Genomic DNA, 119,832 nt, shown 5'->3' with positions numbered 1-119,832 from the left:
GGGGCGGGGGCGGCGGCTTGGAGGAGGGGGCAAGGCGCGGCGAAGGCGGAGTCCAACTCAGACTCCGGTCCGAGTGGCGGCGGCAGCGGCGGCGCGCGCGCAGGAGGCGGCGGCGGCGGCTGGGCCGGCCTGGCTTGGCTGGGCCTTAGGCTCGGTCGGGCGCGGGAACCTTTTTTTTAATAATTTCGCCGACCGAAATAAAATCCTATAAAAATAAATTAAAAAATCTAAAAATGCCAAAATAAATTTTCACCTTCTAAATAAAATATTTAGAACGAGATGAACATTTTCTTGGCCCTAAAATACAATTTTGAAAAACATGCAATTTTTCTAATGCGAACAAAATTGCAATAAAATCCAAATCAAACAAACATTTGATTTTAATATTTTTCCTCCAATATTTCAATTATCTTGGAGAAGTCATATTATCTCCTCTCATATATTTTAGTATGAAATATTTTTTTTGGAGAGAAAATAATTAAAACTAAAAATCCTCGTTTCAAAATTTGATAAAATCAAATTTGAAAACCGGGAAAACCCCAACTCTCTCCGAGGGTCCTTGAGTTGCTTAGGATTTTGAGGATCGCGAGACGAAATGCGAATAAAATATGATATGCATGGATGACTATGTATAACATTCCAAATTGAAAATTTGGGATGTTACACTTTCGATGAGATGATGATTATCGTTTCGGAGGAGTAGAGTTTGATGATCCGACTACAAACATGCGAAGACATCGCGCCTTAACAATCCCTAAACAAACTCCGGGAGGTTATTGACCACGCCGGAGCATGATCAACCTGACCATGACAGTCTATTTCCTACAAGCAAACAAAGAACACATAAGAAACTAAGATTGCAATTTGGATATTGCGAATATAAGATGAAAGCTTTATTGATGAAGGTGGGGTTCAGTGACATCTTTCTCTGGTCATTGAACACAAACGAAGTATGCAAAGTTGCACCTATGGCGAACTTTTAATCTAAACAAAACCCAAAATCTAAACGACGCTCTAAGGGTTGTATATATGGAGGAAGAGGGGGAATTCCGTGGCCCTCGGAGGAGGGGTCCGAAACCAACCCTAACTCTTATTACCCCACACATACGGACTCTAAAAACATCATATACTTAAGTATTTCGAAATTACATGGGCTTGACCCAATAATAAGGTGAGGCAGCACCTATAATAGCCTCTAGACGAAATTTATGAAGTGGCATCTTGTATATTTTGTCCAAGGCTTTATGCACTCCTTATGGTGGCTTCAAATTCCTGAAATCATCACTTGTAACTCCGTTCTTGTTCCCCTTGCGCATGCCATCATCTCCATGTTTGGTCTTGCTCTAGTGTTCATCCCTCTTATCCATGACAGTCCCTTCATTTGTAAGCAAAACAAATGTACCCAACTGATGTAGGGTAGGAACCCTAGGGGCCAATCTTTCACGAAAGGAGCGGATCCCGCGATGAACACGAAGAACACGAGGGAAAACACAAGAGAATCACTAAACCAACAAGAAAGAGTTACACATATGCTAGATCCTCGTGTACATAAGAGATCACACGATACACGATCAACTAAGGATGATACAAAGGTAACGGGTCTTCTCCGTGAGGAGGTCTTGATGGTCTTCTCCATAAGGAGGTCTTGTATCCAAAGGGATCTTCTTCGAAGAGGGGCCGCGGTCAGTAGATCCGATGTGGATGAGCAAAGCTCTATCTCAAGTATGAGCTAAACCAATGCTAACCCTAAAACTTAGGTAGGAGAAGAGTATATATAGTCTAGGTGGGCGAAGGGGTACATGGGCTGCGGCCCAACACACAAACAACACACAGGCGTCGGACGTCTGGGAGTTACCGGTCGTACAAAGACTCGTGAGGGTCCGGACGTCCAGTGCTTGTCGGACGACCGTAGATCCGGCTCAGGTGGTCTTCGGTCGGATGTCCGGTCGGGGTCGGGCGTCCGGGGCGTCGGTCGTCCAAAGGGCTTCGGAAATCCATAGTTTCGGCTCGGGTGTGGGTGTGTCGGTCGTTCGGAGAAGGTCGGACGTCCGGTGCCTGGAGATCGTCAGACGTCCGGGGTTCGCCGGTCGTCCCGAGCCTGGGAGCTTCAAGCTGTCCTTCTTCTTGTCCATTGAGCTCGGCGTCCTCACCATCTTGTCCGTGGCTTTCCTCCAAGTGCTTGATCACACATAGGGTTTCTGCTTGAGGTAGTAGCCAGGTCTCATGCATAGAAAATGGTAGTTCGGAGAGGAGTGAGTTCACCTCGGTTTCGAGAGCTCTTACACATGCTCGTGTCATTGGTCCGCTAGGCACTTAGTGAGACGATGGTAGGTCCATGAGGATGACCTTGGGATGCTCCGCATCATCTCCCCTCCCTTGGGGAAGATCTGACCTCGGATCAAAATCTTCATCACCATGGTAGGGCGAGAGGTCCTTGACATTGAAGATGTCGCTCATGTTGTACTTATCGCGCGGGAGGTCGATCTTGTAAGCGTTGTTGTTGTAGCGTGCGAGCACCTTGAAAGGTCCATCCGCTCGAGGTAGATGCTTGGACTTGCGTTCGTTGGGGAAGCGGTCTTTCCGAAGGTGTAGCCACACAAGATCACCAATGTTGAATACCATGGGTTGCTTGTTGATGTTGAGCTTGGTCGCAAGTCGTTGTACTTGGCGCTCGATTGTGTGCCTTGTATCTTCATGCACCTTCTTGAGATGGTTCACACGTGCACTTGCGTCCATATTGATGCGCTCTTGTAGTGGTAGAGGAAGAATGTCCAATGGGGACAATGGGTTGAATCCGTAGGCGACCTCGAAGGGGGACTTGCCGGTTATTGAGTGTCTTGCGTGGTTGTAGGCGAACTCGGCGATAGGTAGACACTCCTCCCACTCCTTGATGTTTTTCTTGATGAGCACGCGAAGTAGAGCGGAGAGTGTGCGGTTGGTCACCTTCGTTTGGCCGTTGGTTTGTGGATGATACGCCGTGGAGAAGAGTAGCTTGATTTCGAGCTTGGTGCATAGGGTCTTCCAAAAGTAGCTTAGGAACTTGACGTCGCGGTCCGAGACGATCGTCTTAGGCACTCCATGTAGACGCAATATTTCCCTACAAAAGAGATTGGCAACATGTGAAGCATCGTCTATCTTGTTGCAAGGAATGAAATGTGCCGTCTTAGAGAATCGGTCCACAACGACAAATATTGATTCCTTTCCATTTCTAGTCCTAGGCAATCCAAGTACAAAATCCATGCTAATGTCTTCCCATGGTTGATATGGAATTGGGAGAGGCATTTAAAGGCCATGGGATTGAGCTTTAGACTTAGCTTTGCAACATGAAGAGCATCGGTTGGTGAAATGGTTGACGTCGCGAAACATCTTGGGCCAATAGTAGTTCTTGGAGAGCGTAGCGAAAGTCTTGTCGCGTCCAAAATGTACCATTAGTCCTCCTCCACTAGATTCCTCAGAAGCAACAAATGAAGAGAAGACTCGGGGATGCAAAGCTTGTTAGCTCTCATAAGATATCCATCTTTGATGTAATAGCGTTCCCAAGAGGTATGCATCAAACATTTGGCATAAGGAGTAGCAAAAGTAGGATCATGCTCATGAGGGAGAAGATAGTGTTCCCATTCATGCAAAACTCGTACTAAAGCATATAGCTCTTTGTCATAGATGGGGTAATTGAGTTGCGCGCCGGAAATTTTCTCACTAAAGTAAGCTACGGGGCGCTTCTCTTGCGTTAACACACCTCCTATGCCATTACCACTAGCATCACAATGAATTTCAAAGGGTTTGTCAAAGTTGGGTAATGCAAGCACGGGAGCATGAGTAAGCAAATTCTTAAGCTCATTGAATGCGGTATCTTGGGATGGTCCCCAAACAAGAGGTGCATTTTTCTTGCTCAAAGCATGCAAAGGTGAAGCAATGGTGCTAAAGTCCTTCACGAATCTACGGTAGAAACCGGCTAGACCAAGGAAGCTATGCACTTTATGCAAGTTGGTTGGTTGTGGCCAAGTTTTGATAGCATTGATTTTAGAGTCATCAACATGAACACCCTTAGAGGAAACAACAAAACCCAAGAAAACGAGCTTATCAATGCCAAAAAGGCACTTTTCCATGTTGGCATAGAGACACTCTTTTCGAAGAGTTTGCAAAACAGTTCAAACATGGGTGACATGATCTTTAAGAGATTTGCTATAAACAAGGATATCATCGAAGTAGAGCACATCAAACTCACCAATGTAAGGGAGAAAGACATGATTCATAAGACGCATGAAAGTACCTGGTGCTTCCGATAAACCCATAGGCATGACTAACCACTCATACAAACCAAACTTTGTTTTGAAAGCGGTTTTCCATTCATCACCCTCTTGTATGAGGATTTGAGAGTAACCACTTTTAAGATTAATTTTAGAAAATACAGTGGCACCACTAAGTTCATCAAGCATATCATCAAGGCATGGAATGGGATACCTATAGCGAACGGTGATAGCATTGATAGGTCTACAATCAGAGCACATGTGAAAGCTACCGTCTTGTTTTGGCACAAGAATGACCGGAATGGCACAAGGACTCAAACTTTCGCGCACATGTCCATGGTCTATGAGATGCTTTACTTGCCTTTGTATTTCTTTGGTTTCTTCGGGGTTGACACGGTATGGAGCTTTGTTCGGAAGAGCTGCTCCGGGGATGAGGTCGATGCGGTGCTCGATGCCTCGTAGTGGAGGTAGTCCCGGAGGTAGCTCGTCGGGGAAAACATCTTGGAATTCCTGCAAAAGAGAAGACAACACTAAAGGTAGAGCGTGAGAGGTGTTAGCGTTTGGTGCGTCGTCCTTGCACAAAAGGACATAGTGTAGGACACTAGATGGGTTCTAACACACTCCTCTTATCTCACTTTTGGTGGCAAATAAAACTAAGTTCTTCTTATCACTGATCGTGGAGGCACTCGATTCGGGCTTGTGGCGCTCACTCTCTTTTTGGTGGCTCGCTCTCTCACTATTCTCTCCATGATGGTTGGCTTGCTTGTCGGAGATCACTTGGCTTGGAGACATAGGGCGAAGTACGTACTCCTTTCCCTTCATCTCAAAGATGTAGTGGTTTGTTCAGCCATTGTGGATGACACCTCTATCAAATTGCCATGGGCGTCCAAGAAGAAGGTGGCAAACGGTCATTGGAACGACATCACATTCCAAAGTGTCTTCGTAGGCGCCAATTTTGAAGGAGACTTGTACTCGATGCTCAACTTGGATAGTGCCGGAGTCACTAAGCCATTGAACTTTGTAGGGATGTGGGTGCTTCGTCTTGGGCAATTGGAGCTTGGAGCAAAGTTCTTCACTTGCTAAGTTATGACAACTCCCTCCATCGAAGATTACCTAGACGGATCTTCCATTGATGCCGGCCTTGGTGTGGAATATGTGGCATCTTTGGTCTTCTTCTTGTTGATGTTGAAGAGTCAAGACCTTGTAGACAACAAGAGCGGGACTTGAATCTTCATCACAAAAGACTTGTTACATGTCTTCTTCGTTCACTTGCCGGTGTATGGACACTTGCTCAAGGGCTTCCATTTCTCCTTCACTCATTGAGTCATAAGTGCCGTCGTCATTGAGGATCATGGTCCGCTTGTTGGTACACTCATAAGACATGTGGCCTCGGCCTCCGCATGTGAAACATTTGAAAGAACTCGTCTTGACGGTCTCATCGGTTGGGGTAGATGATGATGAAGCTCTTGGCTTGAAGTTGCTCATTGTAGAAGGGTGACTTGGGGTTGACGAAGCTTTCTTGTGACTCGACTTGTCGACGTTGCTTGTAGAAGTCTTGGTAGACGGTGTTGGATTCATTGAAGCTTGGGTGTTGGAGAAGCCGTAAGACTTGAATGAGAACCTGGCATACTTGTAATCATCTTGCACTTGACGTTCCGCTTTTGTAGCTTGATGCACTAGCTCGATGAGGTTCGAGTATGGTTGGAAGTCGGCGATCTTCTTGATAGGATGGTTGAGTCCATTCAAGAAACGTGCCACAGTTTGCTCATAATCTTCTGTGAAGTTGGCTCTTATCATGGCAATCTCCATTTCCTTGTAGTACTCTTCAATGCTCTTGGTTCCTTGCTTGAGTAGTTGAAGTTTCTTGAAGAGGTCGCGGTTTTAGTAGGTAGGCACGAAGCGTGCTCTCACGACATCCTTCATTTGCGCCCAAGTAGTGATGGATGGTTCACCTCTTGCCTCACGGCGCTCGATGACTTGTTCCCACCAAATGAGGACATAGTCTTGGAACTCAAGGGATGCCATCACGATCTTCTTCTCTTCATCGTAGTTGTGCAAATGGAAGATTTTGTTGACCTTCAATGCCCATGAAAGGTACTCTTCGGGATCATTGCTTCCATTGAACTTGGGCATGGTGAACTTTAGCTTGCCGTATCGTTGCTCTTCATTGTGTTCGGGTCTTGGATGATGACGTCCTTGACGAGGAGGATTGTCTCTCGCAACTTGATCTTGCCGTGGGGGGTCTCCAATGTCCTCTTGTTCTTGTTGAACTTGATGTTCTTGGTGAGCTTGTGGAGGAACTTGTTGAGCTTGACGTTGCACGCGAGCTTGATAATGTCGTTTGAGAGCTTCTTCGCAAAGTGCTTCTTCATGTTCACGAGCTTGTCGGCCTCGGTTGGCTATGGCTCGACTTGATTCTCGAGGGCTTGTTGCGCCTCAAGTGCTTGAGCATCTCGTAATTGTTGCTCTTGGCATTGTTGAAGAAAATATGCCCTAGAGGCAATAATAAAGCTGTTATTTATATTTTCTTATATCATGATAAATTTTTATTATTCATGCTAGAATTGTATTAACCGGAAACTTAGTACATGTGTGAATACATAGACAAATAGAGTGTCACTAGTATGCCTGTACTTGACTAGCTCCTTAATCAAAGATGGTTAAGTTTCCTAGCCATGGACAAAGAGTTGTCATTTTATTAACGGGATCACATCATTAGAGAATGATGTTATGGACTGGACCCATTCCGTTAGCTTAGCACGATGATCGTTTAGTTTGTTGCTATTGCTTTCTTCATAACTTATACATGTTCCTATGACTATGAGATCATGCAACTCCCGAATACCGGAGGAACACTTTGTGTGCTACCAAACGTCACAACGTAACTGGGTGATTATAAAGGTGCTCTACAGGTGTCTCCAATGGTGTTTGTTGAGTTGGCATGAATCAAGATTAGGATTTGTCACTCCGATTGCCACAGAGGTATCTCTGGGCCCTCTCGGTAATGTACATCACAATAAGCCTTGCAAGCATTGTGACTAATGAGTTAGTTGCGGGATGATGCATTACGGAACGAGTAAAGAGACTTGCCGGTAATGAGATTGAACTAGGTATTGAGATACCGACGATCGAATCTCGGGCAAGTAACATACTGATGACAAAGGGAACAACGTATGTTGTTATGCGGTTTGACCGATAAAGATCTTCGTAGAATATGTAGGAGCCAATATGAGCATCCAGGTTCCGCTATTGGTTGTCTCGGTCATGTCTACATAGTTCTCGAACCCATAGGGTATGCACGCTTAACGTTCGGTGATGATCGGTAATATGAGTTTATGTGTTTTGATGTACTGAAGGTAGTTCGGAGTCCCGGATGAGATCGAGGACATGACGAGGAGTCTCGAAATGGTCGAGACGTAAAGATCGATATATTGAACGACTATATTCGGACATCGGAAAGGTTCCGAGTGATTTGGGTATTTTTCGGAGTACCGGAGAGTTAGGGGAATTCGCCGGGGAGTATATGGGCCTTATTGGGCTTTAGGGAAAAGAGAGAGGGGAGGTTGCACGCACCCCAAGGCTTAGTCCAAATTGGACTAGGGGGAGGGGTTGCGTCCCCTCCTTCCTTCTCTTCTCTTTTCCCTTTTCCTTCTCTCCTACTCCTATTGCATGAAAAGGGGGGAATCCTAATCCCGGTGGGAGTAGGACTCCCCAGGGTGCGCCATAGTAGAGGGCGGCCCTCCCCTCCTCCACTCCTTTATATACGGGGGCAAAGGGGCACCCCAAGACACACAAGTTAATTGTTCCAAGCCGTGTGCGGTGCCCCCCTCCACCATAATCCACCTCGATCATATCGTAGCGGTGCTTAGGCGAAGCCCTGCGTCAGTAGCAACATCATCACCGTCATCACGCTGTCATGCTGACGGAACTCTCACATGAAGCTCTGCTGGATCGGAGTTCGTGGGATGTCATTGAGCTGAACGTGTGCTGAACTCGGAGGTGTCGTGCGTTCGGTACTTGGATCGGTCGGAATGTGAAGACATACGACTACATCAACCGCGTTCTCATAACGCTTCCGTTTATGGTCTACGAGGGTACGTAGACGATACTCCCCCTCTCATTGATGTGCATCTCCATGATCTTGCATGTGCGTAGGATTTATTTTTTTGAAATTACTGCGTTCTCCAAAAGTGGCATCCGAGCCAGGTTTATGCGTAGATGTTATATGCACGAGTAAAACACAAGTGAGTTGTGGGCGATACAAGTCATACTGCTTACCAGCATGTCATAGTTTGTTTTGACGGTATTGTTGGATGAAGCTGCCCGGACCGAAATTACACATACGCTTACGCGAGACTGGTTCTACCGATGTGCTTCACACACAGGTGGCTGGCGGGTGTCAGTTTCTCCAACTTTAGTTGAACCGAGTGTGACTACGCCCGGTCCTTGTTTAAGGTTAAAACATCACTAACTTGACAAAATATCATTGTGGTTTTGATGCGTAGGTAAGAACGATTCTTGCTCAGCCCGTAGTAGCCACGTAAAACTTGCAACAACAAAGTAGAGGACGTCTAACTTGTTTTTGCAGGGCATGTTGTGATGTGATATGGTCAAGACGTGATGAGATATAAATTGTTGTATGAGATGATCATGTTTTGTTAAAGTTATCGGCAACTGGCAGGAGCCTTCTGGTTGTCTCTTTATTGCATAAGATGCAAGTGCCATGTAATTGCTTTACTTTATCGCTATGCGATATCAATAGTTGCAAAAACAATACCTAGTGAGACGACCACGTGACGACATGTTGATAAAAGATCAAGATGATGGAGATCATGGTGTCATGCCGGTAATAATGGAGATCATGACAGTACTTTGGAGAGATCAAAGGCACAAGATGATGATGGCCATATCATGTCACATATTTTTGATTGCATGTGATATTTATCTTTTATACATCTTATTTTGCTTAGTTCGGCGGTAGCTTTATAAGACGATCCCTTACTATAAATTTCAAGGTACAAGTGTTCTCCTTGAGTATGCACCGTTGCCAAAGTTCGTCGTACCTAGACACCACGTGATGATCGGGTGTGATAAGCTCTACGTTCATATACAACGGGTGCAAGCCAGTTTTGCACATGCAGAAATACTCAGGTTAAACTTGACGAGCCTAGCATATGCAGATATGGCCTCGGAACACTGGAGACCAAAAGGTCGAGCGTGAATCATATAGTAGATATGATCAACATAGTGATGTTCACCATTGAAAACTACTCCATCTCATGTGATGATCGGACATGCTTTAGTTGATTTGGATCACGTGATCATTTAGATGACTAGAGGGATGTCTATCTAAGTGGGAGTTCTTATGTAATATGATTAATTGAACTTTAATTTATCATGAACTTAGTCTTGATAGTATTTGCATATCTATCTTGTAGATCAATTGCTCGCGTATAGCTTCCCCGTTTTATTTATGATATGTTCCTAGATAAAACTATATTGAAAGATGATAGTAGCAATGATGCGGATTAGATCTGTGATCTAAGGATTATCCTTGTTGCTGCATAGAAGAATTATGTCCTTGATGCACCACTAGGTGACAGACCTATTGCAGGAGCAGATGCAGACGTTATGAACGTTTGGCAAAGCTTGGTATGATGACTACTTGATAGTTTAGTGCACCAAGCTTCACGGCTTAGAACTGGGACTTCAAAAACATTTTGAACGCCACGGAACATATAAGATGTTCCAAGAGTTGAAACTAGTATTTCGGACTCATGCCCGTGTCGAGAGGTATGAGACCTCTGATAGTACTTTGCCTACAAGATGGAGGAGAATAGCTCAACCAATGAGCATGTGCTCAGATTGTCTAGGTACTACAATTGCTTGAATCAAGTGGGAGTTAATCTTCCAGATAATATACTAATTGACAAAGTTCTCTAGTCACAATCAGCAAGTTACTAGAACTTCGTGATGAACTATAATATGCAAGGAATGATGAAAGTAATTCCCAAGCTCTTCGCAATGCTGAAATCGGCGAAGGTAGAAATCAAGAAAGAGCATCAAGTGTTGATGGTTGACAAGACCACTAGTTTCAAGAAAAGGGCAAAGGGATAGAAAGGGAACTTCAATAAGAACGACAAGCAAGTTGTCACTCCCGTGAAGAAGCCCAAAGCTAGACCCAATCCTAGAACTGAGTGCTTCTACTACAAAGGAAATGGTCACTGGAAGTGGAACTGCCCTAGATACTTAGCGGATAAGATGTATGGCAAAGTGAACAAAAGTATATTTGATATAAATGTTATAGATGTGTACTTTACTAGTGTTTATAGCAATCCCTCAGTGTTTGATACTGGTTCAGTTGCTAAGAGTAGTAACTCGAAACGTGAGTTGCAAAATAAATAGAGACTAGTTAAGGGCGAGGTGATGATGTGAGTTGGAAGTGATTCCAAGGTTGATAAGATCACCATCGCACACTCCCTTTACCTTCGGTATTAGTGCTGAACCTAAAATAAATGTTATTTGGTGTTTGCGTAAAGCATAATATGATTGGATCATGTTTATTGCAATACGGTTATTCATTTAAGTCAAGGATAATTGTTATTCTGTTTCCATGGATAAAACCTTCTGAGGTCATACACCCAAGGTGAATGGTTTATTGAATCTCGATCGTAGTAATACACATATTCATAATATTGAAGCCAAAAGATGCAAAGTTAATAATGATAGTGCAACTTATATGTGGCACTGCCGTTTAGGTGATATTGGTGTAAAGCCCATGAAGAAACTCCATGCTGATGGGCTTTTGGAATCACTTGATTATGAATCATTTGATGCTTGCGAACCATGCATCATGGGCAAGATGACTAAAACTCTGTTCTCCGGAACAATGGAGCAAGCAACTGACTTATTGGAAATAATACATATTGATGTATAAAATCCGATGAGTGTTGAGGCTCGCGGCGGGTATCGTTATTTTCTTATCTTCACAGATGATTTGAGAAGATATGGGTATATCTACTTCATGAAACATAAGTCTGAAACATTTGAAAAGTTCAAAGAATTTCAGAGTGAAGTGCAAAATCATCGTAACAAGAAAATAAAGTTTATGTGATCTGATCGTGGAGGAGAATATTTGAGTTACAAGTTTGGTCTTCATTTGAAACAATGCGGAATTGTTTCACAACTCACGCCACTTGGAACACCACAGCTTAATGGTGTGTCCGAACGTCATAACTATACTTTATTAGATATGGTGCAATCTATGGTGTCTCTTACCAATTTATCACTATCGTTTCGGGGTTATGCATTAGAGACAACTGCATTCACGTTAAATAGGGCACCATCTAAATCCGTTGAGACGACACCATATGAACTGTGGTTTAGCAAGAAACCTAAGCTGTCATTTCTTAAAGTTTGGGGCTATGATGCTTATGTGAAAAAGTTTCAACCTGATAAGCTCGAACCCAAATAGGAGAAATGCGTCTTCATAGGATACCCAAAGGAAACTGTTGGGTACACCTTCTATCACAGATCCGAAGGCAAGATATTCGTTGCTAAGAATGGATCCTTTCTAGAGAAGAAGTTTCTCTCGAAAGAAGTGATTGAGAGGAATGTAAAACTTGATGAGGTAATTGTACCCTCTCCCGAACTGGAAAGTAGTTCATCATAGAAATCAGTTCTAGTGATTCCTACACCAATTAGTGAGGAAGTTAATGATGATGATCCTGAAACTTTAGATCAAGTTACTACCGAACCTCGTAGGTCAACCAGAATACGTTCCACACCGGAGTGGTACGATAATCCTGTTCTAGAGGTCATGTTACTTAACTTGACGAACCTACGAACTATGAGGAAGCGATGATGAGCCCAGATTCCGCGAAATGGCTTGAAGCCATGAAATCTGAGATGAGATCCATGTATTAGAACAAAGTATGGACTTTGATTGACTTGCCAATTGATCGGTGAGCCATTAAGAATAAATGGATTTTCAAGAGGAAGACGGACACTGATAGTAGTGTTACTATCTACAAAGCTCGAATTGTCGCAAAAGGTTTTCGACAAGTTCAACATGTTGACTATGATGAGATTTTCTCACTCATAGCGATGCTTAAGTCTGTCCGAATCATGATAGCAATTGCCACATTTTATGAAATCTGGCAAATGGATGTCAAAACTACATTCCTTAATGGATTTCTTAAAGAAGAGTTGTATATGATGCAACAAGAAGGTTTTGTCAATCCTAAAGGTGCTAACAAAGTGTGCAAGCTCCAGCGATCCATCTATGGACTGGTGCAAGTATCTCAGAGTTGGAATATATACTTTGATAAAGTGATCAAAGCATATGGTTTTATACAGACTTGCGGTGAAGCCTGTATTTACAAGAAAGCGAGTGGGAGCACTACAACATTTCTGATAAGTATATGTGAATGAAATATTGTTGATCGGAAATAATGTATAATTTTCTAGAAAGCATAAAGGAGTGTTTGAAAAGAGTTTTTCAAAGAAAGACCTCGATGAAGCTACTTTCATATTGAGCATCAAGATCTATAGAGATAGATCAAGACGCTTGATATATTTCCAATGAGTACATACCTTGACAAGATTTTGAAGTAGTTCAAAATGGAACAGTCAAAGAAGGAGCTCTTGCCTGTGTTGCAAGATGTGAAGTTGAGTAAAGACTCAAAACCCGACCACAACAGAAAATAGAAAGAGAATGAAAAGTCATTCCCTATGCCTCAGTCATAGGTTCTATAAAGTATGCTATGCTGTTTACCAGTCCTATTGTATACCTTAGCATGATTCTGGCAAGGGAGTACAATAGTGATCTAGGATTAGATCACTGGAAAGCGGTCAAAATTATCCTGAGAGCACTAAGGAAATATTTCTTGGTTATGGAGGTGATAAAAGAGTTCGTTGTAAAGAGTTACGTCGATGCAAGCTTTTTACATCGATCTAGATGACTCTAAGTCTTGATCTTGATACATATTGAAAGTGGGAGCAATTAGCTAGAGTAGCTCCATGCAGAGCATTACAGACATAGAAATTTGTGAAATACATACTAATCTGAATGTTGCGGACCCGTTGACTAAATTTTTCTCACAAGCAAACCATGATCACTCTTTGGGTGTTAATCATAGCAATGTGAATTAGATTATCGACTCTAGTAAACCCTTTGGGTGTTATTCACATGGAGATGTGAACTAATCACATAAAGATGTGAATTATTGGTGTTAAATCACATGACGATGTGAACTTGATTATTGACTCTAGTGCAAGTGGGAGACTGAAGGAAATATGCCCTAGAGGCAATAATAAAGTTCTTATTTATATTTCCTTATATCATGATAAATGTTTATTATTCATGCTAGAATTGTATTAACCGGAAACTTATTACATGTGTGAATACATAGACAAACAGAGTGTCACCAGTATGCCTCTACTTGACTAGCTCGTTAATCAAAGATGGTTAAGTTTCCTAGCCATGGACAAAGAGTTGTCATTTTATTAACGGGATCACATCATTAGAGAATGATGTGATTGACTTGACCCATTCTGTTAGCTTAGCACGATGATCGTTTAGTATGTTTCTATTGCTTTCTTCATGACGTATACATGTTCCTATGACTATGAGATCATGCAACTCCTGAATACCGGAGGAACACTTTGTGTGCTACCAAACGTCACAATGTAACTGGGTGATTATAAAGGTGCTCTATAGGTGTCTCCAATGGTGTTTTCTGAGTTGGCATGAATCAAGATTAGGATTTGTCACTCCGATTGTCACAGAGGTATCTCTGGGCCCTCTCAATAATGTACATCACAATAAGCCTTGCAAGCGTTGTGACTAATGAGTTAGTTGCGGGATGATGCATTACAGAACGAGTAAAGAGACTTGCCGGTAACGAGATTGAACTAGGTATTGAGATACCGACGATCGAATCTCGGGCAAGTAACATACCGATGACAAAGGGAACAACATATGTTGTTATGCGGTTTGATGATAAAGATCTTCGTAGAATATGTAGGAGCCAATATGAGCATCCAGGTTCCGCTATTGGTTATTGACCGGAGACGTGTCTCGGTCATGTCTACATAGTTCTCGAACCCGTAGCGTCCGCATGCTTAACGTTCGGTGACGATCGGTAATATGATTTTATGTGTTTTGATGTACCGAAGGTAGTTCGGTGTCCCAGATGAGATCGGGGACATGACTAGGAGTTTCGAAATGGTCGAGACGTAAAGATCGATATATTGGACGACTATATTCGGACATCGGAAAGGTTCCGAGTGATTCGGGTATTTTTCAGAGTACCGGAGAGTTACGGGAATTCGTTGAAGGAAATATGCCCTAGAGGCAATAATAAAGTTATTATTTATTTCCTTATATCATGATAAATGTTTATTGTTCATGCTAGAATTGTATTAACCGGAAACGTAATACTTGTGTGAATACATAGACAAACAAAGTGTCACTAGTATGCCTCTACTTGACTAGCTCGTTAATCGAAGATGGTTATGTTTCCTAACCATAGACATGAGTTGTCATTTGATTAACGGGATCACATCATTAGGAGAATGATGTGATTGACATGACCCATTCCATTAGCTTAGCACCTGATCGTTTAGTATGTTGCTATTGCTTTCTTCATGACTTATACATGTTCCTATGACTATGAGATTATGCAACTCCCGTTTACCGAAGGAACACTTTGTGTGCTACCAAACATCACAACGTAACTGGGTGATTATAAAGGTGCTCTATAGGTGTCTCCAAAGGTACATGTTGGGTTGGCGTATTTCGAGATTAGGATTTGTCGCTCCAATTGTCGGAGAGATATCTCTGGGCCCTCTCGGTAATACACATCACTTAAGCCTTGCAAGCAATGGAACTAATAAGTTAGTTGCGGGATGATATATTACAGAACGAGTAAAGAGACTTGCCGGTAACGAGATTGAACTAGGTATTGAGATACCGACGATCGAATCTCGGGCAAGTAACATACCGATGACAAAGGGAACAACGTGTGTTGTTATGCGGTCTGACCGATAAATATCTTCGTAGAATATGTAGGGGCCAATATGAGCATCCAGGTTCCGCTATTGGTTATTGACCGGAGACGTGTCTCGGTCATGTCTACATTGTTCTCAAACCCGTAGGTTCCGCACGCTTAACGTTACGATGACAGTTTCATTATGAGTTTATATATTTTGATGTACCGAAGGTTGTTCGGAGTCTCGGATGTGATCACAGACTTGACGAGGAGTCTCGAAATGGTCGAGACATAAATATCGATATATTGGACGACTATATTTGGACACCGGCATGGTTCCGGGTAAGATTGGGACAATACCGGATCACCGGGAGGTTATCGGAACCCCCCGAGAGGTATATGGGCCTTATTGGGCCTTAGTGGAAAGGAGGGGAAAGGAGCAAGGGAGGGCCCCCAAGCCCAATCCGAACTGGGAGGGGGGCCGGCCCCCCTTTCCTTCCTCCCTCCTTCCTTCCCTCAAGATTAGAGGGATGTCTTTCTAAGTGGGAGTTCTTAAGTAATATGATTAATTGAACTTAAATTTATCATGAACTTAGTACCTGATAGTATCTTGCTTGTTTATGTTTGATTGTAGATAGATGGCCCATGCTGTTGTTCCGTTGAATTTTAATGTGTTCCTTGAGAAAGCAAAGTTGAAAGATGATGGTAGCAATTATACGGACTGGGTCCGTAACTTGAGGATTATCCTCATTGCTGCACAGAAGAATTACGTCCTGGAAGCACCGCTGGGTGCCAGGCCTGCTGTTGATGCAACTGACGACATTGAGAACGTCTGGCAGAGCAAAGCTGATGACTACTCGATAGTTCAATGTGCCATGCTTTACGGCTTAGAACCGGGTCTTCAACGACATTTTGAACGTCATGGAGCATATGAGATGTTCCAGGAGTTGAAGCTAATATTTCAAGCAAATGCCCGGATTGAGAGATATGAAGTCTCCAATAAGTTCTATAGCTGCAAGATGGAGGAGAACAGTTCTATCAGTGAGCATATACTCAAAATGTCTGGGTATAATAATCACTTGATTCAACTGGGAGTTAATCTTCCGGATGATTGCGTCATTGACAGAATTCTCCAATCACTTCCACCTAGTTACAAGAGCTTCGTGATGAACTATAATATGCAAGGGATGGATAAGACAATTCCCGAGCTCTTCGCAATGCTAAAAGCTGCGGAGGTAGAAATCAAGAAGGAGCATCAAGTGTTGATGGTCAACAAGACCACTAGTTTCAAGAAAAAGGGCAAGGGGAACTTCAAGAAGAACAACAAGCAAGTTGCTGCTCAGGAGAAGAAACCCAAGTCTGGACCTAAGCCTGAAAGTGAGTTCTTCTACTGCAAGCAGACTGGTCACTGGAAGCGGAACTGCCCCAAGTATTTGGCGGATAAGAAGGATGGCAAGGTGAACAAAGGTATATGTGATATACATGTTATTGATGTGTACCTTACTAGAGCTCGCAGTAGCACCTGGGTATTTGATACTAGTTCTGTTGCTAATATTTGCAACTCGAAACAGGGACTACGGATTAAGCGAACACTGGCGAAGGACGAGGTGACGATGCGCGTGGGAAATGGTTCCAAAGTCGATGTGATCGCGGTCGGCACGCTACCTCTACATCTACCATCGGGATTAGTATTAGACCTAAGTAATTGTTATTTGGTGCGAGCGTTGAGCATGAACATTATATCTGGATCTTGTTTGATGCGAGACGGTTATTCATTTAAATCAGAGAATAATGGTTGTTCTATTTATATGAGTAATATCTTTTATGGTCATGCACCCTTGAAGAGTGATCTATTTTTGATGAATCTCGATAGTAGTGATACACATATTCATAATGTTGAAGCCAAAAGATGCAGAGTTGATAATGATAGTGCAGCTTATTTGTGGCACTGCCGTTTAGGTCATATCGGTGTAAAGCGCATGAAGAAACTCCATACTGATGGACTTTTGGAGCCACTTGATTATGAATCACTTGGTACTTGCGAACCGTGCCTCATGGGCAAGATGACTAAAACGCCGTTCTCCGGTACTATGGAGAGAGCAACAGATTTGTTGGAAATCATACATACAGATGTATGTGGTCCAATGAATGTTGAAGCTCATGGCGGATATCGTTATTTTCTCACCTTCACAGATGATTTAAGCAGATATGGGTATATCTACTTAATGAAACATAAGTCTGAAACATTTGAAAAGTTCAAAGAATTTCAGAGTGAAGTTGAAAATCATCGTAACAAGAAAATAAAGTTTCTACGATCTGATCATGGAGGAGAATATTTGAGTTACGAGTTTGGTTTACATTTGAAACAATGCGGAATAGTTTCGCAACTCACACCACCCAGAACACCACAGCGTAATGGTGTGTCCGAACGTTGTAATCGTACTTTACATGATATGGTGCGATCTATGATGTCTCTTACATATTTACCGCTATCGTTTTTGGGTTATGCTTTAGAGACGACCGCATTCACGTTAAATAGGGCACCATCAAAATCCGTTGAGACGACGCCTTATGAACTATGGTTTGGCAAGAAACCAAAGTTGTCGTTTCTGAAAGTTTGGAGCTGCGATGCTTATGTAAAAAAGCTTCAACCTGATAAGCTCGAACCCAAATCGGAGAAATGTGTCTTCATAGGATACCCGAAGGAGACTGTTGGGTACACCTTCTATCACAGATCCAAGGCAAGACATTTGTTGCTAAGAATGGATCCTTTCTAGATAAGGAGTTTCTCTCGAAAGAAGTGAGTGGGAGGAAAGTAGAACTTGATGAGGTAACTGTACCTGCTCCCTTATTGGAAAGTAGTACATCACAGAAACCGGTTTCTGTGACACCTACACCAATTAGTGAGGAAGCTAATGATGATGATCATGAAACTTCAGAACAAGTTACTACTGAACCTCGTAGATCAACCAGAGTAAGATCTGCACCAGAGTGGTATGGAATCCTATTCTGGAAGTCATGCTACTAGATCATGATGAACCTATGAACTATGAAGAAGCAATGGTGAGCCCAGATTCCGCAAAATGGCTTGAAGCCATGAAATCTGAGATGGGATCCATGTATGAGAACAAAGTGTGGACTTTGGTTGACTTGCCCAATGATCGGCAAGCAATTGAAAATAAATGGATGTTCAAGAAGAAGACTGACGCTGACGGTAATGTTACTGTCTACAAAGCTGGACTTGTCGCAAAAGGTTTTCGACAAGTTCAAGGAATTGACTACGATGAGACCTTCTCACCCGTAGCGATGCTTAAGTCTGTCCGAATCATGTTAGCAATTGCCGCATTTTATGATTATGAAATTTGGCAGATGGATGTCAAAAATGCATTCCTGAATGGATTTCTGGAAGAAGAGTTGTATATGATGCAACCGGAAGGTTTTGTCGATCCAAAAGGAGCTAACAAAGTGTGCAAGCTCCAGCGATCCATTTATGGACTGGTGCAAGCATCTCGGAGTTGGAATAAACGCTTTGATAGTGTGATCAAAGCATTTGGTTTTGTACAGACTTTTGGAGAAGCCTGTATTTACAAGAAAGTGAGTGGGAGCTCTGTAGCATTTCTGATATTATATGTGGATGACATATTGCTAATCGGAAATGATATAGAATTTCTGGATAGCATAAAGGGATACTTGAATAAGAGTTTTTCAATGAAAGACCTCGGTGAAGCTGCTTACATATTGGGCATTAAGATCTATAGAGATAGATCAAGACGCTTAATTGGACTTTCACAAAGCACATACCTTGACAAAGTTTTGAAGAAGTTCAAAATGGATCAAGCAAAGAAAGGATTCTTGCCTGTGTTACAAGGTGTGAAGTTGAGTAAGACTCAATGCCCGACCACTGCAAAAGATAGAGAGAAAATGAAAGATGTTCCCTATGCTTCCGCCATAGGCTCTATCATGTATACAATGCTATGTACTAGACCTGATGTGTGCCTTCCTATAAGTCTAGCAGGGAGGTACGAAAGTAAGCCAGGAGTGGATCACTGGACAACGGTCAAGAACATCCTGAAATACCTGAAAAGGACTAAGGATATGTTTCTCATATATGGAGGTGACAAAGAGATCATTGTAAATGGTTACGTTGATGCAAGCTTTGACACTGATCCGGACGATTCTAAATCGCAAACCGGATACGTATTTACATTAAATGGTGGAGCTGTCAGTTGGTGCAGTTCTAAAAAAAGCGTCGTGGCGGGATCTACATGTGAAGCGGAGTACATAGCTGCTTCAGAAGCAGCAAACGAAGGAGTCTGGATGAAGGAGTTCATATCCGATCTAGGTGTCATACCTAGTGCATCGGGTCCAATGAAAATCTTTTGTGACAATACTGGTGCAATTGCCTTGGCAAAGGAATCCAGATTTCACAAGAGAACCAAGCACATCAAGAGACGCTTCAATTCCATCCGGGATCTAGTCTAGGTGGGAGACATAGAGATTTGCAAGATACATACGGATATGAATGTAGCAGACCCATTGACTAAGCCTCTTCCACGAGCAAAACATGATCATCACCAAGGCTCCATGGGTGTTAGAATCATTATTGTGTAATCTAGATTATTGACTCTAGTGCAAGTGGGAGACTGAAGGAAATATGCCCTAGAGGCAATAATAAAGTTATTATTTATTTCCTTATATCATGATAAATGTTTATTATTCATGCTAGAATTGTATTAACCGGAAACGTAATACTTGTGTGAATACATAGACAAACAAAGTGTCACTAGTATGCCTCTACTTGACTAGCTCATTAATCGAAGAAGGTTATGTTTCCTAACCATAGACATGAGTTGTCATTTGATTAACGGGATCACATCATTAGGAGAATGATGTGATTGACATGACCCATTCCATTAGCTTAGCACCCGATCATTTAGTATGTTTCTATTGCTTTCTTCATGACTTATACATGTTCCTATGACTATGAGATTATGCAACTCCCGTTTACCGGAGGAACACTTTGTGTGCTACCAAACATCACAACGTAACTGGGTGATTATAAAGGTGCTCTACAGGCGTCTCCAAAGGTACATGTTGGGTTGGCGTATTTCGAGATTAGGATTTGTCGCTTCGATTGTCGGAGAGGTATCTCTAGTCCCTCTCGGTAATACACATCACTTAAGCCTTGCAAGCAATGCAACTAATAAGTTAGTTGCAAGATGATGTATTACGGAACGAGTAAAGAGACTTGCCGGTAACGAGATTGAACTAGGTATTGAGATACCGACGATCGAATCTCGAGCAAGTAACATACCAATGACAAAGGGAACAACGTGTGTTGTTATGCGGTCTGACCGATAAAGATCTTCGTAGAATATGTAGGACCCAATATGAGCATCCAGGTTCCGCTATTGGTTATTGGCCGGAGACGTGTCTCGGTCATGTCTACATTGTTCTCGAACCCGTAGGGTCCGCACACTTAACGTTACGATGACAGTTTCATTATGAGTTTATATATTTTGATGTACCGAAGGTTGTTCGGAGTCTCGGATGTGATCACATACTTGACAAGGAGTCTTGAAATGGTCGAGACATGAAGATCGATATATTGGACGACTATATTTGGACACCGGAAAGGTTCCGGGTAAGATTGGGACAATACCGGATCACCGGGAGGTTATCGGAACCCCCCAGGAGGTATATGGGCCTTAGTGGAAAGGAGGGGAAAGGAGCAAGGGAGGGGGCGCCCCCCCCCCCAAGCCCAATCCAAATTGGGAGGGGGGTCGGCCCCCCCTTTCCTTCCTCCCTCCTTCCTCTTCCTTCCCTCTCCTACTCCTAATAGGAAAAAGGGGAGTCCTATTCCCGGTGGGAGTTGGACTCCCCCCTTGGGCGCGCCACCCTCCTTTGTCGGCCCCCTCCTCCACTCCTTGATATACGGGGGCAGGGGTGCACCCCAGAGACACAACAATTGATCATTGATCTCTTAGCCGTGTGCGGTGCCCCCCTCCACCATAATCCTCGATAATATTGTAGCGGTGCTTAGGCGAAGCCCTGCGACGGTAGAACATCAAGATCGTCATCATGCCGTCGTGCCGACGGAACTCATCCCTGACACTTTGCTGGATCGGAGTTCAGGGATCGTCATCGAGCTGAACGTGTGCAAAAACTCGGAGGTGCCGTAGTTTCGGTGCTTGATCGGTCGGGCTGTGAAGACGTACGACTACATCAACCGCGTTGTTATAACGCTTCCGCTTCCGGTCTACGAGGGTATGTAGACAACACTCTCCCCTCTTGTTGCTGTGCATCACCATGATCTTGCGTGTGCGTAGGATTTTTTTTAAAATTACTACGTTACCCAACATTCGCCGGGGAGTATATGGGCCTTCTTGGGCTTTAGGGAAAAGAGAGAGGGGAGGCTGGGCGCCCCCCAAGGCTTAGTCTGAATTAGACTAGGGGGGTTGCGCCCCCTCCTTCCTTCTCTTCTCTTTTCCCTTTCCTTCTCTCCTACTCCTACCACATGGAAAGGGGGAATCCTACTCCCGGTGGGAGTAGGACTCCCCAGGGCGCGCCATAGTAGAGGGCCAGCCCTCCCCTCCTCCACGCCTTTATATATGGGGGCAAGGGGGCACCCCAAGACACAGAAGTTGATTGTTCCAAGCCATGTGCGGTGCCCCCCTCCACCATAATCCACCTCGATCATATCGTAGCGGTGCTTAGGCGAAGCCCTGCGTCAGTAGCAACATCATCACCGACATCATGCCGTCGTGCTGACGGAACTCTCTCGTGAAGCTCTGCTGGATCGGAGTTCATGGGACTTCATCGAGATGAACGTGTGCTGAACTCGGAGGTGCCGTGCATTCGGTACTTGGATCGGTCGAATCGTGAAGACGTAAGACTACATCAACCGCGTTCTCATAACGCTTCCGCTTATGGTCTACGAGGGTACGTAGACGATACTCTCCCCTTTCGTTGTTGTTCATCTCCATGATCTTGCGTGTGCGTAGGATTTTTTTTGAAATTACTACGTTCCCCAAGAGTTGTGTTTTGGCATCTTGTGCTTCTTGGTGTAGACACGCTCGCTCTTCCTCTTCGTGTTGTCATTGTCGTTGCCGTTCTCGTGCTTGCGCAAAGGTAGCTTGGTTTTTACGGTGTTGGTGCTCTTGAGAGTCGGTGTCGCGTAGAGGATTGAGGTTTGCTTGATGATCATTGTGCGCGGCATGTCGAAGAGTGTTCGATGTCGGTGTACTTGAGCCGGAGAGGGTGAAGTCGGAGTGGCGACTTGAACGGCTCCGTCTTGAAGAGGACGAAGTGGAAGAAGAGTGTTTCAGCAACAAAGCACGAATCTCGTCCATTCTTGCATCATTGTCTTGCTTGTGGTCATCGAGCTTGTGGTCGAAGTAATCCCTTGTACGTTGCTCGGAGAGTCGCAAGTCGGTGGCGAGGTTGTCGATGCGTTCACTCATTGCTTGTTGCTCTTGATGCAAAGCACGTTGTGCACCAAAGAGGTGTCTCTTTGTGATATAGGAGTTCATGTCATCATCTTGCCCAATGAAGCGTGGGTTGGTAGAAGTACTTGGCCTATCCATCATTCCAAGAGAAATATGTGAGTGGGAGAAAGAGAAGAACGTATACCAAATGTACCTTGACCAAAGTTGAAGGTGGATCAATGATCACTCCAATGTGGAACAAGGAAATATCAGAATTGGTACCAATTCTTGTCAGTTTCTCACACCTACACAAGTAAAAGCTTATGGTGGAGCTTGGTTAGGATGGTGGCACAAAATTTGATGTAATTGTTAGTGAGCTTCAATAATGTTGGAAAAGATTCGCAAGTTTGCAATGCAACAAGTAGACCAAGCAATATAAGGTACACGGAAACTCACATGCATAGAGATAAGTGGGGTCATGAAACCAAGGATGAGCCAAAATGTGGAATCCACGAAAATGCTCTTGTTGCACAACACTAGAGAGACGCTAGCATGATTGCACAATAGGCGGATATGAAGACTTGTGCACAACCTACTAAGCAAAAATGCAACGACTTCTATCCCAAGTATGCTCTATGTATGGTGTTTCGATGCTATAATCCAAGATGATCTAGTATGACAATCTTAATATTGTATGATGCTATGGTTCTTGCTTAAAAGCTCTTTGCTTATCTTTCCCTTTTGCTTAAAATCTTGTTTGGCTCTTTGTTGTTTGAGCTCTTTTCTCATGCAATGCTTCACGAACCAAGATAACAATTGTGTATGCGATGAAAACCTTTTGACACAAGAGATGATACCCAGATATGCACCAATGATGTATGTATGCTGGGAAGTATGATCACTAATGTGCATAAGTCTCGTTGCCCGCAATACTCAAAAGCTAGTCTCGATGGGTAAGCTACGCAAAAGAGTAAGGCTATGATGGCTATCAATGTAATGGCAAGAATGATGTATCCAATACCAAGATGATGTTACCGCTGCTTCGGTTCCTCGTCCGTAAGCAAGAACGAATGACGGTGATCAAATGGGTGGCACGAATACCAAGATGTAGTCGAGGTGGTCGTTGTTGATGACATGATAAGGATCAAGTAGAGATCCTAAGGTTTTTGGCCCAATCTTTCACGGTGAACGATAGAACTAGCAGATAATTTTGATTGTTGAGCAGATTAGATCTACTCCACAAGCAACACAACAGATTCTTGCGAATCAGCAAGCAAAACAAGCGATATTAGCGTCCCCGACATGGGACCTTTTTCCTGTCTATTCTTAGCTCAAAAATTCAACCCCCTATTACAATAGCCGGCGGCTAACTTATTGTAACGCCCCGGACACACCCGCCGGTGGTCGTTACTCCTGGCAGGATCCCCACAGATCAATACTAGTCTTTTCTGCGGACTTTGTCCTCACTCGTGCGCACACGGGAGCAACTTCCCGGTCGGTCACCCATCCTGACACTACTCCAAGCTAAGCACGCTTAACTTTGGAGTTCTGTTTGAATGGGCTCCCGAAAAAGAAGGAATTCCTTATTGATATGAGTAGTCTATCATCCCTAATAAGCCAGGCCATCACATACACCCCCACTCAGAGGAACCGACGTCCTTGTCAGGCCACAAGAACGTTCCCTCTTGGCACATACATCTGTGCATCCAATCCGGTACATGTACCATGCCGTGTGCCACGACGGGCAATGTTATGGGCTGCCACAAAATGTTTGAGAGCTATTATAATTTGTTTCCATTGTTTTAAACGAAAATGACTTAAAGGGGGCTGTGTTGATACTGTTTCATATCCAGGGGCTTTTTGTTAATATATTTTGAAAAATGTTAACCCCTACATGATAATTAGCTAGTGAATATTTGCAACTCAACGAACATTTTTGTTTTACCGCTTGAAGAAATGATAGTTTGACTTTATTTTAAATTTGAGTTTGAATCGGGTTTGGATCAAAGTGAGGTTTAGCAAACTAACTGCAATGACATGGCACCATTAGGAAGGATTACTATAGCTTAATTATCTGGGCGTCACATTGAGCCTATCGCGGATCAATTTTACTTTCTGTTCAGACTCCTTAATCAGATCCGGTCCAAACAACTGGCGGTCTCCAACTTCATCCCACGACAATGGGGTCCTGCACCTCCTTCCGTACGAGGCTTCAAAAGAGGCCATCTTCAAACTGGATTGATAACTGTTGTTATAGGAGAACTCTGCGTATGGCAAATTCTCGTCCCAACTAGATCCGTAATCTAGCGCACAAGCTCTCAGCATATCCTCCAAAATATGATTGACTCTCTCGGTCTGTCCATCTGTGTGCGGATGGAAAGTTGTACTGAATTCTAGCCTGGTACCCAAAGTTTCATGCAGCTGATTCCAAAACTGTGAGGTAAACTGGGTTCCTCTATCTGATACAATACTCCTTGGAACTCCATGCAAACATACGGTCCTGGTCATGTATATTTTCGCTAACTTTGCACTGGTATAGGTAGTCTTCACTGGAATGAAATGAGCTACCTTTGTCAAACGATCGACTACAACCCAAATCGAGTCATAGCCTGAACGAGTTCTGGGTAATCCCATAATAAGATCCATGCCTAACTTATCCCACTTCCATTCGGGTATCGGCAATGACTGTAGCAATCCTGCTGGCTTCTGATGCTCTGCCTTCACTCTCTGACATACATCACAAACTGCTACATACTCCGCAATATCCTTCTTCATTCTGGTCCACCAGAAAATATCCTTCAAATCCAAATACATCTTGGTATTTCCTGGGTGAATCGAATATGGTGAATCATGGGCCTCTTGCAGAATTAACTTCCTGATCTCCGAATCATTAGGCACATAAACGCGGTCTTCAAACCATAAGGTATCATGCTCATCCTCACGAAATCCTTTAGCTTTTCCGTTGCTCGCTTTCTCCTTAATAGAAGCAATCTCCTTGTCAGTCTTCTGGGCTTCTCTGATCTTATCCATCAAAGTAGACTGAATCTCCAATGCTGCTACATAGCCTCTCGGGACTATCTCCAAACATAGCTCACGAAGATTTTCGGCTAACTCCCTTGGTAAATCTCCCGTCATTAGTGTGTTGACATGGCTCTTACGACTCAATGCATCGGCTACTACATTAGCCTTTCCGGGGTGATAATGCAATCTCATATCATAATCCTTAATGAGTTCCAACCATCTCCTTTGTCTGAGATTCAACTCCTTCTGCGTGAAACTATACTTCAAACTCTTGTGATCTGTGTACACCTCACAATGATTTCCAATGAGAAAGTGTCTCCAGGTTTTCAATGCATGCACTACGGCTGCTAACTCCAAATCATGCGTAGCATAATTCAACTCATGAGGCTTGAGCTGTCATGAGGCATATGAAACAACTCTTCCTTTTTGCATAAGCACTGCTCCAAGTCCTCGACGTGAAGCGTCACAATACACCTCATAATCCTTGGTCTGATCTGGCAAAATCAACACTGGTGATGTAACCAAATGTTTCTTCAACTCCTGGAAACTGGCCTCACATTCCTCAGTCCATATGAACTTGGTATCCTTCTTCAATAACTCCATCATAGGCTTTGCAATCTTCGAGAAATTTTCAATAAATCTCCGGTAGTATCCTGCGAGTCCAAGAAAACTTTGGATTTCTCCAACTGTTGTTGGGGCTTCCCATTTTGTCACAGTGTCAACCTTGGTGGGATCTACTGCTATACCTTCTCCGGATATAATGTGTCCGAGAAATCCAACTTCCTTCAACCAAAACTCACATTTGCTAAACTTCGCATATAACCGATGTTCTCTGAGTTTACAAAGTACCAAACGCAAATGCTCCTTATGCTCCTCTTCATTCTTCGAGTAAACCAGGATATCATCAATGAACACTACGACGAACTTATCCAAAAACTCCATAAACACTTTGTTCATCATGTTCATAAAATATGCGGGTGTGTTAGTCAGACCAAATGACATAACGGTATACTCGTACAACCCATACCTAGTGGTAAAGCCGTTTTAGGTATATCCTGTTCTCGAATCTTCAACTGATGGTATCCTGATCGCAGGTCGATCTTGGAAAATACCTTAGCTCCTTGCAATCGATCAAACAGATCATTGATCATCGGTAGTTGGTACTTGTTCTTGATGGTTACTTCATTCAATCCTCGATAATCAACAACCATCCTTAACGATCCATCCTTCTTCTCCACTAGAAGTACTGGCGATCCCCAAGGCGAAGAACTTGGGCGAATATAACCTTTATCCAGTAACTCCTTAATCTGCTTCTTAATCTCCACCAAATCCTTTGCGGGCATCCTATATGGCCTCTTAGATATTGGCCCTGTGCCTGGCAAAAGCTGAATCAAAAACTCAATATCTCTATCCGGTGGCATGCCTGGCAACTCTTTTTGGAAATACATCAGGGTAATCCTTCACTACTGGTACTTCCTTCTGCACAACTCCTGTTAAGCAATTTACTTGAGTCCTTTTCGGCACATGCCGGGATACATACTTGATCCTTCTCCCTTCTAGGGTGGTAAGCAAAATTGACTTACTGGCGCAATCGATGTTTCCTCCATACATCGACAGCCAATCCATACCCAGAATTACATCCAATCCTTGTGATTCCAAAATTATCAAATCCGAGGGAAACACATGCCTACCTATACTCAATGGCACTTGAAAACATCCCTTGCTAGCCATATACTCCGCTCCTAGTGAGCTTACTAACATAGGTGTTCTAAGAACTTTGGTGGGCAGGTTATACTTATCCATAAATCCTCTTGATATGTATGAATGCGATGCACCAGTATCAAAAAGAACGAGTGCAGTAAATGACTTAACCAAAAACTTACCGATTACTGCATCCGGCTGCTCTTCAACCTCCTCCACGTTAACGTGGTTTACCTGTCCCCTGTTGAAAGGGTTCGGCTTCTTCCCAAAGCTTCCATTGCCATTTCCATTCTGGGATTCAGGACATTCATTGGCATAATGTCCGGTCTTCTGGCACTTAAAGCAAGTGACTTGGCTCAGGTCTCTCTTGGCTGGGGTTGATGGCTTGGTGCGGTTCTGGCCGTTGCTTCCTCCATTCCTATTACCATTCTTGGTGTCATTGTGATTGTGCGAGCTACCTCCTCCATGGGTATGCTGAAAATGTCCTCCCGGTCTAGGGGTAAAATGTGGCTTCTGCTGAGCTCCTGAATTATACTTCCCTTGTCCATACTTCCTCTTGCGGTTCTCAATCTGCTGTTGCTTCCCTTCAATCATGAGAGCACGATCTACCAACTCCTGGTAGTTGTTGAAAGTTGCTACCATCAACTGCATGCTCAACTCATCATTCAGTCCTTCCAGAAACTTCTCATGCTTAGCTGCATCCGTAGCTACGTCATCTGGGGCATAACGTGCTAACTTACTAAAGTCTTCCACATACTGGCCAACTGTCTGTCCCCCTTGGCGCAAATTGCGGAACTCTCACTTCTTCATGGCCATAGCTCTTGTTGAACCATGGGCAGTACGGAAAGCCTGCTGGAACTGGTCCCATGTGACAGTGTCGACAGGGAAAGTGGCTGTGAAATTCTCCCACCATGATGTTGCGGGTCCTTCAAGCTGATGTGCGGCAAACTTCACCTTTTCTGCATCTGTGCATCCTGCCGTGGTCAACTCCTTGCTGTCTTGCAGAGCCAATCATCTGCTACTATCGGCTCGGTGCTACTGGAAAACACCGGCGGATTCAGCCTAAGAAAATGGGCTAAGTGATCAATAGGTGGTGGTGGTGGTGGGTTGTTGTTGTTGCTCCCCTGATTCTGATTCTGAACTAGCAACTGCATCAATGTGTTCTACTGCTGGATCAACTGAGTGAGCTCCGGTGAGAAGGTAAATCTGGGGTCACGTCTTGGAGGCATCTGAGGGTTTAGAAAAGATGAGATTTAAGAATAGAGAGGGGTCTAGAGAGAAAACACTACCCATATGCACATGAGGCAAAAGCAAACAATTCACTTCATTCAATCAAACAAGGGCATACAATCGATCTAACTATCGCAAAAGTGCTCGGACTACTATATTTACATGGTGGACTACTACTACTGATGGGGTGGTCTACTAGAAATATTCTTCGGTTGCAGACTCCATGATATCTTCTCCAGCTTCATCAACATAGTCATCATCGCTATCATCTGGATCCGAGTCGGTGTCGTCGATGATGATGTAGTCTTCCGGGCGAATCTCCTTGGGTTCTTCGTCTTCTTCTACTGGTGTAGGGCCTCCCATAAATATTCTGATCTTCATTGTTAGGTCGGCATTCTTGTCCACGAGTACTTCGATTTCCTCTTCATAATCTTCACGTGTGGCCTTGAGTTCTTCCTCTAGTTCCTTGATTCTAGTCCTTGCCTTCTTCAGATCTATCATGTCGGCGCACATCTGGTTCTCCTGACGTCGAATGTGCTGGTTTAACTCCTGGATAAAAGCTGCAATTGATCTATCCTTCCTGGTGGTGATCATCTCCTAGTGTTCATCTCGGCACCCATAAATCTGGTAGATAGTATCCTTGAGATCATTGCGGTAAACTTCTCCAATGCGTCCCATGGCGATGTGAGCTGCCATGCTCTTTCCAAGATTCCAAGTTGGTGTATAAAAAGAAAACTCTATGGGCTCAGTGACTGGCATGAACGTCCTTCCTGGAACTTGAACTTGAATCATCTAGCGCTCTTCTTCAGGTAAAGTGGCGTTGTAGGTTCCGGTGAAGCTTGGTACTCCTATGTTTAGGTATCTAGTGACTTCCTTCAAGTGACGTCCAAAGGGTGTATCTTCATACGGTTGTGTGAACTTGTTCCTTGCATCCGCCATCCTAAAAGAGTAGAAAAGATGAAAGGTCAGAATGAGAAGAGAGTGAGTAGTGATCTAGGTCTTTAGCTTAGTGGTCGTGTCCTACAGTCAGCGTGTGCTCTGATACCATCTTGTAGCAACCAGACCTCAAACCGTCCAATCTCTATGCTCAGGTGTCATCCCTGGATTAGTAATGCTGACACCACACAGTACTTGAAGGATTTATAACAGAGTAGCAATCACACACTTATTACATCGAGTGTCTCAAAAACAATAAATATGGCTTAAGGCCATCTAATAACGATAACAGGGGAAGGCTTGGAAGATAAGTGAGTCCGTCAACTCCAACGGCATCACTAAGTATAGAACCACGACCTAAAGGCACCTTAATCGTCGTCTGAAAAGTCTGCAACATGAACGTTGCAGCCTGAAACGGGTCAGCACATGGAATATGCTGGCAATGTAACACATAGAGAGCAATGAAAGATATAGGCTATACTATATGCATATTTGGCTGGTGGAAAGCTCTATGGTTACAGTTTTGCGTAAAGCCATTTTTTCCCTACTACAAAGGAATAAATTTTATTTAACTATCATGGTAGTTGTTAAACATTGAGAATGGTTGACAGCATTCTCAATCCCAATTAAGCATCAACATTAAACAAAACCCAACAAAATTAATTAGAGTAACATGATGAGATTCACATGATAATCCAGGCACTAGATACTCAAGATGTCCATAATCGGGGACACGGCTAACCATGATTAGTTTATACACTCTGCAGAGGTTTGTGCACTTTTCCCCACAAGACTCGATCTCCTCCGTTGGAATTCTCGCACTACATGGTGTTTGAGAAACGGATGACCGAGACATAGTCTTTCAGAAGCGCTAGCACCTTACAATCGGGTAGATGGTTACACCTACTTTCCCCTACATCTGCTAGTCTACCACTGTAAGAGTTCGCATGACTTACTCAACTATGCTAGAGCCCATAGTAGCTTGTGGCTGCACACGGAAGTTTCTAGCATGAATAATCTCATGACCCCTTTGAGCCTGGGTGGCGGTCCAAAAGAAAACAGGCAATCGCTGGAATACCCAGGTGCCTCAATCTACCCAGATGTGTATTTAAGTTGCCACCTTAGATAAATCATTAATTTAACAATCTCACATCTGTCATGGACACACTCACCCAATCCACGTCTACTAGCATAGCATGGCATAATAAGCAAACGTAGAAGTAACTCCCAAAGGTAGGAGGCGGCGACGCGAGGCGACGGCGGCGGCAGAGGCGGCGGGGCAGGGTCGCTAGGGTTTGGGGTCTCAGCTGGGCCTCCCCCGGCTTATAAGGTCGGCCGGGCCAAGTGCCCGGGTCGAACACGGCCCGATAGGTCGGTTCACGTTTTTTTAAAATAGTTACGCTCAGAAAAAAAACAAAAGGAATAATAAACTGACTCCAAAAATCCTGAAATAAATTTTCCCCAGCCTCTAAAATCAAGCCGCATAGGATGAACATTTATTTGGGGCCTAAATGAAATTTTGAAAAACGCGCACTTTTCCTAAATTCAAATAAAATAGCAAATAAAACCAAAATAAAATCTTATTTGATTTTATTATTAAATCCTCAATATTTCATTATTTTGGGAAAGTCATTTTATTCCCTCTCTCATATTTTTGTAATAGAAATAATTGATGAGAAAATAAATAAAATCAAATGATCCTATTTTCAAAATTTGAGAAAACTCAAATATGAAAATAATGAAATCCCCAACTCTCTCCGAGGGTCCTTGAGTTGCGTGGAATTTCTAGGATCAACCAAAATGCAATAAAATATGATATGCAATGATGATCTATTGTATAACATTCCAAATTGAAAATTTGGGATGTTACATACTCACACTTCATCGGAGAGGCTATGGTGTTGATGTAGAAGCCCTCCGTGATCGATACGCCCTCCGGCGGAGCTCCGAAAAGGCCCCAAGATGGGATCTCATGGATACAAAAAGTTAGGGCGGTGGAATTAGGGTTTTGGCTCCGTATCTGGTAGTTTGGGGCTACGTAGGTATATATAGGAGGAAGGAGTACGTCGGTGGAGCAACGTGGGCCCCATGAGGGTGGAGGGCGCGCCTGGGGGGGTAGGCGCGCCCCCTACCTCGTGCCTTCCTTGTTGATTGCTTGACATAGGGTCCAAGTCCTCTGGATCATGTTCGTTCCAAAAATCATGTTCCCGAAGGTTCCATTCCGTTTGGACTCCGTTTGATATTCTTTTTCTGCGAAACCCTAAAATAGGCAAAAAAAACAATTCTGGGCTGGGCCTCCAGTTAATAGGTTAGTCCCAAAAATAATATAAAAGTATATAATAAAGCCTAATAATGTCCAAAATATGATATAATATAGCATGGAACAATAAAAAATTATAGATACGTTGGAGACATATCACTCAACTAGTATGACTCTAATATCACCATCTCCATATCTCAAAACAATTATCAAGTATCAAACTTCTCATAGTATTCAACACACTCATTAGAAAATTTTATTATTAATCTTGTCGGCGTTCTGGGAACGGGGGTCCCCAGACTTGCCTGCTTGCGGCCTGCGGCGTGGCTCAAAGGGGGGCCTAGCACGGCCCATCTTCATCAACACAGACCCAAGACCCTCGCGAGGGGCCAAGCCTCGCGGGGCAGACGACACGGAGCTTCCTCAGGCATGGCCTCATCAGGCTGGCTCACGAGGAGGCGGAGAGATCAAGGCGGGGTACCTCACGAGGTGCCCGTGAAGCAAGCCATGACGACCAAAGGCGCCAGGCGGGCGCCAGGCGGGCGCCAGCCCGCGCAGTGTCCTCCTTTCCTCTTTGGTGCAAAGGGGGCAAGCGCAGCCGCGGAGTACCGAGGCATCAGGCAAAGGTTGCCATTTCGGTGTAACAAGACCAAGACCAGGAGGACTGCAAGACGGAGGTCATCGTGGAGCCCAAGACGACGTCACCACCAGAGCTTTGTGCAGGCGAAGACTACTTTTGTCAGGATAGCTGGTACTAGCTGTCCCCCTTCAAATTAGCCCACCATTGTTGGCTCCCTTCCCGCTCGATATTTGGGAAGAGGACCAGGGCCTCTATAAATAGGACCAGCCACCCACAGGGTAGGAGGGAGAGGCGAAGGACGAAGAAGAGAAGATCGAAATCAGAGAGAGAGAGAAGGGTGACTGAATTCCTCCTAGCAGTTCGTCCCCCCCCCAGCCAAGAACAGACCCTCACGAGGCTGTTCTTCCTTGTATTGTTCATCATCATCAGCCCAAGAGGCAATCCACCACACCACACACTGGAGTAGGGTATTACACCACAATGGTGGCCCGAACCAGTATAAACCCTATGTCTCTTGTGTCGTTCTTCCCATAGCTTAGATCTTGGCGAGGCGGAGGGGTGCAGGTAGGTAGGAGGCGAAATCTCCACGCGCACCCCAGTGTTCGAACCTCAAGGGTCTGCCGGAACCCGAAATCCGACATTTGGCACGCCAGGTAGGGGTGCGCCGGAATCCACCTTCTACCGCTTCGCGCCCCGTCGCGTCGTCATTGCCATGTCCGGCGACCAGGCGGGCAACCCAGATCCATGGGCGGCGTGGCCCGCCCGCGCAGAGCCGCTCGCCTCAGGCGACCCCGTGACCCAGGCAGCTCGCGGTCCGCAGGGCGCTGCCGGCCGCGGGCGACGCGGACAGGCTTCGATAGCTCTCACACCGCGGCAGGCGCGGTCGGCAGCAAGGGCCTCCAATCACGTCGCGACAACGACATCGTACACCCGCCGGGAGCAGGCGAACTCCAGGGCCGCGCTCACAGTGGCCCGAGAGCTGCTGCAGTGCAGGCTGCTGGAGGGCGGCCGCGACGTGCTGCTGGAGCGGGTGGCAGAGCTCCTGGGCTTCGCCGCCTTGAGGGCTCGCCCCTTCTACACCCAGCTCCCATCTCAAGCCCAGGGCGGCCCGCGCGGGGGCTCCGCACGCGCCCGCAGGCTCCAAGGCTACTCCAACGCCAGTGAAGCTGTCAGTACCGGACCGGCGGCGGCGCTGCCCCCGCTCCCGGTCCGTGAAGAAGGAGGGCGCGACACGACCCACGGCCCCAGTGGACAGCCGCGCTACCTCCCCACGGTGGGCGCGTCAAGTAGAGCTGCGTGGCTCGCGGAGCACCACGGCACGACCTTCGGGATGATGGCACCAGAAGAATATGTGCCCCTCATGATGGACCAAGGACACCCTCACGAGGGCGAACAAGGCTCGCCCCTCAGCCCAAGCTGGGGGGACGAGGCGCCAGAAGCTGAGCCCTTCCAGGAGTCCCGAGACGGTCCCACTGGGCACGCTAGAGGCAACGATTATCGGGTACCGCTAATTCTTCAGGAGCAGGCATACGCTAACCATGGATCGCAGGAGGTGCAGGTCGCCACAGCGAGCAGCTGCCCCACTCCCACAGTCTCCTACCCCTCGGGAGGAGGGCGCAGGGGGCTGCAAGAGAGGGGCCGAGATCCGACATCACCACCACGGCGTTCGAAGCAAGGTGTTCTCAGGAGGTAATCCCTCCGCTGGGGAGGTGCCTCAAGGCCTGCCCCTGGCGGAGGACCCGTGGTCGTCGGGGGAACCGCTGGCGACCGCTCTACCCCATCGGTGGCGTCCTGGTTTCCGGTCGTCGTTGATGGCACTAGAGTGTGGCGCAAGGCGGGGCCCTCGTCTGGCGATATGAAGCAAGGCCGGTACCTGTGAGGAAGGCCCGGTGCCTATGAAGCTCGCCGCCCCGTGACACTCTCACGTAATAATGAGTGGGGCTGTACATGCCCCGAAGTCTCAGGGGTGCCGGCCTCAGGCCCTGGGGCTCCCTCCCACGCCCAGTGGCAGCACTTAGCTCCGCGCTGGTGAGAAGACGTCCAAGACTAGATTAGGTGCCGGACGCGGCCTTTTGTCTACTTTCATTGCTTTTCCCTTTGGTTGTCGCTTTCCCCCGTTGGATTCAAGTTGGATTCGAATTTGAGATTTGCGTGTGTTCGGGGAAGGGGTGCTTAGTCTTGTTCGAGCAATTTCTCGCGTTTTGGATACCACTTCGCCTCAGCTGCCTCCCCTCGTGAGCCCCTCGCGAGCCGGGTCAGGCCTAGCTTGCGCGCAACCCAGACTGCCGCCGCCGCGTCCTCTCAGGAGGGTGTTTTACTGTAGATCCTACGGATTCAATCAGGGAACACTCAGGACACCACAGCCTCCCACGGGCTACCTCAGGGCCAGCACGGGACAAAGGTAAACTAGCCGACCAGCACGTCGCTTAAGCCAACCACTTGGCGCGGGCGCATGGGCAATGTAGCGTCTACTAATTTGATGAACACAAGTTTTACATAAGGGGCTCCCCCTCCAAAATGCTCTCACCACCATCAAGCCAAAACCTGAGTTCTATTCATGCAGGGTAAGGAAGTAGGAACGATGCACAATCAGTCGGATAACTCCCCCAATGCGTCCTCAGGAGCACCACCCGAGCCGTTGCTGGCATCGCTGAACTCGCCATCGCTGTCCGCGTTGCCGCCAGCGGCGTCAGGGCCGTTCACCACACTGCCCTCGTCGGGAGCCACGATCACGCCGTCGTTGTCTGAAGCGAAGGCCCTGATAAGAGCATCCACATTGTCTTCCACCCAGTGCGCCAGATCGTCTCGGACGGCCTGGGGCACTAGGGCGATGGCGGCGTCGAAATCGAAGTGGGGATCCATGTTCCGGAGATGGCTGAAGACGCGAGAAAAGGCTCGCCCGAGCAGGGCGCGACTCCTCTCCTCCACCAACCTGTCAGCCCTGACCGACCATGCCTCCAGCTGCATCACCACGTCAGTGAAGAACTAAAGATTGCCGACGTAGTTGACTGCGTGCGGCTCGCCAACAGACGCCTCGCAGATGTTGCCCATGGCTGCGTTGGCTCTCTCCCAGAGCGTGGTGAGCATGGGGTCGTGCTCATGCTCCAGGGTCCGCCGCTGACGTATCTCGTCCGCATTCTGGCGCGCAACAACCTCAGCCTCCTCCACCCGTTGGCGGAGAAGGAGCACCTCGGCCTGGGAGGTGGTTAACTCACCTTGCGCCACCTCAAGGGCGGCCCGGAAAACATCGGCCCGCCGCGTCGCCTCCTCCAGCTTGGCCCACAAGGCAGCAGTCCTGCCTTCAGCCTCGGCCCGGATCAACCCCAACTTCTCTTCGAACTCGTGCTCGAGGTTCAAATGCGCCATCGCCACCCGACGTCCGACCTCCTCCAGGACACGGGCTTCCTGTGCAGCGACATCATCCTCCGCCTGCGTCACCAAGCGCTCCCTCGTCTCCAGACGCTCGTACTCGCGGGTACGTTCGGCGGCTTCCAGCGTCAACGCCTCCTCACGCTTCTGGAGCTCTGCTGAGTCGCCAGAGGCCACCTTCATCGACGTGAGGGCTGCCTCGCGCAGCTCCACCTGCTCCTCCAGTGAGTGGCACCAGGCCAGGAGCTCCCGAGCCCGCTCCTCCGCCGCCGTTTGCCACCGGTCAGCTTCCCAGGCCTCCTCGGCGGCCCAAGATCGGGCCTCCCGAGAGGCCACCAGCGACACCTTGGCCTCTGCGTCGTCAAGATCGCGTTGACGGTGCGCAAGGGCGATGGCACCCTCCAGCTCGCGCCTCTCTGCAGGCTTACCGCATCAGCCGCCCTTCGAAGGAATCCTTGGCGGAGAGCGCAATGCTCCCGAGCGTGCTCGAGCACATCTTCCACACCCTCATCTGCCCCAAGCAAGCGTCGGGGGCCACGAATCAGCACTCCCCCTCCGGGCAGGGGACTGGGGGCTGGCACCCTCACGATGGTCGGGCACGCCACGCCAGAAGCCCGGCCTGGAGCCAGCTCGTCCCTAGGTGAAGAGCGCAGGAAGCACCTCAGCCAATCGCAGTCCACGACCAGGCGAAAAGCCCACGGCAGGCTGGCTATGCCACGAGAAGGCCCGCGAAGGAGGATCGCGAGGTGCGCAGGGCCACGATGCGCCTCGGGACGGTTCGCCTCTCCGATCGCCCTCACCACAAGGGCTCTACTGCTAGGAGCGCTTGAGGACGATGGAGGGGGCGAAGCCAAGGGGGACGACACCTCAGCCATCTCCGCAAGCTCGGCTGGAAGGGGCCTGCGGAGCAAGGGTCAGTAAAAGCAACAGAAGGATCGGGAGCTGGGAAAGGAGAAGGCTTACTCATCAGTGGCGAAGTACTTCCTATGCTTCAGCAGGCGACAAGGGTAATCATCGCCCAGGGCCTCCCTTCTCTTCCGGAGGGCCTCAAAGTCCACGCGGAAGCGGCCCAAGAGTTGGGCACAGGGATCAACCTGCGACGAAGACGGAGCGTCAAGGCGATCTGCGTCAGAGGCGCCCGCCTGATGCGCGCTGCCAATCGCCTCGCCAAGAGAAGCAGCTGGAGCCTCAGGGGCCTCATTCATAGGCGCTGAGGGCAGCTGCTTGCCACCCTCAGCCTCAGCGGCACGGTCCCCAAGAGCTGCTCCCTCATGAGCATCGCCCTGCGCTGTCACCCCGCCGGGAGCCCCCTCGGCCTCTGGCGCCTCATGCCTTCCTGCTCCGCCGCTTGAGGAAGAGTCGTCGTGGACGACTAGAAGGGCAGTCACCATCACTGGGTTCTCGCGAGGTCCCTGGAGGCCGGCGGGGCGCGACCCCCACTCATCAAAGATAGGCATCTGCTTCACAAAATCGCCCCTGCTCTGGCAGAGGTACAGCAAGGCCCCTCCTTGCTGGATGCTGCCAGGGTTGGGGTCCCCAGTTAGGGTCAAGAGCGTTGTCCTCAGCACTTCAGGCGTCAGGTCCTCTTCCTGGAGCCTCATACGATCATCGCGCCCGCTGAAGGCCCACATCCGGCGGGAGTGGCGTTGGAGAGGAGCAATGCGGCGTAGCAGGAACTCCTTCACCACCTTGGGCGCTGTCACGCCAAGCGACCTCAAGAACACGAAGCGGTGCCAGACGAAGATGAGCCGGGGGCTCTCAAGCGTCTCCTGGCCCCAGCCCGAATTGGGGACAGTAGGCGAAGTTGGCTCCGATAGCAGGGGGCTGGGCACCCCTGCATCCACATACATCCACCGCTCGTGGAACCCAGCCGCGGGCAGAGGGAGCTTGAAGTAAATCCCGGAGGCCGCTGTCTCAGACGCGGCAACGAAGCTCACGCACGCCCAGCATTGGGTAGGGTCGACAAGGCGCAGCGAGAAGAAGTGGCGCAGCAAGGCAACCGAAGGAAGGATGCCCATCATAGCCTCGCAAACAAAGGCGAAGACCAAAAGGAGGGTGATGGATTCAGGACCCAGATGCATCATGTGGATCTGATAGTGGGAAAGCACGGCATGGAAGAAATCAGAAAAGGGAGGAACCAGACCCGCCCACAGGGCGTCGGCAAAACACGGGACCTCGGTGACTATCCTGTCGATGGAGAAGTGGGACGCGGGCCAGGCCATCGTCCTCCCGCATTCGTTGAAGATAGTGGCCAGAGCCGAGCTGACCTTGCCCAAGCCCTTGGCGGGGGCCGCCAACGGCGGCGGGCAAGGCGGAGGCACGGGTTTCTTCCTTCTTCCCTTCTTCGTCGGAGCCATGGCGATGGGAAGGGGGGAGTTCGAGATTGGGTTGGGCGCCAGGCGGGCGCCAGCCCGCGCAGTGTCCTCCTTTCCTCTTTGGTGCAAAGGGAGCAAGTGCAACCACGGAGTACCGAGGCATCAGGCAAAGGTTACCATTTTGGTGCAACAAGACCAAGACCAGGAGGACTGCAAGACGGAGGTCATTGTGGAGCCCAAGACGGCGTCACCACCAGAGCTTTGTGCAGGCGAAGACTACTTTTGTCAGGATAGCTGGTACTAGCTGTCCCCCTTCAAATTAGCCCGCCATTGTTGGCTCCCTTCCCGCTCGATATTTAGGAAGAGGACCAGGGCCTCTATAAATAGGACCAGCCACCCACAGGGGAGGAGGGAGAGGCGAAGGACGAAGAAGAGAAGATCGAAATCAGAGAGAGAGAAGGGTGACTGAACTCCTCCTAGCAGTTCGTCCCCCCCAGCCAAGAACAGACCCTCGCGTGCCTGTTCTTCCTTGTATTGTTCATCATCATCAGCCCAAGAGGCAATCCACCACACCACACACTGGAGTAGGGTATTACACCACAATGGTGGCCCGAACCAGTATAAACCCTGTGTCTCTTGTGTCGTTCTTCCCATAGCTTAGATCTTGGCGAGGCGGAGGGGTGCAAGTAGGTAGGAGGCGAAATCTTCGCGCGCAGCCCAGTGTTCGAACCTCAAGGGTCTGCCGGAACCCGAAATCCGACAAATCTTGAATGCCTAACATAATTAAAGCAATTTACCACGCTGTTTTGTAGGACTCTCAAAATAATCTAAGTGAAGCATGAGAGAACAATGGTTTCTATAAAACAAAGCCACCAACATGCTCTAAAAGATATAAGTGAAGCACTAGAGCAAAAACTATATAACTCAAAAGATATAAGTGAAGCACATAGAGTATTCTAACAATTTCCGAATCATGTATGTCTCTCTCAAAAGCTGTGTACAGCAAGGATGATTGTGGAAAACTAACAAATAAAAAATCAAATAATACAAGATGCTCCAAGCAAAACATATATCATGTGGTAAATAAAAATATAGCTCCAAGTAAAGTTACCGATGGAAGTAAACGAAAGAGGGGATGCCTTCCGGGGCATCCCCAAGCTTTGGCTTTTAGGTGTCCTTAGATTATCTTGGGGCTGCCATGGGCATCCCCAAGCTTAGGCTCTTGCCACTCCTTGTTCCATAATCCATCAAATCTTTACCCAAAACTTGAAAACTTCACAACACAAAACTTAAAGTAGAAAATCTCGTGAGCTCCGTTAGCGAAAGAAAACAAAACACCACTTCAAGGTACTGTAATTAACTCATTCTTTATTTATATTTGTGTTAAACCTACTGTATTCCAACTTCTCTATGGTTCATAAACTATTTTACTAGCCATTGATTCATTAAAATAAGCAAACAACACACGAAAAACAGAATCTGTCAAAAACAGAACAGTCTGTAGTAATCTGTATCTAACGCAAGATCTGTAACCCCAAAAATTCTAAAATAAATTTCTGGACGTGAGGAATTTATATATTAATCATCTGCAAAAAGAATTAACTAAATATAAATTTCAAAATAAAAATTACAGCAATTCTCGTGAGCGCTAAAGTTTCTGTTTTTTACAGCAAGATTAAAAAGACTTTCCCCAAGCCTTCCCAACGGTTCTACTTGGCACAAACACTAATTAAACACAAAAACACAACCAAAACAGAGGATAGATAAATTATTTATTACTAAACAGGAGCAAAAAGCAAGGAATAAAAATAAAATTGGGTTGCCTCCCAACAAGCGCTATCGTTTAACGCACCTAGCTAGGCATAAAAGCGAAGATAGATCTAGGTATTGCCATCTATGGTAGGCAATCCATAAGTGGCTCTCATAATAGATTCATATGGTAATTTAATTTAATTTCTAGGGAAGTGTTCCATGCCTTTCCTTAACAGAAATTGGAATCTAATATTCCCTTCCTTCATATCAATAATTGCACCAATCATTCTAAGGAGAGGTCTACCAAGAATAATAGGACATGAAGGATTGCAATCTATGTCAAGAACAATAAAATCTAGGGGCACATAATTCCTATTTGCAACAATAAGAACATCATTAATTCTTCCCATATGTTTCTTGATAGTGGAATCCGCAAGGTGCAAGTTTAAAGAGCAATCATCAAAATCACGGAAACCTAGCAAATCACACAAAGTCTTAGGAATCGTGGAAACACTAGCACCCAAATCACAAAAAGCATATCACTCATGATCTTTAATTTTAATTTTAATAGTAGGTTCCCACTCATCATAAAGTTTTCCAGGGATAGAAACTTCCAACTCAAGTTTTTCTTCATAAGATTGCATCAAAGCATCAACGATATGTTTGGTAAAGGCTTTATTTTGACTATAAGCATGAGGAGAATTTAGCACGGATTGCAACAAGTAAATACAATCTATCCAAGAGCAATTATCATAATTAAATTCCTTGAAATCGAAAATAGTGGGTTCATCAATATTTAAAGTTTTGACTTCTTCAATCCCACTTTTAACAATTTTAGCATCAAGATCTAAAGACTTCGAATTTTTGGAACGCCTTCTAGGTAAAGGTGGATCATATTCAGTCCCATCATTATCAAGATTCATATTACAAAACAAAGATTTAATAGGGGATACATCAATAACTTTTAGATCTTCATCTTTGCTATCATGGAAAACTAGAAGAACACACTTTTATAAACAATCTTTCTTAGCACGCATCCTAGCGGTTCTTTCTTTGCACTCATCAATGGAAATTCTCATAGTTTTGAGAGAATAATTGATATCATGCTTAGGTGTAATAGATCTAAGTTTCAAAGAATCAACATCAAGAGAAATTCTATCAACGTTCCTGGCCAACTCATCAATCTTAAGCAATTTTTCTTCAATCAAAGCATTGAAATTCTTTTGTGAAGTAATAAATTCTTTAATATTTGATTCAAAATCAGAGGGCATCTTATTAAAATTTCCATAAGAATTGTTGTAGGAGTTACCATAATTATTAGAGGAATTACTAGGATACGGCCTAGGATTAAAGTTTCCTCTATACGCGTTGTTACCAAAATTATTCCTACCAACAAAATTCACATCCAAAGATTCATTACTATTCTCAATCAAAGTAGACAAAGGCATATCATTAGGATCAGAAGAAACACTTTTATTAGCAAATAATTTCATAAGTTCATCCATCTTTCCACTCAAAACATTAATTTCTTCTATCGCACACACTTTCTTATTAGTAGATCTTTCGGTGTGCCATTGAGAATAATTAACCATAATATTATCTAGGAGTTTAGTAGCTTCTCCTAAAGTGATTTCCATAAAAGTGCCTCCCGCGGCCGAATCTAAAAGGTTTCTAGAAGAAAAATTCAATCCGGCATAATTTTTTGTATAATCATCCATAAATTCAAACCATGTGTAGGGCAATTACGTATCATTAATTTCATCCTCTCCCAAGCTTGTGCAACATGTTCATGATCAAGTTGCTTAAAATTCATAATATCGTTTCTAAGAGAGATGATCTTAGCGGGAGGAAAATACTTAGAGATAAAATCATCATTGCACTTATTCCATGAATCAATACTATTTTTAGGCAAAGACGAAAACCAAGCTTTAGCATGATCTCTAAGCGAAAAAAGAAATAGCTTCAATTTAACAATACCATTGTCCACATCTTTCTTCTTTTGCATATCACACAAATCAACAAAGTTGTTTAGATGGGTAGCGGCATCTTCACTAGGAAGGCCGAAAAACGGATCTTTCGTGACAAGATTCAACAAAGCAGCATTAATTTCACAAGATTCAACATCAGTAAGAGGAGCAATCGGAGTGCTAATAAAATCATTGTTGTTGGTATTAGTAAAGTCACACAATTTGGTATTATCTTGAGCCATCGTGACAAGCAAGCAATCCAACACACAAGCAAACAAGAGACGGGCAAAAAGAGGCGAATAGAGAAAGAGGAGGAGGAGGGAGAGAGAGAGGGCGAATAAAACGGCAAGGGTGAAGTGGGGGGAGAGGAAAACGAGAGGCAAATGGCAAATAATGTAATGCGGGAGATAAGGGTTTGTGATGGGTACTTGGTATGTTGACTTTTGCGTAGACTCCCCAGCAATGACGCCAGAAATCGCTCGTTGTTGGGAGTCCAAATCTTGACTTGACCTTGCGTAAGCCTCCCCGGCAACGGCGCCAGAAATCCTTCTTGCTACCTCTTGAGCACTACGTTGGTTTCCCCTTGAATAGGAAAGGGTGATGCAGCAGAGCAGCGTAAGTATTTCCCTTAGTTTTTTAGAACCAAGGTATCAATCCAGTAGGAGGCCACGCACGAGCCCCTCGCACCTACACAAACAAATAAACTCCTCGCAACCAACGCAATAAAGGGGTTGTCAATCCCTTCACGGTCACTTACGAGAGTGAGATCTGATAGATATGATAAGATAATATTTTTGGTATTTTATGATAAAGAGAAATAAAGATGCAAGTAAAATAAGTGGCAAAGGAAGTAACTAAGTATTTGAAGATTAATATGATGGAAAATAGACCCGGGGGCCATAGGTTTCACTAGTGGCTTCTCTCAAGAGCATAAGTATTACGGTGGGTGAACAAATTACTGTTGAGCAATTGACAGAATTGAGCATAGTTATGAGAATATCTAGGTGTAGGATCTAAAGTATGTCTAGAAGGGGGGTGATTAGACTACTTGACCAAATAAAAATCTAGCCTTTTCCCAATTTTAGTTCTTGGCAGATTTTAGCAACTTAGCACAAACAAGTAATCAACCTACACATGCAATTCTAAGAGTATAGCAGCAAAATGTAAAACAATTGCATATTAGGGTAATGGGAGGAGTTTGAGGGAGCAAACGTAATGTTGACATGGAGATTTTTGGCGTGGTTCCGATAGGTGGTGCTATCGTACATCCACGTTGATGGAGACTTCAACCCACGAAGGGTAACGGTTGCGCGAGTCCACGGAGGGCTCCACCCACGAAGGTTCCACGAAGAAGCAACCTTGTCTATCCCACCATGGTCGTCGCCCACGAAGGACTTTCCCTTACAAATTCCTTGGTTCAACTCCACAATCTTGTCGGAGGCTCCCAAGTGACACCTAGCCAATTTAGGAGACACCACTCTCCAAGAAGTAACAAATGGTGTGTTGATGATGAACTCCTTACTCTTGTGCTTCAAATGATAGTTTCCCTAACACTCAACTCTCTCTCATAGCATTGGATTTGGTAGAAAGAAGATTTGAGTGGAAAGAAACTTGGGGAAGGCTAGAGATAAAGATTTAAGTGGTTGGAATGGAATATCTTGACCTCAACACAAGTGTAGGTGGTTCTCTCTCAGAAAATATGTATTGGAAGTGTAGGCATGTTCTGATGGCTCTCTCCACAAATGAAGAGTGGGTGGAGGGGTATTTATAGCCTCCACACAAAATCTAACCGTTACACACAAATCACCAAACTCGGTGGGACCGAATCATGAAACTTGGTCAGACCGATTTAGTTCAAAATGTGAACATTAGTATTCTCGGTGGGACCGACATGTCAACTCGGTGGGACTGATTTCGTTAGGGTTAGGGCATAACATAATCTCGGTGAGACCGATTACACAAACTCGGTGAGACCAATTTTGGTAATGGACTAACAGAGAGTTGGTCGGGCAAACTCGGTGGGACCCATTCGCTCATCTCGGTTGGACCGAAGTGTTACGAAAGGGAAACAGAGAGTTTACATTGCAATCTCGATGGGACCGATCGCTCATCTCGGTTTGACCGAAACGTTACGAAAGGAAACAGAGAGATTACAATCCCATCTCGGTGAGACCGAGATCCCTATCGGTGAGACCGAAAAGATTAGGGTTTCTGGCAGTGGCTATGTCAACTGAACTCAGTGGCGCCGGATAGAAAGAATCGGTGGGGCCGAGTTTGACTTTTGGTGTGGGACATATGTGGATATGAGAAAGTAGTGGAGGGTTTTGGAGCATATCACTAAGCATTTTGAGCAAGCACCTCATTAGGCAACACCTCATCCCTTCTTAATAGTATTGGCTTTTCCTATAGACTCAATGTGATCTTGGATCACTAAAATAGAAAATGTAGAGTCTTGTGCTTTGAGCTTGAGCCAATCTTTTATCCTTAGCATTTTGAAGGGTCCACTTTCTAATCCATGCCATGTCAACCATTGAGCTTTCCTGAAATATTCATCTTAGAATAGCATTAGCTCAATGAGCTATATGTTGTTAGGAATTACCAAAACCACCCAGGGATAGTTGCACTTTCAATCTCCCCCTTTTTGGTAATTGATGACAACATATAGATCAAAGCTTCAACAAATGATAAATAGTATTTGAAAAACATCGTCGCTTTGAGAAGTATGTGATAAGCAAGAGCTCCCCCTAAATTTGTGCATTATTTAAAATTTGCTTTTGAATGCAAATGCACAATCGATTGGGATCATGGGTTACTCTTCCATGTCACATACATCTTGGTGGAGCGCTCAAAATGATAGAGATTAAAAGCATGCACTCATCACCAAGCAAGTGAATGATCATATAAGAGATATAAAAGATAGCATCATTCAACCAAACATTAAGGGTAGCAAATGATCAAACACATGATCAACAAGTAGCTCACAAGTAGCTCACACAAGCACACAATAAAGTTTCAAACAAAATAGCAAGAGAGATAAAAACCAACACACTCTCTCGAAGCCTATGATCTATACATTTTTCTCCCCTTTGGAAACAAGTTACCAAAAAGTTCAAAAATGCATAGTGCTAAATAACTCTCAGGCTTGATCTTCAGGAGGTGGTGTAGAGAGAACTCCAAGGACGAAGGCTTCCAATGAAGTAGTTGGAGCTGATGGAGTGGGTGCTGGAGGTGGAACTGGAGCTGTGGCTGCTGGTGCTGACACTGAAGCTCGAGTATCTGTCACAGGCACTGCAGCAGACCTTGGACCTCGTGGCACTCGTTTGAAAGCATCAGTAGTATACTTGCCCTTCCTCTCCTCTGCTTCCTCTTGTAGTTGCTCAACTACAGTTTGGATCTCAGTTACCTTGACATCCAGATCATAGAACTTTTGCTCAACAATCCTCTCCAAAATCTCCTCGTTCTTAGTCAGGGTGGCCAAGCCCTTCTTAATCCTCATGGTGGATTGGATCAGATATCCAAGTTGATATTGTTTGGATTTCAAGAACACTTGAGATGCCTCTTCAATATTGACATCTTTGCATCTTTCTCTGCCTTTGCCTTCTCTCTCTTTCTCATGTGCTTGAGCTGAAGATGGTTCATTTTCATCCATCACCAAAGTGTTGTCTTCAAATTCAGGATAGATGTGCAGGTGCTCCTTGTCCAAAAGATATGTGCCGGTGCCCATCTTTGAGTTAATGAGCTCCTGAATTTGTGGAGCATACCCACCACTCCTCTTATGATCAGCATCAGTCATCTTGATTGTCTCAATAATCAGGCTCATGACTTTGAACTTCTGTGGGACATCAAATATGTGCAGCAAGTTTATAGCATGTCCTCTGATCATCTTGTGATCACCTGACTTGGGTAGCAGTGTGTGCCTTAATATCCAGTTTATGGTAGGCAGACCAGACAATAGGTAGTGGATAGATCCAAACTTGTGTGTATCCAAGGCAGCATCTGGGATCTCCTTGTACATATTGGCCATAGTGTTGTGGTCTTTCTTTTTCTCTGCATAAACATCCAAGTCATCCTCACTTTCTTTTGGGGCATTGATCAACTGAGCCCATTCATCAACAGACGACTGGTACCTGGTACCCTCAGACATCCAAACAATCTTCTCATCTGGATAGAAGTGGGCAGTGGAGTAGAACTGCATGATCAGCTCATCATTCCACTTGGTGAGCTTTTGTGCAACGAATTCATCAACTCCGCATGCCTTAAAGTTGTCATACACTCCAGGATAGTGATCTTCATTCTTCTGGATGTACTCCCAGTCTACCCATTTCATGTCACACACAATGGGCTTCTAGTCAAGCAACACTGTCTCATAGAAGTCCTGTTGTTCCTTAGTGTGAAACCTGTAGTCCGCAGCAGTTATTCTCCTTATAGCATATGGATCAGACTCTCTCCATATTCTCAATCCTGCATCCTTCCTGATTTTCAGGTTTTCTGCGACTGGATGTGCATCATTATGGTCAGGGATCTTGGGTTTCAGCTTCCTTAGCACTTGAGTTTCATCTTCTTCAGCAGCTTCAGGCACTGGGGCCTTGTTCTTTTCCTCAGCAGAAATGTTTCTAGTGCTTCTCTTGGTCTTCTGAGCTAGAGCAGCTGCCTTGGGAGCAGCTTTGGGCTTAGATGGAGCAGCCCCTGATCTGATTGCATCTCCCATGAGCTTTTGAGATTTGGGTGCTAGTGCAACATCCTCTTCCTCTTCATCATCATCTCTCATAATTGATGATCTTCCAAGCACTCTGGCAGTGGTCTTCTTGACCCTTTACTTCCTTTTCTTGCCTTCTCCAACTGCCTCTTTAGATGGCTTGGAGATTTCAGTAGTGGATGCTCTGGCCTTAGACATGGGGACTCTCTTTGCTGGTGCCTTCTTATGCATCCCTGGCTTGACTGTAGCAGCTGAGCCATACTCCTTTTTTAGCACCTTTGTATGTCTAACAGATGGACAGGACTTGGATAATTCTGCTCAAAGATTCTCAACTGCATATGTCAAGGGGGTTGAAAACTTCATGAACTTTATCAGAGCTGAGTACAGTGGTCCGAAATCAGATGTGCTCTGCCCATGTAGCAGTTGTATGAATTCAATTACAAGACCCCAGTCAACTATGCAAAATCATCTACACTTGTATGGGATGTCGGTCACATATACTAGGTGGATTCATCATGGTGAAGCTGTGAACGTCAATGTTACTGACTATGTGGAAACAGCAGGTCACCATCTTGATCTGTCTGATGCTCAGGTGGAAGAGGAGGAGGAGGTGGCGGTGGCGGAGCCAGTGAGTTTGACCAACATTTAAACCATGCTACGAAATGCTCATGCATTTCATGAAATTTCACCTATAGAAGAAAAATGGTGGGCCCGCATGTTGGAACAATGCAACGTGGCTGTCACCCCTGGAAATAAGCTGTCAGTATTCTTAGCTATGGTCACCTTTCTTTAGGTGAAGACATCTGAGTGGATGACCAACAAATCATTCGATGCAATGTTGGCTGCTTTCTGCAAAGCTTTCTCAGATGCATCTGAGCTGCCACACACCTACAGTAAAATGAAGATTTTCCTTCGCACAGTTGGAATTGGATATGATATGATTCATGTTTGTAAGAATAATTGTGTTCTATTACGGAAGGATTATGCCAACTTAAGTGAATGCCCGAAATGCAAATCATCAAGATGGAAAGATGGCGATGCTGTGAAGAAGATTCCTCATAATGTTCTGAGACATTTTCCAATTACACCAAGATTGCAGAGGTTGTTTCAAGATGCTGAAACAAGAGAGGATGTACTGTGAAATTCTAGGAACCAGGAGTACAGAGATCAGAATGTAATGAGCCATCCATCTCATGGTAGTGAATGGAAAAGCTTCAATTAGGAACACAAAAAGTTTGTTGCTGACCCGAGAAACATTAGACTTGGCTTAGCTTCAGATGGATTTAACCCATTTGGCCACCAGAGCGCCACATATAGCATGTGGCAAGTGCTTGTTATCCCTTACAACATGCCTCCAAATTTCTGCACCAAAGAATCAAACTACATGATGGCCTTGCTCATCCCAGGTCCAAAAAGTCCTGGAAAGGATTTTGATTTATTCATGGAGCCTCTTGTGGAGGAACTTCAACAGCTATGGAGGGGTGTTCTCACTCGAGACCTATATAGCAGCCCACCAGCTGATTTCTTTCTGCGTGCTGTTATAATTTGGTGCATCCATGATTATCCGGCTTTGGGCTCTATGTCAGGGTGAATGACACATGGTTACAATGCATGTGTTCGCTGTGACAGGAATCCGCTATCATACGCAATACTTACCAAGATCTGTTACATTGGACACCGACGTTTCCTTGTCAAGGACAGGTCGCGTCCTACAAAATACCGAAGACATGTGTTCAATGCAAAGCATGAAAACCATGATGCGCCAAAGAGGCTCACCGCCGATGAGTTGCAAGTGGAATTAGAGAATGTCAGGCATATTACACCAGGAAACCATCCTGGTAATGGTAGCGGGAAGAGGAAGCATGGCAGGACAGAAGAGCGATTATTGTTTACCCATAGGTCCACTTTGTGGGACTTGGAGTATTGGAAAAATTTGGATCTGTGGCATAATCTTGATGTGATGCACATCGAGAAAAAATATATGTGACAGCATTATCGGCACACTTCTTAATATTGAAGGCAAGACGAAAGATACCTTAAAATCTAGGATTGATTTGATACACCTGGGTATTAGACAGGATTTGCAGGTGCAAGATGAAGGTAAAACATGGGATATGGCACCAGCTGTGTACGTCTTTGACTAGGTAAAAAGAAAAGAATTCTGCGAGATCCTGTCACGTGTGAGATTCCCACATGGATTTGCTTCCAACCCTGAAAGGAGAGTCAGTGCAGATGGAAACAAAGTACAAGGGTTGAAAACTCATGACTGCCACATCCCACTTCAAAGGGTTTTACCTGTTATCCTTAGATGATTGGGCCGCCCTGACTTATATAGAGCAGTTGCAGAGTTGGGACAATTCTTCAGGGAACTCTGCGGTAGAAATATCAGGGTAGATGCTTTGGAGCATCTTAGAGACAAGATACAAACTATCATATGCGACCTTGAGAACATATAGCCTCCAACCTTCTTTGATGTGATGGTGCATTTGGCTGTTCATCTACCTGATGAGGCACTACTTAGAGGTCCAGTAGAGTATGGTTGAATGTACCCTATTGAAAGGTGGCTAGGCACTTTCAAGGGCTATGTTAGGAATAGAGCTAGACCCGAGGTTTCCATTCCAGAGGCCTACATTTCTACAGAAGCGTTGACATTCTGCTCAAAATACATTGAAACAGCTGATCAGCTTAGCAAAGAGGTGGGTGAAGACAATCCTGGGCTCAATGTTTTCGATTATTCTGTTCGAGTTACAGGGAAGAGTCGACAAGAGGACAAACCTAAAGATTTGGACAAAATGGTTTGGTATGTGTTGAATAACTATCCTGAGATACTACCTTATATCAAGTAACTGCTGAGTACTACAGCTTATACATCATAATCTACTAAACTTGCAGCACATTCTTATATATTTAGATGTTTGACACAATCACTATGTTGTGCATCATCTACAAAAAGGAGTTATTGCCGCAAAATCCAAGAAACATTGACAAACTGGTTATGGCAGGATTTGCGAAATGGTTCAAGAGCCATGTAAGCTTTTGAATTGCACTATCAGTTTTTTTAATATATTGAGTACATAAGATGATCACCTTGTCTATTTTCTAACCATAGGTTAAGAAGATGCGGGAGGATGGGCAGGCAGTTGATGATGCCCTTTACGCACTAGCAATGGGTCCTGATACTCAGGTAAGACATTATGAATTTTGCATTGTTGGAGATGTGTGCTACAACACCCTTGCACGTGACAAAGGCAGGAAGACACAAAATAGTGCCATCATGAGCACGGATACGTACGACAGAGAGACAACTGAAATGTATGCTAACATAACAAACATTGTTCAGTTGCAGTATATCTCCAGTTTCGAGGATCATCGATGTGTGGTTCTGTTGTGTTGTCGTTGGTATAACCTGTTTTCCAGGATCGCAAAACCCAAAGCTGATGATTATTTCCAATCCATCAATGTCAAGGTGGCATACCAGACCAATGAGCCTTTTATTTTCGCAAATCAAGAAACACAGATATTTTTCTTGGAAGACACATTTGCACGTAGCGATGACTGGAGAGTATTGCAAATGTTTGAGCATAGGAATTCATTTAATGAAGTTGCACAACAAGATGATGCTTACACTGCTCCTGATGTACAAGATTCCACAGATGTTCCTAATATCTTTGAGAACCATCACGTCAATGACGTTGGTGAAAAGATTGCATGTCGTGTTGTGGACATACAAGAGTTGATCAAGAAGAAGCCAACGTTCGAGGACATTGAGGATGAATAAGAAGATGACACTCTGGGGAATTACGATTCAGACCGATACACATGGCAAAGATGTTAACGCTGCTACTGCGGATGATTAGATTGCTTTTGTCGTATTTGCCTGTCAGAAGACGTTTTTTATCTACTATGTGAAATTGTGTTTGCTATGACAACTGAAACCTGATGAACGTGTTGTTTAGTATTTTGCTGTGAGAACATCACTTGTTATGTATGTTCATTTGTGTTTGGTGATTGTATGACGACTAAAACATGATGACATTGTTGTTTAGTTGTACTCATATTTGGCTGTGAAACTTTAATTTGATGACATAGTTTGCTGTTGGACTGCAATTTGCTTGACGTCTTTGAATGGGAACAAAGCTAACCCGACAGGGCCTCTGCTAATTTATTTATTTATTACCAAAATGGCCTCTACTATTTATTTATTTATGAGCAAAAGGGGGATACCCCCGATTTCCGTTAATAGAAATCATTACATTTTCACAACACTACGCCCAACCTGCTACACAGGTTTCATTCATTACTAGTTTCAGCAAAGTGCTCATGTCATAGCCACTGAATACATCACGAGTGCTACATACACTACAAATAAAGAGACAATAATCCTACAGAGCACGTTGATTTTGCCCATTATCTTCACAAGCTCTTTCATCTCCTCATTGTTGTCAAGGCCGTTTGGCAGCTATTGCTTGGCCATGATCACAGGAACTGCATCTTTAACCTTGTGTTCTGCATCTTCCTCTTCTACCGTTCCTTCAGTTACTTGTCCAACACCCCAACCTGCTGGTATTGGGATTCCTCGGCTGACCAAATAATCAGCATAGTTGCGTTCCCCCACATCAGTAACTTCCCAGAAATACAAATCACACAAATCTTCCCTTTTCTGCATGGATCAAATTGGAAGATCATCAACCAAACTATTAAAAAAATAGCAACTGAAAGATCACTCGCGCTTATTCACACTTTCATTTTGTTGTCAGAGTAATCGGAAGTCATCATGTCAACCTCATACATGACTTCTCAGTGGCTGGCCCCTTTGCAAAAATTATGAGGTTTCGAAACCAGACTTTGAAGTGGCAATATTAGTTTGAACCTCTCTGATATCCATGTTCAGCGGATCAGCGCGAGCGTTTGCAGCTGATGAGCTGAATTTCATTTATAATATTAGTTTGAACCTTGTAATCTTCTAATTTGAGCCATATAACTCTGGAATTTGAACCTTGAAATATTTCGAGCTTTTGTGGTACAATCATTGAAATGACATCATATGAGACTCGTATATTGGTAGCACTATTTTGACCTTAATATGCAATGGACTTAGATTTATTAACCATTCTCGAATCTATTTACCTTGTCGATCTCATAGCACACGATCTGTATAGCTAACTCGACTGTGATCTTCGACATTATTGCACACAGTTGGTTTCTTCAACCATGTGCCCTGTGGAGCACATAATTAATTATCGCACTCGAGTGTCCATTATGACCCTTCTGTGTAACTTTGACCTCATCACCCACGGGTAAAATTATGACCAAAGTCATTCCACACACTTTGTTTTTACAAAGCTTTCTGCCAATAAATGCCCACGATTTGTTCCTCTTCTAGCCGATGCGTGGCCAAACTAGCCGGGCAGGAAGCTTCGCGGTAAACTGTGTGGTAGCATGGGAACAGGCTCATCGATGATACATTTGGCGCCTCTTCGACGTGTGGTCAAATGAAACACGTGTGGTGCGGTGTTGTCAAGAGTGCATTGGAATCCTCCGCTATGAACGCGGTGACAAGACGTGACGATTACAGGTCGGCCGTCCCCCATTTATTACAGCGACCATTTAACCCTTGTGTCTCTTCAACCTTTCGATTGCGCCCCACCATTGCAAGAAGCACACCCACCACGACAAATTCTTAGAGGGTATCCTGTGCGGCTCCAATGGCGCTCCGAGAGGCTGCCGATGACGATCAGTTCACCATGCATGCCGTGGTGGACACCCACAGAAGGTTCACGTAGCTCTCAGTGGTGTACACCAACAACCCGGTCTGGGTGGAGCACTCCATCCACATCATGGAGTTGTTGCTTGCCGAGGAGAAGTACAAGGTGGTCGGGTTCGACCTCGAGTACACCCGTGCTCGTGCTGGGTCTCGTCCCAAGGTTGCCGTCACCCAGATGTGTGTGCACAACCACTTCCTTGTCTACCACTACTGCCTGGGCACAAGGCCTTGCGAGCATTTCGCCAGGATTGTCAACAGCCCCCACTACATGTTTTCTACGGTGGACATCACTAATGATGTAAAGTTGCTCAAGAATTCGGGCATCGCCTGCCAGAATCTTGTCGACATCCAAGGCCAATACAAGATCTGTGGCAGTAAGGAGCATGAGAAGGACTCACTAGTTCACCTCGCCGAGTCCATCATCGACCCCTACTATAGAGACATGAAGGATTCCTGCAACAAGGACAAGTGTGCCTGGCACTCGGCCTGGATGGAGAAACTCGATAAAGCTCACATTGTGTACACGGCCAAGGAGGCGTACACGAGCTATGGCATGTACAGGCGGATCATTGACATGAGGAAGTGCCTCCTTCCCCAAAATGGCTAGGGATCCAGCCGGAAGTAGAGTAATGGCAAGCGTCGTCGCAACAATAAGTAGATGATTAGATCCTCGTTTCTCCTAGTTTGGTATGCATGTAATTGCTTACTTTGGTGTTTGGAAATGTTATGTGTGTAGTCACTTGTGTAATTTTATGCTTAATTTGGTTTTGCAATGCTGTCTTTTTAAGTATATATGTTGATGCTTTGTAGACAGAGCAAATCACATTGCACACAAACTAAACAATGGAATCCGTCGGTGATGATTTCATCAATCACTGGCAATTGTATACCAGCAACCATTTGCTCACAACACACACGGCTTGTTAACAGGAATCGTCTGTGTTGTTATAGGTCTTCCCACACATTTCCGATACAGACATGTTCGCCGCGTATCACACACATCTTGTTAAGCTGAACCGTTTCTGTTCTCTTGGCTCAACACAAACAATTCATCCGAGTGAACTATATGCCATATATCGCACACACCTTCATCTAGCTGCCCATTTCTGTTGTTCCGCCTCATCACAAACAGTTTATCCAAGTGAACTGTATGTCGTATATCGTACACGCCTTCATCTGGCTGCCCATTTCTTTTGTTCCGCCTCATCGTAAATAGTTCATTAAACTGAACCGTATGCCCCTCATTGCACACGCAATTAAAATCTGAACCGTGTTTGATGTATCCTTCATCGCAAACGTTTTGCATCTTTTTTGAAGGTTATTTTACATCAACGTTTGCGATTAATGCATCGCACACAATTTCGTCAAAGGGTCTCTGATCGTAGTGTCGCGTTAGCAACATCCTGCAGTAGTGTATTTCTCAAATGAATTTGATTCCTTCTGTGCAAAACATGGTATAATCCATGAGAGGACGCCTCCCTATTCTCCTCAGTCAAATGGGGTAGCCGAAAGAAAGAACCGTACTCTAACTGATTTGGTTAACGCCATGTTAGACACATCGGGTCTCTCCAAGGCATGGTGGGGGAGGCAATATTGACTACATGTCATGTCCTAAACCGAGTCCCACAGAGAACAAAGAGATAACTCCATTTGAGGAATGGGAGAAGAAAAGGTTAAAGCTCTCTTATCTACAAACCTGGGGTTGTTTGGCGAAAGTCAATGTGCCAATTCCAAAGAAGCGCAAGCTGGGACCGAAAACTGTGGATTGTGTTTTCCTGGGATATGCTTTTCATAGCATTGGTTATAGATTCTTGGTTGTAAAATCTAAGGTATCTGACATGCATGTCGGTACAATCATGGAGTCTAATGATGCGACTTTCTCTGAAGATATCTTTTCCATGAAGGATATGGCTGCCTCATCAAATCAAGAGATGTCTAGTTCATCGAATGAGGAATCAGTTACAATTACTGAACCTACCATTTTGATGGAACACTTTAATTCCATGGAGGAGAACAATGAAGTTCCTACTAGGAGCAAGAGACAGAGGATTGCGAAGTCCTTTGGTGATGATTTTCTTGTGTATCTCATATATGACACTCCCAGTTCTATTTCAGAGGCCTATGCATCTGAGAATGCTGACTACTGGAAGGAAACGGTCCGTAGATGAGTTCCATCTTGGCAAATGAAACTTGGGAGATAACTGATTGTCCTTATGGGTGCAAAAACCTATAGGGTGCAAATGGGTATTCAAGAAGAAGCTTAGGCCTGATGGTACTATTGAGAAGTTGCTGAAGTCTTTGTATGGACTCAAGCAAGCACCCAAACAGTGGCATGAGAAGTTTGAAAGAACTTTAACTGATGCAGGCTTTGTTGTAAACAAAGCTGATAAATGTGTGTACTATCGCCATGGTGGGGGCGAGGGATTTATCCTTTGCTTGTATGTTGATGACATACTGATTTTTGGAACAAATCTGAATGGTATTAAGGAGGCCAAGGATTTCCTATCTCATTGTTTTGAGATGAAGGATTTAGAAGTGGCTGATGTCATTCTGAACATCAAGTTGTCGAGAGACGATGATGGTGGGATTACATTGCTTCAATCTCACTATGTGGAAAAGATCTTGAGTCGCTTTGGCTACAACGGCTGCAAGCCCTCTCCAACACCATACGACGCTAGCCTGTTGCTTCGGAAGAACTAAAGAATTGCTAGAGATCAATTGAAATATTCTCAGATTATTGGCTCGCTTATGTATTTAGCCAGTGCTACAAGACCCGACTTCTCTTTTGTTGTTAGCAAACTGAGCCGGTTTGTCTCAAAACCAGGAGATGTGCATTGGAAAGCTCTAGAAAGAGTTGTGCATTACTTAAAAGGCACTGCGAGTTATGGAATTCACTACACCGGGTACCCAAAGGTACTGGAAGGGTATAGTGACTCAAACTGGATCTCAGATGCTGATGAGATAAAGGCCACGAGCGGATGGTCAAAGCAGATTGGCTTTGTCGGCTCTTGAATGACTTGCCGGTAGTTGAGAAACCTGTACCGGGTATCCTTATGAACTGCAACAACCAAACTGTTATTGCAAAAGTGAGCAGCTCAAAGGATAACATGAAGTCATCAAGACATGTTTAGAGAAGGTTAAAGTCTGTCAGGAAATTGAGAAACTCCGGAGTTATTGTGTTGGATTATATCTAAACGTCTAAAAATCCGGCAGATCCTTTCACTAAGGGTCTATCACGTAATGTGATAGATAATGCATCGAAGGAGATGGGTATGAGACCCACAATGTGAGTTGTTCATAGTGGTAACTAGTCTATGTGATCGGAGATCCCGTGAATTAGATGTGGAAGATAAGCTATTGGTCAACTGAGAGGAGAGTATCCTTACCATTAACAATACCACTCCATGAAGATGCAATACTCTCCTAATCTGCAAGGCAGGTTGATGTATATCTTAATGTGTTCTAAGTGGCTCATTGAAGCAGAGATGTTGTCCTGGAGAACATCTTTTGAAGAACACACCTATATGAGTCTAATTGTTAAACATCGCAATCTACGAGAGTAGGGTGCTCTCTAGTAAACTCATGAAAGGTCTCGGAGTATGACGCATAAGCTCCACCCGCGGGGAAGACCCACAGTAGCCTAGTATCGGTCAATGCTTTGTGTGAAGCTAGATTCGCAAAAAACTTGCAGTTCAAGGCTCAGTCCACTGTTCAAGTTGCTTACTAGTGTAGCAAAGAGTTCTAGGTGGAAGTTCAACTTAACAGTCTCCATTGCAGTACCAGTATATAAAACAGTGTTTTGGAACCAAAGGCAATTTTTGTGTGCCTCTGGGATCTGGTGGGGGATTGCTGGAATTTTGTCTATTTTGGGCTAGCCCAATAGTAGTTTCAGAAATTCCTAATAAATCCTAGAGGCCCACACAGCCCATTCGTGCAAGGCAAGAGGTGGAACTAAAGTTTAGTCCCACATTGCTAGTTTGGTGGGAGTTGGACCTCCTTATAAGGGAGGATGTTTCCCCACATGTATGAGCATGAGAACAAGAGGGACATTCACGCGCGCCCCTCCTCTGCCGCCCGCCTCGCCATGCCACGACATGCCGCGGGTTGCGGGAATGAGCCGATGTCTAAATTTTTGCCACGCACGATTGATATACGAAAGGTCACTCAGAAGCTAAATGTTTTTGCTGTAGTGGATACTGAATACGAATGCTGCACCCTTCGGTTGCTGCCTGTTCATTTCGTCTCCCTCTTTCTCTTCAACTCCCGACGCAGCCTATTCGCCTCCTTCTCTTGTGCCTATAAAAGAGAGGTCGCTCCTCTCTAGAGAGACACATCAGAACATCATCTTCCTCTCGCCATGGTTCTTGAGCACTGAGCTACTGCTACGATCTTCCCCATCCCGGCTTGTGGCGTGCAACGCAGGTCGGGACAGTAGGCCTCTGAAACCCTGCCGCTTTGAGTCCTGTACAGGAGAAGGGTGATAAGGTTTTTAGGGAGCGCTCCATGCGACTACTGACTTCTTCATTACAGACGCCCCAGACTCCGACGACTACTTCCCCGATGACAACTTCTTCCCGACAACCTCTTCGATGACATGGCTGGCGAGGACACCGACCCTAAGACCAGTGCTTCTGCCACTGTTCTGTATGTCTTCATGTTCTCTCTGTTTAATATCTCGCCTTAGTTTCTTGCTCTACCATTTCTGGTTGTAGCCTCTGTTCTACATATGTTCTCTTCTAGTTCATATATGCACATGCCATTTGCTGTCTCATCTTTAGATTACATGACTTGTTTCATCTCAACTATTATAGTCATGTTTTATCTACTATTTCTGTTAATAAAATCATATGGTGGAATGCTCATATTTCCAACATGGGGTCGCTGCTCGGGGGAGTTGGAGGTGCTCAGGGTGGCCCCCATGTGATTCCTTCTGAGCCGAAATCATCGAATTTTGGGGGTGACGTCCTGCCCAAACTGGTCTGGGGAATCGTGCTCGGGGAGTCCCGAGCACGGTCCTTGGTGCTTTTTCTTCTTAGCCCAAATCTTGGTCTTGATGTTGTCAATGATGTGACTTGACAAAGATGTACCTTTAGATCTCGTGGTGCCAGTTTGACCCATTATTGCTAGGGATGGCACCCGCAGAGTTTGGGTACGGGTGGAGCCACCCCATACCCTTACTCGTCATCCGAAAACCTTACACATCACCCGTACCCATACCCGTTGGCGGGTACAATTTTTTCCCATACCCGTTGATAGAGGCAAAGGTGTCCCGATGTTTCGATGAGATGGTGGCTATCGTTTCTGTGGGAGTCGACCTTGACGATCCGACTACGAACGTGCGAGACGTCGCGCCTTAGCAATAGCTAAACCAACTTCCGAGGGGTTATTGACCACGCCAGAGCACGATCAACCTGACCACGAGGGTCTGTTTCCTGCGAGCAAACGAAGAACAAGCAAGAAACTGATATTGCAATCTGGATATTGCGAATATAAGATGAAAGCTTTATTGATCAAGATGCGGTTCTATGACGTCTTGGTCTGGTCGTTGGACACAAACGAAGTACGCGAAGTTGCAGCTATGGCGAACTTTTAATCTAAACAAAACCCAAAGTCTAAATGATGCCCTAAGGGCTGTATATATGGAGGAGAGAGGGGGAATTTCGTAGCCCTTTGGTGGAGGGGTCCGAAACCAACCCTAACTCTTGTTTCCCCACACATACGGACTCTAAAAACAGCCTATACTTAAGTACTTCAAAAATACATGGGACTGGCCCAATAATAAGGTGATGCAGCACCTAAAATAGACTCTGGATGAAATTTATGAAGCGGCATCTTGTATATTTTGTCCAAGGCTTCATTCACTCATTATGGTGGCTTCAAAGTCCTGGAATCATCACTTGTAACTCCATTCTTGTTCCCCTTGCGCATGCCATCATCTCGATGCTTGAACTTGCTCCAAGGTTCATCTTTCTTGTCCAAGCTAGGCCCTTCATTTGTAAGCAAAACAAATGTATCCAATTGAGGCAGCATCATATTCTTATGAACATTAGAATCATTACCAAGAAACGAAAGTACCTGATAATTCAATTGGCTTGCGCGAGGTCTAGTAATTGGCCCAGTATGTATAACAGCAGGGGCTATGGGTGTAACAATGGTATTGATGTCCTCATGATCCTCCCCTTCTTGAAATGAAGTCGTCCTCGATGAAAGCTCATCTTCCTCACCCAAATAAGGCTTCAAATCTGCAATGTTAAAAGTGGGACTAACCCCAAAATCTGCAGGCAGCTCAAGTTTATATGCATTATCATTCATTTTCTCTAACACCTTAAAAGGACCATCAGCATGTGGCATTAGCTTTGATTTGCACAAATTAGGAAATCTATCCTTACGCAAATGTAACCAAACAAGATCTCCAGGTGCAAACACAACATGTTTTTACCCTTATCTCCAGCAAGTTTATATTTAGCATTCATACGCTCAATGTTTTCCTTAGTTAACTCATGCATTTTTAAAATCAATTTAGCACATTCTTTAGCATCAAAATTAACTTTCTCCGAAGATGGAAGAGGCAACAAATCAATGGGTGCACGAGGTAGGAAACCACACACAATTTCAAAAGGGCACATCTTAGTAGTAGAATGCAATGAACGATTATAAGCAAATTCAATATGAGGCAAGCATTCTTCCCACATTTTCTTATTGTTCTTCAAAACAGCCCTAAGCATAGTAGATAATGTTCTATTGACTACTTCAGTTTGTCCATCAGTTTACAAGTAGTACTAAAAAGCAGTTTAGTCCCCAACTTAGCCCATAAACATCTCCAAAAGTGGCTAAGAAATTTAGTATCACGATCTGAAACAATAGTATTTGGCACACCATGCAAGCGAATAATTTCATGAAAGAACAAATCAGCAACATTAACATCATCATCGCTTTTATGACATGGTATAAAGTGTGCCATTTTCGAGAACCTATCCACGACAACAAATATGCTATCCCTCCCCTTCTTTGTTCGAGGTAAACCTAAAACAAAGTCCATAGATATATCCTCCCAAGGAACACTAGGTACAGGCAAAGGCATATATAAACCATGAGGACTGAGTCGCGACTTAGCTTTTTGACATGTAGTACAGCGAGCAACAAAACGCTCAACATCCCGTCTCATCTTTGGCCAAAAGAAATGTGTAGCCAGTATATCCTCCGTCTTCTTGACGCCAAAGTGTCCCATTAATCCTCCTCCATGCGCCTCCTACAACAACAAAAGACGAACGGAGCTAGCTGGAATGCATAGCTTGTTAGCACGAAACACAAATCCATCGTTAAGAACGAACTTGTTCCAAGTTCTCCCTTCCTTACAATTCTGCAATACATCTTTAAATTTAGCATCATGAACATATTGATCTTTGGTGGTCTCCAAACCAAATATTTTAAAGTCAAGTTGTGAAAGCATAGTATAACGACGAGACAATGCATCAACAATGACATTTTCTTTACCCTTCTTGTGTTTAATGGCATAAGGGAAAGTCTCAATGAATTCAACCCATTTAGCATGTCTACGGTTCAGTTTTGCTTGACTTTTAATGTGTTTCAAAGATTCATGATCAGAATGTATAACAAATTCCTTGGGCCATAAATAATGTTGCCATGGTTCTAAGGTCCGAACAAGAGCATATAATTCTTTATCATAAGTAGAATAGTTCAGACTAGGCCCACTCAATTTTTCAGAAAAGTATGCAACAGGTTTGCCATCTTGTAATAACACACCTCCTAATCCAATTCCACTAGCATCACATTCAAGCTCAAAAATCTTATTAAAATCAAGAAGTTGGAGTAAAGGAGCATGTGTCAACTTATCTTTCAATACCGTGAAGGCTTCTTCCTGTGCGGTACCCCAAACAAAAGGCACATCCTTCTTTGTAAGCTCATTGAGAGGTGCAGCAATGGTGATGAAATCTCTCACAAAACGCCTATAGAAACCAGTGAGGCCAAGGAAACTCCTCACTTGTGTGACCGTTTTGGGCTGCGGCCAACTCTCAATAGCTTCAATCTTGGCTTTATCAACTTCAATTCCCTGTGGAGTAACAACATAGCCAAGAAAAGATACTCGGTCGGTGCAAAAGGTGCACTTTCCAAGGTTACCAAACAAACGTGCATCACGTAGAGCAATAAAAACATCACGTAAATGTACCAAATGTTCCTCCAAAGATTTGCTATAAATCAATATGTCATCAAAATATACTACCACAAATTGTCCAATGAAAGCACGTAAAACTTCGTTCATTAATCTCATGAAAGTACTAGGTGCATTAGTTAACCCAAAAGGCATAACTAACCACTCATATAACCCAAACTTAGTTTTAAATGTTGTTTTCCATTCATCTCCCAATTTCATACGAATTTGATGGTATCCACTACGCAAATCAACTTTGGAGAATATTGTAGAGCCACTCAATTCATCAAGCATATCATCTAGCCTAGGAATAGGATGACGATAATGAATAGTAATATTATTAATGCCTCTACAATCAACGCACATACACGACGTACCATCCTTTTTCGGCACTAACATGATAGGAACAGCACAAGGACTAAGGGATTCGCGTATATAACCTTTGTTGAGCAGTTCTTATACTTGACGCATAATCTCCTTCGTCTCCTTTGGATTGGTACGGTATGGCGCACGGTTGGGTAATGATGCACCGGGAATTAAGTCAATTTGATGCTCAATCCCTCGAACAGGTGGTAATCCCGGTGGCACGTCTTGTGGAAAGACGTCAGCAAACTCCTGCAAAATGTTAGTGACAGCAGGAGGCAAAGAGGAAGGCACATCCTCGAATGAAAATAATGCCTCTTTGCACACAAAAGCATAGCAAACAGATTTGCTAAAATCTAGATCATCAATATCAGATTTGGTGGCAAGTAAACATGCACTTTTCAATTTAATTTCAGAAGCAACACTAGATGGTTTATTATTAGGCTTCATTTGTTGCTCAAATTCTTTTGCCACAATCTGATTTTCACTCTTATTGTTCTCCTGTTTTGCTTTATTAGCTCTATTAATACCATCTTTCAAAATAGAATCAGGAGTCATAGGAAGCAAAGTAATATTTTTATCCTTATGAACAAGAGTATACTGATTGTTTCTACCATGGTGTACAGAATTTTTATCAAATTGCCATGGTCTACCTAGTAATAAGGAACATGCTTGCATATGTACCACATCACAATCAACATAATCAGCATATGTAGAGATACTAAAATGCACACGAACAGTACGTGTTACCTTAACCTTGCCGCTGTTGTTGAACCATTGGATGTAGTAAGGATGTGGATGTGGTCTTGTGGTGAGAGATAGCTTCTCCACCATCTCCATGCTAGCCAAGTTGTTGCAGCTCCCTCCATCTATGATGACGCGAACAGAACGTTCCTTCACAACTCCCTTTGTATGGAACAAATTATGCCTCTGATTTTGCTCAGCTTGTGTGACCTGCACACTCAAAACACATTGAGCAACTAAACATTCATACCTGTTAGCATCTTCAGGAGCCATGTATTGCGTCTCATGATCAGAATCATCTCCACCGTGTTCTTCACGTGTAATAAGAGCCAAAGTCTCCTCATCATAGTCACTAGCGGACTCATACCCACCATCCTCAGTAGCAATCATCACACGCTGAGATTGGCATTCTCTCGCAAAATGTCCTCTTCCCTTACAACGACGACAAATAATATCACTTGTGTGCCCTGTTGATGCCATGGAAGAAGAAGAGCTCTGCGCAGGCCCGGCAGGTGTGCTCTTGGCAGATAGTGGTGGTTGTGCCCGCTTTCTTGTATCACGGCTGGAGGTGGCACCTGATGGAGGTGCTGGTGGAGTGGAAGTAGATGATGCATGTGGTGTCCATTATGAAGATCGACCTGCAGAAAAGTTAGTTCGCACCAATGCCTGTCGATCTTGCACTTCACGTTCAGCTTTACACGCAAGATGGAATAAACGAGTGATATTAGTATACTCCTTATACTCTAGAATGGTATGAATCTCTCTATTTAATTCACCCATAAAACGTGCAAGCATAGCTTCATTCTCCTCAACAATACCACATCTAATCATGCCAGTTTGTAATTCCTGATAATATTCTTCTACAGAATTTTTTCCTTGTCTTAAACGCTGTAATTTTTGAAGTAATTCACGTTGATAATATGGGGGAACCCAACGAGTACGCATAGCAGTTTTCAAAGCAGCCCAAGTAGCTGGAATAGGATATAATCTACAATGTTCAGACCACCAAACACATGCAAATCTAGTGAAAGCACAAACAGCAGCAGGAACACGTCTCTCCTCAGGATATTGTAAACATGTAAATCGTTGTTCAGTTTCTAACTCCCAAGTAAGATATATATCAGGAACATATCTACCCTCAAATGGTGAAATATTCAATTTTAGTTTACGAAGATGGTCATGTACCTCAGGTGGTGGTGCAGCCCTACCATTGCGATGATATGCATGAGGACGACCTGGTGGTGGTGGTGCTGGTGGTTGCACGTAGTTCTGATTTTGGTCAACCTCATCCTCGTAATGGTCCTCCACCTCTGCAGTAGCAGCAGGAGCGGCAGAAGCATCAACAGCGGCACCAAAATTTTGCCTAGGGTCAATGGGAATGTGTTGTGCTCGTCCCACTTGATTTGGAAAGCGACGTTGTTGTTGTTGTTGTTGTTGTTGTTGTTGTTGTTGTTGTTGTAGAGGTGCGTTAGGGGAAGCCGGTGGTGGTGGTGGAAGACGCGCGAGCAATTCATTAAACCTATTATCGAGCTTTGTTTCGAACGTCTTCTCCATGCCATCTATCTTCTCCATGGCCTCTTCAAATCTGTTTAGCACATCTTGCACCTGTCCACTCATCATTTGCTGAAATTTATCATGCAACTCCTTATTCGTCAGGTTCTCCCAGTCAGTCTCGTCGGCTTGTGATCCTGGCATGGTTAGCAGCAATAGAAACACAAGAATATGATCCTACAGACTGCTAACAAGAGGTGGTGGTGGATGTCACAAATCCATCAAGCAAATCTCAAATTCTTACTAGTTCTTACCCAGCAGCAGGCGGTGATCGGCAACCGTCGTAGTCAAAACTCTCGTAGTCAAAACTCTCAAAACTTTGATAGAGCGATTACCAGGGAGAGTCAAACGCACGAGTAGATGTATGTGGAGTTGGGAAGACTTATAATATGGTAGCAAAAAGGGTCAGCAATAATCAATTCAGAGATGCAAAGTTGAATAAACGCTCAACGATGGTACTGTGCTGGTCCTAGGCTAGACCGTGCTAGAGACGCGAGCCTAGAACACTAACAAAATCACGGCGCTGCACGTTAACAAGGGAAAATCACATTCTGGAACTTTTTTTTTCGCTCTTTTTTTGCGCTTCTCTTTTTTTTGCAAAAAATCACTATAATGGCGAGTGTCTCAAAACTCTTCCCTCGTTAAACTGATAGGATGGGCACAAATTTTTTTTTTTGACTTTTTTTTGGAAATCAGGGTAGCGACGACGAAAAAGTGCGACAAAAAATCACTATGATGGCACGTGGCTCAAAAGACTCGGAAAAGCCTAAAAAAGGATAGGGAAAAAATATTTTTGCCTGCGAAAATTTTGGCCTAAAAACTGCCCGGGGTCTCCAGACTTTTTTTCCCGAGACCTACTCAGGCAAGGGGACACGAATCGGAAATTAGACGGACCTCGAAAACAAACCTAATATGAAAGGAACTCGAATTGGTAGTGGATATATGATGGTAGGATATGGTAGCGGTGGTGGTATATGGATACAGATTGATGATGATATATGGAGACGGATTGGTGGTGGTATATGGATACGGATCGATGATGATGGTGCAGCGGTGGCGTGACAACTTATGACCAGAACTCGAAACTCTAAAAGACTAGACTCTAAGACCAGCAACTAGACACGACGATGCAACCGCAAATTCAACAAAGCAAAATACTGAAAAGACTATGCAAAGGCTCAGATTGGTTCGGATATGATGAACTAACCCTAATTTTTTTTGGCTTTTTTATGGATTGTAGGTATGAAGAATAGACTCGATCTAAACTATGAAAAACTGTAAAATCTCACCGATCAACCTGGAAATCTGATACCACTTGATAGAGATAAAGGTGTCCCGATGTTTCGATGAGATGGTGGCTATCGTTTCTGTGAGAGTCGACCTTGACGATCCGACTACGAACATGCGAGACGTCGCGCCTTAGCAATCGCTAAACCAACTTCTGAGGGGTCATTGACCACGCCGGAGCACGATCAACCTGACCACGAGGGTCTGTTTCCTGCGAGAAAACGAAGAACAAGTAAGAAACTGAGATTGCAATCTGGATATTGCGAATATAAGATGAAAGCTTTATTGATCAAGGTGGGGTTCTGTGACGTCTTGGTCTGGTCGTTGGACACAAACGAAGTACGCGAAGTTGCAGCTATGGCGAACTTTTAATCTAAATAAAACCCAAAGTCTAAACGATGACCTAAGGGCTGTATATATGGAGGAGAAAGGGGAAATTTCGCTGCCCTTTGGTGGAGGGGTCCGAAACCAACACTAACTCTTGTTTCCCCACACATACGGACTCTAAAAACAGCCTATACTTAAGTACTTCGAAAATACATGGGCCTGGCCCAATAATAAGGTGACAGCATCACCTAAAATAGTCTCTGGACAAAATTTATGAAGTGGCATCTTGTATATTTTGTCCAAGGCTTCATGCACTCATTATGGTGGCTTCAAAGTCCTGGAATCATCACTTGTAACTCCGTTCTTGTTCTCCTTGCACATGCCATCATCTCCATGCTTGAACTTGCTCCAAGGTTCATCTTTCTTGTCCAAGCTAGGCCCTTCATTTGTAAGCAAAACAAACGTATCTAATTTAGGCAGCATCATATTCTTATGAACATTAGAATCGTTACCAAGAAACGAAAGTACCTGATAATTCAATTGGCGTACGCGAGCTCTAGTAATTGGTCCAGTATGTATAACATCAGGGGCTGTGGGTGTAACAATGGTATTGATGTCCTCATCACCCGTCACCCATCAAGATAAATGGGTACCCGCGGGTAAAATTGCCCAGATTTACAACACATCAATTGGAGCATTACATAGTCATAAACAACAACTTATAATAATAATAATAATTTATAAACAACAACACATCATGACAGCAATGCATACTCGTTCGTGGGCTAACTATTGTGGTGAGGTGGCCTAACGTGAATGCATGATCAGGGCTTTTTAGGGCTGCGGGATTTATGTACATATAATATGTTTAATATGTAAATAAATAATATGTAAGGTCTATTTGTCAGAATATATGCGGGTACATTGATACATGAGTATGGGTGTGAAATTTTCCTATTTACATATTCATGAGTATTTTTTTACTCATACCCTTGCCCTAATAGAGTTTTTACCCGCAAAGTACATGCGTAATAGGTACCCATTGCCATCCCTAGTTATTGCAGGCTCGGGGCACGCTATTCATGTGATACTACATGTTTGAGACAATTACTGTTAAAGAAAATAATATTTTATGCTCTGTTGCAACACATGGATAATTTTCTAGTCATTTTTTGCGGGATAATTTTCTAGTCATTATAAATGTTATTATGTTTATTATTGTTTTATCTCATTGCACGGGAACTTTTTTTTAAGACGGCAATTTTTCTAACAGCAACATTGCACGGGCATACCATCTTACATTTACGAAGCCACCGTAGACGCCTCGTTGTCAATGAAAACGTCTCTCGAAGATGCTCACACGGGTAGTACGTGTGTGTGCCTCCACAGGGAATATGCATATACGCATATATACTAGCAGTTGGGGCGCCACCCCGTGGCGCCTCCTCAGAGGGAGCTTGTGCGGCGCCAGGTTGCAGGCACCCTTTTCATTGCTTTTGGATATAATTCGTAGCACATGTGTCCTGATGCCACTCATGTCTTAGTAGAGATGACCAATTATAGTCAATGTGTGTCTAACTACCTTAGATCCACTAATTAATGCAGAAACAAACAAAAAGTGGCGATTACAAGTAGGGGAACATGTATTTAGAGCACAACTACAAACTGCTAGCATAGTATTCAAAGCTTTGTTTAATGATGCTGAAAGAAAGCCGGTTCTGGGGGCACACCAGAAGGCTCAACAACTTCAATTGAAAGAACACTACTCAGACCCTTCACTTTTCCCTCAGTACCAAATGCTCTGATCACTGCCATGTTTTTTGCTTGGATGTTCAGAAAAGCCAGCAAGACTTTAGGGATAGGCTCCAAGCCAACATTTTTAACCTAAAATAATAGGTCTATATAAGTAACAGCAGCAGTTCGACATAACAAATACGCATGTACAAAGCACATCCAATATAGGATACCACTTGCAGGAAACATGTGCACTTCACAACAAAATGGTTAGGATTTTAGAACTATAGAGACCCTATTACAGATAATCTGATACAGTGACACCTATTTTACATATTTGCAAAAACTGGCACAATTTTGCAAGGCGCAGGACTATACATCACAAAAAGATTTTGGATACAGGTGATCATTGAAGCAGTGACCACTAGCATGAACTAACGAAGTTCCCAGATAATCTTCTAAAAAAACAAAGTTCACAGATTCATGAAATGCTAACCACATGAACACATCACAGCATGTCAATTAAGCAAAACATATAACATACAAAAGCATTACGGCTTGTGCAGGTTAATAGGTGGGACAGTAAGCGGCACGATTTAAACATAATTTCCACTACAGGAGGAAAGAGCAAAAAAACATACCTTGAGCGAGGTGAGGACGCAGACGCTGTGCGGAGTCAAATCAACCTGCAACGCGAGAGAAAGAGAAGCCTCAATGACAGACCCAGGTGCTGCCCAGACCCCCAATTCTCATCCGATTTTCTCACATCTGACCTTGAGAAACCACTCGATTTGGGCCTAATTTAATATATGAAACTGACCAGACCGAAAGATGATCCTATCCGAATAAGAGAGGCATTGATCGGCAGTGGATGGTATGGTGCACCTGTTCAAAAAACGCCAAACCCCAGATGGAGCAACCAGACACCACAACCACGAGCTGGTCGCTCCCCTCAGCAGTGTAAAATTTATTGGCCACGCATGGGACAATGGCCATGGTCGATGGGTCATCTGATGTTGGAGTGAGGAAGGACAGGTGCACGGACGGTGGTGTGCTCGCAGCCACTTCCACTTTGTACCGTTGATTATAGGAATTAAAACATTCTCCTTCAGTTGTTGATTTTCTAAGAGAACCTGCTCATCAAATAGAAGCCAAACTTTTGATTTTAGTAACTTGTGAGATCATGAAATTATAACTCTGCAATTCATCAAGTTCTATATGAACCATACGTTAGTAACTATGCAGCGATGTGTACTTCAAAACCATAAGCATTAGACTGTAGATGCAAATTGAAATGGTAAGTACGTTTCATTCTAATACCAACACATCAAAAGTGAGTCTACTAATGCCGAAAACACATTTTAGAAAATCAACAATTGTTTAAATATTATGGCAGCAAGCAAGTAGCGACCCTTGCAAGAAATTTGACAAACACTTCATCTCCATGGCTCCATCACACCAGTCCAGTCAAGGGACGAGCACCTATGCCAGTAGACCGAACGTCCATCCCATATGACACCAATGATCCTCCACCAGAGACCTTTATCACTCTGAATCCATACTCAACTCGATGTCATCTCTTTGGAACTTTGTTTCAGCAAACACAGCTATCCTTTATAGAAATAGATATATCATCTCATAGTAAACATGGAGAAAAGAGAAGATCTACTGACGCTACAACGAAAGGCATGGATACTGAAACAGTAGGAAAAATTTCCTTGTCAAATCAACAAAATGTCGTATTCCCAATAAAATTGCAATGTCTACAGTAAGCGTGATAATTTCATAGAAGTCAGGAACACCCACTTAAAAAGAAAAGCAAAATGGATGAAGATCAGGAAGGAATCTGCCACAATCCAGAAACTACTAATAATATTTGGTAAGAATTAATCCTACGCTAGCATTGTTTGGAGCATGGAGGTAAGGTGGTTTTGTTCAATGTATCCTGGTAAGAAATCAATGATCAGGATATATGTTCCACTTTTAATGACTAAACTGTTTTCCTAATAATAATAAATGTTCAAATTGTTCATTTTCTCTGACACTATTTGAGTATTATCCCAGGAGATGATTAGCTGGGAGCACACTACCTGCAGCATGCATGTTCTAGTCTCCTATATGTGAACCAACAGTACAAACTCATTATCTGCGCATGGAAGCTGACTTTTAAGTACATTAATTTCCCTGGAGGATTGTTATTCATGCCAAAACATATTCTTAGTGATGAGCGGCTGTCATATAATAGTTTTTTAGCTATTACTGCAGGATTGATGAATGCTCATTATCTGGTAAGTTAATAGTGACCTACATATTCAATATATGTTCTCCTTGCTGAATAATTCTTATCTTCAAAAATTCTTCAATTGCAGGATATAGCTTCACCATATCTTCGATAAGAAAAACATGCAGCTCTGCACCAAATTCAACCCCAGTGGGTCCACCACCAATAATCACAAAGTGAAGGATCTTCCTTTTCTCCTCTTCGCTTATGTTAGGAAGTGATGCCTTTTCAAAGCAGTCATCACACCCTTCTGAATCTTTTGGGCATCCTCCACTTACTTGCATAAGTTGCATTACCTGCCTCGTTTTGGAGCTAGAAGAAGTTTGTAGCTCTTGATTATAAGAATTGAAATAGTCACTTTCAGCTGTCGATTTTCTAAGACAACCTGCTCGTCAAATAGAGGCCAAACTTTTGAATTAAGTATATTATGAAATCATGAAACTATAACTCTGCAATTCATCAAGTTTTCTATGAGTCATATGTTAATAACTGTGCAGTGATACGTACTTCAAGACCATAAGCATTAGATGTACTTCAAAACCATAAGCATCAGAGTTAGATGCAAACTGAAATTGCAAGTCTGTTTCATTCTAATACCAAATCATCAAAGTGGTAGGTTCCTTTGTCAACAACACATTAAAAGTAACCACTTCATAGCTGAAAGGAATACCAAATAACATTCTAGAACATCATCAGTAGTTTAAATATTATGACAATAAGCAAATATAATCCTGTAAAATCCTAATCACCCTTGCATTCAATTTGATAAACACTTGAACTTCATGAATCAATCACCTGTAAATTCAATTTTAGATGTAAAGGAAGAGAGGTGTTCTCCATGTTCTTCTTCCGCAGAGCCTCCAATCTATAAAATTGGAAGTTTGAAAGACATCAGAAAATCACCACATGAGTTGAAAACAAAAGAGAGCACATGCATAGCTTGAACGAAGGTGACCGGACAGACTATTCGTTCATCAGACGCCTCATCGCCGCATTGGGTAGACCAAATCTTCCTCGCGTTCTCCATGGTCCACATTGCCAACGGCAGGATATGGGAGATGACAGTGGGGTTTTGCCGACAGCTGGCCGCTCATCATCCCCATTCCCCAAGGCCTCCTCCAACCTCCAGGGGTCTAGTCGGCCAGCTCCAGCGCCATTCACAAGCAATCAGTAGCAAGCATTTAGAACAGAACATGGCCCAAACAAATATTAATTAATGAGAAAAGAAAAGAGGGTTAACAAAAGGAGGATTAAACGAAAGGAGGGCTATACCTGCAGATCCGTAGCTATTGTAGGAAGGCGACGACGAGCACAAATTGGACGCGGGCATGTATGGGATTTCAAGGAACAGAGACAGCAACAATCCTGCGATAAAGTCCCACACAAATCAATGGGAACATGAAAACCTAGCACTAAAGGAGAACAATATAGGGAGGGGAATGGATCACCTGGCCGTCGTCGGAGTGGCTGCGCGAAGGAGTACGAGCGTCACCGCCGGCCTGTCTCCCTGGGCCTCCTCGCCGCCGAAGGACACTCCGACAGCAGCGGCCGTTTCGTCGCGTGCGCGTAGCAGGGGCTGGAGCGCGCGGGATCGGGAACTGGCGACTGGCCCCATGTCTACCTGGGCCTCCTCGCTGCCGAGGGCCGCTCCGGCAGCGGCGACTGTTTCGCCCCGTGCACGAAGTAGGGCTGGACGCACGGGATAGGAGCCGGCGGCGGCGCGAGAACTCCGACCGTCGCGGGTTTGCAAGCGCCGCGTTGCCTGCTCGATCTGGGGCCTAGGTGAGGGGAGGACGATGGTGGTGTGCAGCGGCGGTGGGGGTCTCTCTCTGTGTAGCCGCTCTGTGCGATAGGGGAAGGACGAGAGAAGGGCGCCTCGGGAAAGGGATTTGCTGGCTTCTATGCGAAGGCAACTTTTTCTCACCCAATCGCTAGGTCAGGACGTGGCATCAGCGAGAGGGTTCCCAGGGGTCGCGGCGGCTGCGGGGAGGTCGCAGGCGGTGGCGGCGGTCGCGGCGGCTGCGGGGAGGTCGCAGGCGGTGGCGGCGGTCGCGGCGGCTGCGGGGAGGTCGCAGGTGGTGGCGGCGGTGGTAGGAAGGAAACGGAGAGGGAGAGGAATAGGGGGATGTGGAACGAATCTGGGGCTGGTGGGGGCGTGGGGCTGGCGCTCTTTCCCCTTTTTTCTCTCTCTCGACGGCTCAACGCTGATAGTGCGAGACCTCCGCTCCTTCCATTGGCTGCGCCGCACAGTACGCCCCCGCCCACGTGGCACGCGCGAACAACCCTCCTTAATGCACACCTTATTGTTTTGGATGAGGGCCGGTGTCTGTATTGTGTCAAAGAAACATTGCACATGTATCTTACAACGAACTACTCCCTCCGTCTCATTATATGAGACGTTTTTGCAAACATCTTATGGGACCGAGGGGGCAGTAGACTGAAGCTTGCCCATTTTATCGTTTCAAACTTGCCTCACCAGCACCAACAACGTCACAACTCAGAACGTCTCTCTCGACGAAAACTATTTGAGAACCAGCTTCAAACTCCTCCTGCAATCCACCCCCAAAATCCCCTCCCCTCCCCTGCAATCCCAGTATCCCACAACAAATTCGATCAGCATCGATCCCGATTCGTCCCAAACCCTGCCTGCCCCCCACCCCGCGCCAATCCCACCCACATTGCTCGTCTCACCCCCAGATCTGGGCTCCAGTTGCAGAAGCTCCAGATCCCACGCTGCTCTCTCGTAGCCGCCCCGCGATTTGCGCGACGCCAAGCTGGCTCCGCAGAAGCGGCCACAGCGCGTCGGCGGGGGCGGTGGCGCGGCCGCCGCCACAGCTGCCGCGGCGTCGTCTGCCGCGACTGACTCGGGGGACGCGGTGATGGCCCGGTGGCTGCAGTCCGCGGGGCTGCAGCACCTCGCGGTATCCTCCTCCGCTCCTGGGCCCGGGCTGGCGATGGGGATGGCCGGAGACCTCCGCGGCGGCGGTATCCTCCCGAACCTTCTCATGCAGGTTCGTGCGTCTCTTCTGATCGCCTCCAGCTATTCGTCGTTTCCAGTAGGCGTGGTCCTTCCGCACGTTTTGATACCACGCTGTATATGTTCGGGTTGTCACCTGCAATTGCACGATCGCTAGCTTAGCCACGCGGATCTTGTGCGTGTCCATACCAGCGCGCGTGTATTTCGTTCAAGTCACTCCTATTTCTGTGGGTCGGTGAAGAAATGGACGGAAGCCAGTGAGTTTATTCGTCGCCCACATTCAGGGATCGATGCAAGTTGAGTGAGAGTTGCCGGTTGTATTGTACAACGACGAATTGCTGGCTTGACTCTCATTTTTGGTCTGGTGGCTCTGAATCGGCGGCTCCCACGCTCCATCGCTCCATCGCTCCCACGCCGGCGGGGCCACCGCTAGCCATGGCCTCCCCCCCCCCTTCGGACGTTGGTCGCTCGCGCGAGGTCCGCCGGATGGAGTCGAGCCCGTCGTCGGCTGGCTCTCCGCCGACCTCCTACCGGCAGGCGCTCTGCTGGACGGCCGCCCAAGCGCCGCCCGCCTCCCCCGGGCCCCCAGCCCGCCACCCTCTCCGTCGCCCGCCCGCCCTTCCATCCGGTCCGAGATCTGCCGACCTGCGGAGGACGCGTCGGCGCCGCGGGATGGCGTGGGGCCGGAAGCGGCCGCGCCAGCCCCCCCGCCGCCCGCGTCGTGGCCCTGGTGAGCTCCCGCGCCAGCGCCCCTCCTGGCTGCGCCCCGACGAGTGCCCTCGCTGCTTCAGCACCGCGCACCCCCGCTCCGAGTGCCGGTGCGACATTTGCTGCGCGCGCTGCCGGTTCTTTGGCCACAAGGCCAAAGACTGCACCGCCCAACTCTCCTACGCCTCGTCCTCGTCGGGCGGCTCCGTCCCTCCTCCGCAGCGCCGCCGTCTGCAGTCGCACGCCGCCGGCTCAGACCATGCCCCGCCCTCACCCCCCGCTGATCGCCCCGCGTTCTTCGGGTCGGCGGCGACCACGCGCTCCCCCTCTGGCCTGCCAATGCCCGCGTCCTCCAGGCCGGCAGCCACGATGCCGCTGGCTTCTTCCTCCGACCAGGCGGCCACCACGCGCTCCAGCTCCGACTTGCCTACTCCCGCGTCCTCCGGGCCGGCAGCGCCCCTTCGCTCAAGCTCGACCCTCCCGTCGTCCGTGCCCTCCAGGCCCGTTTTGCCGGCGAGCTCCTCCTCCTCCAGGAACACTCCTCTCTCCGGGCATCTCGCCCGCAGACCGGCGGCGGCCATCTGCTACCTTCCCTGCTCCGAGGAGATGATCGCCGTCGAGCATGCTCTCGGGCGCGCGCTCGTCACAACGGTGGCTGGATGCCGCTCGGGCATCTCCCCAGAAGAGGTCGCCGACACCCTGCGCGCCCAGTTCGGGCTTGCCGATGGTGACTTCTCGGTGCATCGCCATGCCCCGAAAGATTTCCTCATCCGCTTCCGCTCCCTCACCATTCATGGCCGCGTCGCCGCCACTCCCGTCCGCACCCCTTGGTTCCGTCTGCTTCTCCATCCTTGGGGCAGGACTACGGGCTCGGAGGCGGTGCGCGCCCTGTTCCTCCTCTCCCTGGAGCTATACGGGATCCTTGACCACGCCTGGCATCGCTCCTCCACCGAGTTCGTCCTCTCCTCGTTTTGCAAGGTCGAGAATCTCGCGCCTGACACTAGGAGCATGTCGGACATGTTGACCTTAAGGCTCACGGCCTGGACGACGAACCCCGACGACATCCCGCGCATCGCCAAGCTCCTCATCCCGGACGACGATGCCGTGGCCCTCGACGCCGATCCTGACCGTGCGGAGCGCCTCGCGTTAGGGCTTGCGCGCTTCCCCGTCCGGATCCACATTGCGGCGTGCACCGACTACCGCCGTCCCTGCCACCTTCGTCCGGTGATGCGGCGAGCCAAGACCAGGACTCCCCTCCCCTACCTTCACGGTGGCCGGTGCGTGACTTCCCGCCTGCGGGTCCCAGCTCGCAGCAACCATCCCGGCGCCGCGGTGGTCGCCGGCGCCACCGCCGCCGCGCCCATGCACCGCCCCCTGCCGTTCATGGAAAGGCATTCTTGGCCCCCACCCTGGTGCGGTCGCTGACGTCAATCGGGTCCCTGCCTTGCTGGGATTGGGTGCCCCTTCCCCTTTCGACAGTGCGGGCCCTGACGCTGCTGTCATCCCTCCTGCCGCTGACCGTCAGGCGGAGCCTACGCTGCTGCTTCGGGCTGAAGGTGAACGCGAAGACCTGTCCATTTCAAATTCCGACGACGTGGCCTCCCCCCGTCCACAACCCAGCCCCAGCCCTGTCGCGTGCCCCGACCCGCGCGACACTTCTTTGGTCCCACCTTCTGAGGAGACCAACCAGGATTGCTCGGGCTCCCCCGCCCAACGGGCAGATGACAGCCCCTCCCCAGCGGCTTCAGATGACCTCACGTCGCAGCAGACAGCCTCGGATCCCGAAGCCTCGAATCCCCCGCCCTCCCCACAATCTGCTATCGGCGCTAGCTGCCAAGCACCTGGCCCCGCTCTGCTGGCCACCAACCTGCGCGCTGACATCCGAAATGTCGACATCCACGACCGGGCCATGCAGTCCCCGCTCGGCACCCGCGGCGGTGGGTCCAGCCCTGCCGGGGACATGCAGGCTGCCCCATTGGCCCCTGCTCAGGACGCCCACCTGGCTGTGGACTGCGACGTCGGCATGCAGCCCAACCAGCGCGCATTGGACCATGCAGCCCCTCTGGCTTCGTTTTTGGACGTGATTTCCGTCCACCCCCAGCATGTGCTCCCCACCCCGCCTCCACGCCGACGCAGGAACGTGGTTCTGCCAAATTTCACTCCTAGGCGCAGCTTCAGGATTGCAAAGGCCGACCGCGGACTGGACTCGGAAATGAAGGCTAAACGAGTGCTACTCAGACGCCTCGGGCTCATTGAGAGTGACGCCGCCCCCATCTCCAGCGACATGCTGAGCAGATATGCCCGCATCTTCGAGCGACCACTCGCTTAGGAGATGATAGAAGCCTTTGCAGATTTATATGGATGGCAAGTACCGAGCTTCTCCAACCTTGATGCCTGCCCCGAGCGGGCTTAGCCGTGCCTGGTCGAGGCGTAGACACTCGCTGCCTTGTCTGCAACGCCCCCCCACCCTTCCCATGGATTGTAACCTCAAGATAGTTTTTTGGAACGTGCGGGGTTTAAACTCCGGTGCTAAACGCTCGGCTGTGCGCAGTGTGATCTCCACCGCATCCCCTTCCATTGTCTGTCTCGAAGAGACGAAATTGGCTCATATCTCGGTCTCCATCGTACTCGACACTCTTGGCCCACAGTTCGAGGACTACTACTTCCTGCCGGCAACCGGCACCCGCGGCGGCATTCTCCTTGCCTGGCGGCGATCGGAGACCTCCCTTTCCAACCCGTTGATAGGCGAGCATCACATTACGGCGCTGGTCACCCCCCGAACAACACCAACCACTGGTGGTTAACCGGTGTGTATGGCCCATAGGACGACCAAGCAAAGCTCGACCTTCTCGTCGATCTACAGGACGTGCGCGCTTCCCGCATCGGTCCTTGGCTCATCGGAGGAGACTTCAACATGATCACCTCCGTGGCGGATAAAAATAACTCGAACCTTAACCATCGTGTCATGAGCAGGTTCAGGCGGTTCATCGTTGATGAGGAGCTACTCCATGGTCGCCGCTACACGTGGTCGAGCGAGCGCGACTCTCCTACCCTTGTGCACAATGACCGTGTTCTTTGCACCTCCGGTTGGGAAATTGAGCACCCAAGCTGTCTGCTGCACTGCCTCACTTCCGCCGCATCCGATCACCGCCCCTTGGTCATCGACTGCGCTGCGCGCCCGCTCGGGGTAGGCGGTTCCACTTCGAACGCTTGTGGCTGAAAATGGAGGGTTTCCAGGGTGCCGTCCAAGAGGGATGGAATGTTGTGCCATCAGAACCCGACCCCTTCCGGCGCCTCGCCTCCCGCCTCAAGAGCACCGCTAGGCACCTCCAACGCTGGAGTGCCCGTACCATTGGAAACGTGTCCCTCCAGCTCATGGTGGCACGTGAGATCATTGCGCGTCTTGACGCAACCCAGGACCTACGACCTCTATTCGCCGGCGAAGCCTGGCTAAGGCGCAGGCTCAAGGCTTCCTACCTCGGACTTGCCTCCCTCGAACGAACGATTGCGCGACAGCGCGTGCGCTTGGCTTGGCTTCGCAGCGACGACGCTTAAGGTGCATGCCTCGCACCGCAAGCAGCGCAACTACATAGCCTCCGTGCGCGTGGGTGACCAGGTGGTCTCGGACCATGAGGGCATGGCTGAAGCAGCCTACAATCACTTCACCAACATCCTTGGCACCGACGCTCGGCGCGACTTCACCCTGGATCTGACCAACCTGCAGGTCAATTCCTTTGACCTCGTGGATTTGGAGGCCCCATTCTCCGATGACGAAATATGGCGAGCCGTGAAATGCCTACCGTCTGGGAAGGCGCCAGGCCCTGACGGCTTCACCCCTGAGTTCTTACGTGCCTGTTGGGACATCATCAAGCAGGATATTTGCGACGCTTTTGGCAAGTTCTACACCATGAACGGGCGCGGCTTCCAAAAGCTCAACGAGGCCCTCCTCACACTGCTACCCAAGAGGCCCGATGCGGCCTCTTTCTCGGACTATCGGCCCATCAGTCTCATCCACCTGATTTCCAAGCTTTTCGCCAAAGTTCTCGCCTTGCGTCTCGCTCCAAGGCTAAGCTCGATGATCTCCATGAACGAAAGCGCGTTCATCGCTGGACTGTGCATCCACGACAACTTTCTCCTTGTTCAGCAAACTGCGTGCCTTCTTCATAACCTCAAGACCCCTCGCATGCTTCTCAAGCTGGACATTGCTCGGGCCTTCGACTGCGTTTCATGGCCTTTCCTGCTGCAGGTCCTGCAACACCTCGGCTTCGGCCATTGTTGGCGAGACTGGATCTCGATCCTTCTCTCCATCGCATCGACACGGGTCATGATCAATGGCCACCCTGGCCCACCTATCGACCATGCTTGCGGCCTCAGATAGGGCGACCCTATCTCCCCCATGCTGTTCACCATTGTCATCGACGTCCTGAACTTGCTCCTCCTCCGTGCGGTCGACATCGGCCTCCTCCAGTGGCTCATGACGCGCCACGCGGCCTCGAGCATTTCACTCTATGCGGACGACGTCGTCATTTTCTGCCACCCCGACAGCCACGATATTGCCACCGTGCGCGAGCTTCTTCGGGTGTTTGGGGTGGCCTCGGGGCTCCGCACCAACTTCGACAAATGCTCCGCAACGCCAATCCAGTGCAGCAATGACCACATTGACACAATCAAGTCTGAGATGCAATGCCCGATCAAGCACTTCCCTATACAATACCTTGGGCTACCGCTCTCCATCCGCAAGCCACCTACCTCGAGCCTTCTTCCGATGGTCCACAAGCTCGAGAAGAAGCTTTCCACTTGGCGCGCTTCTCTTCTTTTGAAGGGTGATCGGCTTGCCTTGGTCCGCCACGTCCTATGTGCGATCCCAACACACTTCCTCATCGCCATTGCATTCAACAAATCGATCCTCAAGCGGGTCAATCTGATCATCCGGAGCTTCCTTTGGGCCGGAAGCAAAGACGCAAGCGGCGGAAATGCCTCGTCAACTGGCAGAAGGTTTCCAGACCCATCTCCCTCGGTAGGCTGGGCATCCGCGATCTATACCGCGCCGGAATCGCTCTGCGTACGAGATGGCTTTGGCTGCAACGCACGGACCCCTCGAGATCTTGGAGCCACCTTCACAACCCGCACGACACTGACGTCACCGCCATCTTCAGGGCGTCCACCACCTGGCACCTAGGCAACGGAGCCAGCTGCAAATTCTGGAGCGACCAGTAGATAGCCGAGAGATCTGTGGCTGAGATCGCCCCCCTCGTGCACTCGCTAGTACCTCGACGCCAACGAAAATCTCGCACCGTCAGCGAGGCCATGCACCTCAGGTCCTGGGTACAAGACATCAGGGGAGCACTGGGCCCCGCGGCCTTGCTTCAGTACGTCGACCTTTGGCGACAAGTCAGGCATGTTGAGCTCTCGGCCACCCCCGACACCCTTAACTGGAGATGGACGGCCTCTGGCCTCTACTCTGCCAGCTCTTGCTACCAGGCCCTTTTCTACGGATCCTGCGGTGACGGCCACTGGAAACTCACGTGGAAGCCATGGGCACCTCTTCACATCAAGTTCTTCATGTGGCTTGCGATGCAAGAGCGCTGCTGGACGACGGAACGCCTAGCCTGACACGGCCTCTCCGACGACAACATGTGTGCCATATGCGACCAAGAGCCCGAGACCATGCAGCACCTCCTTGCGGGCTGCTCCTTCTCCAGGCAGATATGGCATGAGGTTCTCGGCTGGGTGAGAGCTCCTACTAGCCTTCCTGATGGCAACACCCCCTTCCAGACTTGGTGGGCAACCTCAACAGAACAAGCGTCGACCTCCACTCGCAAAGGACTCGCTTCCATCATCATCCTCACTGCTTGGTGGATTTGGAAACACCGCAATGGGTGTGTCTTCGATCACGATAGGCCATCCTTCTCCCGTCTCACCACAGCCATCAAAGATGAGGCGCGCCTATGGGCCAAGGCCGGCGCCACAGGGATTAGCAACATCATACCCGAGAGTTAGCCTTTTGCGTGTTTGGGGGATGAGCAGCCCCTTGTTCTGTCTGCTCCACCGCCCGCGATCATGCCTCTAGTGTACATGACTTGCGCGTGGTTGTAATCCCTTGCTGTAACTCTTCTCCTATCAATGCAAAGATACGCAGCTTGCGTATTCGCGAAAAAAAAAGAATTGCTGGCTTTGAAGCCCACATTGCTGCATGACTGATGTATAAATATTCGAGTCATATGTGGGAAATTTGCTGTTTCTGAGCCTGGCAAGTTGGGGTTGTGTTCCTGAAGGATCAATCTGTCAAAACTATGCTCATGATTATCACGCCTTGTGAAATTACATGGCTGGCACGCCTGTCTCTAGTCCTGTTAGGAAGGTTGGCACAGCCAGACTTAATGGTTAGGTTGATAGTTCTGCTAGTTAGCTGGAAGGTAGTGTCTTACCGCATACTGTTTTGAAACCACTGCCTGCATTACATGAAGTTCAGTTTAGAACTGCACACTGTTAACTGCCTGCATTACATGAAAGTTTAGTTTATAACTGCACACTGTTAACCTGGATGGTGGAATATCTCTTCAGTTTGAAGAAGTAAGCTGGATGGATTGAATGGACACAAAATAGCACCCACTCTTTTAGGAGATTACTCTATTCGTTTTAAATAGATTCATGATGTGATTTTTTTTATAATCTTGAGCTGGTGCACACATAAATCTGTTGTATCTTGGATGCAAATTAGAGGATGCATTTTTTGCCATATTAAATGGTATTCACATCAGTTTGCTTTGAATGCCAAGTATATTAAGCTGAAACCTCAGCAATTTGATCTATTATGATGCAAACAATTAAATATTACTTAGTCAGAAAATCAGAAAAATATTGTGTCTGCTGTTTTTTTTTGTTGCATCAAATGCCCTTTTGAACTGTCAAATTTCTCGTCTTGAATTTCAAGGAACACCTACTGTACTACATAGGCATGTATGTGGCATTGTCGATATGATTATATCAACTTTTGATTATGGCATCTAGTGCAAAGGTCTGACCTTACTCCTGTGCTTGGGTGACCCATGTACAGTATATGCGTGAGGTCCTCATGTTGAGGCCTTGTTTGTTATTTGTGGTTCGGTTCATATTTCGCACTTAGGGCACTTTGTCTAATATTGCTAATCTGTTAAAGCCTTGTAGGACTTCTGACTTGTTCAACGATAAGCGCTTTATCAATACATGCATGCTGTTGCCAAGTGATTATATACAGTTTTACAACAGTTGTTATTTATTTGATAGGGGTATGGGCCCCAATCGATCGAAGAAAAACAGAAACTTTACATGCTATTAAGGAGCCTGAATTTTAATGGCGAATCAGCATCTGCACCTATATCTGAGCCATACACACCGACAACCCAGAGCTTCAGTGGTGGCCCCCCCATAAATGGATTCTACTCACCCGAACTTAGAGGTGAATACGGAGCTGGCCTTTTGGATCTTCATGCAATGGATGACAGCGAGCTTCTTTCTGAGGTATTACTCTAGTTAGTATAAGCAAAATAACTTTCTATGCCCACATGTTATTAACGGCATCTGCTCATTGTGCATGCCTGCTCCTTTTAGAAACTAGGGTGATGTTGCATGTGACAAAGGGATTCAAACACATGTGATGTCCAAATCTTGATTTCTGCTCTTCAAAATAACTTCTTCGTGGTCTAATCCAGCTATGGTCTCTTTGTTGTCAGAATGTAGCATCAGAACCATTTGAAGCTTCACCCTTTGTGCCAAAGGAAACTGATGACGATGAGGACGATATAATATCAGGAAGCCAGCAAGGTCTATCAGAAAATTATGGTGGTGCAATCACAAGCGAAAAAGATAGCAATACTAAAGAAAGTAATGTAGCAAAGATTAAAGTTGTGGTGCGTTGATCACTTCCAAGTACTTCTACTATGTCTACAGTTATGCAATGAAGTCACAATTCAGTCTTTTCTTTGTTTCTTATTGTTAGTGAAACTATTATTCAGTTAATACTAGTAACAATGTCAGGTAAGGAAGAGGCCTCTGAACAGAAAGGAAATATCTCGAAAGGAGGATGACGTAATAGATGTACATAATTCTCAATTCTTGACTGTTCATGAACCTAAATTAAAGGTACCATCTTTCATCCATTCATTGGTATTCTTCATTATGTCTGCAATAGTTCAATAGATGAAATTATTTGGTTCTTGTGTTTCATCTTTCTATGGGACTTGTAGATGTCTTGTGATGCAGTAGAGGCAAATGTAGTAAGAGAGACAGTAGAGGCAAATGTAGTAAGAGAGACAATCCATTTACTCCTTCCATGTTTTCCATCATGCCTATTGTAGTCTTGTTTGCAGTATGACATTTATTGCAATACATAAACACTATATATTATTTTAATGCCAATATGATTTAGGCCATGAATTATGATGTGCATCAACAAGTACGTTTACAACCTATAGATAATCCAACCTATCTTTTTCATGCAACATTTATACGAAGAGTTTAAATCATTTAATGCAAAAGAATCTTTCTTCTGGGCATTTGAATTCCTTTATGTGCTTATCAGCGTCTATCTACATCCTGCAATGGTGCACTATCTTTCCTTTCACAGTTTCACCCCGTCAGTAGTATCTTAGACATAAAAGGGCGTACCCAGTGCTTAAAGCTCCCACACAAGGTGGGGTCTGGAATATTCTATGGGTTTATAAAACATTATATGTACGTAAAATTGTTGCTATGTACAACTGTATGACTGGCAAAAACTACATTCTCACCTATGGGGGTTAATTATACTCCCTCTGTTCCAGAATATAAGGTGTATTAGTTTCTTCAAAAGTCACATGTTTCTATGTTTGACCAAGTTTATAGCAACATATATCAACATCTACAATGCTACATAAATAAATATGAAAATGTATTTCACGGCATATCTAATGATTTCTGTATAAACTTAGAGCCTGTTTGGCAAGCCTCCACTCGAAAAAATGGCCTACGCTCCGCTCCGCTCTGGGAGAGCATGGAGCCAACACGTTCAGTGCCACTCCGCAGCTACTCCAGCCGCTCCAGGAGCTGAGCTGCGGAGCGGAGGCCTGTTGAACAGGTACTTAAACAAAGTTAGAGAAGTTTGACTTTTTGAAAGAAAAAAAAATACACCTTATATTTTGGAGCAGAGGAGTATTACATAACAGGATTGCTGGAGATAAACTATTCCATGTATTGCTATTTTCTTGGCAGTGTGTCCTCATTTTGCTGACAAAAAGAAGCATGTCCGTATAAGATGCAACACTGAACTGTCATGCATACTTATCAATAATAAAACTGTCAATCACAAGCCTTTTTAGCTTATCATGTGATTTGGGCTAACACGAAGTCTCCACTGGAAGGTGGATTTGACGGCTTATGTGGACAAACATGAATTCTGCTTTGATGCTGTCCTGGATGAGGCTGTAACTAATGACGAGGTACTACTTTCCTAACCATCATCAATGGCTGTCTCCTTTTCTCTTTTTCAACATGTTATTCTTAGCATATAAGTTGCTGGGTTGTTTGAGCAGGTGTACCGGGAGACTGTGGAGCCCATTATACCAATAATTTTCCAAAGGACCAAAGCAACATGCTTTGCATATGGCCAAACAGGTTAGATAATGCTGGTTCCAGATATTTTAATTGATCCCTAGCATGATGGCTACGCTCCGCTCCCACCCCCTCCCCTCGCCTCCCGCGCCTCTAGCCTAGCCCCTCCACCAACCTCGCCGCCGTAGAGCCCTCGCCGGCGGCCCTCCTCCCCTGCTGTCGCCCTCCCGCGCCTCCGGCTGCCATGTCCTCCGACGGCGCCTGCTCCGAGGATTCCAGCCCCGACGGTCGCCATCGCTGGCACGGGCACGCGGGTGAGTCCTCCGGCTCACGGTCCTTCCGCGACGTCGTGAGAACCCCGCCGACCCCGCGCAGCCCTGCGCCGGCGCCGCCGAGCCCAACCCCTGCTCCGACGGCCCTTGTGCCCTGCGGCTCGGCCGCGCCGGCCGCTCGCGTCCCTGCTTCTGCCCGCCTCGGCCCCCGCTCGGAGGTTCACCGCGCCACTGGCGGACCAGTGCTGGACGCCGATGGATTCCAGCAGCCGCGTCGCAGGAACCGCCGCCAGGGCGCGTGGCGCCCAGCCGCCCCAACCCCTCCGCGCCGCAGACGCATCCCCTCGCCGGAAGAAGTCGCCGGGCTCTGCTTCGCTGCCTTGACCCGGGACACCGGGTGCGCGGCTGCACCAACCCTGTGCGTTGCCGTCGCTGTCTCATCTCCGGCCACGAGTCCAGTGGCTGCACGACGCTGCTGCCTGGCGACTGCCGCGCTCTGCCCCCGGCCGCCCAGGCCCCGGCACCTGCCGCCCCGCCTCGCTGCACCCCGCCTTCGTCCACGCCCCGGCCGCCCCCCGCCGCGCCGGTACGGGCCACCATCCCCCGCTCCATTGAGATGGAGGAGGCGGAAGAGGTGCTGTCGCGCGGCATGGTGGCCACCGTTACCGGCACCAGGCCTTCCGTCTCCCCGGCCGAGGTGGAGACAACCCTGCACGCCTTGTTCGACCTGCAACCCGACGACTTCATCGTCCACCGCCATGCCCCGGAAGATTTCCTCATCATCTTCTCTTCGCGTCGAACCATGGACTGCATGGCCGGCGACCATCTCATCAACGCCGACAACTTCTCCCTGCTCCTTCGCCCATGGTGCAAGCTCGCCCACGCCACTGCCGGCAGCTTCGCGTACTCTGTACAGCTTGAGCTCCGCGGCATCCCTGCGCAGGCATGGCACCTGTCCACCGCCGAGCACATCCTGGGGGCTGGCTGCTGGATTGAGCGGCTTCATCCGGACACGCGCTCCCGCGCTGACCTTGCCACGTTCCGGCTTGATGGGTGCGTGCATGACCCGGCCACCATTCGCCGGGCGGCCATCCTAGAGATCGTGGAGCAAGTCCCCGCCGCCCGCCCTGGCCTGCCTCCAGTCACCCGCACCTTCGAGTACCCCATCTCGGTCCAACTCATCAGGTCTGCCCCCCTCCCCTGCCTAGCTGACGGCATCGCCAACGGCCGCGCCAACGGCCATGCCAACGATGATGCAGGCCACGGCCCTGGGCGTGGCCTCCAGCGAAGGCGTGGCCGGAAGCGCCGCCGCACGGCCAACGCACCTGACGGACGCGCGGATGGCATGGCTGTCGACTCGGCCGGCTGGACGCGCCCAAATGGTCGCTCGCGCGCCGACGGCTTGGCGGTTGCCCACGGCTGGCCTGCATCCCGCGCCACCACCGCTTCGCTTGCGCCGCCGTCCGTACACGGGTCTGCGAGATGCATGGCTGCATGGCCCAAAGTGGCTGGGCCCCACCCCCTCGTCGCAGAGCCAAAAGAGGAAAGCGGGGAGGAAAGCAAAAGCGTGCAAGGGTTCTGGCTGCGCTCGCAAAAGCTGTGGCTGCAGTGGATCCGAGGCCGGCCGCGCCACCCGCCCAAGCACTGGTGGTGCCTACCTCGCCAGCTGGCCCCAGCGCATTGGTGCCAATCTGCGTTCCTCCTGCTGCCGGGCCCGCGCTGAGCCTGTCTCGCGTGTCACCATGCGCGCAGGGGGACAACCCAACCAGGGAAGGGCCACCAACGACTGGTCCATGCGCGCTTGGGGATCAAGACGGCCTGTCCTCCACCGGTGAGGTCCTAGATTCCCTTCCCGCGGAGCGCCCAACTGCCCCCGAGGATGATCCGCTGTCGGGGCAAAGCGGGGCTTCGCCCTCGTCAGCTCCTGTTGCTGCCGCGGGCCCGGCTGACCTGCGACCCAGCCCCACTTGCGCACTGCGGGAGAGCGCGCGGGAACCTCGAACCGCCATGCTCCCAACCCCTGCTGCCCCCAACGACAGGCCCGAGCTGGGCCGCGCCCCCTCTTCGGCCCAGTCGCCCCGGCGCATTCTGCAGCAGCCCCAGCCCGTGGCTGGTGGCATTGATGGGCTCACCCCCCCCTCCAGGCCCACCATCGTCAACCCACCCAGGCCCTTCGTCGCCCGCTCCAGCCCCTGCACCCCACGCGATCCAGTTCGGCAGCGCCTCACGCTTCGCCTCGCCGCCTGTTACCCTGCGTCGATCTCGCCAGCGCGCCAGCTCCATCAGCTCCTGGACCCTGGGAGACTTCCTCGCCGCCGCCACCAAGCAAACCTGTCCAGCCCTTCCCAACCCTGGACGCAAACGGCGACGACAGCCCTTGAACTTCTCGCCGCGGCGTGGTCGCTCTGTCTCCATCGCGAAGGCAAAAACGGCCGCCCCGCCCACCGCTGAGCGCCGTGCGCAGGTCCAGCTCCTTCGTACCTTGGGCATCATCGGCATTGACCAGGTGATCTCTGCTGAAGCCATGAAGGCCTACGAGGGGTTTTTCGCCGCGCCTCTTCCGCACACCGTCCTGGAGGCCATCGCCGCGCTAATCGGCCGCGAGCTGCCCTCTAATCCTTCCACAGCGCCTATCACCACGGTGATTGCTGGCAGCCCGATCGCAACATAGCCGCACTGCTGCGTGCCCATCCGTCGACTTCTGTTCAATGGATCACGGCCTCCGCATCATCAACTGGAACGTCCGCGGCTTAAACTCTCGCGCAAGGCGCACCGCCATCCGCTCGCTTATTGTAACCTCCAGCGCTTCGATCGCTTGCTTCCAGGAAACTAAGATGGAGTTCATCTACTCGTCGACTGTCCTCGAGACGTTGGGCTCCGAGTTTGATGAGTACGTTTACCTCCCTGCGATCGGCACTCGTGGTGGGATTCTGTTGGCTTGGAAGAGCCGGGCCGTGTCCATCACGAACCCGATGTTCACCACCAACACTCTCTCGGCCCGGGTCGCGACCACCGTTGGCTTCAGCGTGCCCTGGTGGCTCACCATTGTCTACGGACCCCAAGATGACCTGGGAAAGATCGCGTTCCTCCACGAAATCCGCGATGTGCGTGCTACGTGCCCCGGGCCTTGGCTTATCTGCGGCGACTTCAATCTCATCTATCGGGATGAAGACAAGAACAACGGCAACCTCAATCGACGTATGATGGGTCGTTTCCGGCGTGTTCTCAACGACCTCGCGCTCAAGGAGATTTATCTCAACGGCCGGCGCTATACTTGGTCCAATGAGCAGAACCCGCCTACCCTGGGCCTACCCTGGTCCATCTTGATCAGGTGATGTGCTCCGCGGACTGGGAGGAAATGCATGGTGAGTGTCACCTGCGCTGTTTGGCCACGGTCGTCTCTGACCACGCCCCCCTCTTGCTGGACTGCTCGCCCATGCACTCGGTGCATCGACGCTTCCGCTTCGAGGAGTTCTGGACGCGCCTCGCCGGCTTCCAGGAGATTGTCGCCAGCCCATGGAACTCGGTGGAGGACGCTGATCCTTTTCGGTGCTTCATGCGACGCATGCAGGCCACCGCGCGCAAACTCACAAGCTGGAGCGCGCGCTCGGTTGGCAACGTGCGTGACCAGCTCGCGATCTCCCGTGAGCTGCTCCTACGCTTTGACTCTGCGCTGGAACATAGGCTGCTGTCGCCGCATGAGGACTGGTTGCGTCGCCAGCTCAAGCTCTCCTACCTGGGCCTCGCCTCCCTCGAGCGAACCATCGCCCGCCAGCGCGCGCGCGCGTCCCTTAAAGATGGTGACGCGAACACTTCGTTCTTCCATCGCCAGTGCTCCTTCCGCAAGCAGAAGAACTGGATCCATTCCCTATCGGTCGATGGCGCTGTCCTCACCGACCCTTGCGACATGGCCGCGGCGACCTTTGCGCACTTTGATGCTCTGATTGGGACTGACGTGCCACGGGACTGCACCATCGACCTTTCGCAGCTCATCGTGCCATCTTGCCTGGATGATCTTGACGCGCCCTTCAGCGAGGACGAGGTCTGGCAGGCCATCAAGCACTTGCCGTCGCGCAAAGCGCCTGGCCCCGACGGATTCACAGCGGAATTCCTCCGTTCTTGCTGGCCCATCATCAAGCAGGACCTCTTGAAGATCTTCGAGCAAGTGTACGCGCTCCGCGGCCGCGGTTTCAGCTGCCTCAACCAGGCGCTTATCACTCTTCTTCCCAAGCGTGCGGATGCAAGCGGCCTTGGGGACTACAGACCCATAAGTTTGATTCATCTTGTCGCCAAGGTCCTCGCCAAGCTGCTGTCACTCCGCCTCGCGCCCAAGCTCAATAGCCTCGTCAGCAAAGTCCAGAATGCCTTCATCCCTGGCCAAAGCCTTCACGACAACTTCACCCTGGTGCGTCAATCCGCGCGGCTTTTGCACCAGCTTGGCGCCCCACGCGTGCTTCTGAAGCTTGACCTGGCGCGCGCCTTCGACTCCATCTCCTGGCCGTTCCTGTTCGATGTTCTGCGATGCCACGGCTTCGGCAATCGCTTCCTCGACTGGATCGCCCTCCTTCTGTCGTCGGCCAGCACTAAAGTCCTCCTCAACGGCCCCCCTGGACCTCCGATCTGGCATAGGTGTGGGCTGCGTCAAGGCGACCCCGTGTCCCCACAGCTCTTCGTCTTGGCTGTTGACACGTTGGGGAGGCTCTTCCACCACGCCATCGAGCTCCGAGTCATGCAACCACTCCATCCCCGCCGCGCCATACCGCCATCTCCCTGTACGCGGATGATGTGATCCTCTTTTGCCACCCCACGCCAGGCGACATCACGGCGGTAAAGGAGATCTTGCGCCTTTTTGGGCGCGCACCGGGGCTCCAGGTCAACTATCAGAAGAGTGCCGCGGCCCTCATCCGAGGCGGCACCGATGAAGCTGCCCTTGTCACCGAGCGCCTGGGGTGCCCCATCGTCGACTTCCCGATCACGTACTTGGGCATCCCTCTCATGCTGCGTCGCCCCACCACCGCCCAGTTGCAGCCCGTCGTCGACAAGGTGGCCGGGCAGCTTCCCTCCTGGAAAGCCTGGCTCATGAACAAGGTGGCCGGCTGGCCCTTGTCAAGGCCGTCCTGAGCGCTATCCCCATCCACCAGCTCCTCGTGCTTGCGCCGCCAAAAAAGACCCTCAAGCTACTCGAGAAGATCGAGCGAGGTTTCCTTTGGGCTGGCCGCGCCGATGCCAATGGTGGCAACTGCCATGTCAACTGGCGGCGCGTATGTCGCCCTATCCAGCTCGGTGGCCTTGGCGTGCACGACCTCGAGCGCACCGGTCTCGCCCTGCGCACCCGCTGGCTTTGGCTCAACCGCGACGTCGATGAGAGGGCTTGGCACGGCCTCGACCTGCAGTTCTCGCACGAGGAGCGGGCTTTCTTCTTCGCGTCCACCACCATGACGATCGGGAACGGGCTGCGCGCCCTCTTTTGGGAGGACCGTTGGATCAATGGCCGCGCCGTTAGCGAGATCGCGCCTCTCCTCTACGCTTGCATCCCCAAACGACGCCGCAAGTCCAGAACCGTCGCCGACGGCCTCCACGCAAACCAATGGGCTACCGACATACAGGGCACGGTTGGCATCCTGGAGATTGGTGAATACCTCTGCCTCTGGCGCCTGATTGCCCAAACCAATCTCCACGCCGGACCGCCTCCGCTGGAAGTGGACCGAGGATGGCGCGTACTCAGCCAAGTCGGCCTACCTCGCCACCTTTCACGGTTCCGCCCACTGCCAGGCCTGGAGGCTTACCTGGAAGTGCTGGGCGCCACCACGGGTGCGCTTCTTCCACTGGCTTGCGAGCCTTGACCGCTGCTGGATGGACTGCCGACCGCCTAGCGCACCGTAACCTGCCTCACCCACCCTGCTGTCCGCTCTGAGATCAGGCCCCAGAGACACTGCACCACCTTCTCCTCGGATGCCCCTTCGCTCGTCAGGTGTGGCATGAGATCCTCTCGTGGCTGCGCCTCCCGTGTCCGCCACCCAACAACGACGCCTCGCTTCACGACTGGTGGCGCTTGGCTAAACGGAATGCGCCCAAGCCGATGCACAAAGGCCTCGCCTCCGCCACTCTGCTCGTGCCATGGATGATCTGGAAACATCGCAATGGCTGCGTTTTCGAGGGAGACCGCCCTTTGGTCACCTCCCTGATTGCCACGATCAAGGCTGAGGCTGCCCTTTGGGCCAGAGCTGGGGCCCTTGGCCTCCGGGTCATCCTGCCCCAAACCTGGGATGTTCACTAATGCCCTTGTATTTGCCCTACAACTCGCCTCCTAGGAGGATTGTTACAAACCCCCTCTTTTCAATACAATGAAACGCAAATCTTCTGCGTTTTCTCGAAAAAAAAATGCTGGTTCCAAGCTAAAACACTTAAGTTGTAATTTATGTAGACTTTCTGGTAAATCATGTCCTCAGTGTGCTTATGATTTGTTATGTTTTGGTATTTGTTACATGGGGCAAGACCTATAGCCATAGTACCCACACCAATGTACCAAAGGAACCACCATAGGAGGCATGAGTAGCAGGGGAGACTGTTTCTGTAGCCTCGAGTTGAGTCAGAATCCAATTAGTGAAAAGCTTGCAGAGTCAGTTTAGATAAAGAGAGAAAGTGTTCAGATTGTAATCAGTTTAGTTTTGCCTTGTTGGCCAAGTTAGTTTACCTATATAAGAAGGGACTTAAACCTGATGAATAAAGGAAGCCAATTCAAAGCACTTTTTTTTACCTTAGCAGCCTAGAGTACTTAGAATTTGAGTTCTTCCAATTTTGGTATCAGAAACATCTACAAGAGGTCATCGACAGCAGTGATAAGGTAAAATGACTGAGTCAAAGACAATACCAAGCTAGATAGAGAAAAAAAAGGGCAGCCCGCTGCATGTAGCTCCCGCTTGCGTAGGGTCCGGGGAAGGGTCACTACCAAGCTAGATAGAAGACTTACTAATTAGCAGTACAAGTAAACATGCCTGACAAATAGACATATAGTCTTCAGTACAATGAACAAACAGAGAACAAAGCTAAACGTTTAGCATGCAACAGAATAAGATAGTTCTCAGCACAGTGTTCACAGCAATCATAAAGAAAGGAAACATGGGAAGTTCTTCGAAACACGTAGGAATTACTGAAAGTAACACAGTGCGAAGAAATAGAGCCCGTTTGTTTGCTCGGATAAGACAATGCGATGTGTTACCCCAGTTCAAGTTGCTGGCACAACTCTACGTCTGGGATGGAGAGACTGAGCCACAACTCTGAGAACACGAAAGTCCTCGTCTTAGTCTACTTGAGCTAATTTCACTTAGAACCCGCCCAACTTGAGGTAATCGCCAGAGACTAGTTCTTCGACAGTCCACACTCTGGATGCTCTTGAACAGACACCTAAGCGTCTAGACGATGCTCAATCCTCAAGAGTAACAAGTCCAAGTTAGGCTTATTAGATCAAATTCTTCAGTCAGAATTCAGTTAGTTAAAATCTTGTAGGCAGGTTAGATTAAGAGAGAAAGAGTCCAGATTGTAATCAGTTTAGTTTTGCCTTGATGGCCAAGTTAGTTCACCTATAAGAAGGGACTTGATCCCGATGAATAAAGGAAGCCAATCAAAGTATTTTCTTTGTCTTAGCCGCCTAGAGTAATTAGAAATTCGAGCTGTTCCAGTCTTAGCCGCATAGATTCTTCCTACAATTCTGTTTATATTGCACTTAAAATTCTCTGGACGTCCGACTCTCAAGTGTTTGGCTCTACATGGCCTATAGACACTTATCATGATTTCATACTTCATGGAAGGAAAAAAGACGGAAAGTTTAGTATTTAAAATTGATTGTAACATGGCAGCTTGATAGTTCAATATGTGATCCTTGATCTTAGAAGCATTATTAAAAAGGTGCTTAAAATTAATACAGCCTGAACTTTCTATCTTTATGGTATCTGAAGGTGCTATATATGCTTGATGCTGTCCTTCATTCATCTTTTTGATCTGTATGCTATGTTGTAGATGGCACTGGGCTCATGAATTACGAATCATTCCTGTACACCTACTCCTAGTTTGATTTGCCAGTCTCGCTTTGCAGCATTGCTAATCCTCCATGTGCAGGTAGTGGTAAGACATATACAATGCAACCCCTACCTCTAAGGGCTGCACAGGATATGGTTCATCTTTTGCATCAACCTGTGTACCTGAGTCAAAATTTCAAGTTGTGGCTTAGCTACTTTGAGATATATGGCGGGAAGCTTTATGACCTTTTGAGCGAAAGGAGGTTGATCGCTGCACTCCATTTTTATACTATCTAATTTGGCATAGTAAACTTATTGCCTTTGTGTGTTGTCAATGTGATGTTGAAATTAATTGTATGTATATTATCTGTGGATAGTATGCAGCTATAATGCATTTAATTTGCCCATTTTTCTGTGCATGTATATATGTGCACCCATGTTCCTGTTGTCACATTGCTAAGACTATCTTAGGAGTGCTGGAAAAACTTCTGTTCTTGCATACAAGCATGGGCATACACACATATATGTATGAACTGATGGTTACCTATTGGCCACTGGTTAACAATGATCATGCAAGTAGTTTTGGGCTTAATGGAACGAGGTTTTTGCTGATCATAGGAAATACTGCCACTTTTTATTAGGGGGAACTTAATGCAGGTGATGACTCTTACTAAATGCTACCTCCAATCCAAAACGCAAGTCTTTTTAGGAATTTACAAGTGAAATATTTTCAAGTTTGATCTTTTATATTGATATTACTAGATTTACCATGAAATATAAGTTTGTAATGTACAGGGAACAGGTTTGCACAGAAACTTGTGCCATGTCAAACTTGATATTACCATCTTGAAAATTGTGCCGTGTCCTAAAAGACTTGCATTTTGGATTGGAGGAAGTACGGTGATTAGCTACAGCTGTTTAAATTCAGCATTGAAATGAAACTTTGCTTTTGACATACACTTCAGTAACTTGCCTTTTGTGACTTGTTTTTGTATGCTTAATGGGACTTCTTCTACCTTTTACTTGGTTCTGTGGTTGAATTTGAGCTGCATTTTTTCTATGTTTTTCTAGGCCACTCTGCATTAGGGAAGATGGAAAGAAACAGGTCTGCATTGTCGGCTTACAGGAATTTGAGGTTTCTGATGTCCGGATTGTCAAAGAATACATTGAGAGAGGAAATGCCTCGAGAAGCACAGGATCAACTGGGGCCAACGAAGAGTCATCACGATCTCACGCCATTCTGCAATTAGCTGTGAAGAAGCATATCCCAGTGACAGAGACCAGAAGACAGAGAGATCGTGAGGCTAATGAAGCTAAAAATACAAAGCTTGTGGGAAAATTGTCATTTATAGACCTTGCTGGAAGCGAGCGTGGTGCTGATACAACAGATAATGACAAGCAGACAAGGTACTTATTTTCATCCGATAGATACTGACTTCTGTCTTTCTGGCATGCTCCAGCTGTATCTTTTTCCATTTACTTGCAATGTTTCCATAAATACCAACATATTACAGTCCTCTGCCTTCTAACTTTCTACTTGTGCCAGAATTGAGGGTGCAGAAATAAACAAGAGCCTTTTGGCTCTCAAGGAATGCATTCGGGCACTGGATAATGATCAGATACATATTCCTTTCAGAGGAAGCAAGCTAACCGAGGTGCTTCGTGATTCGTTTGTTGGTAACTCTCGAACAGTAATGATTTCTTGCATCTCACCGGGTTCAGGTTCATGTGAACACACGCTAAATACCTTAAGATATGCTGACAGGTGATATTCCCTTTAAATGACATTAAATTTACATGTTGTGTTTGATAATTTGGATGTACATTGAGTTATCAGGTTTTAACGATATAGCTGCTCAACAAGCAGGGTTAAGAGCCTCTCGAAAAGTGGCAACTCAAAAAAAGAGCAGTTCAGTGGGCAGTTTGTGTCCTCCAGCAAGGAATCTACCCATACATCATATCCATTATCAGGTGAAGCTGAAGAAACTGTGGACCAGATTGAAGAGAACAGACATATTGATGCTTCAAGGAGTGTTGTTGAAATCTATATGAGTTCTTCAGTGGATCCTGATAGGAACTCATTTAGTATGATTCCAAGTTATCCTCATAGAGGAAGGGAAGAAACTAGTTCAACATCTAGTTTGAATGATAGGGGGAGAATTGATTTCAAATCTAACCCGACTGGTTATAGTAGTAAAGCACAGTCACTTCAGAATTCAGTTAATTCACAAGAAGAAGATAAAGTTACAAAAGGCTCACCTCCTCGGAGAAAAGCTAATAGGGAGGACAAATCTGAAAGGCAGAACAACTACGTGAAAAAGGAAAATGGGGCAGATGTAAATCGGATTGTTCACAAACAGCAACTGAAACAGCAGCAGCAAAGACCACTGTCTACTTCGGCATCACAGGTTTCATCGAGACAATCTGAAAAGGAAAGTTCGTGTGATGAGGAAATAAATGCAATACTTGAGGTAAAATAATACCTTCTTAGTCAAAATTGTTTAATTTTACGGAAGTGGAGCTGATACCAACGTTTATTTTTGTTAGGAAGAGGAGGCATTGATAGCAGCTCACAGAAAGGAAATTGAAAATACTATGGAAATAGTGCGGGAAGTAAGCTACATTTACTCAATTTACATCATAAATGTCTTTGTGTTTTCTGATATTCTTGCTATCTGATCTTGCGTGCATGATGTGTCTTCTTACCTGTTGTTGAGCGTTGCGTTGCTTGTGGTGTAAACATGCCATTATGGTGGCTTCAAAGTCCTGGAATCTCTGCTGAAGCTCCATTTCCGTCCTTGCGCACCCGCCTTCATCTCCATGCTTGATCATGCTCCAATGCTCATCACTCTTGTCCATGAATAATAAGCAATACAAACATATCTAATTTAGGCAGCATCTTATTCACCTGATAATTTAATTAGTGTGCGGGAGCTCTAGCGATTGGTCCTTGTTTCTCTAGAACCTAACATGTGTAGTGTGGTAGGGGTTGTGGGTGTAACAATGGTAAGGATGTCCTCGTCAATTTAACTGAGTTCTTGTAAAAGCAAACCTAATATTTGCAGCTTACTTCCCATCTCTTTGTTATGCAACAGTTGTGAAACCGTCCGACTATAATTGTTCCATTTGGTACACGCTGTTACACTCTTATCATACCATTACTTACTATATATCTAGTCTTATTTAACCAAACACCAACTTGTAATGCAACCACTGAAGTTACAAATTATGTACCTTCAAACATTTTTTTTACTGATTTCAGATGACCACTGCTTAACAGTTAACACTAGTCACAGTTTTGCAGTTATTTCAGCACTACATGATTGCTTAACACCACTTGCCGTTGTGTTGCAGGAGATGAACCTATTAGCAGATGTTGACCAACCAGGTAGCCTTATTGACAATTATGTGGCACAACTGAATTTTCTCCTGTCACGGAAGGCGTCCGGCTTGGTCAGTCTCCAGGCACGCTTAGCAAGGTTTCAACAGCGCCTCAAAGAAGAGGAGATCCTTAGCCGTAAGAAACCATCAAGATAGTTTAACCGATTTTTTTTAAAACCATTTGGCTTGTCATGAATTGCAAGGAGCCGTGAGCGGGAGGTATGTTTTATTCTGATCTCCCATGTGATCACATTTCACTTAAGAGCTTGAAGAACTGAGTCTAAAAACCTGGGAAAATGAGAACCTGGGAATGAGTAACAAATGGAGTCATGCAGGCGCTTGGTTTTGAGGTTTTCCCTGCAGTTTGCTCATTTTTTCTCTTTTCTTCAAAGGGTTGTTTCATTCTTTTTTTTCCCGGTGGTGGCATGATTTGTCATTCTTGCCACATTCTTTTTGTATGAATATAGTGTAACTGGTGTTTGAAGATGAGGAAATTATACTTGTACCTTGGCAACATAGAAACTGTTGTTGTATTGTGTGTATCAAGAAAAGCAACATTGCAGTAAGATCTTCAGGAATATTTAAGTGGCAAGAATCTGGGACATGGTTCGTCATTTGGACGGTGTATTTAGCTTGAGCATTCAACTGGCTAGTATGATTTTCTAGCTGAGTAGATTTAATTACACTGCATGTAGATTCTCAAAACCGATTCAGTACTATAGATTTAAAGTTTTGTTACGGAAGAAATGTTTGTTAAGGAATTTGTCGAGTGTTACTCCCTCTGTAACTTAATGTCAGACGTTTTTGTGTTTTCCGGTAGCTGTCAAAACAGTGTGAATAGTCATTTCTAACCTCGCCCATTTGAATTTCAAATTTGACGCGACCTGCCCCTTGTCCGGCATTTGCACCTCGGTACAACTGCACCTCGTCCTGTCCTGCACCAGTGTGTCCTCGCTCCATCTCCCATGCTGTGCCCTGCACTTAGCACGCCGCCTTGCAGCAGCGTGTTGCCCACTGCCTTGGCGTGCCCAGCACTAGCACACCCGCGCCTAGGCGCCCAGGTGGAGGCCACCGCGCCCAGGCTCTTCATTGTCGTGCCATGCTTGCCCCAGGTTCATCTCCTTGCCCTATTTTGCAGGTGATGATGCGCAATTTCACATGCAGTACTGCATTTAAACTGGAATATCCATAGTTTTCTTTGAGTAATCATATGGTAGGAGTAGTAAATTTAAAACTGCAATATGGAGATACTCCTGATTTACATACGGGATAGGATATGAGTAAATTACTCCTATTGGACGCAATATGAATCCCTCCTTAGTAAATCCAACATGTAAACTACAATAGGAGTAAAACAGTATCTGCAACATGATATGCACAGTATGGAGTAATCATAATTTTTATAGTAAATTTACAATATGATTCCCTCCGTAGTAAATTTTCAATGTGGGATATTTTGATTTACATGTGGGATATGACAAATTACAATAAATTGAGTACTCCTACTTATTTACATGTGGAATATTGTGAGTAATTCTCTAATGTCAAGTTTTCCAATGTAAAAATAGAAACTGCAATTGTCAGATTAGTGAAACATAAATTGAGTACTCCTACTGATATGCACAACATGACCAATATTCACATATGTTTGCCAACAAACAAAACAGTTTGCAGAAATCAATGTTCACATATGCAGATACGATACCGGGTCAGTGAATTGGTAGGATGTGCCATATGCAAAAGTACAAGGAAAAATGGAAAACGAAATACGGCAAAATAAAATTTGAATACAATAAAACCAACGTGAAAAGAAATAGAAGCTTCCTAAAACTAGTTAAGTCATAAAAAATTGGGCGCCCCTATGTCTCGCTGTAAGCGAGACAGAGGGCAACCCTCGCGGGGAAGGTCCAGATAGGTCGGCCCAGCTGCGCGGGAGGATACAACCTCCTTTTTTTGTTTTCTGTTTTGCTTTATTTTGGTAATTTCATTTATACTTTAAAGTATTCTAAATATATACTGCAAAAAGGATCTATAAATAAATTTGAAATTTTTTTACCAAGCATTTGAAAAATGTTAAATGTGTATAGAAAAATGTTTATCACGCATGCGAAAAATGTATTAAAAAATTGATCATGTATTTGAAAAATGTTAATCAAGCATTTGAAAAACACCCGAAGTATTTGAAAAATGTCAATCAAGCATTTGAAAGACACCTGAACAAATATTTGAAAAAATATTAATCAAGCATTTGAAAAATGTTAAATATGCAGAGAAAAAATGTTGACAATGTATTAAAAATATGATGAATTTTTTGATCATGTATATAAAAAATGTATTTGAAAAATGTTAATCAAGCATTTGGAAATGTTAATTAAGCATTTTTTTGATCATGTATATAAAGAGTGTTAATCAAGAATTTGAAAAAAATGTTGAACAAGTATTTGAAAATTGTTAATCAAGCATTTGAAAAATGTTAAATGTGCATAGACAAAAATGTTGACCATGTATTAAAAAATGTTAAACTTGTATTTGAAAAATGTTAATCAAGCATTAAAAATCTTAAAATTATATATAAAGTATGTTGACCATGTATCAAAAAAATGTTAATCTTGTATCTGAAAAACATTAAAAAGTGTATAGAAAAAATGTTGACCATGTATTACAAAAGTGTTTAATTCCTATTGGAAAAATGTTAGACGTGTATTAGAAAATTGTTGATGACGTATACAAAAATGTAGAATAAAAACCAAAAGAACAAAGAGAACCAAAAAAAGAAACAAAATGAACAAAATAAAAAGGAAATAAAAATGCAAAAAAAGAATGAAAAAGGAGAAGAAAAAAAAAAGAAAAGAAACAAAAAGAAAACCAAAGAAAAACAACGAAAAAGGAAATAAAATCTATACCTACTAATAAAGGGGTTATGCTTCTGCCCGTACATCGTTATATATGTTTCTGCCCGTAACACACACACTAAACATTACGTTAACATTGCGTTTGGATGTTCCCATTGAAGCCCAAGAAATTGAATTGGTAATCATCTGACATCAATACAGATGTTTGGTTGCACACCGAATTCGTATTAGAAACGCCAGATGTCGGAGTAAACGACCACGGGTAGCCTCACCTGCTTCCCGTGGCGATTCAAGACATCGGGGCCGGCTGCGCCCCTCAAACCTCAAGGACAAAGTACCGCCTTTCTTGGGCCGGCTGGTGGCATCGGCCGGCTGACCAGAGGGCGGCACCCTTCAGAAGAAAGCCATGAGATGCACTAGTAGAAAAATGGTCAAATGTGAAGCACATTAGTGCCAGTTTGAATTTGAGCCGGCACTAATGTGTGCATTAGTGCCGGTTCCAACGGCTAGCCGTCCGCTCTCATTAGTACCGGTTCGTGGCGAACCTTTAGCACCGGTTCGTGTCACGAACCGGTACTAAAGTGAGTGGTGGTAGGATGTTGTCAGTCCGGGGCCCCTCCAGCACCTTTAGTACCGGGTCGTATCACGAACCAGTACTAAAGGTCGTCCTACATAGACCCTTCGTTCACCCAAGCTCGCTCTGTTCTTCCCCTTTCCCCTCTCCTCTTTGTTCTTTTCCCTCTTCCTCTCAAGCTCATCACATATTTTGCCCAAAATTTGTCAAGATTTGAAGGCCCCCATCCATTCAAATGATCACAAAGGTTAGCAACTTTGTCCTTTCATCTCTCATTGCTAGATTAGCTCGTGCAATGCTTTATAAAGTGATTGATTTTTGAGTTTAGTAATTTGGGAGGAACTATATATGTGCTAGTATTTGATTTATATGCAATTTGAGGTAAAAAATAACACTTAGTTTGCATATGTAGGTGTGGTTTACTTAGTACCTTCTAAATCTCCGTCGTAACCACCGTCGATCGCTCGCAACGTCCCTCGCCGGCACCACCTTGTGGTGAGCCTCTTGCTCATGAAGTTTTATATAAAAAACTGATGTTTGTGTGATTTGGATATATAGTTACTCGTATAATTATCTTACCCATACGTTGTTTGTTATACATAGTGCCATGATTTTGATATCCGTCCCCGTCGGCCCTCGTCCGGGTTATGATTCGGATGTGGTATATTCTTTTTTAAAACTATTCATTGCATTTCGTGTTTATGACAAATTATGCCCATTAAGTTGACATATATATTTGTATGTAGGAGGTAGTTGAACCGGAAATTCCAACCGACCCTATTGTCGAGAGGTTAAATTTAGTTGAAAGAGAAAACGAGGATTTGAAGGAAAAATTGAAAAGAATTGAGGGGGAGAAGATGGAATTGGAGTTGCATGTTTCCGATGTCGTCGATGATCACAAGATTAAGATGGAGAAAATGCGCTTGAAGATTAAAAAGATTGGAAAATATGCCATTCATAGTGAGGCTTGGTATCATTATGCTGTTGGATCAATTGTTACCTTAGTTGCGATCTTGATCGCATTTGTTGTTGCATTTAAATTCTTTAGCTAGAGAGTTATCTGTTTGTTGCATTTAAGTGTTGTATGATCTTTATGTATGAACTTTATGTATTGTATTAATTTGGTGTTTTCGGTGCTGTGTATTGAAGATGAGCCGGCAATGGATGTACGATGACCGATGCTCTCCCGAGTTCATTAATGACATGCGTACTTTTCTGCTTGCGGCTAAGGCAAACAAACGGGCGGATGGTTTTATGCCTTGTCCATGTGCTGGCTGTAAGAATGGTCACAATTACTCTACGTCAAGAACCATTCACGTCCACCTGTTTGAGTCCGGTTTCATGCCCCACTATAATGTTTGGACCAAGCATGGAGAAAGAGGGGTTATGATGGAAGACAATAAAGAAGAAGAGGACGACGACAACTATCCTGGCCATGGGTTCCCTGAATACGATGATACAACAATGAGGGAAGAAGCTGAGCCGGTAATGCGGGAAGAAGCTGAGCCGGCAATGCGGGAAGAAGCTGAAGAAGAGGCATCGGATGAGCCCGTTGATGATCTAGGTCGGGCCATTGCCGATGCAAAGAGAAACTGCGCAAGTGATTTGGAGAAGAAGAAGTTGCAGCGCATGTTACAGGATCACAAAAAATTGTTGTACTCGAATTGCGTAGGTGACAAGAAAAAGCTGGGCACCACACTAGAATTGCTACAATGGAAGGCAGAGAATGGTGTATCTGACAAGGGATTTGGAAAGTTGCTAGTAATGATAAAGAATATGCTTCCAAAGGACAATGAATTGCCCGAGAGTACGTACGAAGCAAAGAAGGCTGTCTGCCCTCTAGGGTTAGAGGTGCAGAAAATACATGCATGCCCTAATGATTGCATCCTCTACCGCGGTGAGTATGAGGATTTGAACGCTTGCCCAGTATGCGGTGCATTGCGCTATAAGATCAACCGCGATGACCCTGGTGATGTCGAGGGTGAGCGCCCCAGGAAGAAGATTCCTGCCAAGGTGATGTGGTATGCTCCTATAATACCACGGTTGAAACGTTTGTTCCAAAACAAAGAGCATGCCAAGGCGATGCGATGGCACAGAGAAGACCGTAAGAAAGACGGAAAGTTGAGAGTACCCGTTGATGGGTCGCAGTGGAGAAAAATCGAAAGAAAGTACGGGAAGGAGTTTGCAGATGACGCAAGGAACGTATGGTTTGGTCTAAGCGCAGATGGCATTAATCCTTTTAGGGAGCAGAGCAGCAACCATAGCACCTGGCCTGTAACTCTATGTTTGTATAACCTTCCTCCTTGGTTGTGCATGAAGCGGAAGTTCATTATGATGCTAGTGCTCATCCAAGGCCCTAAGCAACCCGACAACGACATTGATGTGTACTAAGGCCATTAGTTGAAGAACTCTTACAACTGTGGAATGGAACAGGTGTACGTGTGTGGGATGAGCACATGGGGGAAGAATTTGACCTAAAGGCGTTGCTGTTCGTGACCATCAATGATTGGCCTGCTCTCAGTAACCTTTTAGGACAGACAAACAAGGGATACCGCGCATGCATGCACCGTTTGGACGATACCGACAGTATATATTTGGCTAATTGTAAGAAGAATGTGTACCCGGGACATCGTCGATTTCTTCCAAGCAGGCATCCCGTAAGAAAGAAAGGCAAGAATTTCAAAGGTGAGGCGGATCACCGGACGAAGCCTCGCCACCGTACTGGTGCTGATGTACATGATATGGTCAAGGATTTGAAGGTGGTCTTTGGAAAGGGTCCTGGTGGACAACCTGTTCCGAATGACGCTGACGGACGCGCACCCATGTGGAAGAAGAAATCTATATTTTGGGACCTGCCCTATTGGAAAGACCTAGAGGTCCGCTCCGTAATCGACGTGATGCACGTGACAAAGAATCTTTGTGTGACCCTGCTTGGCTTCTTGGGCATGTATGGGAAGACAAAAGATACACCTGAGGCACGGGAGGACCAGCAACGTATGCACGGAAAAGACGGCATACATCAGGGTCATGCAAGCTACGCTCTTACCAAAGAAGAGAAGAAAATCTTATTTGAATGCCTGCTCAGTATTAAGGTACCGTCTGGCTTCTCGTCGAATATAAAGGGAATAATAAACATGGCAGATAAAAAGTTCCAGAACCTAAAGTCTCATGACTGCCACGTGATTATGACGCAACTGCTTCCGGTTACATTGAGGGGGCTTCTACCAAAAAACGTTTGATTAGCCATTGTGAAGCTATGTGCATTCCTCAATGCAATCTGTCAGAAGGTAATCGATCCAGAAATCATACCATGGTTAGAGAATGATTTGGTGCAATGTCTTGTCAGTTTCGAGTTGGTGTTCCCACCATCCTTCTTCAACATCATGACGCACGTCCTAGTTCACCTATGTGAAGAGATTAATGTTTTGGGTCCTGTATTTCTACACAATATGTTCCCCTTTGAGAGGTTCATGGGAGTCTTAAAGAAATATGTTCATAACCGTGCTAGGCCAAAAGGAAGCATCTCCAAGGGCCATGAAAATGAGGAGGTCATTGAGTTTTGTATTGACTTTATTCCTGACCTTAAACCGATTGGTGTTCCTGAATCGCGGCATAAGGGCAGACTGGATGGAAAAGGCACGCTAGGAGGGGAACAAATAATATGTATGGACGAACATTCTCTCACTGAAGCACACTACACAGTTCTACAGAATTCCGCCTTGGTGGCTCTATATATGGATGAACATAAGAATTTGCTACGCTCCAAACACCCAGAGCGGTCTGATCACTGGATTACACGTGAACAAACCAGGAGTTTCGCCAGCTGGCTGCAGACACGTACCATGCATGACGCCTCTATTGAAGATGACCTGTACTTGCTGTCCCAGTTACCATCTTCGAATATAATGACTTTCAAAGGGTACGAGATAAATGGTAATACATTTTACACGATCGCCCAAGATAAGAAGAGCACCAACCAAAACGGTGGTGTCCGCTTTGATGCAGAAACCAAGACGGGAAAGGAAACATATTATGGTTATATACATGACATATGGGAACTTGACTATCGACGTGGTTTGAAGGTCCCTTTGTTTCGGTGCAAATGGGTTAATATGACACGAGGCGGGGTAACGGAAGACCCGTAGTACGGAATGACAACAGTGGATCTCAACAATCTTGCGTGTGCAGACGAACCATTCGTCCTAGCCAATGATGTGGCACATGTTTTCTATGTGAAGGACATGTCTACCAAGCCGAGAAAAAGAAAAGATAAAGAAGCGAATGCATCGTACGATGAGCCAAAGCGACACATAGTTCTTTCTGGGAAGAGAAACATCATGGGAGTGGATGACAAGACAGACATGTCAGGAGATTATGAAAAGTTTGATGAAATTGCTCCATTCACAGTGAATATTGACCCGAGCATCCAGTTAAATGATGAAGATTTTCCATGGCTACGGCGCAAAGGGACACACGCGAAGAAAACGTTTCACACCCAAAGATCTAGGATGTGATCGGCTTCACTATCATCACTTTCTTCTGTGTTTCACACCCAGGAGGGAATCTCTGTAATAGTTAGGGTAGCTAGTTATGTGTTTTGGCATTTGAAACACGAAGAAATTTTATGTGCAAGCAAATTCTTTCATGCATTTACTGATTTTTTTAGCTAAATGACCCTGAAATTGAAAAGCATTTCAAATGAACTCAGAAAAGGTTGAAAGTTGGCATGGTATCATAATTTCACCCACATAGCATGTGCAAAAAAGTAGAGAGGGTTACCGCAAAAACTGGATGCACTTCGTATACAAAATGGACAATCTCTTTCGAAGTATCAGGGTTTCGGACGAAAACTCATCCGTTACAGAGGCATTTCATTTTCTAACTAACCTAAGCATTACCAAATTGAATATAATGATAAAACACACTAATATTAAACATAAGAAAAAAGAATCACTGAAAAATCTATTTTCAAAGTTAAGTTGTTCACAAACTAGTGATTCACACAAATTTCAAATAATTCAAAATTTAAACTATTCAAATTTGTAAACTACCGGTACTAACAGAAAGTTTGTAATTTTTTGTACCTAAAGCAAAACTATTCACAAAGAAACTCTAAATACAACAAAAAACAACTCAAAAATAAATAAAACAAAAATAAATAAAGCAAAAAAAGCCCACCTACTGCGCCACAGCGGCCTGCATACGACTAGAAACCCAACCAGTAGGCCCACATGGCAGCATAGAACATTTAGGCCCAGTAGGCCTGCTTTGGAGAAGAGCTCGAGGGAGCTACCGCACTGGGGCTTATAAACCAATGCGGATGCCCCTCGGCTAGCGAGGTGGGACTAAACATTTCGCACCGCACCTGCGCCAGCGCACCCCCTTTAGTACCAGGTGGTGGCTCAAACCGGTACTAAAGGGGGGGGGGTCTTTAGTACCGGTTGGAGCCACCACTCGGTACTAAAGGGGTGCCGTTCCCACCGCTTGGCCTGGCCAAAACAGACCTTTAGTACCGGTTGGTGGCTCCAACCGGTACTAAAGGTTGTTCTATATAAGAAAGAAAAAAGTCCATTTTACTACCCTGAATAAAGTGGGTGGTTCACTTTACCCCCTGATCTATTTTTTGGCTCCTTCTACCCCCCAAACAAACTAAAACCGGACAAAACACCCCCCTGGCTGGTTTGTCTCCACTCGCTGCTGATGTGGCACTAGTTAACGGTGGTTTTGACCTCAGTGGGCCCCCCTTGTCAGGTCGGGTGTGGGCATCCCCGTCGCTCCCTCGCGCTTTGTTCCGGCTCCAGCGCGACCCCGCCGACGAGCCGCGTCGCCACCTGCTCCACCCCGTGTTGGCCCGCCTCCTCCCGCAGCTACGCCGCCCCGCCGTTCGCCGTGGCGCTCTCGGTGAGCATCCCGCTCGGCCTCGCCTCGCTCCTCCGCGGCATTGGCTCCGGCACCGTCCGCCCCGTCACCGCTCCGGCCGCGCGCCTGCGCCGCCCCGCCTCCTCGCCGAGCTTGCGCTGTGGACCCCAGCCGCCCTCACGCGCTGCTCGCGCCGTCGTCCCCGGCCGCTCGCCGGCTCCGACCGCCCCCGCTCTGCCCTCGTGCGCGCGGCCCTGTCCGCGGCCAAGCCAGTCCAAGCCGCTCTACCCTCACGCGCGTGAACCCATCATTGAGCTTGGCTGCGCCCAACCTCCCCACTCGACGCACACCGGCTCCGACCACGCATGCTCTACCCTCGCGCGCACAGTCCAGTCCGCGCCCAAGCCGGTCCGTGCCGCTCTGCCCTCGTGCGCGCGAACCCATCACTGCGCCTGGCCGCGCTCGGGGCGCACCGACTCCGCCCTCCACAGCCGCCTGCTGGCTACGCGCGCACCGGCTGCCGCCGCTGTGGCCGGCTGCTACTGCAGTAGGGGCCACCCCTTTTTTCTTTTTTCGATTTCTTTTTTAAAAAAAACTGACGAGTGGGACCCACTGGCAGGTCAAATACCACCTTTGACTATGTCCACGTCATCATCTGGTCTGGGTAAACCACCTAGGGTGCTTTTTTGTCCGGTATGAGATTGTTTAGGGGGGTATAGGAACCGAAAAATAGATCAGGGGGTAAAGCAAACCACCCACTTTATTCAGGGTAGTAAAATGGACTTTTTTCTATAAGAAAACACTTCAAAAAATTTGTCAGTTTCTCATCTCTCCCTTTGCTTCTTTCTCCTCTGCCCTGTCGCCGCCGCCCCTCGTCGCCGTCCCCATCGTCCCCATCGCCGCACCGCGCCCCATCCTCCCGTCGTACCTGCCCGGCCTGTCGCCGTCCCGTCCCCGTCGTCGCCGCCCTGTCCCCATCGCCGTCTCCATCTCCGTCCCCGTCGCCTTCGCCGCCCCCTGTCGTCGCGCCTCACCGGTGAGCTCCTGCCCCGGCCGCCATGTACCACACACACACACACACAATCTTTCTGTTTTTTAGTTATAGAATTATTAGAAATGTTAGTTATATAGAAATGTTTTTTAGTTATAGAAATATTAGAAATGTTAGTTATATAGAAATGCTAGTTATATAGAAATATTAGAAATGTTAGTTATATAGAAATGTTAGTTATATTAGAAATGTTAGTTATATAGAAATGTTAGTTATGTAGAAATGTGTTTTAGTTATAGAAATATTAGAAATGTTAGTTTTAGTTATAGAAATATTAGAAATGTTAGTTTTAGTTATAAAATTTAGAATTTGCATATATGAAATCACAATCCATCATTTAAAAAATGTTACTTTACTTTTGCGGCATATAGTATTTGTTGTCGACGATGCCCGGCCCGCATCCTCGCCGTCAACCCGTTCGCAACGACGTCCTGCTTCAAAGGACCCATGTCCGGGACTGGGTTCCGCCGGGCTGGCACCGGGAGGTGCTACCTTCAGGGGCGCGACGCTTGGTGAGGAACCCGGCCCCGGGTCCCGTCGTCGACCCTCATCTCCTTTGGTGGCGTTCGCGTGTGCCACTTTTGGTGCGGAGGGAGCCGGCCCCGCCGGAGGTGGTACGTCGCCGTGTCAGGGAGGAGGACGAGCACGTCCATCGCTACATGGCTGCTATGGACGTCAGGTTCTCCAATACCTGGCAGGTTCTTTGGGGATATCACCCGAGCTATGATCCAGTGATGGTTCCTTCACTTTGGTTGTCCACCGCCTAGATTACTCTCTAGTATTCAATCTTTATTAGCTAGCTAGCTAGCTAGTGATGTATTCGATATATAATATTCGAGATGATTTATTCGAGATTATATATATTATTCGAGACGATGTATTCGAGATTATGTCTATTATTCGAGACGACGTATTCGAGATTATATTCGATGATGCTTATTATGTACTATGATTGATTCAGTTTTTCCTTATTAATTGATTGCATCCATGCATTGTAATTTGAATATATTTCTTTTGGATTAGTTAAACAAAACCTATGGCGGACAATACCGACAGAGAGGGAGAAGAGGCCCTGTTCAATATCATACGCAATCCTCGCGGGCCAGATGATGATCAGAATGAAGAAGATTATGACGGCTCTGAATATCTAAACAATACCGGGGAGGGTGATATGATATTCGATCGCGACGACCGAATTGATGAAGTCATGAACTATGAACATGACGAAGAAAATGTTGATCTTGAAACAACAAAGACCGGCGAGGTATATATATTTATATAAGCAGGCATCTGGTGATCATCACATGTTTTAAATGACTTGAAGATATATTAACGAATCGATCTTTCTTCTTTCAGCCATCCGGATCAAGCAAATCTTCAGGCAACAGGAAACGAGGCCTGAACAAAAAGTTGAAGGAGGGCGTAAAGTACAATATCGAGGCCATCGAACCTAATGGCGAACCATTAGCGCCTAAGAAGATTGCAGACAAGTTCATTCGTCAGTACGGAGTTCTTCTGAAGGACCAACTCCTGATCTCCTTTCAAGAATGGAGAGAGCCAGCAAAGCCACGTCCAGTAGTTACTTTTGTCGACGACAGACAAAAACTTCTGCTTTGGGAAATGCTCATGGAACATTTCACCTACCAGATCATTTCGCAGATGCAGATGTGGAGAAAGTCAAGGACGCTGCTCTTAGGAAGATGGTGGTTGCATTCAAGAACCACAAGAATCATGAATGGGCCAAGTACGTCAAGGGAGGAAGGAAGACTCCAGTATTCGAGGGAACACTAGAGAAGCAAAGTGCTCATTGGGACAATTTCATGAAATTCAAGGATTCGGAATTATCTAAGGAACGGTCGAGAATAAACAAGGCCAATGCCGCAAAAAAGGATAAGTTCCATAAGCTGGGCCAGGTGGCTATGCAGTGGGAACGCCTAAGTGGGATAAGTCCGAGAAAGAGATGGAGGATGCAGGTGTCACTCTAGAAACATTGAGATGGCCCCCCAGGTGCAGGACTTGGTTCTATGCGCATGGGGGGGGGAGTTGGACGCGAAGACAGGCAAAGTTTTGAAGAAGGCATGTCTGGATGGAGCCGAAGATAAGCTACTTGTTGCAATAGAAGAGGCTCGATCGGGGGTGTTCCAGCCCAACAGAGAGAACGACGAGCTTATGCGTGCCCTGGGAAATCCTGAACACCCAGGAAGAACACGAGGCATGGGCGCTATTCCGTGGTATGAGGGGTTTTCGGAGTGGAACACCGACTACAGAACCCGTGCGAGAAAAAAGATTGCGGAGGAGAAGAAGAGGAAGATGGAGGAGGAGCAGAGGAAGCTAGACTATGAACGCCTTCAAGGCCTAGAATCAGCGCACGCGGACTTGGCAGTCAAATTCCAGCAGCAGCAGGAGCAGATCGACTCACTTAGCCAGCAAAGGGGGTCTCAGCAGCTGCAACAACTAGCGGATGATCCACCATTGGATAGCATCGTTCCATCCATGCCGAGAAGCAGCGTGGATTCCGCCCCGGGCGACGCATTGCTGGATAGCTACCCAGTGGATGAGATCATGGAGAACACTAACTGCGAGCTACACTTCAAAATGAAGAACATATCCATGAAGGTGGCGGACGCCCTTGCTTTTACAAATCCCCCCGAGGCAACCTTCCATTGCAACCCGATTCCAGCGGGCTATGCTCATGTCTTGGTTGATGAGGTGGTGGACCAATATTCGGGGCTAGAGCTTGAAATTCCTGGAGGTGAGGATGATCACACACTGGGAGAGGCCAACCATCGTATCATCCTATGGTGAAAGGATTGCATCATCTTTCGAAGGCCACCGACACCGCGTCATCCGACTCCTCGTCGAAGTCCGCCACCGAGTCAGCAGACTCCCGCTCCTCCAAGTCCACCAACGCGTCAGGCCACTCCTCCTGCAAGTCCGGAACAGCTTCAGGCCACTCCTCCTCCTCCAAGTCCGGCAAAGCGTCAGGCCACTCCTCCTCCAAGTCCGGCACAGCTTCAGGCCACTCCTCCTCCTCCAACTCAGCCACGTCAGCCGTCTTCGCCGCCTCAACAATCACGGAAGAGAGCCACCTCAGCTATGGTGCGTAGCGATACAAGTCGAGGTAGTACTGGAGTACAGGCGGAGGCAAGCGATTTCAATATGGTCCAAGCCTCGCGCCTCTTCCGCAGAGGCCTTATGACAAGTCCGAGGAGGAAAACGTAGCCATATCGAAGGCCGAGGTGGAAGCCCATTTTGCACCGAAACCGCCACCGCCGCCAAGGGAGAAAGTGCCTGTGGAAAAGATTGACCACTTCATTCGTATGGCTAGAGCACCAGCTCCCAAGCCTGTTGACACAGACTATGAGCGCCACATCAAGAAGTTAAATCGAGCACATCTACAGAAAGAGGCGAGCTCGAGCTCGAGCAAATTAGCTGGCAAAAGGAGCGGTAAAACCGTTCCCCAGCTGGGAGAACAGGCGGCGCAATCAATCCCCCCGCTTGTTGTGCCAACAACACATGAGAGTAGGCGCGCCCAATATTATTGTGGGCAAACATTTAACGTTCCCGGGCTGGGCGATGTGGTAATAACTGAGGAGCATATTGAGCAGGCTGAAACGCTCATGATCATTGTTGGACAACTCCTCGATATCGAGCCCATGTCTCCGACTAGAGAGGAGGAAATAAAACGGAAATATATCCGGCGCCAACCTTTGGTCGAGCTAGACGAGGTCAAGAAGCTCCCGACGAGAATATATGAATTGCATCAATGGTACATGGACATTACCAAGATTTCCAATCGAGAGTCCCTCATGGTGAATGTCAAGAAGGATCATTACTACCATGAGAAAGCTGTGACCGTTGAGTATTCAGAACTATTTCAGCTATACAATCAAGACGCACTCGACAAATCTATCGTCAGTTGCTATTGTCTGTAAGTGATTTATTTCTGTAATTTAAGTCTCAAGCTAGCTGTAGTGATCATTTTGATCAATCATTACCTGTAATTATCCTCACTATATTCTTTTCTGTGGTATTTGCAGGATGAAGATTTATGAAATGAAAAAAGGTGGATGCTATGGCATTGGGTTCGTTGACCCAAATACCATTAATGAATACACATGGAAATTAGATCCATATTACGAAAAAAGTGTAGAGGAAAGCATGCTAGAGTTCTTCAAGCGCCTCAAATACAATGAAGATATACTACTTCCTTACAACTTCGAGTGAGTCACACTGTCTTGTACTACAAATTCTGTTTTTGCCTACTAGCTAGCTACATGTTTTTTCTTACATATGCCCGCTTAATTAAGACATGCAAACGTGTGTGCATGCAGATTTCACTGGATCTTGTTAATCATTAAAGTTGATGAAGGAACAATTGAAGTACTAGACTCACTACTTAAGAAAGCAAGTGACTACACCATCATGAAGGGGATAGTCAACAGGTAATTTTAGTCATTATTAACTATATCTCGGCCTATTTAATTAGTTCATCATTTCCTGATAACAACTATTTAATAACCCATTTATTCATTTTCTTTGTCGGCGGGCAGGGCTTGGGCAAAGTTCATCAGGGCCACTCCAGGCCCATGGAAACAAAATCTGAAATGGTATCGACCCTAGGTATGTAATTAAGTAGTACTAGCTAGCTGCCATCTCTTTAATTATCATGCTTGATTAATTCTTATCTGATCAAATTCCATTCTCGTAAAGGCCCTGAAGAAGGCGCTGGGGAATAATCTATGTGCATACTACGCTTGCGAGAACATTCGCATGATGGCGTCCGAAAGGAGCAGATCTCAAAGACAGGAGTGGGTACGTTTGTCAGAACACTATTCACAATTTTTACACCATTATCAATATCTAGTCACACAACTAATACACATGCATATTGATCTCCTTCTTAACAGTTCAAAAAGGTGCGGGAGAAGCTCCTAACAGAGGACCGCATAGAAGCAATTCAAGAGGAAATAGCGGGATTTTTGCTCGATCAGGTCATAGATCCCAAAGGAGAATACTATTACCCGCTACCGCCCCCATGAACCGCTTCCAATTGTTATCGTGCTCCGAAGGCACTAATTAGGCTAATGCCACTGGCTCTGAAGGCACCAATTAGGAGAAATTGTAGATAGCTAGCTAATTGTATATATATACACACATGTGTGTATATATGTGTGAATTAATTAATGGTGGTTGTGAGACATTCGATGATATATATATATATATATATATATATTATGATCGGTCCTACTAGAAATTCTATTTATATATATGCATAACGTGTACAATATGTAGTATCGTAAAATACCAGCAAACGAAAAATAATTAAATGGAAAACACAAAATTAAATGAAAAAGAAATCATAAACCCAAAACCCCCCAACCTTTTAATACCGGTTGGTGTCACCAACCGGTACTAAAGTGCTCCCTGCCCCTGAAGCTGGCTCGTGCCACATGGCCCGTGACATCACGCCTGGCAGAGAAGACCATGTCCCCACCACGGGCTATCGGTACGGCTGGCTGGCGGCGGGCCCTACCTGTCCGTGAGGAGCCGGAAGGCGGTGAGCATCGACCAGCCGGCGCGAGGGGATGCCGACTCCCAGCAGACGGCCCTCCACCTCCCTTAGAGTTTGTGCGCTATTAATCAGAAGAGATGGGGAGTGGCTACAGTGAATGCCCGCCAGGCGGCGGCACTGTAGCCACGCCTCCCCCGACAAAGCACACATCATCAGTGGCATCGCCACAATATTGAGCTGCCGGCAGGACCTGCAAGCGGCGGGCGCAGCCTGTCGGTGAAGTACGAGACAGCCGGCGGGACCCACCAGGCGGCGGGCCCCAGCGGTTGGCGGAGAAGCCAGCAACCATAGACAATGACAACCGGGACCTACACCCGGCCAAATTACCATTGTACCCCTGAGGGGTAGGCCTATATAAACCCACCAGGGCACCCATGCAAGGGGTTCAGACCTTGCACACACACACACTCATAGAGAGAGGAAGCTAGGGCTAGCCTTGTTCTTCTTCCCCCTCTAGAAAAACAGCTCAAGGGGCAAGCTTGTAGCCATCATTGTTGCTTGAGTGATCACGCGGAGACCCCGCAGAGCAGGACTAGGGGTGTTATCTCCTAGGAGAGCCCCGGACCTGGGTAAAGTTCGCCGAGGTACGTGTCTACGCCTTATCCTGTTTCCTGGCACCGACGATGTTTTACTACCCCCCACCATTATAAGCCATTCTTTGGCATATGTCACATGACACCCCCGACATTTGGCGCCCACCATGGGCCCTGGTGCACCGTCATTCGGAGATCTGTTCTGGACGGGAACCTTGTTCCTCCCTAGTGAGCGTAGCCAGCCTGGAATGCCGGATGGCACTTGCGCCGATGCGCTGCATGGCGCGGAAGTCGCCTACATGGCAGCCTGCCTCGCCGATCTTGTTGGCAAGATCTGCCTCTCCAACGAGCCCGCGCCCGTCGCGGGCGCACTCAGCTCCGAGAGCTGCTTCGTCGACCTCCTTGACAAGCTCCACATCGCCAACGAGCCCGCTACCGACCTAGAGTCGGTTGGCTCCACCGACCCGATGCTTGTCGACACAAATACAACCTCTTTTGACTCCTTCCCCACCAATGTGGTGGTCATCGACGACCCGCTCCCTCGTGCGGAGAGCGGCGACAACACCATCACGGAGGTACTTATCATCAGCCATGATGGGGCTCCCAGAGGAATCGACCAGGACCCATTGCAGGCGGCAATGCGGGATCTATCCATGCCCATTGCAGCAGATGCAGACGCCGAGACGCTGGAAGCTTGCCGCGTCTTGCTTGTGGAGAACGCCAAGAAGCTGGCTACCATGAGACGCCTCTCCGAGGCCTTCCAACATGAGGTTGACCGCGTTGTTGGCGGCACGCCGACTGCTGGCGGGCCCAGCCGCATGGGCACGGTCCTGCAGCGAGGCGGCGCCGTCCCCAGCATGTTTGGAGTAGATCGCCCTGTCTACGCCACGCTCATGGAGAACATATGCGCTGCCTAGGCGGCAACAGACGAGCTGGACCACCTGGAGGGCGACGAGCGTCGCTACATGACGGAGCACGCTCAGTAGCTTATCGATGCAACGACCGCCCTGCAAGAAGCCGACTGCCGTGCGAAAGAGCCTGGCCAGTGGGTGGAGAACCCGCCCCTTCGTCAGGAGCATGGTGTGACTTTCGGGACGCCGACAGGCGGCGTCCACGACAGACGAGACAAGGAGCCGGCTGTCAGCCGCAGTTGGACTCACATCACCATCGAGCGCGACCAAGACGGCTGCCCACGAGCAGTAGAACAATGGGGCGACTATCCGCCACCTCCGCCTCCTCGAAGGGAGAGGCGCGTTTCCCCGCCGCCTATTGACCACCCAACACTCGGCGACCGGCTATGCCGCCGAGAGGGAGTCGGAGAGAACGACGCCTTCCTGGCACGATCCCTGGCACTGGAAGAAGAAGACGCGATGGTCCCGCCTTGCTTTGGCCCCCGCATTCGCGACAAGCCCTTCCCCAAAGGGTTCTCGCTCCCAAGAGACACGCCCAAGTATAACGGCTCCATGACGCCGGAGGATTGGCTGGTGGACTAATCCATAGCCATCAGCATAGCAAATGGCAATAAGCGCATTGCCGTGAAGTACGTCCCGCTCATGCTCCAGGGCATAACCCGGACCTGGCTGAATAGCCTCAAGCCCTGCAACGTCAATAGCTGGGTGGATTTCACCGACGTGTTCATCCTTAACTTCACCAGCACCTACAAACGGCCGCCCAAGCCCCGCCAGCTCTCGCTGTGCGTTCAAGGCCTGGATGAGTCCACTCGCGACTACCTGATGCGGTGGGATGAACTGCGCAACTCCTGCGAAGGGGTGCACGAGATCCAGGCGATCGAGTACTTCATAGCCGGGTACCGAGTGGGCACCTTGCTCAAGCACCGACTCCTCTACGATGAGCCTGCTACACTCGACGAACTACTGATCATAGCAGACAAGTACACCACTGCCGACTCCTCCATGAAGTCAGAGCTCTGAGTGGACACTTCTGGAAAAGTGCTCCCTCCGCCCCCCAAAACGCTGGCTGCTGACAACAGTCGGCGGCAGCAGCCGAACGACAACAAACGCAAAGCCCCGCAGCCGGCTTCCACTAGCCGGCAGGTGGCGATAGTCGAAGATCAGCAGCCTGAAGGGCAACCTGGCCCCAAATGCTAGAAGGGCGGCAAGCCTGCTTGGCTACCCGCCTTCTCCTACGAGCAGACCCTTGATGCTCCCTGCAAGTTCCACAACGGCGCGAAGCCGTCCAACCACACCACCCGGAAGTGCCACTGGCTCACCCGAATCTCCAAGGGCGAAGGACTGCTACCCCCTCTGCCTGCTGGCCCGCCTCCTCCTCCTCCTCAGCAGCCGACGACCCGAACAGCAGTAGGCGCAATTCAAGATGACTACCCTGAAGAGCATGGAGCCTACGTCATTTTCACCAGCGTGGCAGACGATCAGCGCAATCGGCGTTAGCAGCACTGAGAGGTGAAGCTGTTGCTTCAAGTGCTCGAGAATTCATGCATTGGTCTGAGAAGCCCATCAGCTGGAGTCGGGCTGACCACCCGGAGGTGATGCCCTCTCCGTGTTCTTATGCTCTGGTGCTGGATGCCACCATGGCAACGGAGAGGCGAGCTACTCGTTTCTCCCGAATTCTGATAGATGGCGGCAGCAGCATCAACATCCTATATGGCGATACCATGGAAAAGTTATGCATTAAAGAGAGGCAGCTCCAGCCCAGCCAGACTATTTTCCATGGTATTGTGCCCGTCCTGTCCTGCTCACCAATCGGCAAGGTCAAGATAGATTTCATCTTCAGAGACAAAGATCACTTCCGCCGTGTGGCGATTTGGTTTGAGGTGGTGGACCCCGAGAGCCCTTATCATGTACTCCTGGGCCGGCCGGCTCTAGCCAAGTTCATGGCAATACCACACTATGCCTACCTCAAGATGAAGATGCCAGGAACCAAGGGCATTATCACGATATCTGGAGACTATGAGAAGTCGGCCAATTGTGCCGCGACCAGCAGCCGGCTGGCCGAGTCCCTTGTGATTGCTGCTGAGAAAAAGCTCCTGGACCGGGTGGTGGCCATGACCAGCAAGCAGCCGAACATGTCCCCAGAGCCCAAAGAGTCAGAGACCCAGGGCTCCTTCCAGCTGGCCAAAGAGACGAAGAAGATTCCATTGGACCTAGAGCACCCGGAAAGGCACGCTGTCATAGGGGCCAACCTTGACAGCAAATAGGAAAGCGATCTTGTCAATTTCCTCTGTGAGAATCGGACATCTTCGCATGGTCTCCCAAGGACATGCCGGGTGTTCCAACGGATTTCGTCAAGCACAACCTACATGTCAGATCAGACGCCAAGCCGGTCAAGCAACCCCTCTGCCGACTGTCGGAGGAGAAAAGAAGAATTGTTGGTGAAGAAATAGCCCGGCTTCTGGCAGCCGACTTCATCATGGAAGTATTTTTCCAGAGTGGCTCGCCAACCCAGTCCTTGTACTGAAGAAGAACAACAAGTGGCGCATGTGCATTGATTACACCAGCCTTAATAAAGCTTGCCCAAAGGATCCGTTTGCTTTGCCTCAGATTGATCAAGTAATAGACTCCACAGATGGATGCGAGCTGTTGAGTTTTTTGGATGCTTATTTAGAATATCACCAGATCAAGCTGAACCCGGCAGACTGCCTGAAGACCGCTTTCATCACACCATTCGGAGCCTTCTGCTACCTGAGCATGACATTCGGCTTGAGAAATGCTGGTGCCACCTTTCAGCGTTGCATGCAAAAGTGCCTCCTCAAGCAACTCGGCAGAAATGCCCACGTCTATGTAGACGATATTGTGGTGAAGACGGAGAAGCGCGGCACCCTCTTGGAAAATCTCAAGGAAACTTTTGAAAATCTGCGCCGGTTCCAGATCAAGCTCCACCCGGAGAAATGTGTCTTTGGGGTACCAGCCGACCAACTCCTTGGCTTCCTGGTCTCAGAACGCGACATTGAGAGCAACCCCGTGAAGATCAAAGCCATTGAGAGAATGGAGAAGCCCACCCGACTGCGAGACGTTCAGAAGTTCACCAGCTGCTTGACATCCATCAGCCGCTTCATCAGTCGGCTGGGTGAGAAGGCTCTTCTTCTGTACCAACTCATGAAGAAAACCACTCACTTTGAGTGGAATGATAAGACGGACGAGGCCTTTCTCCAGTTGAAGAAGATGCTGACTACCCCGCCTGTCCTGGTGGCTCCGGCTGCCAAAGAGCCCATGTACCTCTACATCGCCGCCACCAGTCGGGTGGTCAGCACTGTCATAGTAGTAGAGCGCCTAGAGGCCGGCAGGGCACATCCGGTCTAGAGGCTTGTGTATTACTTGAGTGAGGTGATGTACACCTCAAAGCAGAACTACCCCCACTATCAGAAGATGTGCTATGGCGTGCACTTTACCGCCAAGAAGCCGAAGCCCTATTTTCAAGAGCACCCCATCATGGTTATCTGCACTGCTCGACTTGCCGAGATCATAGGCAGCAAAGATGCGTCTGGCCGGGTGGCCAAATGGGCCATCGAGTTGGCCCCCTACGCCATCTTCTACCAGCCGCGCACCGCCATCAAGTCCCAAGCACTGGTCGACTTCCTCGTTGACTGGGCCGAGACCCAGCACCTGCCACATGCTCCAGACTCCACCCATTGGCGGATGCACTTTGATGGCTCAAAAATGCGCCGGCTTGGGAGCCAGCATTGTCCTCACCTCTCCCAAAGGCGACAAGCTCAGATACACTCTGCAAATTCACTTCGCCGCCTCCAACAACGTGGCCGAGTATGAGGCGCTAGTACACGTCCTCCGGCTGGCAAAAGAGATCAGCATCCGTCAGATCCTGTGCTACGGCGAGTCTGACTTGGTGGTACAACAGTCGTCTGGGGACTGGGACGCCAAGGATGCAAATATGGCAAGTTACCGCTTCCTCGTTTAGCAACTCAGCGGATATTTCGAGGGGTGCGAGTTCCTTCACGTGCCACGGAACGAAAACGAGCCAGCTGATGCCCTGGCACGGGTCGGCTCCACCCGTCAAGCAATACCAGCCGGCGTCTCCCTTAAGTGCCTCCACAAGCCGTCAATCAAGCCTTCTAAAGAATCCGAGTCTATCTTTGTGCCGGCTGTTCCCGAAGCAGTCGGATCTGACTCAAGAGCTTCAGCAGCCGGCCTTGGGACTTCGGTAGGTGGCACGGGGACAACGGCAGTCGCACCCAGCCTGGGGACTTCACAACCCGGCCCGGGGGTTGCGGCAACCATCCTGGGGACTTCGGCAGGCGGCACGGGGACTGCAGCAGTCGCACCCGGCCCGAGGACTTCACAGCCCGGCTCGGGGGCTGCAGCAACCAGCTCGAGGACTTCACCAGACGACTCGGAAACTGTAGCAGCTACACCCGGCCCAGGGACTTCACAGCTCGGCCCGGGGGCTGCGGTAGTCGGCCCAGAGACTTCAACAACTCAGCAAGCGGTGGCCGGCCCCAACCTGCCACCTCCCAACCCAACCACCCTAGTGCAAGTGGCCGTAGTGGCAGTAAAAGAAATTCAAGCACCATCATGAGCACAACCCATCCTCAAGTTTCTGATGACCAGAGAACTGCCGGCTAACGAGATCTTGACCCGGTAAGTGCAGCGCCAGGCAGGAGCCTACAGGATAGTAAATAGAGAGCTTGTCAGGCGCAGCGTGACCGGAGTCTTCCAACACTGCGTAGAACCAGAGAAGGGTCAAGCAATCCTCAAAGATATCCACCAAGGCGAGTGTGGCCACCACGCGGCCTCCAGATCCCTTGTCGCCAAGGGTTTCCGCCATGGCTTCTTCTGGCTGACTGCTTTGGAATACGCCAAGGAGTTGGTTAAGCATTGCAAAGGGTGCCAGAAGTTCAGCTCCAAGCAACATCTATCGGCTTCTGCACTCAAGACCATCCCCTTACCTGGCCTTTTGCCGTGTGGAGGCTGGACATGGTGGGACCATTCAAGACAGCATGCGACGGCATGACCCACCTGCTTGTCGCCGTGGACAAATTCACCAAGTGGATCGAAGCAAAACCAATCAAGAAACTGAATGGTCTGACTGCTGTGACCTTCATTGCCGACATCATTGTTCGATACGGTGTACCACACGGCATCATCACCGACAATGGCATAAACTTTGCCAAGGGAGCCTTGGCCTGTTCTTGTGCGACGTAGGGCATCCGACTGGACTTAGAGTCCGTTGCCCATCCATAGTCAAACAGCCAGGTCGAGCGAGCAAACGGCCTTATCCTCTCCGGCATCAAACCCCGACCAGTTGAGCCTCTGGAGCAATCGGCCGGCTGCTGGATCGATGAGCTACCGGCCGTCCTCTGAAGCCTCCGCACCACTCCGAACAAATCAACCGGCTTCACTCCATTCTTCCTCGTCTACGGGGCCGAGGCCGTCATCCCAACCGACATCGAGTTCGACTCACCTCGCGTCGCCATGTACATAGAGGCAGAGGCAAAAGAAGCAAGAGAAGAGGGCGTTGATCTGTTGGAAGAGGGTCGACTATTAGCACTCAGCCGGTCCACCATCTACCAGCAGAGCCTGCACTGCTACCACAGTCGGAAGGTCAAGCCAAGATCATTCCAAGAGGGAGACCTTGTGCTCCGGCTGATCCAGCGAATAGCCGGCCAGCACAAGCTCTCGGCCCATTGGGAAGACCCATTCATCATCAGCAAAGCTTTGGGCAACGACTCCTACTACCTCATCGATGCGCAGAAGCCCAGAGCACGCAAGAGAGATGACTCCGGCAAGGAATCGGAGCGCCCGTGGAATGCAAATCTCCTCCGAAGATTTTATAGTTGAAAGCAGTATGTACCACGCCATCTTTTGTACTAAACGCTAAGACATCGGGACCCTTGAGGGGCACTCGGGGGCTACCCTCCTTATCTATATGACGAGTTCTATGTCTATAAATGTGTTATTTGTTATTCTTCCTGGCACCAGGTTCGACCAGTCGGCCCGGGAGCTTGTCGCCTTGTGCTATGCCTATGCTACCTGCAGTCGGACAAGTAATGTGCGGGCACCTGAGCCCTCTCTTGCCATCAGCCGCAGCTCGCAGAGCGACTGTTCGGCTGGCAAGAGTTAAAGGCAGGAAAGGGTGCCCACATGAAAAATGGCTAAGGACCAAAGCATTCGCATAGGCCAAGCCGGCTCCCCGCCTTGCCGACCGGTTATCGAGCAGCCGACTGACCGATTTCTACAACTTAAACTTGCTACGCTCTACAAAGGCTAAGTACTTGCCTTCCCAAAAAACGGCCAAGTACTTGACCCAACCACCGACCGCAGAGCGGCTGGCCGGTTGTCAAGACGGCAGTTAAGGGAAGGCGGCTAAGGAAAAAGTCAAAAAAGAGCAGAAGAGCAAGGCAAGTTGGAAATTGGCAAAGATAATTTATACATAGCAAAAGGCCCTTGGCCAGCATTCAACAGAGTTTGAATACACCCCGAGTGGGTGGAACTGCGTGAATCTAACAAGTCTGTTTGAAAGAAATTACAAAGCTGGAAGAAAAAAGATAATTTGGCCGCCTAGGCTAGAGGAGCAGAAGACGGATCAGAAGGGTCGGCGGAGGTCGAGGCTCCGGTTGGTGGAGCGGCCGCCTGGTTGATCTCGACCTAGTCTACACCAGCGGCAGCCGGCTCTTCGGCATGCCGCCCGTTGGTCGAGATCTGGTCAGGATGAGGCTGGCTGTCACCTCCATCATCCGACGCATCCTCTCCGCTCTCCTCGTCCTCGTCCTCCTCTTCTTCGCCTTCATAGCTGGAGGCGATCTCCTCCACTGAGTCCTCGCTGCCTTCAGGGTTCAGCCCGAACCATTTAGGCGGCGCCTCGGCGCCCTCCTCAGTCAGCTCGGGGAGGAAGACGCTGGTGTCCGTGTACTCGTCGATCATCACAGCACGACGATAGAGGTCGGGCGCCACCACCGCCAGCTCTTCGGCGACTTCTGCATGGAGGGTGGCCAATTGATCCAGGTTTAGCCCGGGGTACCACCCCTTGACGAACTCTAGAGCCCACCGTGTGCCTGCCCGGGCTGCGGAGCCCTTCCACGCCTCGAAGCGGCCAATGGCCACCTCCAATGTGACACCCTCGATTCAATCGTACACTAATCATACACACAAATGTGTACGATCAAGATCAAGGACTCACGGAAAGATATCACAACACAACTCTAGGCACAAATTAAAATAATACAAGCTTTATATTACAAGCCAAGGGCCTCGAGGGCTCGAATACATAAGCTCGAATACGCAAGAGTCAGCGGAAGCAACAATATCTGAGTACAGACATAAGTTAAACGGGTTTTGCCTTAAGAAGGCTAGCACAAAAACAACATTGATCGAAAAGGCATGCCCTCCTACCTGGGAGCCTCCTAACTACTCCAGGTCGCCAGTGGTTGTCACGTAGTAGTAGGCACCCTTGGGGTAGTAGTAGTCATCAGTGGCGTCGCCTGGCTCCTGGGATCCGTCATCTGGTCGCAACAAACGGGTATGGGAGAAAAGAGGTAGCAAGGCAACCGTAAGTACTCATCCAAATTACTCGCAAGACTTACATCAGAACTAAATTAAGTATGCATCTGTATCAAAGGAATGGGTTGTATCTGTGGACTAAACTGTAGAATGCCAGGAGAGAAGGGGGAAGCCTAGCCTATCAAAGACTAGCATCTTCAAGCATCTTGCAGCATTTAGAAGAGTACATATCAACATAATGTAAAGTAGTAGTAGTGTCATCAACCTCGGCCAGAGATCCTTTCTCGACTCCCAGCAAGAAAGCAATCCCAGAGCCATACTATCCATTTCTCATTCACAATTCATTTCTCATCACAAGTATCCAGTTCTAGTTGTATCGATCGGGATACAACTCCAAGTGTCCATTACCGTAGGACAGGTTATCGATAGATGTTTTCTTCCCTGCAGGGGTGCACCAACTTACCCATCACGCTCGATTAACTCTGGCCGGACACACTTTCCTGGGTCATGCCCGGCCTCGGCCAAACAATACGCCGCAACCCGACCTAGGCTTAATAGAGAGGTTAGCACGCCAGACTAAACCTATGCTCTAGGGGTCATGGGACATCGCCCCGGGAACTCTTGCATGTTGCGTGCGCGGCCAGTGAGCAGACCTAGCTACCTCCTTCAAAAAGGCAGGTGCTTACGTAGTCCAACCCGGCGCGCGCCGCTCAGTCCCTGACGTTTATTAAGCTTCGGCTGATGTATACGACGCAGAATGCCCATACCATGCCCACGTGATAGTTAGTGCTGTCAGGCCAGAGGCCCCTCGGATCAAATATCCAAACCGTAGTGGATTAGGAGCATGCGTTAATGAGCAGAGACTCACGATCAATGTGACCCCGTCGCCCCTGTCTCGAGTACTTGCGGCTAAGGCTAAGAATGCCCGACCACACCTCGTAAGTATCTCGCGGGCACCTTCCAGGTCAACCCGACTCCACATCACTCACTATTAAGCTCGCGTGGGTACCCCTCAGGGCCGACCCGTCTTTAGTAACATGGCTCAGTGCAAAGTCATAGTAACCATAGTAACTGTGTGTCTAACACCAAGGGGAAAACCCGAGGAATCATCCTCGTGAATTCCACTCGATGTTATCATCAAGGTGAACGTAAGAGGATCCACCCTCGAGGTTCACACTTGAGGGGTTGCATGACGGAGCCGTAACGGAAGTGGCTAAGGAGGAAATCACCCTCGATGACCTCGACCGTATAGCTACATTACAGGGATCTCATCAGGAGTGATGTAAGATGTTCCACCCTTGGCACTCGATGGTAACTCTGCAG

The 119,832-nt window shown here is 47.3% G+C and overlaps 2 protein-coding genes and 1 pseudogene across 2 annotated transcripts; 1 reads left to right on the top strand and 2 right to left on the bottom strand.

The window, feature by feature from the left end:
• Positions 1 to 66,239: 66,239 nt before the first annotated feature.
• Positions 66,240 to 67,531, bottom strand: LOC119271534 (dolichyl-diphosphooligosaccharide--protein glycosyltransferase subunit 1A-like). Its single transcript, XM_037553327.1, has 3 exons — positions 67,321 to 67,531; positions 67,077 to 67,121; positions 66,240 to 66,585 (listed from the first exon to the last, which is right to left on the bottom strand). Exons 1-3 carry the CDS (start codon positions 67,429 to 67,431, stop codon positions 66,394 to 66,396), a joined length of 348 nt encoding a protein of 115 aa, XP_037409224.1. The 5' UTR covers positions 67,432 to 67,531; the 3' UTR covers positions 66,240 to 66,393.
• Positions 67,532 to 67,547: 16 nt separating this feature from the next.
• Positions 67,548 to 69,907, bottom strand: LOC119271535 (annotated as a pseudogene).
• A 1,248-nt stretch (positions 69,908 to 71,155) lies between these two features.
• LOC119268069 (kinesin-like protein KIN-13A) lies at positions 71,156 to 94,250 on the top strand. Its single transcript, XM_037549564.1, has 12 exons — positions 71,156 to 71,727; positions 79,668 to 79,901; positions 80,114 to 80,290; positions 80,418 to 80,522; positions 81,779 to 81,856; positions 81,950 to 82,031; positions 90,356 to 90,518; positions 91,327 to 91,662; positions 91,802 to 92,020; positions 92,123 to 92,726; positions 92,803 to 92,868; positions 93,610 to 94,250. Exons 1-12 carry the CDS (start codon positions 71,596 to 71,598, stop codon positions 93,790 to 93,792), a joined length of 2,379 nt encoding a protein of 792 aa, XP_037405461.1. The 5' UTR covers positions 71,156 to 71,595; the 3' UTR covers positions 93,793 to 94,250.
• Positions 94,251 to 119,832: the final 25,582 nt, after the last annotated feature.

The sequence above is a fragment of the Triticum dicoccoides genome, chromosome 3A (assembly GCF_002162155.2).
Source record: "Triticum dicoccoides isolate Atlit2015 ecotype Zavitan chromosome 3A, WEW_v2.0, whole genome shotgun sequence".
NCBI classification, from domain to species: Eukaryota; Viridiplantae; Streptophyta; class Magnoliopsida; order Poales; family Poaceae; genus Triticum; species Triticum dicoccoides.
Note: the sequence above shows the minus strand (reverse complement) of the source record. Positions and strands in the feature narration are given on the sequence as shown.

Coding starts and splice junctions, on each gene's coding strand:
- LOC119271534 (XM_037553327.1), bottom strand. CDS start 67,431: ATGGCCATTGTCCCATGCGTGGCCAATAAATTTTACACTGCTGAGGGG. Junction 67,122..67,320: donor GTTTGGCGTTTTTTGAACAG/GTGCACCATACC, acceptor CTCGCGTTGCAG/GTTGATTTGACTCCGCACAG. Junction 66,586..67,076: donor GCGTCCTCACCTCGCTCAAG/GTATGTTTTTTT, acceptor CTATTATTTTAG/GTTAAAAATGTTGGCTTGGA.
- LOC119268069 (XM_037549564.1), top strand. CDS start 71,596: ATGGCCCGGTGGCTGCAGTCCGCGGGGCTGCAGCACCTCGCGGTATCC. Junction 82,032..90,355: donor CTTTGCATATGGCCAAACAG/GTTAGATAATGC, acceptor CTCCATGTGCAG/GTAGTGGTAAGACATATACA. Junction 91,663..91,801: donor GATAATGACAAGCAGACAAG/GTACTTATTTTC, acceptor TACTTGTGCCAG/AATTGAGGGTGCAGAAATAA.